The sequence below is a fragment of the Corythoichthys intestinalis genome, chromosome 7 (genome assembly GCF_030265065.1).
Source record: "Corythoichthys intestinalis isolate RoL2023-P3 chromosome 7, ASM3026506v1, whole genome shotgun sequence".
Lineage (NCBI taxonomy): Eukaryota > Metazoa > Chordata > Actinopteri > Syngnathiformes > Syngnathidae > Corythoichthys > Corythoichthys intestinalis.
In genome coordinates this window covers 42,805,719-42,928,398 of record NC_080401.1, presented here as the reverse complement: position 1 = coordinate 42,928,398, position 122,680 = coordinate 42,805,719, and the positions used below count along the sequence as shown (strand labels likewise).

General features: G+C 38.7%; 2 protein-coding genes across 2 annotated transcripts; both read left to right on the top strand.

Moving 5' to 3' along the window:
• Window positions 1–986: 986 nt before the first annotated feature.
• fkbp8 (FKBP prolyl isomerase 8) lies at window positions 987–23,019 on the top strand. The gene is made up of 9 exons (XM_057840431.1): window positions 987–1,145; window positions 1,530–1,790; window positions 6,918–7,087; window positions 9,341–9,429; window positions 10,642–10,862; window positions 10,947–11,119; window positions 11,198–11,275; window positions 18,413–18,547; window positions 22,176–23,019. Exons 2-9 carry the CDS (start codon window positions 1,559–1,561, stop codon window positions 22,260–22,262), a joined length of 1,185 nt encoding a protein of 394 aa, XP_057696414.1. The 5' UTR covers window positions 987–1,145; window positions 1,530–1,558; the 3' UTR covers window positions 22,263–23,019.
• Window positions 23,020–24,007: 988 nt separating this feature from the next.
• On the top strand, window positions 24,008–106,943 carry ell (elongation factor RNA polymerase II). The gene is made up of 12 exons (XM_057840430.1): window positions 24,008–24,432; window positions 50,476–50,520; window positions 69,720–69,841; window positions 75,475–75,638; window positions 75,813–76,063; window positions 76,144–76,268; window positions 85,432–85,513; window positions 90,295–90,880; window positions 95,581–95,644; window positions 95,879–96,050; window positions 96,135–96,179; window positions 99,918–106,943. Exons 1-12 carry the CDS (start codon window positions 24,298–24,300, stop codon window positions 100,020–100,022), a joined length of 1,896 nt encoding a protein of 631 aa, XP_057696413.1. The 5' UTR covers window positions 24,008–24,297; the 3' UTR covers window positions 100,023–106,943.
• Window positions 106,944–122,680: the final 15,737 nt, after the last annotated feature.

Genomic DNA, 122,680 nt, shown 5'->3' with positions numbered 1-122,680 from the left:
TGGGAAATCTTTTTGTATCCAAATCCGGCTTTAAACTTCTCCACAACAGTATCTCGGACCTGCCTGGTGTGTTCCTTGGTTTTCATAATGCTCTCTGCACTTTAAACAGAACCCTGAGACTATCACAGAGCAGGTGCATTTATACGGAGACTTAATTACACAAAGGTGGATTCTATTTATCATCATCGGTCATTTAGGACAACATTGGATCATTCAGAGATCCTCACTGAACTTCTGGAGTGAGTTTGCTGCACTGAAAGTAAAGGGGCTGAATAATATTGCACGCCCCACTTTTCAGTTTTTTATTTGTTAAAAAAGTTTAAATTATCCAATAAATGTTGTTCCACTTCACGATTGTGTCCCACTTGTTGTTGATTCTTGACAAAAAAATTAAATTTTATATCTTATTGTTTGAAGCCTGAAATGTGGCGAAACGTTGCAAGATTCAAGGGGGCCGAATACTTTTGCAAGGCACTGTAGTTAAAATTGAGATTTGGCATTTAGTATGTGAGGAAATGAGGGAAAATAAAAATTAGAAGATGGAGGTTGGGGTTATTGCTGTTTTTGTTAACTTTTATTTTGCAAATCATTGAAAAAAATTACAATTTTGAATGAAAAATAAACATATAAAATTTCTGGCTCCATGGCGACCTTCACTTCGGGGAGTTCCGGCAAGAAATTCTAGCCACTTTCACCCCTGGTTATATTCAGTAAATGTAATTTCCCCCACACAAAATGTTTGCAAAAAAAATCATAATCCACCATTGCCCAACTTTTAATATTCAGTATTAGAGTAAATTTCAAAATAAGATTTGACACGTTAATAGTCTCCCCGATTGAAAATTTAATGTCACCCAGAGAGTGACATAACAACTTGATGTTATTTTTTACTTGTACTAAGTGGTAATAACCCGATATGACGGTTTAAAAGCGCCTATAAATAAATGTCATGTCTTATTTTGAAATTGTGTCCGGCTGTCATTATTACCGTAATAACGGGTGAGCGCAAAAATAACAGGAAGTAGAGGCTAGTGGCGATATTGCTGCATTCATTTAATTGCGCAGACACTTTAAATAGACTAGAATACCATCGTTATATGAATGAAGTGTTGGGCCATCACCATTAAAGGCGACCGTGTTCGAAGGTAAGAAACCGTGCATTAAGAATATAAAAAAATATATAAAATTAAGTCGTAGAAAATGACTAGTACTAGCATTAGCCATTTAGCTTCCTAGCGCATCGAACCCAAAGCAGCCGTTCACAAGTATCCTTGAAGGGACCGTGAGAGAACTTTCTAGAAACTTCCTAAAACATGAAGAAGACCCAGAAATAACGACGCATTGTGTGCATGATGTAAAGTTACGAGTTATTAATCATCAACAACGTCGCTTATTGACATATTAGGAGGGCAAACGAGTAAGTTTAAAATGATATGAAATTGTGACGAACAGGACCTCGAGTTATGACGTCAAGCTAGGCGGTGTTTATAAGAGTTTGCCTTTAATAAAACGTTTTGAACCCACTTCAGCATCTCCTTCTTATGAGCGGAACATAATTATGGACGCCGTCGATAGTCAGGTCAGTGCGGCGACCTCGGCCAACAAGAGCGGCCAAACGTCGTTGCTTGACAGCGGAGAGGACTTTGAGGTCCTGGATGAGGATGACATTGACGACGACCCGCCTCCCTTGGAGGACGCCGGCGGCGGGGACGGCAAAGACACACGCCAGGCACGCGTCGACGACGAGGCAAACTCTGAAGTAGCATCGTCGGAATGGCTGGATGTCCTGGGTAGGTGCTACTGTTACTAACGTACAGCATGATAGTTTAACCAAGTAGTGTTCCCTCGCACATTCGCGATTTGCTACTCACGATTTTAGGGGCTACTGTTCGTAAGAAATCTAATATTTGCTGATTTTATACAGAAATCTATTATGTATCTGTAAAATATTTCCCAACTCGAGGCAAAATAAGAACAATTATTCCGAAAAAAGTCATTAGAATGGATAAATTGCCCTCATGCTGAAATATATTTTCTGGAGCTATTTCATGGTTGTCAGATCTGAACGGAACACTAAATCGCACTGTAAAACTAGCCCAAATTACAACCTATCGTTCAAAATAAAATGTTTTCCTTCATACTTTAGGTATACATTTGTGTTACTATGAGAGCAAAATAAGTCAATAATGTGGTGGAATCATTGATGTTTTTTTGTTTTTGTTTGTTTCAATAAAATAATAAGTGGTACAGCAGGTGAATGAATGAATAATTGCATATTTATTCATTAGGAAATGTCAAAAGTATGTTTTTTTAACGGAAATCATTGCCTCATGTCAATTTTGACAATATTTCCAGAGCCGATAATGAAGTGCATTCTGGGAAAAGTATTTCTATTGAGATGGGTGTCAAAAGCAGAGGCAAGGGTACTTGTCAGAAGGAAACTATTCGAAAGTCATCAGAATATGCAACAAAACAAAAAAACACTGCAGTGTATCACATAGGCCTGCACAATACTAGTCCTTCCCAAAAAATTAGCATATTGTGATAAAGTTCATTATTTTCTTTAATGTACTGATAAACATTATACTTTCATATATTTTAAATTTATTACACACAACTGAAGTAGTCCAAGCCTTTTATTGTTTTAATATTGATGATTTTGGCAAAAAAGTCAAGAAAAATGAAAAATCCCTATCTCAAAAAATTTGCAAAATGATATCAAGAACGGTGAGCAAAAATCCCAGAACCACATTGGGGGACCTAGTGAATGACCTACAGAGAGCTGGGACCACAGTAACAAAGGCTACTATCAGGAACACAATGCACCGCCAGGGACTCAAATCTTGCACTGCCATACGTGTCCCCCTGCTGAAAAAAGTACACGTCCAGGCCTGTCTGTGGTTTGCTAGAGAGCATTTGGATGATCCAGAAGAGGACTGGGAGAATGTGTTATGGTCAGATGAAACCAAAATAGAACTTTTTGGTAGAAACACAGGTTCTTGTGTTTGGAGGAGAAAGAATACTGAATTGCATCCGAAGAACACCATACCCACTGTGAAGCATGGGGGCGGAAAAATCATGCTTTGGAGCTGTTTTTCTGCAAAGGGACCAGGACGACTGATCTGTGTAAAGGAAAGAATGAATGGGGCCATGTATCGAGAGATTTTGAGTGAAAATCTCCTTCCATCAGCAAGGGCATTAAAGATGAGATGTGGCTGGGTCTTTCAGCATGACAGTGATCCCAAACACACAGCCAGGGCAACAAAGGAGGGGCTTCGTAAGAAGCATTTCAAGGTACTGGAGTGGCCGAGCCAGTCTCCAGAACTCAACCACATAGAAAATCTGTGGAGGGAGTTGAAAGTCCGTGTTGCCCAACGACAGCTTCAAAACAACATTGCTCTAGAGGAGATCTGCATGGTGGAATTGGCCAAAATACCAGCAACAGTGTGTGAAGAGTTACAGAAAACCGTTATTGCCAACAATAGGTACATAACAAAGTATTGAGATGAACTTTTGGTATTCACCAAATACTTATTTTCCACTATGATTTGCAAATAAATTCTTTAAAAATCAAACAATGTGATTTTCCGTTTTTTTTCCCCCATTCTGTCTCTCATGGTTGAGGTTTACCCATGTTGACAATTACAGGCCTCTTTAATATTTTCAAGTGGGAGAACTTGCACAATTAGTTGTTGACTAAATACTTATTTTCCCCACTGTATGTGCATGCGCAATAGTCCTGTCGCAGGACGTGCAATTGTTTTTTAGAACACATAAACTTTTGTTTTGCTTCTCAAAAGCAGCAAGTGCGCAGAGACATGGTCTCCTGGATCCCTTTTACATACATCAATCTTCATAATTCACAGATGAAGCCCCTTAGCCTGGAGTAAACTGTACTAAATGAATACAATGTGATCCTGGCGAGTCAACCAAACTCTTCCCAAACCAAGCTATTCAAGTTTATCTGGTGAAACCTCTTCTAGTTTTAATTTTGCAATATATATCGCAAACCCCCATAAAGTCGCAGTGTCATTTTTTCCAGCATCGTTCAGCCCTAGATTTAACTTTGTTTTTTGGTTGCATTTGACCGTTAACCTACAAATAGTAGAAATAACATGTAGTTCACAGCTCACGCCTTGTGAGGCGCTAAAATGCTAGTTTAGTAGTCTCAGAACTTTCTGTTGAAAGCAAAGATACTGATGTAAGCATTACGGTCGGGATGATCCACTTTTGTCAAGATTCAATCTGTATCCTGATACTTCAACTATGGCAACATATTACCTTTGAAAGTTTATAAAAACACAGAGGCACGTAACTAGATGCCAGTTGACATTTATTCTGGTTTTTTGCCAAGGAAAAACCTGTTGCAGCAACTGTTCCTGTGCAAAATAAAACAAAATCTTTCAAACGCTTCACATTTTATACCGAGTCCCGATCCGATAACAAAAAAAAAGTTAAATCAATAGTTATAAACATGTTCCTGTCCCACTAATTTTTTTTTTTCAAACAATAACTTTGAAAAATACTTGTCTTTATTAAATGCTTCATTGAGTCAGTCCACTCAGATCCATTCACACTGCTTACACACACTCACAATGAGTTGTCACTCACTACCGCAAGTGTTTAAACAAGTTCAACGATGAGGCGTATTTCAAGTATAGCACTCCCAGGCTTCTCTGGCAACATCAAAGCCTCACCGGCTGTCACTCATCGTTAACTTTAACAAGCGAACAGCAGTGAACTGTTGAGAAAGAAAAGCAGCAGGAGGGAGAATGGTGGCATCGGGACATCTCTAGTTTGTTGGCTTGTGGCCAGCGCTGCATTCGCGCAGCATATTAGAAGTATCTAAAGTATCTATACTCATAAAACAGTAGCAATACTCGGATCGTGAAATAAGGGATGGTGATATATCTCGATGTCAGGGAAGTTCAATTTGAACTCCGAGAAAAATATCAAACGATAGCTCAAAATGAGAAAAGAATCAAGCCAAACAAGGATTGTCTGCTTCGAAGACTTTATGTAGCACAAGATATATCGAGGGTACATAAGATGATTCAGCCAGTCTCGGTGACCATGCAGAAGTAAAACATGGATACACAAAACAAGAGTCTTTATGCTCGTTGAAATGGCGTTGCTTATTGTGTAACGACACCTTTTTTCGGAAACACAAGTGAATACCTTTTACGGAAACAAGTGATGATTCCTTCCACAGAAACATAAGTGAAAGTTATTTTTGTCCAACTCTGGTGGTCTTTCACAGAAAAACATAGCTTGTCCTTGAGACAGCCTGTTCTTTTGACGAGATGAGAAACAAACCAGAAAAGGAATCATTCAGGGCATATCACAAAAACAGGAACATAGCACATCATATTTGGGCATATTGTAATACCGTCTACTCTCGTCAAGGCCATAAGAAAGCGCACTCAAAAAGGATATAATGATAGTGTTTTAAGCATGAATAAAATTCTCTCACACTCGAAATGATATTTTTTCTCTGTTCTAGTAAGCATGCAATTAGAAGTGGGAACCTCTTGGTACCTCACGATACGATACGATATGATTTGCAATACAAAGCTCACGATAACGATGACCTGACGATATTGCGATACAACGATTATCAATACATTGGTCAGGCAATCATTCTAGGATATTCTACAACTAATAAACAGAAAAACAAGCTTTTGCTGTTAATTGGAATAAGTTTATCACTAGTAGATGTCCAATCCATTTGAACTGGGAGGGTGGCAGCGAATGAACGGTAGTGGCAGCCAATGCCAGGCAATGAGGTAATTTTGGGCCATTTAAGGTCATTTACCTGTTGATTTTCAGTTACTTCCTGTTGATTTTGGGGTATTTTATGGGTCTATTCCTATTTATTTTGAGTTGCAGAACAGGAGATGACCTGCGAATCATCCAAATGAATAGGCAGTGACTCAAACTCAACAGAAAATCACCCGTAAATGCCCTAAAATGAACAGCAAGTGACCTGTAAATGCCCCGAAAATCGGACAGAATGACTGTGAATGCTCTGGTTTCCAATGAACGAACGTTCCCAGTCTAAATGGATTGGGCGTCGAGCACCGTCAATGCAGCCTTTGAGTTAACTGAGACACTATTATGGTGGAAGATTTTTGTAGCAACTTGTTGGTTCATTTTTATTTTATTTTTTTAGACATTAACACCTTTTCAAAACGATATCCTTTTGGGATACAAAGTATCACGTTGTATCACCATTTTGATATTTTGTCACACCCCTCCCTACATGCAATGGAGCTGGCCTTCAAGGTGTAGAGTCAGACCTACAAGTTCAAGTGTTTAAAATAAATCAAAACGGTTCTTTCTGAAACCAATTTTTCATCAACCCTACCATGTCTTTGAAGATAACCCGATTGGTCAGCAACCTGCCCAATATGGCTACCCTGAAGCCTTTTTAGGGCCCCCTATTTCCAACGTAGTTTTGATGTACACAATTTGGCACAATTACCTCTCTGCAAGTGCTCTCTTCCCTCATCGAGGGTCCTTGAAAACTTCCGCCAATGACTTAGAAAATAAAGAGAGGTAGAGCAATTCAAGCAGCAGATTCTGAACGCCTGTATCATACCTTTGGGTGTACCAAATTTCAGCCTTTCACCCGGGTTTCATTTCCAAGATATTGACCACCAAAAACCCTATAAATTTAATTTCGCAATTGACGAGACCAAAACGTGGCGTGGGGTACGAGTCTAGACTTTTGGATGTGTTCATTTTTCATGTAAAGGTATCTCCAGAATAAATTTGAGGCAAATTGGAGTTGGTCATCTGCAAACATTTTTCAACTTTACCGGTGAGGTCACATGGTTTTAGTTTACAAGGACTTAGGAAGTTGGCTCAGCAGCAACAAATTTGGAAATGTTAATGTTGTACCGGTTTGTCTGTAGGTAATGAGCAACTAAAGAAAAAGGTCCTGGTGGCAGGCCAGGGGCGGGACAGTCGCCCCAAGAAAGGACAGAATGTGACCATTAGTGTCAAAACTTTATTGAAAGATGGAACGCCAGTGCAGGAACAGCCCGAACTCTCCTTCACTCTGGGTGACGGGGATGTTATTCAGGTACTTGATGTCAATGTTATTATGTGAGAATGTTCTGTTCTGTTCATGTTTTCATGACCATTTTTGGAGCGTCTTTCTGGATTTAATGCATTTGTAATTGTACTCATTCTGTCAACATGGGCAAAGAGTACTTACTGTCTCAATCCTAAATATTTACTTTAAAAAAACAACAAGCCGTTCTTAAGTTAGAATACCCTCTAACTCAGAATACCTTCTAACTCTTTTAGAGACGATGGCGGTGGAAATTGACGTCTTGATTGAATCTCTAAAACTGACTATGAATGCTCAATGATGTTGAGGTCTGGGTATTGTGCCGACCATACAAGATGCTCAACCCGATTAGAATGTTCCTCATGCCAATCTTTAACAATTATGTTCCATGATTATGATGCCAAAATAGGAGGCGTTTCCATTATTTTGTTCAACCCCTGTATTTGCCTAGTGGTTTCATTTACAGCAGCCGAAAAGCATGATGGTAATGAAAACACGCCACTAGAGCTAAAAAGGAATACTCGAGTAACTCGAGTTTAAAAACTGATCCGAGTAATTTTATTCACCTCGAGGAATCGTTTAATTTTGCCAGCTCTAAGCATCACGTTTTGCCCGGACTACTTTTAACGCGGGACGAAGCGCTGACGTCAAGTGCGTAGAAGAAGAAGCAATAAAAAAATAATTTTAAAAAAACTTACCGCAGCCAACAGCCGCTACAAAATACGCCGACGTTGCTAAAAACTACGCCCGCAGGATGCTAGTGTGGTAGCAGGTAGTGTCCGATGCGTCTCATAGATGTCGCATGCATTTAGGACTAGATGCGAAATGACAGACTCGGCCGCGTATGGGCAGCGTTAGTAAACAGCCGCCATCTTTAAGCAGTAGACTTCTCATCGCTAATAAATATAACGTTACTGTCACTCGGCCACGTAACGTTAGCCCTTCGGAGGGCTAGGTTTGTATTGATTATGACCACTGTCAATGCGTGGCTAATGTGACTTACATACAGGCTTTATTTAATCTGTAAAAACACAGCGATGTACAGTGATGAGGGTGTAAAATTAAAACATAATAAAGTTAACTGTCAGTTTTAGCTCAGTAGTCATTGCTGAATAAAACACCCAAGTAGCACTGATCCCTAATGTGCTCCAATACAGCAGGTATCATACATTTATTTTGAACACTGCAAAAACTCAAAATCCTCTCAGTACTTATAGTTTAGACTAACTTAAAACTTAAATAGAACTTAAAATAGCTTGACACAAATGGAAATTAAATTGAAACACATGGGAAAAACACGTAGCTTTCAAGTGATGTGTGTTATCAAGCGTAATTACATTTTTAGGTAAGGAATATGTTGTTGTTTTTTTAGAAGATCTAGAAGTTTTTTTGAGTGAAAGCAGTGATTTTTTTTTTTTCTAGTCACATCTTAGATGCAATTGCTGGCTGTTTTCAACAATGTACATCGAAAATAAAGACATTGTTTGACTAAAAATGGTTGAATATTGGATTAAATGTCTTTTTTTTCTCAAGCATATTTATAATTGCTCTTTACCTAAAAAAAAATGTTTTATCCGATTACTCGATTAATTGATAGAATTTTCAGTCGATTACTCGATTACTAAAATATTTGATAGCTGCAGCCCTACACGCGACTACAGGATTGGATCTAATCTTGTCACCAAATCTGATACTGTCCGATAGTCCAAAAATGTCCGTGTCGGGCGCCAGTACTGTGTATCGTTTCGGGACATAACTAATTTTGACCTCAAATTATATCTTCTGACTAATAAAAACAAAAGTGCGAACCACTCTTTTTCATTTAGATTTCACTTGGACTCTTCTTGCACTCTGACAAAACATTGTCATATTTCAAAATAAAACGGTCTCTTCTCCTTTCCATTTTTAAAAAATTTTGAACAAAAAAGGTCTGATTCCATTCTATTTTGACAAAAATTATGAACACATTTTCAGCATTTTTTTTGTAACAAATATTGTCTTTTCCATTTTGTCCCAAAAATGGTTTTACTGTTTACTTCCATTTTGATAAAGATAAAAAAAAATAAAACATACTAAACTCGAATCCCGCTCCAACTTCCCACTTAGCGAGGGCATAAAATGTTATAATTTTCTATATTTGCTCTAGTTTCTTTATTTCTAAATTACATCTACTATCACCTACCGCTAGGTGGAGCCACCGCACTATTATAAAATGAACGCATGAGGCTGTACATTGTTTTGACATTTTGTTAATTCTTTTAGGCACTGGATCTGGCGGTACTGCTCATGGAAATGGGCGAGAAGGCCCTCATCCAAACTGCAGCCAAATATGCATATGGTACTCGAGGAAGGTAATGACAGTATTTTAATTTGGCTAATAAAATACATAGCATAAAACACTTCTGTTGGTTTAACGTCATTTCCATTTAAATTAGACACACTCAGGTAGAGAGATTGTCGGTGCCAGGATTAGCAATAAGGTAGCATAAAATAGGATGTCAACATGTCTAGTGCTGCAACGATTAATCGATTAATGCTAGTAATTCGATTAGAAAAAAACTTAGAACCAAATTTTGCTGCTTTGAGTATTCGTTTAATAAGAGTAGCGTTGTAATGATTTGTTTTGAAAGAAACGGTGAATATAATAATACTCATAACTCATTCAATTCATAACTCATTTAATATGGTTGAATCAAGCAGCTCCCTGTTAAGATCAAACTAAGTTTTTGTTTGAGCTAATATATTTTTGTAGTTTAGTGTATCGGTATATTTAGCTGCTTTTTTGTGGGAATGTGTTCGAAGGAGCATTGTATAAAAATAAAAATAAAAAGTTTGCATTTTATAGCATTGAAGCTAGCGGACTTTTGCCATGCAAGTTAGCCAATTGATCATTTGTCGTAATTCGATCCTCATTTATTTATTTTATTCAGTTTGAGGCTAAGCTCAGGTATTTAGTTTTAAATTAAAGTTTAACTCTGCATAGTTTGAAGAAATACTTGGGTATTTTTTTTGTATTTGCATTTAATGCTCTTTTGAAAGCTGCGATTGGCTGGCAACCAATTCAGGGTGTCCCCTGCCTACTGCCCGAAGTTAGCTGGGATAGGCTCCAGCACCTCCGCGACCCTCGTGAGGAATAAGCGGCATGGAAAATGAATGAATGAATGAATGCTCTTTTGAAAGTGCATTTTAAGCAAGCCTTTGTTTTACATCTCCTAAAATTGATTCTGCAACGCATTAAATGTTCCTAATCCGATTACTGTACTCAACTATTCAAACTAACTAGTTGATAGATTAAGCGACTACAAAAATAATAGTCGCTGCAGCCCTAAACATATCCACACTTACATGTGATTCATTTAATACTGGGTTCTACACCTCACCCTTCCCGTTCGCTTCTTTTTCGTAATGAATAGAACATATGAACGACAACAATGGGAGTATATCAAACTCCCATGTGATACATTAAAACTGTTTAGACCATAAGGACACCGATTCCTATTCTCCATGTCTAAGCAGCTGAATAGGAAAGGTTTTTAAAACAAAACAAAAAATGACTTTTACAGCTGTGAACCAGAGGTGCCTCCTGATGCTGATTTGTCTATGGAAGTGGAGCTGAAGCGAGCCTGCGATGCAGCAGACTTAGAGCTGCTTCCACCACCAGAAAAGATTGCACTGGCCAGTGGAAAGAGAGAAACGGGTAACGGCCATTATCAACGTGGCGACTACGCATTCGCCATCAACTCGTACGGCATAGCCCTGCAGATAACCGAGTCAAGCTCCAAAGGTAGCAGGACAAGTTGGTCTTCACCCCTGTTTAAAAAAAAATATATATATATATATATATCACCCTTTTCGATTATTTCAACAGTGGACATAAGTCCAGAGGAGGAAAACCAATTGATAGACGTCAAAGTGAAGTGTCTGAACAACATGGCGGCGGCGCAGCTCAAGCTGGACCACTACGAGGCTGCTTTGAAGTCATGCACTGCCGCTCTTGATCACCAGCCAAATAATATCAAAGCGCTCTTCCGTATGGGAAAGGTACATCCTTCGCATGCTTTCACTTATCATGTTTGTCATTATTTCAACTGACTGGACAATACTGTGGTTTCATTCCAGGTGCTGGCCCTGCAAGGTGAATACGGAGAAGCCAGTCAAACTTTGAGGAAGGCACTGAAACTAGAACCAAGCAACAAGGTAACGCGAAAGTTACACTTGCGTTCAAAGGTTTTGAGACACAGTTCGTCTTTCATTAATGGACCAGCAGTATATAAGCAGTAGAGGTGTGCGAAATTTCCGATTCTTAGATTATTCGCGATTCAGCCGTGGAAGATTCGAGAACGATTCACGAACATCCAAATTCCGATTATTGAAATATGTCAAGTAAAGCGGAAGTAAAACACACAGCACGCCGCGCGGTCTTCAGGACGCAATGAGGAACGGAGCAAGAGTAGCTAAACATCATGCTTGTCATTACCCGGCCCCTCGGGTAATGCCAATGCTCAACTCACGGCTCTAGCTCAACTCATGCCGCGAGATAAAAAAACAACAACATACCTGACTGCTGCCGACAGCTGCTACAAAGTACGTCCACATAATGTTAAGTTAGATATAGACATGTGCCGGTTACCGGTTTCACGGTTTACCGTGGTGTGAAAACGTCACGGTTTCAAAACCACTAAAATTTTCCGTCATACCTTAGTACGGTATTCGCTATTTTTCATGTGCCAAAATGCAGCCGAAGTGGCTTGGTGCTGCAGCGCTCACCCTTCCCGTTTGTTGCCGTGAGTGTCAGTGACGCTATTCAACAGCCAGCAAACCCAAAAACACACCCTCCAAACACAAGGCGTACTTTTCTTCAATTTATTGAGCTCTCAAATCGTGGTGAAATATACAAATGAATACATTTAAAACGTTATACAACTGTATTTTTCCACATGTGAGTAGGTTCAACAGGATAGCAGTAGCACCATGAAAAAGGTCGCCAAAAACAAAACATACATTTTCCTTTCAAATTCAATATACAAACTAACTAAAACTTACAAAGACGAATGTTAGCCTAGGCTAAGCTGGGAGAGCAGCTTGGTCGACGTTTTATGTCTCACAGCCGCTGAGTGAGAAACAAGCTTGAATGACGGGGGGAGGGAAAAAAAGGATCGCGTCAAAGATCGCTAATTGCTAAAGGAGGTCTCACTCCTCACTTTTTGTTTTAGATGAAACCTTGAAACCTCAACAATATTTACATTTTAACTAACTTATAAAACTAGCTTATACATTTTTAACTAACTTATTAACTTATGAATTCTTTGTTCTTTTAAACACAAAGGCATGACATCATGTAGAAGAGAGTTGACACAGTGGCTGAAAATGGCGAAACTTCAGCTTCTCCCCCTCAAAAAAATCATACAGTATATATTTTTAATTTTATTTAGAAGTGTTCTTACTTTTTTATAGCAATTATTTTGTTCTTGCTCTATTATTGAGCAACTTGAGCTCTGGCTGTGGGTATAGTCTAGGTTCTATTTATTTTAATTTTATATCAAATATTTGTTATTCTTTGTTAATTTATTTATTTTCACATTATTTTCACATTATATTCATGTTCCAATTTGCAAATATGTTCTGAAAAAAAAACCTGTTCAATGGAAAAAAAGTTTGTTTTTTTTTTTTAAACCCATACATCTCAAAATTTTGGAGCTATAATTGCAATACCGTGATACCGTGAAACCGCGGTATTTTTGCTCACGGTTATCGTACCGTCAAAATCTCATACCGGCACATGCCTAGTTAGATATCATATTTACATAGGACTAGATGCAAAATAGACTCTGTGGCGATAGCAGCACATGTACAGAAAGCTAGATGCGGGCTTTAGTAAACGGCCGCCATCTTAAAGCAGTAGACTTCCCTGCGAGGCTGTTGTAGCGAACCTTCCAAGCGAACCTAATTAACTTTTTATGTAAAATACTCCTAAATCGGTAAAATATCGACTTGAATTTATCTTTAAAATAGTTTTAAAACTTTCACGTCGAAAGTAGACAAAAGGGAAATTATGGAATAACAGGAGCAATTTTAACAACTTTAACGGTTGATTCACAACATTAAATTAATTGAATGTAGTTTAAAGCTGCTGATACAGAATGGGGATTTGATTATATTATTTATTGTTTTTAACTGTTAACTTGATACTGAAATAGTCGTTTATTTAAGCCTGCGAGGCTTTTTTTTTTTTTTTTACAGTTTTTATAACTAATGTACAAAACATTAGCAGCTAATAGCGGGGTGTCATCAATAATCGATTTATAATTGAATCGTAGCCTCTGAATCGTAATCGAATCATTAGGTGCCCAAAGATTCCCACCTCTACTAAGCAGTATACTACTTGCGCTGGGTTGTTGGGGCCAAGGTTTATTAAATCGAAACATAAGAAACTTGAAATCGGCTTCCCCGTTGTATTTTTTATTTTTTTTTTTCATGTATGCTGGATGGATTTATTGAGCAGTATGGCCCGGCGTTGTTCGGGAAAAAGTGAAAATTTGCGTTTTCTATGCTAGTTTTGTGAGTTTCAAATTAATATTCTGCACACAATGGAGGCCCACAGAGATCCAACCTATCCAAGAACACTCCCAGACACATAAAGTACAACTGTAAAATTTTGTCAAAATCCACCCAGCCGTTTCGGCGTCCATAAAGCGCGAACACACGGACAGTCACAAAGACAAACTCGCCTTTATAGAGATTCCGTTATCCAGTTGAAATTAGTCCTTTATTCATATTCAGGAAAATTGTGCTTTTTTTTTTTTTCTTTTAATCCACCGTCATGTTGTGGAGTACTCAAAGCCACAACGTATCATCACAGCACATTTAAATTTTTACATGAAACTGTAAAGTTTGAAAGAGAACTGCAACATTTTGCCCAATAGACAGTGTTGTCGCCTCCACAAACAGGGATTTTGAATGAATGAATGAAATATTTGTCTTTATCATCGGTATCATTTTTTCTATGCTAATTTAGTTTTGAACTTTCCGTAATGAATAGAGGCCCACAGAAACCAAACCCATGTAAGAACACTCCCAGACACATAAAGTATAACTTAAAATGACCAAAAATTCGGCGCCGAAAACTATCGGACGCTAAAAATGCAAAACCTATTTTGAAGACCCAAAGTTAACCGCCGGATAGTGTGAAGAACCTTAAGCTAGGTTCAGACCGCAGGTCTTAATGCACAATTCCGATTCTTCGTCATATCTGTTCTTTTGGCATGCCTGTTCAAACTGCCTCTTTCCATTGAACCCGTTTAAGTATTACGCATGCGCACAAACTCGTATCCAACATGCCCTGAGCAAACTGCCCCCCATGTGCAAATGTAACAAAACAAATGACTTCACATGCTGACCCTACATTATTTTAGGGTGACCCTATTTGGATTCTCAAAGAGAGGACACAAATAACAGATATAAATAATCCCCATTTATTTTTATATTAAAAAATTATATGTATTGATAGAACGCATGCACGCATTATGCATGACGCACAGACATATGGTCAGGTTGCCCCAACTCTCGCCCATGGAAGCTATATTGAAGCAAAAAGCTCAATTGGCGCACAGAAAGAAAGCCGCGCATACTGAGGCATATCCTTTTTTTCCCCCTCCTTTTTTTATTTGTTAAAGACTGTGGTCAAGCCCGCCTCCTGCCTAAAAACCGAGTTAAAGCTAGGCGCTAACGGTAATGCACAGCTCCATCGCATTCGTCCTCCCTGCCTCTCTCACGCTTTGCAGACATAATTGCTGCATGAATTCCAAATTGGGAGACTTGAGAATATAGATTGTTGTGCATTTTCAAAAATTGGACCCAAATCAAATTTAAAACCGCATATGAAAGCCTACATGTCCGCGGTTTGGAAAATATTTCCAAACCACTGTGAGCCAGTAGTGTTGGCGAGACAGCGTCAGCCAACGTGTTGGTTCTCACTGTATTTTGATGACATAATGACAAAAGGGCTAAGGTTCTTCTTTTGGCGCTTGGAAATTGGACTTAAATTCTAATTGGAGTATTTGTAGTCAAGAAAGAAAAGAAAAGACCTTTCATGTGCATCCCAGTGGAAAGAATCATGTTTAATGACTTGGCGAAGAAAAAATAGAATTCTTCTACTGTGTAATAGTGGAGAAAATGTAAATAAAAGCCAGTATTTCCAGATAGTGGCTGCCCCACAAGTGGTCAAACATTTTATTAATACTGGTACTTTTTAACCCAATTGAATGCGAGAATCCCAGATTGCCAGTCTTTCCTTGTGACATAATTGAAGCTTGGAATGTCTCAATCTCATCTTTTTGCTTGTGAGTCCGAGTCATCTGATTTTAAGTTTCTTAAAAAACCCAAATCTGCCCCCAAAAATCCAATTTCCCTCCGTTTGAAACAGCCATGAGGTGAACACAAGTTTATATTAAGTCGTGTATGAACTGTGTAGCTTTCACAAATCAACTCAAGGTAATTTTTTTCCCTTGAATTTGCTGTAGAATGATAGTGTATGCCAAAAAAAAGGCTAGTATCGCCACTTTAACTACCACCATTTTCCATTGAAGAGCCACTAGATGGCATTACAAGGCCAACTATTATATCCCACAGCCTGTGCTGCTGATTCATCATTTCAGAGGATCTGCTTTCAAGTGGCTTTAAATAGTTTTCGCCTTGCACGCTGTGCCATCTCGTGCCTCCTGTTCTTCCGCTCCCACAGATGGACATACAAGGTTCTGTGGCTGTGTGGGATTCAGGGCTTGAATGCACCCCACACAGTCCTACGCCAGTCTGTCCAACACTGCTCGGCTTAGTCATATTTTCATTCAATAATTCAAATGTATATTGATATTAATGCTAGTATGTACTTGTATGGGTTAGATTGACTTATTTATTTTACTGAGTAGTCTTTAACGTACTGGAACTAAATATTTTTCTCCAACATAATAATATGTTTACATGTTGAAACATTCATTAGCATGATTACCGTAATTTTCAGACTAACACGCTACTTTTTTTCCCTCTGCTTTGAACTCTGCGGCTAACCGTGCAGTGCGTTTTTTTTTTTTTTTTTTTTAATATGTATAATATTAATATAATAATAAAACAAAAACGAGTGTCGTAAGACAGAAGGACAGTTCTTATTTTTGCAGCACTTGTACCGACCAGCATGACTGAGATCATGTCTAATGCTACCGGGCAGCATTAGCTCCTCTGCTATTGTGTTTTTTTTAGCACTAAGCACCTCTGTATGCCACTTTGTATGATGCTCGCTAGTTTACTGATGTTGCACTCACAAAGCGGGACGATTGTTGGCAATATCCGGCACATTTTTGCAAAAAAAAAAAAAAAAAAAAATTCAAGCAACCTATCAATGTGATTGGGGTTTAACGTCTTTAAGTAACGTCTTATTTGATTTCGCTTCATGCTGTCCGCTGCAGATATTTATGGACACAGTAAACATACCGGTCTTTCCTTGTCTCCCACTGTATTGACTCATTCACTCCCAGCCATTTTCACCGGTGCAACCCCCTTTGCTCCTGGCTGTTTTACTGGATTTTGACTGATTTTGCAAGGCCCACAGAAAATTCCGTTCTATTGCTATATAAACATGGAACCCACCAAAAGAAAGATTACTCTCTTCTTTCAGCAGGAAAAGTTGGTTCATATCTTTTTGCATTCTTTTCAAATTAGCATTAGAAAATAGCTTAGTTTGAGCAATTTTCCAATTTCTGATGAAAAAACTGAGAAATTGAGCTTTTTGTAAACACATACATTTCAAACATAACTTTGACTTTAACACAGCTATTTTTTGCTGTAGTTACATCCCAAACATCTGGATAATATTTTCCTTTTACAAAATAACATAAAGAACGAGACAAAAAGAGCTTTTGATAGAAAAGTAACAATTTTTCTACACATAACTAACTTAGAAATGACGCTGTTGTGGCCGCGGCAGCCGGGATAAACTTTTCCCTCATCGCCGCCTGTCTCATAAAGATGAATTTTTTGAGTCTTTCTTTTGTGATGACCACTGCCTCGTGGCGGAGTTCGCCTGGAGAACTTGTGTTTCTGGGGGGAACTGGTTTGGCCGTGCGCGTTACCGGCTGAGTCGCGGGACACTGGAGGGAGCGAGGGACGCGAGCGGCCGAGCACGGCGACCCGGGCTCTGCTCGTCAAGCAACACGGACTTAACGGCATCGTCCGCTGCACTGGTGGTCCCGGTCATTCTGCTCGGTCGTCCAGCGCCTGGCAACCCGGGCGTCCTCCCGGTTCTGCTCGGTCGTCCGCCGCCTGGCATCCTGGATGTCCATTCGGTCGTCTTCCGCGGCCCGGCAGTTCGTTCCCTCTAATCGGGTTGTGGGTCTTACCAAATGCGCTACTCCCCTCCAGTGGCCAGTTTTATTGCTTTAAAATGGATTTTCGTAAAAACGTAAAAGACTTATAAATACGTCTTTGGGACACTGAATCAATTAAAAATAGAATGTATTTCTACGTTTTTGGGAGCAAATAAATTCAAAGTTAAACCAAACACTACGCTTTGTCATATTTCCTCGTCTTAGCTTTCAGGAGACTTTATATATCCTGCTCTTTGCTGTGTGCTCTTGTTTAATGCAAAAATACTGCGCACACTCTGGAAATGAGAGTACCACTGCCACTCACTGAGTGGATGTGCAATTTCACGTTATTGTAGTATGGCAAAAAAGTATGATCCGCGAGGTCACAGTGCCCTTCCCCCGTGTCGCTTTGCGCCCCACTATTTGAGAAGTACTGAGATAAAGTGATTTGCACTTATCACTTTTTTTGTTTCTAGTAATATAAAAAATGCTGGATGTGTTACTGTGAAAGTACACTTGCAGCAATATCCTGCTTTCACAGTGTAAAGGGCAAAACTTGATAAAAGCCAGGTAGCCAAGGGCTCAGTTGCAGCAATTTTGCACCATCTCATTGTTGAAGAAGTTAATTTTATTGCAACAAGACTACAAACTCTCTAACTGTAATTGTGCGCATTGATGAATGTCCTGCCACGATAATTGGTAAATAATAACAAATAATTATCAGCTGTTTGGCACACAGTGTTTGTGTCAGCTGCATGTGATGAATGATCCTCATTATTATTTTTTTAATGAGTGGCCTATGAGAATGTCAGGCTTTAGTGTCATTCATTTGTGAGTCACTGAGAAAACGTCTTTCCACCTTCCCTTTGATGTTCATCATTCCTAAACTACCTGAGTGTTAATGTCAGGCTTTTGTCTTATTGAAGCATTTCCCCCCCGTACTGCTATTGGCTCATTTGTAACCATTGTGTCTCTGTAGACGATCCACGCAGAGCTATCCAAACTGGTCAAGAAACATTCTGAGCAAAGAGGTGCGGAGCAGGCAATGTACAAGAAGATGCTGGGTAACCCCGCCCCCAGCGACCCGCACAAACGTTGGCCCAAAGAGTCATGGGTGAGTCACTCTTGTATGTCACCACAGCTGAGGATGTCCAAACTGTATTCTTTCATGGCGCAAGACATCAGCCTGAAAAATACAGGAGTTAAATTACCCTGCAGGTAGTCCCCGGGTTACAACTAAGCTCGTCGCGATAACAAATTTTAGCGTGCGATAATTTATCTCATAAATTATTGCGATATGCGATTTTATTGCACCCCCCCGCCCCCAGTTTTTTTTTAAAAAACAATTTACAATAACACAGTGAGACTACAGTATTTATTAATAGATCAAGTACACCCATTTAAACGTGATAAATTTTTACTCTTAAATTCAAAAATACTTTTTAAGAAATCACAAAACAATGTACTATGCCTCTTTTAAGTAAAAGACAACAGTATTAATACCACACAGAAACACAGAATAAATATCTTTTTCAAGAAAAAAATAAAATTGCTTTTAATAACTTAGCATTTAAGCAAATGAAAAATTTTCCCCTCATAGCTTCTGCTATGGTGTTCCATGTGTAATATTCTTATTGGATGTTTTCCGAGGCGACCTGAAGCGCACGCAACGGTGATGTTGTTTTGTTCATGTGACGCGGCAGTGAGAGAGTGTGTCTCTCCACACAGCCTGCCGAGAGCCACGGGTTGAGGAAGTGTTGTTAGCGCCGTGTGTTAATAAAAAACAAAGTTGTCAGCACGTCGTGTGTTTGATATCATTGCCAGAAAAACACACATAATAGGACACCATACAGCTTCCTTTTTAATGTTGTCCTTATAACGATGATCTGCAGATTCACAAATCACTTTGTGACTTTCTACCTCCATGATAAAATGCCGAGTTATACTTCCGCGTCAGACCTACGCCGTCAAGGAAGAACCGATTTACGACCCTACGCCGTAGCCTGACGCGTGCCTCTCGAATTTTCTAAACTTCGCGTCCCGTAGACGTGTATGACGTGGCGAAAACTGACTGTGATTGGTCCGCTCAGACTGTTGTTTCCGGTTTAGCGCCAAATCATTACCATACATACAACATACCATTGTAGAATAGAATCAAACATTATTTTCTACACGCAAAAATGGACCAAGCCGACGGGAGTATCATCGAAGAGCAAGTCTCGTCAAGACATTATTGTGATTGCCGAATGGGAAGGTCGGCGATTGGAAAAAAAAAAAAAAAAAAAAAAAATGGAAGAACCACCGAGACGTGTGTTCGGAATCGAGTGGCCACAAGAAGCAGTGACCCAGTCGGCAAAAAACTGCCGACTTTTTATCACTTTATGTCGTATTTTTGGTTGGTGCACTTCATCATTTATTGTGTACATATGTTTGCTCTGAGTCTGTGACTTGTTTACGTGTCACACTTCAAGTATATGAAGAATAAAGCACAGATTTGGTGTCAAAAGAGTTGTTTTGATCTTTAATTTTCAATAACACAGTTGACACACGATACATCATCACTGATTGAGAGTGCCTCGGTGCTATTTATGATAACGTTAAAATCAAGGCTCCCAACGCAGTTTGGGAAGTTCCATAGACGCCAGAAATCTGCTATGGCTTCCCACTGGCTGGTTGTAGGACACGGCAAACAAATCGGGCTGGAGGGCTTTGCAGACCTTGAACGCAGTGTTTGACGCCAGTTTGAAGCTAGCCGCCACAGCTAGCTCTCTCCACCCGAGTCTAAAACTCTCTATGCGGCATCAAAAGTCGGCCAGACCGCCTCAAAACAGTCTTCTGCATCGCCTGCCCCTCAACGTTTGTATGTTCAATATTTATTCAGTGTTGATGAGTAGAATATTTACTTTCAAGAGTTCCATCTTGCATTGTTTATTTTTTCTCCGACTAGCGGAAATCAACAAGCATGCCCCAAAACCGTACAAACATAACGCCACATCCCTCTAGTGGCTTGGCGGTGAATTACAGAGCAACGCGTTCCCTCACCGCAGAACTATCGAATGTCGAATGACGCCGTAGTCGCTGCGCCGTCACCGCAACGCGGGAGTATAACTCAGACTTGAAGCGTTCTTTGTCCATGTTCGCTGGTTAAACCGTGAATGACCAACTAGGCTGTTGACTCCAGGCCTGGCTCCGCCCGTTTTGACGGATGCATCTCCGGCAAAAATAAAAAATAGCCTAAACCATCCGAAGGGCTCCGGCACGCCGGAGATGAACCGCAGTCAATCCGGAGCACTGACGCAGCCGGTATACGCTAACTGATACTTGCTAATCATTTGTGTGGATTGTTATTGCTGTAAGAGCAGCTAGTTATAAATGCAAATTTGAATCACTGTTATTGAAGATTAAACTGATTTAATTTCATTTTTATTTTAGTTTCATTCTGAAAGTTTTGATGTCATTCGCAGCTGAATAAAGTCAACAAACCACACGGACATCTGACATCATCATTTCAGAGTTTAGCTCGCTGTCTAGCTTGGACTTAGCTCCAACGTCTTGGCGAGGACAGTACAGTGACTTATAATACATGTTTTTGTATAGTTATTTTAAAATTTAGAGGGTATTTAGGGGTATTTAAAGGATTGATTCCAAGGAAATTCGGGTTACTTCGCCAGCGTAGGAACAAAACTTGTTCGAAACCCGGGGACTACCTGTAGTTAACTTTTTGTAACTGTGAACTTTATATGGTAACTCAAATGTAAATTACACAAATATATATATATTTTAAAATGTGTTTTATTTCAACATATCAGAATTTTATGAATGAATTCTCTTGATGAAATAATTGTAGATATATCTTGACATAAGATCTTTGCACAATTTTCTGAGTAAAAATTCACATCTGTTAATAAAGATAAACTTTTTCCTTTCGAGAGAAGCTTAACAAAATCAATGTATTGTTAGAGTTGTCCGATAATTACTTTTAATAATAACCAATAACCAGATATTGACCAACGCCAAAAATCCGATACCAATATCAAACCGATACTAATATATTCGGTCGTGGACATATTATGGCTAGTTATATTGCTATATTGCTATGCTCACATAACAAATACCAAGCATCTTGGTTTGGAGACATCTAATGGTCAAAAAGCAGAACTGGTGTGACCAGCCCTTGTACAAAGGCAGAAGACTTCTACATTCACTTAATGATGTCAATATTATCCGATATCATTTTAAAATGGTTTTATCGGCTGATATTATCAGCTACCCGATAATATGGAGTAACACTAGTATTCATATTTAAAGATATGATTTGTGATGCACAATTGACTGCTTTAGTCATCTTGAAAAATTCATCTTGTGAAAAGTTAACCACATCCATTGAAAAATTAGTGATTAACTTCCATTTGTTCATTTTTACCATCAGTTGAGTTAATCACCTTTCATGTTATTAACTGTAAGTTAGTTAAGTAACCGCCGAGTTATTAAATCAAGTTTATTAACTGTGTCAACTCTACCCCGCACAAATGAACAATCCGTGCTGGGACAAAAATGCAAGTAATCACAAATCAACATTGTACTGTATTGCAAAAAAAGTGTCCAAAATTTGCAAATAGGATTTTTTTGGTACCAATTACTAAGGAAGCCAAAAAACCTCACATTTCGAATCGTATTTCAATTGTGTGAGCAACATCATCATTCTCTTGTCTCATGTCTTCCACCCCTTTTTTTTCCTCCAGGGTCTCAGCTGGAAGTGGTTATTCGGTGCCACGGCAGTCGCTATCGGCGGCGTGGCCTTATCGGTGGTCTTGGCTGCCAGAAACTGAAGCAAAACTTTTTTTTTGTCGACTTGTGAATGGACCAAGAACGAAGCACATCTGGCAAAATGGACATGTCAGATGCATTTTATGAATTGGAACAGAAATTAGTTCATGGAAAATTTGTATTCATACCTGTATTCAAATCTTCACAATTAGAATATATTTACTGGTAGTCACCCCTTTTAGCTAGCTGCTGCCATGTTCCGATTCAAAGCAAATGGGGCCTTTTTAAGATACAGTTCTATAAAACCACTCTTCTGCTTAATCCACAAATGTTCACAATATATCATGCATTGAACCCTTGCATATTTAGAACATAAAAATGTAAGCAACACTCCAAGATCATTGGAATGCGGCAAAACAGTCCTACCTCTCTTTTGTCATCGTCCAGGACGCGAGCTAAGTATGTTTGGTATGGTACGCATTTAATTACAAGTTCCAATTGATCATTATTGCCGTGACGACGAGGGCGTAGTGCAATTTTGACAATGCAAAAAGGAAGCCTTTTATTTTGGAGAGTTTTGTCCCCTATACCTCAGGTTTTGATGATTGAAGACCAAATGTTGATGAGTCCAATGTGACGAGTGGAGCATGTGACACACTGTTTCCTCCTTAGTGTTAATTTATTCTGGCATCATTGCGTTTTTCTTTGTAGTAAATGACCATATTTAAAAAATGCCAATAACAGTTTGTGACAAAAGTTTTTGTTCATTTTATATTCATTAGAATAAATGCTGTTATTATGTCATCATACCTGTGTTCTGGCTTATTTTGGCACTCTGATAAACACATGGATGTACTACAATCAACATGTTTTTACATGATAGTGATGCTATAGATTTGATACGTGAAGACACTTTATATATTATATATTTGTATTTATATTTATACATCATGTAAAAACATAGGTTTCCCTGTAATGCAGGAATCTCATTTGGGCCATTTGGTTAAATCATTCACTGACATTGACAGCAATAGATATCCATTTTGAGATGGCTTGCATTAAAACATCCTGTTTCAGTGCCATTGACTGAAATAGACGTCCAGTCCATGTTGACAGGGAGGGAACAATCACTGCTGGGCTTTCACAATCAAAATGGATTGGACGTATATCGCCGTCAATGACATCTAAGGCATTACCGTGTCCATCACTAACATGTCACTGTAAATGTAAAAAATCATGATCCTTGACTGATTTACTCCTGGTCAAAGTAGATTGGACGACTATCGCTGTCAATGGAAGCCAATGTTAATTTATGAAAGCATTAAAATAGGAAGGTTGCTGATGTGTTTCCTGTTTTTAATGTTAGTGGTAATATATGAGGTTAATGTAAAAACAGCTCATTTTTAAAGCAACTGGTCCATCTATCACTGTCAATGGCAGCCATTGAGTTAACATGTTTCATGTATTCAAGATTTCACATTCTAAAATTGTGACAGTTTAACCATGTCATTTTTTGGTTTGATTTCTTTTATTCACAGTTAATGTTTTTTTTTTTTGTTTGTTTGACTCAAACACGTGTAGTGAAAACAGGTGGGGCTCTAATACATGATAATGACGTATAATTTAATACCTCCCCCTTCCCTGCAGTCCAGCCTGCTTCTTTGAACTCACGTTTAACTCCTTTTTTTCGATCTCTAGTAGCAAGCATTACGGTAAAGAAAAAGAAAAAATCATTGGACTGCTTACTGTAATCAGCCTGCACACGAGCACGTGGGTTAGTTGTTAGACAGATTTTTGCCATTAGTTTGAATCAAAGTAGCTTATATTTAAGGTTAGACGATACATATTCAAACAATATTCTTATTTTAAGTATTTTGTGCTGTCTTTAATTTTATCACGATTTGATTGACGTGCCCGCATGTGGGCGTGTCAATCAAAATGGGCTGGCGTGGCGTCATCAGGTGACGACAGTATTTGACTACCGTATTCCTGAGAAACGGGACTTGTCCGTTTACGGCACAAGTGCGTGCGCGTGCGTACCCGGTGCGTGCCCGTGCGTGCGCGTGTGTAGCGGCGGCGGTGGGAACGGCAGCCAAGATGGCGGCGCTGAAAGAGGAGCGGAGCTACGGGCTGTCCTGTGGAAGAGTGAGCAACGGCAGTAATGTCTCCGTCTTCCACGTCAAACTCACTGACAGCGCGCTCAAGGCCTTCGAGGGTTACCGGGGCGGAAAGGTAAGAGCGCCCCCCGCGAAACGAGACATTTCGGGCTGAGGTGAGGAAAGGGAGGGGGATTTGTTGGAAGTGTGTCCGCGAGGCTGTGACAGGCGGCGGCAATGGTAGTAAAGCCGGGGGACATTGGGGGGGTCGGTCCACTCCAACTCGCTAACCCCCTCTTGAGCCCCGACAAGCGGCCACACCGCGAGACTTCAGCGGCTGCTCGGTTCTCCCTCTCAACCTGGTTGACTTGAGTGTGGTAGCTAGCGTTTTTTAATCAGCAACACCCAGAACTGAGTCTACTGAACATTTGCGTTTCTCATTTAATTTAGATATTTATTCCCACTTTGCGAAATATCATATTTCGCTTCAAACTTGTTTCCAGGAAAGTTTGTTAAGCTGTCAAAACAGTCCGGTGAAGCAGCCAGCCAGCCAGCAAGTGGCCACATTATCAGTGGCAAAACAAAACTACTGCTCAGGGGTGCCTTAATTTATGAGTTTAATTTGTTCCATTACCACTTCAGTATCTTAATTCACTCGAATGTGAATTGACATTCATCTCATTTAAACTGGTAGGACTGGCTGTGAATACTCATCTTTCAGTGCCATTGAGTTAAACAGTCTATTTTGACAGGGATTAACAGTCTGTCATGGACCATGGCATTCAAAACTTTTACAATGTGGTATATTGGGCTGTTTGATTTTTGCCATTGAGTTAAACAGTCTATTTTGACAGAGATTAACAGTCTGTCATGGACCACGGCATTCAAAACTTTTACAATGTGGTATATAGGGCTGTTTGATTTTTGTCTAACAAAAAAATCCTGATTATTTTCTCTCAAATCCGATTTTCCGATATCGATTGGCAAAATAAAAATAGTGACAAAGCATTTGGAATGTCTTCTATTTAAACCGAGGGCGTAGGTGTGGTCTCAACATTGGTAGGGACGATATGGTAGGCCCAGACCCGGCTGCAGAAAGAAATTACAGGGGGGGCATTACATTTTTGGGGGGGGGCACACTTCTTCAACGTAAATTTAGCCGTAACAGTGGCGTTTTTACCCGTTATATTTTCTGATGATAGTGTCAGTCAGGGAAACTGCAGGAGGTGGCAGCGCTATCCCTTCATGTTGACTTTCGGCCGCGTCTTTGTCATGGCTTGAGTTCGTCTTTAGTTTCTTGAAAAAAAACACTGATGTCCATTCCAATTTGAATTAGCAACGGAGAAGCCGCTCAATCGCCATTTCTGTAACCAGAGCAATCCCTATTCAATCGCAGTACCCAATGGCCGGCTACTCAGCCCGTCCCCCTTATCTGTGATTGGCTAGAAATTGCCTACATTTGCTGCTCAGATTGGTTGAATTGAATGACGACCGATCAAGATAGGATGACTAGAGCAGTGTTTTTCAACCTTTTCTGAGTCACGGGACGTTTTTACGTTGGAAAAAATCACACCACACCAAAATGTTCCAAAATTACTTTCTGTACAGTATATTTGATTATAAAATAATTTCTCAGTATTTATACTTACTCAGTGTGAAACGTTTAGCAATTAGGCTTGAAAAACTATCAGACAGGGGACTTGAGCAACGTCTTTAAGCACATCAGGGCAGGTCGTCTCGCTGACAATGGCTTTGCAGGCAGGTAGTATTAACGTCTCTAACACAGTTTGGGACTTTTGGGATTTAGCAACAAAGTAACTGGCTTTCAGGGCTTTCTTATTTACCTTTGTAGTGTTTCTCAAAAAAGTTGCCCATTTCTCTGTGTTTTCACAAAGGCGTACAAAATAGTCCATCGACTTGTTCTGAAGCGACGGGCGTTCATTTGGAGATGACGTTTAAGCTTGTATGGCGCCATGGCGCTAGATAGCCGCTCGTGTCGCGTTCAAGAACTGCTCGGATTTCTAGCCATCTCCCACCTTGCTGTCCTCGATAATGTGTTGGAATAAAACAAAGAGGGAGGATTAACAGTCGTCACATATGGATAAAATGGAAAGGACATTTTTGTGTATGTCGACACTTGACGAGTCAAATAATGAACAGTAGACGTGCTGGGGTCCACATTGTTGCGGAGAGCAAGGTGGCTGACGGCCAGAAATCTGAGCAGCTCTTGAACGCAACACGACTCATCTGCACACAACCGAGAACTTTTTGCCTACTCCTTACTTCCTACTGCAACTTTGCCCGACGATGTTAAAAAAAAGCGACATTGGATAATTTCTTGCGGCACACCTGACGATCTCTCACGGCGGCGGCACAATCGGTTGAAAAACACTGGAATGTAGGGTTCATTCTCTCCATGTGTGTTTTTGTGGAAGATTTTTTTTTTAATTACACAGTACAGTTTAATCGAGCTAGGGCGGGCACAGCCGTCCCTCAGGGCGGGCCCGGCCCCCTAATGCCCGCCCATGCCGCCGGGTCTGGGTAGGCCTGTCGCGATAACAACTTTTATTGTGCGATAATTTATCTCATAAATTATTGCCATATGCGATATTATTGCGCCCCCCCAATTTTTTTAACCAATTTACAGTAACACAGTGACAATACAGTACATATTAATAGATCAAGTACACCCATTTAAATGCGATAAATTTTTACTCTTAAATTCAAAAATACTTTTTAAGAAATCACAACTAAAAACAATCATCAGCCAGTCAAATGTGCGTTTAGGAGGGGAAAAACCCGGACCGGCACATTCAGCAATGAAAAGGGGGTACATGTAAGTCTGAACAAATTGAAAGTAATTCACTTAATAATGGCGGGGTCAATTGCAACAATTAAAACACATGAGAAGACAATCTAAATGACCTATATATCTGAAGTCATATAACGCAAATAAGGTTGCTTAAAAGTTGGTGGGGACAATTTGAGCATCCTGAAAAGTTGATAGTGTTTAGTCCCTACCGTCCCTATGCAAACCTACGCGCTAGATCTAAACTTATTTTTTCTTTGTTAGAACTGAAAGTGCCAGTGAAATTTGTTGATACACACACAACAATCACTTGGGATTAAAAGCATTTTATTTATACAACAGACATAAGCTCTGTTCTTAATTAAAGCAATAATGAAAGAAAGCGCATTGTCAATGGGTTTTCCCATTGACAGTGTATCAAATACTTGTTCTCCCCACTGTACCATTTGAACCTAGATCAAACATGAGAAAAGTAGTCAGTCAGTCATTTTGTCAAAATAGCTTGTGTTATTAGATTTTAAAAAAAAAAAAAAAAAAACATGGCATGCTTTTAGTTTAGTAGCAGCAATTTTGACAGGAAAACGAGACAGGGGCAGACCCGCATAGACTTTCGTCCTTGTGGAATAATGCAATATATACTCAGCCAGATGTGGCGCTATAGTACTGTCTGTTGTTGTGTTGTAAATGAAAGTTTGCAGACGAAGTAAATGAGGATATGTTGAATGTTTAAAGACTGCATTGTTTATTTGACAATCCTTCTTCAACAATACTTACACTTACGGTGTTATGCAATTTGTGTCCAAAGTTGGCTGGGCAAAAGTTGCAGAATCGCCGGGAGCCATGGTTGTTATTGTTCTTGTTGTTTAAGACGGCGTGCCCTCGTGGGAGCAAGTGGAAATGCAAAGGAAAATACGGCACCTTAGATAAAGAAAATGGTGCAGTTTTGAAAATCGAACGTACCGATTTGAATGTTTTTAACATCGTTTGAACCAGAAAAGTCAGTTTCGGTTCAAAATCGATTAATCAAACGGCTTCAGTAGTACAGGTTAGTGATGGACACAGTAATATCAATTTTGACTGGGAAAATTATGTTGGTTTTAACAGGGAGCAGTTGGATTCAGCCATGTGAAATGAGGCAGACTAGAGGGCCGTGTATCCACCCTAATCAATAAAACTAAATGTAAACACTTTTAAAATAAACCATTACAACGCCACTTTAATTAAACGACTACTCGAAGCAACAAAATTTAATTCGAATATTTAATTCGAATATTTTTTTCCAATCGAATACTCGAGTTAATCGATTAATCATTGTAGCACTAGTTAACACTAGTGCAGCAGGCAGGAGAGAGACACGGTTGCGTCTGAGCCGAAATAAGTTTTAAATTGATTTTTTTCATATCGGCTGGTTGGATTAAAAAAAGGCCGATAAAGTTATGTCAGATTTCCAAATATTGGCGCCGATAATCTGCGCGGCCGATAATCGGTCTACCTCTAGAAGATATATGAAGTATCTGTACAATAATTTACTACTACAAGAATATCAAAAATGCTGATTGCATGAAAACGAAAGCATAAGGCATGGCAGACTTTTTGTGTTCATGTGGCGCTCTATGCACATCTGGGTACATTTGTTGAAAAAAATAGGTCTGGTGTCTATTAACGATCTGCTTGGTCGGTCCTCATAAACAATCACTGCGTGGACAGGCAATTCACTTTCTCCCTCAGACAATACAATAATCTAATTTTGGGTCTACTGATCGCTTCTCCACTCCCATTCAAATGAGAACCCAAGTCACAGTCGATTCGAAATCCAAATAATATTTTTTCTAGTGCTGCAACAATTAATCGATCAACTTGAGTAATCGATTAGAAGAAAAATATTCGAATTAAATTTTGTTGCTTCAAGTATTCGTTTAATTAAAGTGGCGTTGTAATGGTTTATTTTGAAAGTGTTTGCATTTCGTTTTATTGATTAGGGTGGATACTAGAGGGGTGCAAAATTTCCGATTCTTAGATTATTCGCGATTCGGCCGTGGAAGATTCGAGAACGATTCACAAACATACAAATTCCGAATGTTGAAATATACCAGGTAAAGCGGAAATAAAACGCAGTCAGCGTGGTCTGCGGGACACAACAAGGAACGGACCGAGAGGAAATATCATGTGGAGCTAATGCCGCTAGGTTAAAAAAAAAACAACAATAATACCTGACTGCGGCCGTCAGCCGCTACAAACAGCTCCCAGTTGCTAGTTGCTACAAACATACGGCAACATACGGCTATGGTAGATATCACATATATCTAGACTAGATGTGAAATGACAGACTTTCCCGCGCTAGTAAACAGGCGCCATCTTAAAGCAGTAGACTTTTCTAGAAGGCTCTGTTGTAGAGAACCTAATTACTTTTTATCTAAAATACCCCTAAATCGGCAAAATCTTGACTTGAATCTATCTTTAAATGATGAAAGTTTTAAAACTTTCACATGTAGAAAGTTGACATGAGGGAAATTATGGAATAACGGGCGCAATTTTAACAATTTTAACGGTTGATTCACAACATTAAATTAATTGAATGTAGTTTAAAGCTGCTGATACAGAATAGGGACTTGAGTATTTTATTTACTGTTTTTAACCGGTAACTTGATACTAAAATAGTAGTTTGGTTTATTTAGCCTGAGAGGATTTTTGAACAATTTTGGAACAAATATACAAAACATTTAAAAAAAAAAAAAAAAAATGGGGTGAGGGGGGCATCAATAATCGATTTATAATCGAATCGGAGTCTCTGAATCGTAATCGAATCGTTAGCTTCCCAAAGATTCCCACCACTAGTGGATACACTACCCACAGGTCTGCCTCATTTGACATGGCTGAATCCAACTGCTCCCTGTTCAGACCAATGTAAGCAAAGTTTTTGTTTGAGCTCATGTTTTTTTAATGCATTCGTAATTTAGTTTATAGGTATATTTAGTTTAAAAGTATATTTGTTTTGTGGGACTGTGTCTGAACCATTTGTTAGGAGCATTGTAAAAAAAAAAAAAAAAGTTGGCATTTTATCGCATTTAAGCTAGCGGACTTTTGCTATGTAAGTTAGCCAATTGTTCTTTTGTTGTACATAGATCCTTATTCATTATTTTTTTTATATACCATTTGTGGCTCAGCTCAGGTAATTTAATTTTTCATGTTCCTTATCCGATTACTCGATTATTTGAACTAACTAGTTCATCGATTAATCGACTACTAAAATAATCGATAGCTGTAGCCCTAATTTTTTCGTTCGCTTGTCTGATCAGTTTTACACTATACAGGTGCTTGCTCGGGAGATTTTTTTTTTTTTTGTCAATGCCCCAAGCAATCGGGAAACGCTTAACTTTGTTGCCAAGCTCGACTTGTTGGACTGTGCACTTGTAAGTTGAGCTACCACTGACGTGGAAATGATTTTTCATAGTCCTTAGTTGGAACAGTGGCTAATGTTTCCCAGGGGAGCGATTCAAGTTTTGTCCAAAGCGGTTAACTCGCGGGCTGGAGACCACTGCATTTTTTGAAATTGAAAAACACATTATTTTGTTGCTGTTTTATATAAGAACAAATGAGTGCCATTTTCATGCACGTCAATGGGTACAGATGATCTGAAATATGAGTGATTTCGGTTACAGTCGTCATCTAAGTACCTCTGTGTAAGGTTTTCACAGTCTGGTCTTCCACTCCAAGTAGGGCTCAAACTAATGATTATTTTTATAATTGATTAATCGGACGATTAATTAAACGATTAATCGAATAAATGTCACTTTTTCATTTACCTTCACAATTTAACTTTAAATCATTTTCAGCATGTTGTAAGTAACAATGAATACAAAATAGATGATTATTTCCTTCAAAAATATTTTTTCCTGACTTAAAACGGTACATTTGTAGACTGCAATTGAGTACATAAAACCTGTTAAAGTTCTAAATAAAGGTTCTGAGTATAAAACATCAAAATAATTTCTCAGTACACAAATCGGAGCTAAGTCCTGTTCAGTCAATATACATTAAAAAAAGTGGTGCTGATTGACTTTTTTTTCTTGTGGGCAAAGTGCTGATATTGTGTCAATGACTTTAATTTTCTTTCTACAAACTAAACAAAATCTAATGAGGACGCAGACTGTAATGAATCAATTTTATTTATTAAACAGTTGTTCATAAATACAGTCCAAATCCAATTTTAAGCACACTCTCTTGTATGACAATTTACAGTTTGAATGGGAGTTTGTGTTGAAAGGAGACTCTCAGCTGTTATATGAATGGGTTCATGTGTGTGGTTTCTTTATAAAGAGAAATGAGACATTACTATCTAACAACTCAAGTGCTGATATGCTTCTCCAAAACCGAATACAAACAGACACTTAAAACACTGATTAGAATATTTGCTAACTAGCTTAGCGCGCTGTGCTAAGTAGTAACATCAACAAAGAATACAAACAATACAGTTGGCTTCATTTACTCACCTCTGACGGAGGCACACTGGCTTCAACAACACTAACGACAAGAGGATGACCGATCAGGGATTTTCAAATACCGATATCTAAAAAAATATCGATATGCCGATATCCAAAGCTAATTTTGTAAGCTGATATATATTTCGCCGATAGAATCATTTTTAAAGCTTGTAGATTATGAAAGGCAATTTAAAAAAAAAAAATGTTCAACACCTTCAAATTTAAATGATGACATGAGACTTAAAGGGTTAATTCGGTCTGATGCTACCAAATCAACAAACACAGCACTTCCTTTATTGATTATACACACTCAGCAAGAACGGTACATTATTTTCACATAATGAAAAACCCAACAGGACTTCACGGCAAGATATAAACAAATGAGAGTGAGTTAAAGATGATTCTCCCTATGCTAACGCGAACGCTACGCTAACGCTACGAGTTACATTTAGAGTGTAAGGTCAGTAAAAACCTGAAAAGGCTAAAGCATCATTGCATATTCTCTCATGCAAGATAAAACCAAAAAAATCTTACAATATTTACAAAACAGGCAAGCCTGAAGCTTACTGTAGCAGCCTGCCTTCAACCTGCTACAGGGTCTTTCTGGGGTCCTACCGTCAGTCAAACAGATGCCTGATCAAAATCCTTTAACGGCTTATATTTTTGTTAATCGGCTGATGGCCGATGTTGGAAAAAAGTCCATATATCGGCCCGATATATTTGTCAACCTCTGAAAAGGACAATATAACTATCGACACTTCAAAATATTACTGCATTGATTCAGAAACCCATCCTGAGTGTAGCAGTGAACTCTCTCTCTCTCGCTCTAATCACTGGTGCTCGCAGCCTCATAGTACATACAAACAAGGACCCAAACAGGACTGGTTATCGCTGCCGGCAAAAATCGATGATTGAATTAGTTGGCGACTAACTTATTAATCGATTAGTTATTGCAGCATTAACGCCAAGCTATTGGTCACAAGACATCCCCTTCTTTTAAATGCCACAGAATATTGTGTTCTACGGCTACATGATCCCAGACCTAACAAAAAGATTGGCGTCCAATCTCTTTTTCATTCTTTAGTTATGAGCTGTTGAGCCTAATAAACAATGTTTATACGTCTTTAAAAGACGCTTCAAGTTAGGAAGTGGTCCATAGCAAAAAGGAGTGTGACACTCTTGTTTTAATCTGTGAAAATGGCCACACTGTGCTGGGGCTTCTGCTGCTTACTCTGAGGATTGCCTTCTAAAATTTCAGCCTCTATAAATATTTGACAGGGAAAACCTGGCTGGTCAGGAGAGGGAGGCCTTATCTCCTCATGCAGTGTTTGTGTACAGCGCCACTGAGAGCTGATAAGCACCAACTATAAATTGTGGCGCCTAATTAACTTCCTATTTGTCATTTTGTTGTTGTTCCTTTTTGCACTATTGATATTTTCACAGGCGTAAACTTGGCGAACAATTGTTTAGTCAATCTCATCGAGTTGTGTTGGCGAGGAATTTAGATTTTGTGTGCGTGCGTTTTTGGATCATTTACCCTTTTTATAGTCATTCTCATGGGTACGTGTCTATGATAATATCGTAAAAAGTCTTAAAATAGGTGCTAGAAATTGCTCATATAATTGTCTATTTTGATATTGATGTAAGCATGAAAAATCACTCTGTAAGGCTATTTAAAAAAAAAAAAAAAAAACACTTGTTGGCGATAACATCCAGTGTGCAACAGCAGTCATAAAGCGGTGAGCAGACTGGGGAGTTTTGATGCTTCCTGTTTGAGACGCGAGTGTCAGCTGGTCGCACTCTCATTACGACAGCAACAGTGACCTAGAGCTCGCCTGTCTTCCTCCTAACTGGCAGTGACACAATCGGCAAGCGAGCCAATTAGGGCCTCGGAGTTAGCTCAAGGCAACTACTGATCAAAGTTTTAAAATTTTCATGTCAGGGTAAAGTGTTTACACTCTCACTGTGCAATAAGCGTTTTGCTTAAACTTGTTATTGTGGGGGGGTTTTTTTGTATTTGGCTTTTGTTTTCAAAGCCTTTCACAGAGGATGTTGAAAACTGGATCCCTGGGGAACTCATTTATTGCAAAATAATTGGTGATTAGTGGACAGGTATCGTTAACATGGGACAGAAAGTCTTGAAAAATATGGGGAAAATGAAGTTTATATCGTCATTGTGAAAAAGAGGCCACAGGGCTGTTCCGGCATCACTGTAGTACGTATTATTGTACGTCAGTGGGTGTTAAGTGTTAACGTCACACTCCTGTTCTGGTATTGCAAAATACACTTTCACACAGGCGGTTTTCCTCTTCTTGCCAATTGGAATTCCACACATAAAGCTTCCCTCACCCGAACAATTTAGTTTTTGGTGCCATTCATGCAATATAATATCAGAAAAAAGGTGGGGAAAGTCCAGCTTTTACAGGCAACAGAAAACTGTGAGCGATGTGTTTTTTTATTTTGTTTTGTTTTTTTACTCAAAACACAACTAGACCAAGGGTAGTCAACGATCGTGATGAAAGTGCCATCGTAATCATCTCTTGGCATGTACAGTTTCTTCCTCTCTTGTTTGTCTTTAACTATGTTGCTGTCCCTCCCTTAGACTGCAAGTTGGCATAACCTGCGAGATTGAACTTTATCACTCTGGTGTTAGATGAATGGTTCATTTTTGCTGCAGGGCCACATCTCATTTTTGTCCTTTGGTAAAATGAACTTTTGCTGCCGTGCATCCTTGAAAATAGATGTAATAATTTTGTTGAAGTGGTCTGATTATTGATATATGGCCATATAATATGGCCACCTAACAGCTATACCTTGTAGAGCTTTTCATTCATTTACCTTCACCAAGTGAATAAACTTTTCATAGCTGTTGGAGTGCATTTTAGCAACAGTGATGGTTCTGGTAGCCCTTTTAATTTTCGTGTTAGTCTTTTGGACGAAAATACTTATTATTCTAATTTCTTGGTCATGGTTTTGTCATTTCAAAATGTGTTCATCTTCCAGTTTTAGTCGACGATTACTCAAAATTCTTGGTCCATAAAATTCAACTTTTAGTCAAAAAATAAGTAAAATTTCCCAACAATTTTGAATAAACATTGACAGACGGGCACATATTGCAGTGTCAACAAGGACAACGCCAACTTGATGATAATATACACTCAGCATTACATTATATTCAATTATTCATATTGACCTTGATGACCCGAACTGTTGGGAAAAAAATATTTTTTTTAAAAATTGCCAGAGTTACACTACATCCTAATGCTAACGCAAATGCTATGCTAACACTACAAGTTACATTTAGTGTGTGATGATAACGCTGAACAAACCTTTAAAAGCTATAGCAACATTGCATATTCTCTCTTGCCAAGACAAGAAAACAAATATTGATGTGTGTTTCAAAACGAGCAAGTCTGGAGAGGACACCGGTGAGCGGGGGGTAGTGCTGCATGTCACATTTGTGACACAACCAAACACTGCTATCATTAAAGATGTCACGTCAAGAAGTCAAGAAGATCACGTCATTTTCAAAGTATTGGAATCGGCAAAAAAATATCGGACATGCCTTTTTTTAATATATATTTTTTTTAATTAAATCGTTTTCTAATTGTATTTAATGTTACAGACAAAATGTCTTACACTCATCCAGAGTCTTTAGTTTTGGCTTAAAGTAGGGCTATCAAATTTATCGCGTTAACGGCGGTAATTAATTTTTTTTTTAATTAATCACTTAATTAATCACAAATATTTAACGCAATTAACGCATGTGCTGCACGACCCATTCACGCATTGTTGCGTTTAATCTATAATGGCGCCGTTCTACCTATTTATAGAGCTAAAAGGTAGTGTAAAATGAGTAGAGTGAATTTTGGCAGTCTTGGAGCCTTTTTTTCAAATGGCTAAAGCCTTAAAATCCCTCTCTCAACAATTAGAAATATCGGGGGAAGCAATGTGGGGAAGAAAGGTAGTAGTTGATCTTTTTCTTAACACCCTATGTAATTTCCCAACGGAGAGAAGATATATCAATTGGTGCCACTACGCACAGTCATGGTTGCACTTCCCATAATGCATTTGGGCAGAACAGGTAAATGGCTACAGTATCATTTACTGAAAGCTCAACAAATACACTAGATGGCAATATTTAGTCACAATATACAAAGTCACATTTATCCTTTAAGAATTACAAGTCTTTCTTTCCGTGGATCCCTCTCACAGAAAGAATGTTAATATTGTAAATGCCATCTTGAGGATTTATTGTCATAATAAACAAATACAATACTTATGTACTGTATGTTGAATGTATATATTCGTCTGAGTTTTATTCATTTTTTTCTTAATGCACTGCCAAAATGTATATGATCGGGAAAAATTATCGGGAATGATTGGAATTGAATCGGGAGCAAAAAAAAAAAAGCTGTCGGATCGGGAAATATCGGGATCGGCAGATACTATAACTAACACGATCAGGATCGAATCGGAAGCAAAAAACATGATCGGAACAACCCTACTAACAACACATACAATAAGAAAATGTCATACATTGTGAACATCCGACAGCACATTTTTGCCTTGTTTTCGTCTCGTCTGATGAAATCTAGCATTCGTCCCATTATGTTTTAGTCTTCCAAAACACGTTTTTTGCTCGTTATCCTCGTCATGGAAAAAATTGTTCGTCAATGAAATATTTTGGATAGTCATTGTTGAAAAAAAAAAAGCAGCAATTCTTTGGTGGTTCATTTCTTCGTGATTACAATGTTCTAGTCAAATAAATTGGGGTTTTTTTTTTGCATTGCAGTGGGCATGTAAAATTCACTGCCAATCACAGCGGCCCCTGACAGCCTTTTTTTAAGTTGGTGTAGGCCTACTCACATCTCGCATAGGCATCACTGTGCGTAACAATAAACATCAGTCCATCTAAATGTTATTGTAGATGCTTTCCCCAAAGAGTTTTGTCAACATTGTGAAGACGTGACATTTTTACTACCCTATTTTTCGGACTATAAGTGGCAGTTTTTTTCGTAGTTTGGCTGGAGGTGCGACTTATACTCTGGAGCGACTAATGTGTGAAATTATTAACACATTATTATATCATTTCACATGTTATTTTCACACTAAACTGCGAGAGGGCGCTCAAGGCCTGTGTTTCAACATTGACGGTAACTTATAAAAACAACTCAGATGGGCTGAACAAAATGGCACTGAAAAGAAAATCATGTTTTGCAGATAACAAGTTGCAACTAGTGAAATATGCATTTGAAAAGCAGCATCAAGCAGCAGAAAGAAAGTTTGGAATTCGCTAGAAACTTGTAAGGGACTGGCGAAATGAGGTTACTCTTATTGAAATAAAGAAGACAAAAAAAAGCTAATTGTGGGCTAAGAGCTAGGTGGCCTTTCAAGATGACATATCTGTTCTGGGTGTCAGATTTTATCAAATAAATTCCCCCCAAAATGCGACTTATACTGCGGTGCGACTTATATATGTTTTATTCCTCTCCATTGCGCATTTTTTGGCTGGTGCGACTTATAGTTCGAAAAATAAAGTACATGTTTCTATTAGAAACGGCTTAATACAAAATCTAAACATGTAGAAAGTTAGCCCGAATTACAATTGTTTGGCCTTGGAAGGAGCTCTACATATACGTCATGGTTGATATAGTATGCACGGTAGTCTTTTCACAAGATGCCATAATTTACTTTTCTTGTTACTGTGTATGTAATTGGCTTCACTTAGTTTTGTTTCGTTCATTTGCCATTTGGCTCTTGATACAGGAAGTATTAGAGACGGTCTTTGGGGTGGTTGGTAGCTTGAAGCGGGGTAGCATGTGCCACTGCAATGGTTATTTAAGGAATGCTGACTCTCCAGTTTCAACTGATCATGGGACATGGTACGAGAGAGCACGAGAAATGACCATACCCGTTCGGGCCAAATATGACTTGAAATGTCACGGTGCTCCTCAGTCTTTTGTGACAACATTCTCACCAGCGATCACGTCACCCCTGGTGTTTCTGCATACGAGCCAGACACACTCCCTGACCCAAAACACGGAAGCTGTGGCACCAACATCACGCGTTGGTGCAGGGCATTCTTTCATACTTGAGCGGTATGCAGGTGCAATGAGTTTATGCACATGCAGGTTTGGTCCTCTGATAAGATCTTCTCACTTTAGTGATATTCTGTCACTCATTAGAGAAGTACTAATGAACCAATCAATAGCTGACTTGTTGTCTGAAATATTCCTTGTTCTTAATTAACATAGGGAGAATAGATGAATGGATAGAAGGATGGACTAGGGCCAAAAGGGTCTTTGCTTGACTAACATCAGCTTCTTTTATTTGGAAATGCCCATATAGTGATGAGGTGATTCAGCGGATTGGTTTGCTGTTTTAAGCCTGTATCAATTCAGTGACATCTGATTAAATACACAGTGAAATCGCAAACTATTGTGGCAGGGGTCTTCAGTTTACAACATAACTAGAGATGTCCCGGTCACAATTTTGCATCAAAGTTATTCACCTGATTTTGGCGATCTGCCAATACATAGCACATTCAAATAAATGTTTCTATTCCAACATGATACCCATATATGAAGGTTAGTGCAGCAGAGATATAAAGCAGAAAGAACAAAACATATTTGGCCCAGCACAAAATGTGGTTGCAAACAAATTATGTTTAAATATTCTGTCTTCATCAACTTAGATCTAATAAAATGCAATATTCAAAATTCCAATAATTGGAGTAACAACAAAGATATTATAAAGTCTGGAATATGTTTTGCTTTTTAGCCCATGAAAAAAAAAAAAAAATTTTTTTAGAACGAATCTGTTGCACCCAATTTGAATCTTCTTAAAATGACTTGATCGAGTATTTTTATAGGAGTTCGGAAAATACAATGGTATGAAAAAGTGTCTGAACCTTTTGGAATTTCTCACATTTCTGCATAAAATCACAATCAAATGTGATCTGATCTTTGTCAAAATCACACTGAATAAAAAACGCTGCATGCTTGAACTAAAACCACCCAAACATTTATAGGTTTTCATATTTTAATGAGGACAGTATGCAAACAGTGACAGAAGCGGGGGGGGGGGGGGGGATAAGTGAACCATCACATTTAACCAAAACGTCTCTAGAGTGTCCAAGTGCCTTTTTGCGAACAATAAATGAGCAACAATGTTTTTTTTTTTTAGACAGCAGTGGCTTTCTTCCATGAACACCATTCTTGACCATAGTTTTACATATAGTTGATGTGTGCACAGAGATATTGGACTGTGCCAGTGATTTCTGTAAATCTTAAGCACACACTCTCGGGTTATTTTTTTACCTCTCTGAGTATTCTGCGCTGAACTCTTGGCGTCATATTTGGTGCACAGCCCCTCCTTGGGAGAGAAGCAACCGTGCCAAACTCTCCATTTGTAGACAACTTCTCTGACTGTCGGTTGATGAATATCCAGACTTTTAGAGATGGCTTTGTATCCTTTCCCAGCTTTATACAAATCAACAATCCTTGATCGCAGGTCGTCAGACAGCTTTTTGACCGAGCAATGATGCACATCAGACACCTTTTTTTTTTTTTTTTTTTTTTTTTTTTTTTTTTTTTTTAGTTTTTACTTTAAACCACTCATCAGTAATTGGGCACACACCTGACTTAAATTGTTGGTAAAAATTGGTTTCTATTGCTCTTTAAGTCTCCTTAGGCAGAGGGTTCACTTACTTTGTTTGCATGCTATCCTCATTAAAATATAAAAACATAAAAATGTTTTGGGTGGTTTTAGTTAAAGCAGACACTATTTTTATATCTGTGTGATTTTGACAAAGATCAGATCACATTTGATGGTGATTTTATGCAAAAATGTGGGAAATTCCAAAAGGTTCAGATACTTTTTCATACCACTGAAAACAAAGAGGAAGTCTAGGAAATCCAATGATTGGACCAAATTTTAGCATAGAACCAATCTGCGTTGAAGGAAAAATTGTGTGATCTTTAACAAAGCAATATACCAATATACGACCTACTAGCCTTGGTGAAAGTCTCGCATCAATCCCATGATTCCCCCTGTATTCTTGAGGATACAGTGTAGTGTACAGCATCAAATGGATAAAAGTCGCTCGATTTCAGTCACAGCAAAACCAATAAGGGCTTCAAAAGATTCCTTCAAGCAGTGACGAGGACACTCAAGCAGTGGGCTCAGTCATCACACAAGAGTAACTATTTTAAACGCATTTAACACATGCTCCTTTTAATGTCATTGATTCTTACAAGCATGTTTTTGTACTATATTGCTATGTGATAGTAATGCAGTTATATCACGAGACACCTCGATGTTGCAGCATTATGGTCTGAGATCGTGCACTATGTTTTATTTTTTTAAGACATAAAAAGACAGAAGAAGTGCTGGTTGTTGCATATTTTCCACCCTATAAGCCACACTTCTTTTTCACGGTTTGACTGGGCTTTTGACATTTATTCAGGAGCAATTTATATAATGCTAAAATACAGCATTTTAGCTCTTTGAAATGTTGTTTAACACGTTCCGACCATAGTGTGAACATTGCCCACAACCAGCGGCTAGATGTCACTAGCTTGTAATCAAAAAGTATTGTATAATCAGGGGTGCACATAACTTTTTTTTGCCCAGGTTCTCAGAGGAGGACCTGGAGATGTGACTTGGTCCTCATTGCGCTTGAGAGCCGACCCGCCTGATGGGATAGATTTATGACAAGCTTTACTTAGAGCCAATTAACTTTAATTAATTATATTAGCAATTAATGCTTGATTAACATCAACTGGCACAACAAAATTTCCATTACTTTGAAGTGAAATGTAAAGAAATAAAAAGCACCAATTCAAAATAAAGGGCATTATGCGGCTCCCACATTAACTCCAAGCCTTTTTAAAAGTGGGATGTCCTCCTCATAAGACCTCATTGAACGTGCATGTTTAGCTTTGTAAAATGCGAGCAAAAACACGTTTGTCAGTGCATGTCGCTGTTCATTACCTTTATTCCGCCACTTGTCCATAGGGCGAGTGGGGTCCTGTTTGATATTGATAGTTTGCTTAATTGCCACATGCTGTCTGTTTTTTTCGTGCTTTTCAAAGTTTGGATGGCTGAAATTCTTTGACCCTACATAAAATGCGCTGCTCTTATCGGCGACATTGGGATTCTCACGGTACATTTTGTACCGCATTTCCATGCGAGCATCATTTGCTTCTAGCCATGGTACCTCCTGTAGCCACTTTTCAGCATAAGTCCTTTTTTTCGGTAGCTCCGGTGACGTCTCTGTCGTCTGTCTGTCTTTTGGCGGGGGTGGGGGAACACAGAAGTAATTACTCAGTGTGGCCTGCCTCTTCGACATTTTGAGAAGTTATTTTCTCGTGTCCGCCGCAAATACTGTGGTCAGCCATCGGTACGCAAAAGTGTATGGAAGCCGTTGAGGGCCAGCGCGTTTGTCCAAGTCCAGTGCGCATGCGCGCATGCGGACCACTTATGTGCACCCCTGTGTATAATGTATTTATAAGTAATCAAACGGGGAATGACGATTAGAAAGAATTATTTATACATTTTGATTCATTGATTAAGGATGCTCGGAGGACAGTAAGCATTGCTAACACCAAATATGGCTACAGAAATCTGAATGGTCAAATAAAATAATTTATTTGTGGTAATGCTTTCATCTTAACTGTCGCTATCCCCCCCAAAAGTGAGATGGTTAGATCACTCCAGGGTTAAAGTCCTCACGTATTTTTGCTTAAAGTGGTTTGTGATTTAACTAGTTTAATTCTGTTAGCTTTGACGTTTGGATTTGTTCTAGTAGTTTTCCCCACGTCACATTACTGGCACTGCTTTCTCACACACCTTGCCCTATCACACCCCTACCCGACCTATCTTCCGTCCGCTTATCCTTCACTTCCTAGGTGCCCCCCCTCACGTGGTGTCCTTTGGTTAAAAAAAATAAAAATAGTCCGATCGCAATAGCACTGCTACGTAATATAGGTGCATGTGTATTTAATTGATTTTTTTTTTTTTTTTTTGTTCTTACTCTCTGTTCCACCAAAACCCTTTTCTGTCAGCTGCTTTCTCTGAATAAACATAATGTGAACAACTACAATGGGAGGACTCCAAACTCCCATGTGGCACATTAAAACTCTCCAGGCTATAAAGACACTCAGATTCCCACTGTCTGTTTCTAAGCAGCTGAACAAGACAGGCTTAAAATAAAAATATAATAAATGAATGAATAAATCCGGTCGGTCCTAAACTATCTTTGGAGCTGAGCGAAGGAAGTAATGAGGCCTGTCCGTAGAACGGACTACAGCTTACTGCAACACTAACCGACCCAGAAGCTAGCATCAAACAGGCAAAGACATTAGAGCTTAGCTAGCTAACAGGACCGTTGGGGAGCTGATTATCATCTGAAACAGTGGGTGAAGGGCAGGCTATAAAATTTGAGCAGAAGCGCTGTGTACGCACTATAGCATTAGCACTGCCACACCTTTGTGCCGCCATGGTTTTGGCAATTATTCAATACTTTAACTGCTGCTTTGTTGCTTAAATGGGATGTTCACAATTTATTTTACATTAGGCTTAAGATTTGAGTTTGTGGGGGTTTAATTAGTTGGTGGAGTTGATTCAACAAATTTTGTGCGGTTTGTTAGTTTCAGGGCTCCGGAGTGGCTAAGCTAGCGCGAGTCAGTGGTGACTGCGTAGCGTGCTGATAAAAAAAAAACGATATTAACATATCTAATAGTAATCAAATGAATTCAAAATACAGATCATTGATGGAAATACCCTTGCGGCCAAAACGATGCCACACAAAAACTGCCGTAATTCATTTCATTCTCCGGGACTATTGTTTTTTAAGATATGTTATGTGACCACAATAGAGAGGAGTGCTTCAGCCACTCGTGCTCATACTCCTGGAGAGTCCCTTTCACCCCCACAAAAAAAAAAAAAGGTTCGCCGTGATGAAAAAAATGATATCACGCTTGACTAGAAGCCGGTTCCCTGCAAAGCTGCTGGATTACGAATGTTCATACTAGGCCTGAACGATATTGGAAAAAACTATTGTCGCGATTTTTTTTAGGTTTGCAATATATTGCGATATTATATTGCGATATTAAAAAAAAAAAAAGATCTATCTTTTTTAAAGAAATTTTCACTAAATGACTTGAATAGCTGTTTGGAAATACTTTACATAACACACCGTGACCACAGTGTATTCATATAATACCGTTTAATTTGTTAATGATGAAGATTTCTGTATGAGGGTATCCAGGAAGTCATGTCTGCACAAAATAGATCATTTATTGAATACAATATTTTACACTTCAACAGCAGCAAATACATTAAATGATAAATAAAAGAGCAGGTGCATTAGTCCCCTTAGTTTTTGACAAAATATAACAAATAAAAACTTCTGTAAAATAACAACAAAGTTGTCAACATATTTGAACAAAAATATTAAATATGACAAATAAAAGAGTTGTTCACAAACTATAACAATAAATAAAAACCTCAGTAAAACAACAAAGTTGTCAACATATTTGAACAAAAATATTAAATATGACAAAAGAGTTCACAAACTATAACAATACATAAAAACCTCAGTTAAACAACAAAGTTGTCAACATATTTGAACTTAAATATTAAATCTGACTAATAAAAGTGCAAGTGCATTAGTCCCCTGAGTTGTTTACACAAAATATAACAATATAAAACTGCAAAACGGCAACAAAGTTGTAAAAATATTTCAACAAAAATATTAAGTATCAAAACTTTATGTGCAGCTGTACTATATATAGTTATTTGAAAAATACGGTTTACAATAAATTTAAATATAAAAGAAACAAACTCAATTGAACTTGTAAATAATTGAACTGAATAACTGCAAATAACTGTGATGAATAACAGAACCATTTTAACTCCCAAATTTCCTGCCTTCCTGATAGCTGTCATGAATAAAAAGAAAAGACATTCCTTCAGCTGTGTTATGTATTTGTCTGCATATCGTCCACCTTCCTTGCTCAGCAATTCTCAACTGGGTCTCATAGGTTTTTGGCCAAGACTATTAGTTTATCCACTATAGCAGGCTTGAGACAATAACGTTGGCATTTAACAATGTTCCCACCTGTGCTAAAAAGCCTCTGATGGGGAGCTCGTAGCAGGAATGCATAGATACCTGCGTTTTAAATGGTCCCACATGTTTGACAGATTACTTCTTGTTGAGGCAACCATGGCGAGGCACTGTCGACAGGGCTGTTTTTTGTCCCTTATAGTCTTGTTCTTGCCAAAATACTTCCAAAACTCCTTTTGGATACAGTCTTCCTTGCTCCTCCAACGTGTTGATTGCTTGCTTTCACTTTGAGAACGGGCCCTCCTCCCTCCGCTCTGCTGTTCGGCCCCTCCTCCCTCCACTCCGCTGTTGCAGGGGGAGGGGGAGGAGCCGATGACTTGCTGGAGAGAAAGAGAAGCTGTGCGCTTTTTTTCCCCTCTCCTTCCTCAAAACAAACGTTTGTGGATTAAAAAAAATGAAATTAAAAAACTATCGCACGTCCTTGCGATGGGACTATTGCACATGCGCACATCGCGATGGCGATGTTTAAACGATATATCGTTCAGGCCTAGTTCATACTACAATATTGACATGCAATGGTAAGTTTTAACAACTTTACCCTGAAGACATGACCAACACTATTGATTGCATGGGTCATCGGTGATTCTCATACGTGCATAAGTTGTTTTTTATTGGCATGCTAAATAGGCACCATTGACTCGCGCTAGCTTAGGCACTCCGAAGCCCTGAAACTAACAAATAAGTAACGAACAAACTGCACAGAATTTGTTGAAATCAACTCCTGACTAATTAAACCCTCGGTAACTTGAAGATTAAGCCTTGTGTCAAAAATGCTGAACTTCCCCTTTGAGTAATACTAGCGACTGTGTTTTAGCTACTTTGTGACAAATGGTGGACGACATTCATTCCCCCCCCCATTTTTTTTTCTTTCTTTTTTTTTTTTATAACAAGTTAGATCTAAAGATGCACGATAATATCGGTTACCGATAATTATCGGCCGATAATGGCAATTATGACGTCACACAGACAATCCAGATATTAAAAAAATTCAACCGATAATGCAATCCGATAATTATATACTTGATTTAGACTCCAAATGTGCGCAACCGAAGCAATTTTGTCCAATTCAGCCACCCGATATAATAACTAATAATATAATAAATTATATTTTTGCCCAGTAATATTTTCTCCTGTGTTTACTTTAAAAATTTACGTAAATGTTTTAATAGAATTATCAGTTTGACATTATCCGTTATCGGTTATCGGTATCGGTTGAAAAATGTATTATCGTGCATCACTAGTTTGATCTATTATTCGGAGCAACATATAGTCTGGAAAATACGGTAGACATAACAGTTTGGCCCTGGCATTGTGGAATTCCCTGAAACAAAAGTGTGGACCCGCCTCTCTTAACTGCTCTGGCGCAGTTACCAACTCTGATTCCAGTTGCAGTGGCATCTGCGGCAGTGGCATCCTTGCCTCAGTCCAGACCCTGTGCACTGTCCCCAAGGTTAGCTCTGTGGAACATTCTGGGATCAGGTCCCACAGAATAATGACGTGTCAGCAGCCTATTCAAATGAACAGGCTGATGGTAGCACTATGTTTGCGGAGCCGAGAGGGGAGGTGGGGGTCGGAGTGCTAAAACTGGTGCGGCGTTGAGGTTTGACCAAGGACCATAATGGATGGCATGGTGATTCTGGATATTTTCTTGGTGTTTCCACCGTGCTGAGCTTAGGAAGTCAAGTACTTTGTTTGTGGCAAAATTAATCATAATGACTTTTTGGGGTTTTTTTTTCTGCCAACAAGAGTTAACGCTTTCCTAAATGTTTCATCTGTTTTACTTCTGACACATGTTGGAAAATGTAAATATTTACTTAGCAAGTTTATTTTAGTGAAAAGTGGCCTAAATTGACTGACTGCCTTTGGTAAAAGTTCTGCAAATTCCTAAGTCAAACATTTTTTAGTCTTTGTGTAATCGTGGGTGAGTAAGTGAGCTACGTTGTAATTTCCCAGCCATTTCTACTAAACTTCAACTAAGTAATCATGCTGTGAATTTGGTTAGGGAGGTGCTTTCTGAGTGAGAACTGTCACACGGCCAGTGGGTTTACAGAACCAGCTTCTGTCGGTCTGTCAGGAATGTCAGGGCAGGATTTGCGCCACCTCGCTCGCTCTCTGAATCCCATGACGTGAATACAATTCCTTTTGTTTGGTTTTCAAATGCAGATTAGAGCCTGCAGAAGCTCTAAAAATGTTAATATGCTTAATGGCACCTCCAAGTCACAGTGACCAATTGCAAGCCAAGATTTTTAAAAAAGGGTGAATTGTGTCTGAAAGGTCATATAGCTCAAAAAACTGTGTGACGCAAATCATGCGAGTGACCCGCTATGGTGACCCCTATTGGAACAAGCCTAAAGTCACAACAACTTGTGACTGCCGTTAAACTAAGCTATTGTTGCATTTTACTCGTGACCTTAGTTGATCCAAGTATACATTTCACAAAAATTATAGCCTTGACTGAAGAGAGATTGAATCGTTCGCATGGCAGAGAACAAAGTATGTTGTGTCTTTGACTTGCTCTCACATGAACTTTGATTTTATTTGCGCCAACAAAAATGGCGTGGAGGAGGAAGAGCAATTCGACTTCCTCTTTGAGTTCTCTTTGCTGGAATATGAGTCAGATTTCTCATCTCTTTTGCAGAAAAGGTTGTTTTAACTATCTCTTTTAGTCACTATTTCATAGTAAATGGTTGCAAAAAGAAAAGGTTGTTTTAACTATCTCTTTTAGTCACTATTTCATAGTAAATGGTTGCAAAATCAGCAAGATAATTACAAATACAAACTGTGAACTTGGTACTGAAGTTCAGTTTGTCATTGTAGGCATGCAGGATGTTTTTTCCTCTGTCATCTTGCTTGTACAAAATAAAATATTCATAAGGGCTGCAGCTATCGAATACTTTAGTAATGGAGTATTCTACTGAAAATTCCATCGATTATTCAAGTAATCAAGTAATTCAAGTAAAACATTTTTTTTTTTTTTTTTAAGGTAAAGAGCAATTATAAAAATACACGAGAAAACAAGACATTTCACCTAATATTGAACACTTTTTAGACAATCAATGTCTTTAAGATGCACATTGTTGAAAACAGCCAACAACTGCATCTCAGATTTGACTAGGAAAAAAAACAACAAAATCATTCATTCAAAAAAACGTTTTTTTTTTTTGTTTTTTTTTTAATAAGATCTTATTTCTTACCTAAAATGTCATTAAGCTTGATAACACGCATCACTTAAAAGTTGGGTGTTTTCCCCACGTGTTTTAATTGAATTTCCATTTGTGTCAAGCTATTTTCAAGTGCTAGTTAAGTTTTAAGTTGGTCTAAATTCCTAAATATTTCCTAATAAGTCCTGATAGGATTTTGAGTTTTTGCAATGTTCAAAATGAATGTATGACACCTGATGTATTGGAGCACACAAGTGCTACTTGGGGTTTTATCCATCAATGACTGCTGAGCTAGAATTGACAGTTAGCTTTTTAATGTTTTTAATTTTACACTATCACTCTATAGCGCTGTGTTTTTACAGATTACCGTTTTGGCCCGAATATAAGACGGTGTTTTTTGCATTGGAATGAGAGTGAAAAGGGGGTCGTCTTATATTCGCGGTCTAGACATTATACCCATTCACGACGCTAGATGACGCCAGATATCATTGAAGCGATGTTCTGTTATGATAGATCTCAGCTACTCTCCCCAATAATGACGCTAGATGGCGCCAGATATCATTGAAGCGATGTTCTGTCATGACAGATCTCAGCTACTAGTTTAACCAGTTTGCATTATTTTATTGCAATGTTTTTCCTTATTCAGATTTGTTTCAAGACTACAGTTAGTTAGACTTCACTTTGATGGTTAATGCAGTTATTGCAATGTTGTTGTTTTATCACAATAGATTTACATTACATTTAAAAAAACAGAAGCCATTCATTTACAAATGTGATTGCACTTAAGTTTACATATTTAAATGTTGAGATATAAAGATTTGAATGAGGCAAAATAACATGCTTTTTCTCTAAAATATATGGTTATAATCATTTGTTTCAGATGTACTGTAATTATTTTCTGTATAAAAATTAATTTGGTGTTCAAAAAAAGTCTTTTTTTCAAACTTGAGTCTTGAAAAAGAGGGGGTCGTCTTATAATCAGGGCCATCTTATATTCAGGCCAATACGGTAAATAGAACCTGTATGAAAGACACGTTAGCCACACATCGACAGTCATAATTAATAGAAATCTAGAGGCCTAACGTTACATTAGCAAGGTACAGTAACGTTAATCTTATTTGTTAGCGCTACGTTAATTTTACCATGTCCCAACTATCGCTCTTATGCTCTTGGAGTAAACGTGGTGCCTTCGGTGGAGCGGGGGCTTGGCGGGCGGGTCGCTCGGTGGTGCCTGGCCCAGGTTCCGGGAGCGGTCATCGGTTCCAGGGACCAGTCGGCGGGGCAGCGGGTAGCCGGGGCTGGCAAGCGCTGTCTTACAGTGAATACATGAAACAGTGTTCGCCTTGGTCTCCAGCAGGTCTTAGCAAGACACTCAGGACATTTTTCATTTGAAATGCCTTAAAACTACTGCTGGACATCTACGAGACAAGGAGCAACTCTCTCTCTCTCTCTCTTCCCCTCTTGCTCTAAAAAATAACTTGCGCACAAAAGCGCGACCGCCTGGTCATGCTTCTGTTTCTGCCTGTCTCATACACAAATTTATTTTCCAGTCTTTTAAAAAGGAGTAAATCTCCATCCTGTCTCATACACAAATTTATTTTCCAGTCTTTTAAAAAGGAGTAAATCTCCATCCTGTCTCATACACAAATTTATTTTCCAGTCTTTTAAAAAGGAGTAAATCTCTATCTCAGTAACAGGCAGCATCCATCATAACGTGCGTACGCCCGCTAACGGTGCCCGGGCGGCAGATGTGTCTTGAATTTCGTTCTGCTACGACCGGCTGCCATAAAGTTATGAGTTTGTAGTTTTTTAACCTTCATGAATCGTAATCGAATCGTCATGTGTCGAATCGCGATGCATGTAATCATCGATTTTTTTTTTTTAACTCTTTTAGGTTTTAGGTATTTTTCCCTCTCTCTCTTGTAATAGTGACAAATCATCTCATGTCACCAGTGAACAAGAGTGAGTGTATTCTGATTCGTGTGTGGCTGAAAGTATTTGGAAAATGTCAGTGGTTTGCTCTCTCCTTTGTCTGTGTGAAGGACTGGATCATCATTTATGCATCTGTAGTATGCAATGATAGCAGACATGCTAACTCATACTCTGCTCTGTATTGATTACATTGATGCCAGTTCATATGTGTTATCAGTCACATGCAGATATTAAAGAATGAACTGCTGAGCTCATTAAATTCTGTTGCTAACCTATACCAACCATTGATTGAAGTGTAAATACGTTTCTCAGTAATACATTAAAATATTTTGCATGGTAAGCTCGATATTAACCCCTAACTTGACAATAAGTAATTTTGTCAACTTTGGAGTCGCCAAACTCATGTTGTACTGTTGTATCTGTGACTAAGATTTGGCTGTCTGTTAACTGTTAATCATTTTGTCTATTGAGTGATTTGGCATGAGTTCTGGCAATTGGAAATTTGTGTGTTTTTGTTTTATAAGCAGGGGTGCACATAATTTTTTTGCCCAGGTTCTCAGAGGAGGACCTGGAGATGTGACTTGGTCCTCATTGAGCTTGAGAGCCGACCCGCCTGATGCGATAAATTTATGACAAGCTTTACTTAGAGCCAATTAACTTTAATTCATTATATTAACAATTAATGCTTGATTAACATCAACTGGCACAACAAAATTGCCGTTACTTTGAAGTGAAATGTAAAGAAATAAAAAGCACCAATTCAAAATAAAGGGCATTATGCGGCTCCCACATTAACTCCAAGCCTTTTTAAAAGTGGGATGTCCTCCTCATAAGACCTCATTGAACATGCATGTTTAGCTTTGTAAAATGCGAGCAAAAACACGTTTGTCAGTGCATGTCGCTGTTCATTACCTTTATTCCGCCACTTGTCCATAGGGCGAGTGGGGTCCTGTTTGACATCGGTAGTTTGCTTAATTGCCACATGCGCTGTTTTTTTCGTGCTTTTCAAAGTTTGGATGGCTGAAATTCTTTGACCCTACATAAAATGCGCTGCTCTTATCGGCGACATTGGGATTCTAACGGCACATTTTGTACCGCATTTCTGTGCAAGCCTCATTTGCTTCTAGCCATGGTACCACCTGTAGCCACTTTTCAGCAAAAGTCCTTTTTTTCGGTAGCTCCGGTGACGTCTCTGTCGTCTGTCTGTCTTTTGACGGGGGTGGGGGAACCTCGGAAGTAATTACTCAGTGTGGCCTGCCTCTTCGACATTTCGAGAAGTTATTTTCTCGTGTCCGCCGCAGCCATCGGTACGCAAAAGCGTATGGAAGCCTTTGAGGGCCAGCGCGTTTGTCTACGTCCAGTACGCATGCGCGCATACGGACCACTTATGTGCACCCCTGTTTATAAGGGTTTGACTGGGGCTGCTGTCTATCCTTGACCACTTGCAGGACAATACAATATCCTCCACATTGTGATGGTAGACTGCATTGAATTAGCTAACGATTGGATGTGTGCAGTTGTGGTACACATTGCACTTTACCTTCCATAGGCTATGAAGAAAAACGATCCCTCTCCCAAGTTTAGAGGCACATATTTTGCTTCTAATGTTTATAGAAAGGTTACAAATTGTGAAAAGTGTGTAAATTTTATTTTCTTGTTTCAGGTCCTTTCATCACAACCATTGATCACATTTAATGGAAACCAAGGGGTAAGTCTGTTTTTTTTTTTACTTTCCCTCAACTCAAAATATATATTTTATCAAACAAACTTGATGTCTCTTCAATAGACTTGCTATAGTACACATACACAAAGTATCACAAATTTTACTGGTGCACGAAAATTATTGGTCCGATAATAGGAATTATGACGTCATCCCGATAATTCCAATAATATTTATGATAGGACCGATAATATGTACTGTTCTGGCTTTACAGTTTACACACTTGTATGGGAAATCAGTTGACCATTTGCGGGGCATTGCTCCCACCTGCTGGTCAGAATAATTCAATGCATCTATTTTTTGTTACAGTAGTTTGGTTCAATCACTTACATTACACATTGCGATGTCTGGTAGAGATGCACGATAATATCGGTCACCGATAATTATCGGCCGATAATGGCAATTATGACATCACACAGATAATCCAGATAAAATGAAATTCAACCGATAATGCAATCCGATAATTATATACTTGATTTAGCCTCCAAATGTGCGCAATCAACAGTTTTGTCCAATTCTGCTGGTTTTAAGGAGGTGTTTTTGCAGTGTAGTAATGTGATATATGTTAGGAATGGCTTACTTTTAAAGGCATTTTTGTGCAACTTGGGTGTTTACTCTCTAAGTAATTGTTGCCAAAAGCTTACCATTACACAATGTCATTGCCATTGTTTAGATGTTGGAATTTACTACTTGTTCACATTTGATGTGGGGAAAAATAGCACTAAATTACATTTTTGCACAGTAACATTTTATCTTTGTATACTTTAAAATTTTACAAACATATTTGAATAGAATTATCGGCAGGACATTATCGGTTATCGGGTGGAAGGGGCAGGAAATTATCGGTTATCGATATCGGTTGAAAAATGTATTATCGTGCATCACTAATGTCTAGCGGTAGCATTGACAGTCGTGAATGCTTTCCGCCTCGGAAATACATGTAAGTATTTTATGTTTACTATAACATATGGATAGGCAATATACGTTTACTTCTGTGGTGAAGGGTCATATGTACAGAACTTCATAAGTTGTGTTATAGAAGCCAGCCATTGCTTTAGTAGCTCAAGCTAGTGTGCAATGCTATACATATAATAGTTGTGTACTTAAGTGTATTTTGCAGTTTGTTGTATATTGAGTATTGCATATGTGTATTTTTCTGTTGTACTTTCACAATATTAAGACGAGTGTCTTCCCATAAAAGCAAGAAAAGACCAAGCCTTCATTCTTAGCTGGCTGTTGGGCAGTGCAGAAGTGAAACGCACTGTTTTGTTCATGTCATTATAAACAATCTGGTGAGATCAAAGGCAAATCTATGTTGAATCCGCCACTAGTTTTTTTTTTTTTTTTTTTTTAAACCTCCAGGTGTTCAAAAACTCCGGTTATACATTTAAAAAATTATATATTTATTATCGGTTATCGGTATCTGCTTTGAGGAGCAGCAAGTTATCGATATCGGTATCGGTTTCAAAAAATGGATATCGTGCACCCCTAACAAATTTATTAAAATCTAGCTTCATAGACATGATTATGAATGTAAGAATGAACATTTTACTGCACTGATTAAATTTAACCAATGATTTATTATTTTAATTAAAAAGTTGATATAGCCTTACTAACATACTGTAGCAATGTAAACTCGTTGAGACTGAATCAACAATGCTTCGGCTGTTTGCAGCCAGTCGTAAACTTTGCATAGTCTCAAATGCCTTAACACATAAGTATACATTAATCAATTCCACAATTAACAGACACCTTCAGAATCAAGTACTAATGATCATAACCAAATCCGTACGTGGATGTTAAAGTTTCATTGATATGTTGCAATATATGTTGGGAGGGCAATCGGTTCAGTTGCATTTAAATTAGTTCAGTTTTCTTCCAAGGCAAAAAAAAAAAAAAAAATCAAGATTTCGATCAGCTGTCATTAGGGTTAATGAATTATTCACTCAGAAATGAGGGAGAATATCATAAAATGGCCATATCTGACTGCCAGTATTTTAATTGGGAAAAAAACGCACACACCATCACAATATTCTTGCAACTGCAGCTTAATTTGTATTGTTCCATGCTTCAAAGCCAAGTGGGAATTAAAAGACAATTGCCTCTTCAAATGAATGCTTGTTGTTAGAAATAAAAAGGTATTAACTATAATTACTATTGACGCCATCCTTCACACAAAGGCATTAGACCGTATTTTTTCCCCTTTCATGAACCTTTCGTGGGCGTGTTTGTCAGATGCAGTAATCAGATGGTTTGCCTGGCCCACATGTTTGATTAGATGTTGAAGTTGAACAATGGCCCGGGCTTCACTCGCTGCCGTGACACCGCCCCTACCGCCTTGTTCAAACTCGTCAGTAAGCCTGTCGCGATACCAAATTTTAGTAGGCGATATATTGTCTCATGAATTATTGCGATATGCGATATTATTGCCTGTTTTTTGTTAACCTCTTAGACCATGAATATAGTGACAATACATCGTAATAAATCACCTATTGAAATGCAATAAATTGTTAAATAAAACACAAACTATATTAAAATGTATAAATATTTAAAAAAGCACAATGCATGAGTCATTTTAAAGCTAGTTAGGTGCAGAATATGAAATAGGTGAGAAAACTCAAGTCGTTTTTGTTGTCAATTAGCGCCCATTAAAAGTGTTAATTTTATCCAAAATGACTGTCATGTCCTACAAAGTGCGCATGCAACAAATTCGAAGCCAAATTATGATCATTTATTACATCATATTATTGGCAGATTTTTTTATAATGGGTGTTATTTTAAATTTATTTTTATCATAGAGTCTAAAGTATATGCGATTGCCTCCAGAAATCTGAACATGACATGCTTTTATTTTGAAATATTCACCAGAAGTACGCTTGCTAAGCCACTAACCGTAAGCTTTACACTCGGTAAAAACAAAAACAAAATGCACTTCTCTTTCGTCACGCATGTTGTATCAGTAATAGATTTTTTTTTTCTTTTGTTCGAATCGCTTGCAAATTCTTTAATCCGGCGAGTTTTCATGTTTGATGTGTCATGTTTTAACCGCAATTTTGTGTTGTGGAGAAGACTTATGTTTTATAGCAGAAGTGCATCGTCTTTTTTCCATTATCCTAAATGTAGCAATGCTAACGTTCTACAATGTTTAATATAGAAGTGTTTACTTATTTTGTATGTCTGAACTTTAATTCCACGGCATGTTGGTGGCCAATAAACATCTGTGAAAGCTACTGGAGTTTCGTGTAATTAACACGCACGTGTGCCGAGTGCACGCAGCATACGCACGCACATATGTATGCAAGGACGCACACAGGGATAAATCACAGCCGGGAAAATTACCGCCCTCATTTATATTTACTGTGCGATAATTTAACTTACTGCATATCGTGACAGGCTTACTCGTCAGCGCTGAGGAGTTCGGGTGGGGTGGAGGGGTCGGCCACACCAAGCCACATGGTTGCTAACTGTCATATGCTATTGTTTAGCCGCAATTGGATTCATTACCTTATTACTAGGGTTGTTCCGATCATGTTTTTCTGCTCCCGATCCCGATCGTTTTAGTTTGAGTATCTGCCGATCCCGATATTTCCCGATCAGATTGCTTTTTTTGCTCCCGATTCAATTCCAATCATTCCCGATAATTTTTCCCGATCACATACATTTTGGAAATGCATTAAGAAAAAATGAATAAAACTCGAACGAATATATACATTCAACATACAGTACATAAGTACTGTATTTGTTTTATCGTGACAATAAATCCTCAATATGGCATTTACATTAACATTCTATCTGTGAGAGGGATCCACGGATAGAAAGACTTGTGATTGAATATTCCATTGTGTATTTGTATTTGCAGTATGTGCAGTGTATTTGTTGAGCTTTCAGTAAATGATACTGCAGCCATTCAACCAAAATGCATGATGGGAAGTGGAACCATGACTGTGTGTAGTGCTACCAATTGATATATCTTCTCTGCGTTGGGAAATAACATAAGGTGTTAAGAAAAAGATCAGTTGCTACCCTGCTTCCCCACATTGCTTCCCATGATATTTCTAATCATAGGGATAGGAATTGTAAGGCTTTAGCCAATTAAAAAAAGGTTCCAAAGGCTGCCAAAATTCACTCTACTCATTTTACGCTGTCTTTTATCTCTATATAGGTAAAATGGTGCCATTACAGATTGAGTGCGACAATGCGTGAGTGGGTCGTGCAGCGCATGCATTAATTGCGTTAAATATTTTAACGTGATACATTTTTTTAAAAATTAATTACCGCCGTTATCAGGATAAATTTGATAACCCTACCTTTAGCCTAAACTAAAGACTGTCTGTAACGTTAAATACAATTAGAAAACGATTTAATTAAAAAATACATATATATTAAAAAAAGGCATGGCCAATATTTTTTTGCCAATTCCGATACTTTGAAAATGACGTCATCGGACCCGATCGATCGGCACTATTCATGCTTCACACAGCCGCTGGAAACTGTAGTGTTGTTTAATCCTTCTGCAGGCGACTGGGTGATTGATTTTTTTTATTTGATTGATTGAGGATTTTATGACACTGTAAGGGTGTGCACTGGTCGTCATGGGAAATGCATCGCTGGTCCTCATAGGAAACGCAGTCTTTACTTAAGGCAAAACACTACCATTTTTGTCCACCGGCGCCACTAAAATCGACCAAAACTGAAAAGTTACCAGGTGTTGCTTTATCAAAAAATTAAATATATTTTCATTTATTCATTCATTTATTTCCCTGTTGACGACGAATTTCTGGTGACCTGTGATAGTAAAAATTTTTTTTAAATTTTAAAAATGAATAATACGAATGTCACCAAATAGAACAATACTTTACAACGCACTCAAATGTTAGCTGGATTAAATAAAAACACAAAACTAAAATCAAATATCGTCTCCAGATTCAAGAGTTCAATGTCGATACTTCGATACTATCGACAACCATAATGTATGCGTCAAATGGCTTTACAGTGACGCAGCAGACTGATTCCATCTGGGAAATGTGTTACTGCTGAGGTCACTAATGTTTGGAAGTATGAAAGTGGCTCAATTAAGCAACAGATGCTGTCACGATGAGATTTGAAGTGTTATTTCTCGATTATTGACTGTGCGCGTGCTCAACAGCTTGTTTCCCACGGCAGGAAGGCAGTAATTAAAAAACGGGGAATAACGTGTAATCACAAATGTCTGAGTCGTGTGAATGAGATGATCAGCTTCCATTTAAGTTATTTGTATTCATCAGCCAGGGACTAGTCGGATAAATCAGTCTTTAATGCTTCGATCTAAAATAGTGCTGCGCTGTTTGCTCTCCTCTTTTAATTAGAAAAAAAAACGCTTCTTTTAAATTTGTGTTATATGGCATTTTCCCAAACTACCCCACCTAAGCCGTACCACATTTCTAGACATAGTTGTATATCTCTGTGTTTTGACTACAGGGCTGAACACATTGTCATTGACAGAAAATTGTTCACTTTCTTAACAGTACTTAGTTTATTTTACTACACACTGCCTCGAGGGTATGTTATGAAGTCGCACTTTGGTGGAAATGGGGAGGAGCACAAATTTAATACCACTTTTCAAGGATGCTGTCAACTGCTTTGTCTACAAAATGACACTATTTATTAATAGTCAAGTTGATAGATACTGTATTTTAGGGTTATGATTCATCCACATGTACCATATTTTCCAGACTTTAAGTTTCACTTTTTTTCTTAATTTGGCTTGACCTGCAAGTTATAATCAGATGTGACTTACAGTGGGGCAAATAAGTATTTGGTCAACCACTAATTGTGCAAGTTCTCCCACTTGAAAATATTAGAGAGGCATGTAATTGTCAACATGGGTAAACCTCAACCATGAGAGACAGAATGTGTAAAAAAAAAAAAAAAAAACAGAAAATCACATTACTTGATTTTTTAAATAATTTATTTGCAAATCATGGTGGAAAATAAGTATTTGGTCAATACTAAAAGTTCATCTCAATACTTTGTTATGTACCCTTTGTTGGCAATAATGGAGGCCAAATGTTTTCTGTAACTCTTCACATGCTTTTCACGCACTGTTGCTGGTATTTTGGCCCATTCCTCCATGCAGATCTCCTCTAGAGCGGTGATGTTTTGGGGCTGTCGTTGGGCAACACGGACTTTCAACTCCCTCCACAGATTTTCTATGGGGTTGAGATCTGGAGACTGGCTAGGCCACTCCAGGACCTTGAAATGCTTCTCACGAAGCCACTCCTTTTTTGCCCTGGCTGTGTGTTTGGGGATCATTGTCATGCTGAAAGACCCAGCCACGTCTCATCTTCAATTCCCTTGCTGATGGAAGGAGATTTTCACTCAAAATCTCTCGATACATGGCCCCATTCATTCTTTCCATTACACAGATCAGTCGTCCTGGTCCCTTTGCAGAAAAACAGCCCCAAAGCATGAAGTTTCCACCCCCATGCTTCACAGTGGGTATGATGTTCTTCGGATGCAGTTCAGTATTATTTCTCCTCCAAACACGAGAACCTGTGTTTCTACCAAAAAGTTCTATTTTGGTTTCATCTGACCATAACGCATTCTCCCAGTCCTCTTCTGGATCATCCAAATGCTCTCTATCGAACCGCAGACGGGCCTGGACGTGTACTGGCTTCAGCAGGGGGACACATCTGGCAGTGCAGGATTTGAGTCCCTGGCGATGCATTGTGTTACTGATAGTAGCCTTTGTTACTGTGGTCCCAGCTCTCTGTAGGTCATTCACTAGGTCCCCCCCGTGTGGTTCTGGGTTTTTTACTCACCGTTCTTGTTATCATTTTGACGCCATGGGGTAAGATCTTGCACGGAGCCCCAGATCGAGGGAGATTATCAGTGGTCTTGTATGTCTTCCACTTTCTAATAATTGCTCCCACAGTTGATTTCTTTACACCAAGCAAAGAGTGAAGAGTTACACAAAACGTTTGGCCTCCGTTATTGCCAACAACTGGTACATAACAAAGTATTGAGATCAACTTTTGGTATTGACCAAGTACTTATTTTCCACCATGATTTGCAAATCTTTAAAAATCAAACAAAGTGTTTTTCAGGGTTTTTTTTTTCCCACATTCTGTCTCTCGTGGTTGAGGCTTACCCATGTTGACAATTACAGGCCTCTCTAATCTTTTCAAGTAGGAGAACTTGCACAATTGGTGGTTGACTAAATACTTATTTTCCCCACTGTATATGCCTTTTAGACCGCCTGGGAGTAGGCTCAAAAGGTTTAGTTAGGATGCTCAGTAAAATTCCTACTCCTCTGTTCTTCATGGACGGATTGGAATGACATTTGGTAGGTACTGTATATTTTACGGGTTGTACATAATCCTCTGAGACTTTTTTTTTTTTTTTTTTTTTTTTTTTTGTCTTCATGTGGGATTGAAGTAGTGTGATGTATGCACGGTTAATTGTTGCCCGGATCAAAGAACAGTCACCTGAATGTGTTCCACCAGGCTGTCTGAAAGGGTACCACTGATAGAAAGACATGTTTTTCTTAAAAGATAAATGTTAGAAAAAGTTACAATAGTTTGATAATAAAAACCCTCTTAATATTTTTGTTTTAATAAAATTTGTAAAATTTTAAACCAAAAAAATGAACTAGTAGGTCACCGTTGTTGTGGACGTCACAGAGCGGTGATGTCACATGGACACGCTGCTGGACTTCCAGGTGTCTTTCTTTAACTACATAAACATGTCGTCGGTTCTGCCCTTCCAGTTTGAACTGGAGTGGAATATTAATGAGAAGGACAGCCCTGTCGAGATTTCACAAGAGGAGCAGCAAAAGCAAAATGAACATGACAGACAGGATTAAAGGAGTAGCGTACATGTGTCAAGTTCGCTAGTGACAACTAGCACTCTCCTGCTCTAGTGACTGAGTCCAAAGTTGGTAAAATTACACCGAAATCCGAAAAGCTCTTCAGCTGCTCTTTAAGCATTTGGCCAAAACATTTTTACCTCATCTGACCTTTCAGTGCACACGGCGTCCATTGTCACTCTACTTCTGTCTCTTTTCTGGGCTCTGTGGCTTTGGAGGAGGAACTGCGTGGATATCTGTCCCTTTTCTAATGAGTCCATCCTGAAAAGAAGTATTGTTTTCTTGATGCCAAGCAGAATGAAAAGATGAGCAGACTTGCAGGCAGGACAAAGCAAGAGGGGGTGTTTGAACAGCCTTTTTAAATCCACTTGTACCAGTAGCCAAAGCTATAAACAAGGCATTGTTAGTAGACAGGATGTGCTGTCTCATTTAGTGTTTTAGTAACGTCTTAACACTTACCTCGTCTGTTTTGTGGTTAAATTGCGGCAAAGCACTTGTTCTTTTTACTTGTCTTGTACTAAATTAAAAAAAGATGCACATTGACGCTTTTATAACTAGAATAATAACCTTCAATATCAAGTTTTGAAATAATCGTTAGTTACAGCCTCGTGTTTTCACACTGCTCTTTCCTAGTCACTCACCATAGTCAGAGTGAAGCTAATGTCTTATGTCCTGGTCTTTGCTATAAGGAGACTGTCTCATTATCTGCTTCTCTTCTTTTCATCCCTCTTTAAAAAAAATGTCTCAGGGTTCGTTTTCGCTAAATATATATCACGCTCTGTGCTGTCTGTGTGCATGTACGGTAAGCCTGTAAGTAATTTTGTCATCTTCGCAATGCCGTTACCATTACGGCGGATGTAAAGGCATGGGGTACTATGCGTTACTACGTTAGTTGAATGACGCGAGAAATGTGTGAGGGACCCAGAGAAAGCAGAGCTTCAGAGGGGTGTTGTCGGACAAGGGAGTTGTAACTAGGGATGTCCCGATCCAGGTTTTTGCACTTCCGATCCGATATCGATATTGTTTTGCACTCCCGATCCGATACCGATACTGGCCGATACCGACCTATCTGAGCATGTGTTAAAGTTTAAAGTTATTTAGCCTCCTTACTTAGTTGTCAGACTCATGTTGAAAAAGGTTTTAGTACTCTTGATAACAACTAGCCAGCTGAATTAGGTGAGTTTGAATAACACACAACGGTTGGCAACAAGAAACTCACCTGTTTATTCAGTGACAAACACAAAACATTATAAATGACAAACAGAAATGGCATAGTCAGTCAGTAAAACGTGCAAATAATATTGTAAACTGTCTTAAAAAAGCAAAACACACCAACAACCTCAGTGGAAAATCCCACAAATCCCCCAAGCTATTAGATGCTTTTAATGTTTCGTGCATTAGTTACAAAAATTGTATAAAAAGCCTCTCAGGTTTAAATAAACGACTATTTCAGTATCAAGTTAACATTTTAAAACAGTAAATAAAATACTCAAGTCCCCATTCTGTATCAGCAGCTTTAAACTACATTCAATTCATTTAATTTTGCGAATCAACTGTTAAAGTTGTTAAAATTGCTCCCGTTATTCCATAATTTCCTCTATCTACTTTTGACATGTGAAAGTTTTAAAACTTTTGAAGATAGATTCAAGTCAAGATTTTGCCCATTTAGGAGTATTTTAGATAAAAAGTTAATTAGGTTCGCTTGGAAGGTTCACAACAGCCTACTAGGGAAGTCTCCTGCTTTAAGATGGCGGCTGTTTACTAACGCATCTGGTTTTCAATACTTCAATGTTGCTAACGCAGTCGAGTCTGTCGAGTAGCATCTGGTTCTATATACATATGATATTTATTATCTCCAGTAAAACGACGTTGACGTTACGGACATCGTCTTTGCAATTGTCTTGCGAGCCTTTTGCGGTCGTGCTGCGAACCAATTGCTGTCGTGTTGGGGCAATTGGCGTTCGTGCTGTTGCCAATTTGCAGTCGCGCTTTAGGAATTGGGGATTGTGTTGTGGTAATTTGCATTCGTTCTGCGAGCCATTTGCTGTCGTGTTGTGGCAATTGGGGTTCGTGCTTTTGCCAATTTGCGATCGCGCTTTAGGAATTGGAGATCGTGTTGTGGCAGTTTGCATTCGTGCTTTTTTTCTTTTGCAAAGCATTTGCAATTGGGGTTCGTGCTTTTTTTATTTGCAAAGTGTTTGGACTTTGCATTTCGCCTGACACCTCTGGCCACCGTAGGCTAGGGCCTGTTGTCGCAAAAACCTTTTGAACTTCACAGAGTGTGACCTATGTTTTTTTTCTTTTTTGAATGAAAAAGACAGTTCAGTTCAATTCAATCAGTTAATATAACGTATTTGATGTGAAAGACATTATATAATGGATCATGTAATAACGTGTAAAACATGAAAAGCGAAGCCAGTAACGGATTACTCTTACATGGAGGTAACTGAGTTACTAACGCAATTAGTTTTTGGGAGAAGTCATTTGTAACTGTAATTAATTGCTTTTTTAAAGTAAGATTAACAACTCTGTACAAGACAAATGTCACTTTGGAAGTATAAACGCGAGACTGTTACTATCCTTGATTTTTTTTTTTTTTTTTTTTTTTTTTAGTATGTCTAGTTCTGAGTGATCAATTCAAAGTCCGGTTTCCCTGACTATTTTGGTCAAATCGACTGTTCTAAACCGAGATAAAATACCAGGTTTTTGTGAATAGTCTACCAGAATGATGGATTAACCATTATGTAAATCCTCAATTTGCCATTTTCGTCTCGGTAACAACTCGCACTTTCTGAAGACAATGCAATTCCGGCTTCTTTATTACTCCCAGCTGTATTCTGAGTATTCACACTTATAAATCGTACGCATGTGATGAATTTTGGGTTGGAAGCCATTTGGTGTGGAGGAGTCTCGCTCTCTCGACTCATTCTTTACAGTGAGTCACTGAGTCAATTGCGTCAGTCCTCGGTGGCATCGCCTCCCTGCATCACAATCATCCCAGGATTCACACTTCCATCTCCTCTGGCTTCTGAGTTCTCCCGGCTCAAATTGCAGCATTATGTTTTATACCCCTGTAATGTATAGCTGCATTGCCGCCGACCAACACTCTTTGCCAGTAACAGTAAATCAGACTTGTGTGATTTATACGTTTGCACTCACTGTGCCTTGTTTTTCTGTTTGTTTTGTTGATCTGTGGAATTGACGTAAAACCAACTCTGTGCACGCAAAAGCCAACTCGTCATATACTGTAAGATCATTACTCGTCCAAAAGAACGCAACATATGATATATGCCTCAGTGGGTTGTGCTCTCGAGTAGGTCTTTACCTTGTGTTCATTCTAAGAACGCATCAGTCAATAGGACTCATTTCAAGGCAAGTGATTTATTGCTCTTAACAGTAAGAGGTAGTGTGACATGCAATGATACTGGCGCAAAATGGATGAGAAATAAAGGACATGTATTTATAGTGGGCCACCTGCAGCCTTCACATGTGTCAAGACCTTCAGTAAATAGAGCTCAGCGGACAGCGTATTGGCATGAGTGATGAGGAATATACTGCACGTTCAGACTAGTAGAAGCTGTCTCCTTCAGCATGTTTTTTTAGGTTCATGCAAGTCTAAAGTCGCGATTCATCATCAAAGCACCAAAGTAGATGACGATTTTCCGTTCTAGCAAGATCAAGGTTCTCTCGGTTGTTAGGTGCAAACTTGGGAACTGTTTAATCTTGAAGACCAATTATGAAGTAATTTCATAACATGCCAAATAGGGTCACAATAAAAGTAATTAAACATTGTCCAACAAATAAAGCATGAAAAAAAAATTATATGTTGTATATTTGACAAAATAATCGCGTTTCCGAAGTTCAAGCCTGAAAGGGGACGAACCCGGAAGTGATACGTCACACCGCGATGGCAGCGCTACATACGGCCGCCATACAAAGCCCTTCAAACAATGATTCAAACAGTGATATAAGAGATAGATCGAGCGCAAGGGAGGAGATCCAAGTTTTTGAAGAGTTGGAGGAAGAAGAGGAGGTTGGAATTTTATGTTGGACCTAACATGAATTAGCCAGACACTAATCAGGACGCAAACATTGTGCCTAGACTACCTGACATGGAATGGAGACAAGACCCATAGAGATTACAAGATTGGTAAGATATATAGGCTGTTCTTATTTTCATGATTTGAAGATGCAGGCATTTGCACATAATTTTGTTTTTGTCTATCTGATGACATTGTTAAAAAAATAATAATAATCAGACTTCATGTTCATTTTTGCAGATCCGGCAGCTCTCGTGCATATAAAATAATAATATAAAAACGTTGGGGGGAAAGAAGGAGATGAGTCATTGATGGCTTTCTCCACTTTATTGTGGCAACAATAAGAAAACAAAATAATAGCGGACTGCCGCCACATTCGACCGCAAAGTTTTGCTTCTCGCTCATCTCCCCCTCGCCTCCTACTACTCACACCTCTCCAGTCCCAGCGTCTCTTAAACGGATCGTGCGTAGTGTCTTGTTATGAGCTTTTTGTTGACAAAGGTATCGAACACACGACATGCTGACAACTTTGTTTCTTTATTAACACCAGGAGCTAACAGTACGAACACAGCTTCGGGCTCTTGGCAGGCTGTGCGGAGTAATAGATGCAGCCTGTAGAAGCGGCGTCTAATGGTGTGAGGAAATGTAGTTTTTTCACACAAGCGAACACATTACAAAGCACCACTTCAGTGTTGGCCCGAGACTACATTTCCCATGATTCACTGCGTGACCTGGGCCGCTCGCTGATTCGCTGCGAAATTGACTCAGTGGCTACGCTAAACCAACACACTAGTTGTCAACTGTCACCTGTCAGCGGCTCTCGTAAAACACAAACTAGAAGGCTATCATGCGATTACCGTGAAAGAAACGCCGAACCGTCCAAAAGCAAAGCAATGCAATGCTTGAAGCATGAAGGTAGAAATACATAATACAAATACAAATAAATGTGCAAAAACTCACCGGCGTTGTGTGTCTCTTACAGCAATGTGACCATGAATTACTGCGACACCGACCCGCTTATATGCACATCCACACCCCTTTCCCGATTGACGGTGGATTAACCCTTTCGGACAAGATCGTAGATTACGCACAATTTACACATGCTTAACCTAGCGAACGCAACAACAACTATGATCGGGGATTGCCACGAGTAAGCTTTCGGCTAATGGAAGGGTTGCGTTAAAAAATATATATATATATATATATGCTTATAAATTGTTTAGCCATTGATATTATTCAAAAACATGTTTGGCCAACCTTACTTCACATTTGGTCTTTAATATCAAGATGTTTTTCCAACAGATTTTCTAAAGGTGATCAAATATTTTGCAAAACGTTTTTCACAAAAAGTGTCTTTCTGGAACACATCAACGGTTTCTATAAACTGTTATTTAAAAGTAGCCATAGCTGCACCACTAAACAGGGTTTGCCCTAGGATGAAGCTGAAGCTATGGTGGCGGGCTGTATCAGAGTCGGACAGCCTCACCGTGTCGTGCCACGGCGAAATTTTTTTTTTCATGTTTTTTCCCCCCAAGAAAGAACCATAACAGATATATTTGAAATTTTTTAATTCGCCAGGCTAATGTCGTAGCTCTCAGCTACGGTACATGTATGTAAAATGCATAGCTGATTACAGCTACATTACCCTACATCATAGTAATACAACTTTTTTTTCTCGTAGCAATAATACGACTTACATCTCGTAAAGACTCAGGGGTCGGCAACCCAAAATGTTGAAAGAGCCATATTTGACCAAAGAAACAAACGGATACAGTATGTCTGGAGCCACAAAACATTAAAATCCTTGTATAAGCCTTAATGAAAATAACACCAGCTGTATATATCGAATCGATATTAGCTATATTAGCTTACTATCAAAATGACTAAGTTGGCTACAAATACATGATTAGCCTTCACGATTAAAGAGCGTATGACACCAAAAAGCATTTTTACTTCATATTTCACGCGGTGTTTTATGCTCCTGAATGAAATGGACCGCTTGGATGTGTGTGGAAGTGATCGTTTTATATATTCAATTTTTGAATACCGTACCATGAAAATTAGCGACTTCTGGCTTCAGTCTCGGGTTCTGAATAATTCCCCCTTAATGGGCTGAATTGTAAATCAGATGAAACCGTGACCCTGCCGACGTCATCCTCCTGTTGGGGACGCTAGAGCCCTATAATGGTAGGCGTGGCTAAACAGCGGATTAAAAGACTAATTTCTCGTCATCTGCGCTTTGCCAAATTGTTGTACATAGTCGAATCGTCTCAAAATATGATTCTAATTCACATAATAATGCTATTTAAGACTTTTTTTATCCATTCGTACGCACTTTAAATGTTTATTTTCCCTGCAGGGATCCTATAGAGAATGACGCACCACGTGACGACTCTGTTGTACGATGCCACCTCAAGTTTAACTTGATTAAAATATTAATGAATTGAAATAATGTTTATCATGTTTGTCCTCCTACAGAAACCATAATAAAACAGAAAATATATTTCCCTCCCCCATCTTTTTCTATTATCAAAAATGCTTGGAAAAATCTCCAGGGAGCCACTAGGGCAGCACTAAAGAGCCGCGGGTTTCAGACCCCCGTCGTAGTCTTTCTTTTTCCTTTTATTTGGCCCTAATAAGTACTACATTACCACAACAATAATAGTCCTTCTGTCAACAGACCCATTTCAAGGAATAGGGGGGAAATTCTAATAGTTGTGTAAAGGGTATTACTAGTTTCGGTGAGTAGGTGAATAGTTGGGGGGTTTTTTTTGTTGGTGGTGAACTACATTTCCATACAAAAGCACATCGAGGTACCATTAACTTAGCAAGGAGAGGTATGAGAGTCATTTTTCGAGTGTCCCTGAGCTCGCGAAATTTGGGAATAAAAAACCCGTTTATCAAAGTTTCGTCAGCTGTGATTGCGTATATCCCTCTGCCCAAACAGCCTGATAGCACAGATATAAGTATGTCTGCCCCTCTGCTATTGGATGCGTTGTTCATGTTCTAAAAATAGAGCAAGGCTCCATTTTGTTCCCTGCCTCTCGGCACAAATTCATTTATACTTGGCCTTCCGTCCAAGACGGCCGCCTACCGCTCACTTTCCCCAAAAAGTCTGATCCAAACTACTGTTATGCCCCAGATATGGGGAAGGAGAGGCATCAATATTGGCTTACCCACTTTATTGCGCTAACAATAATAAAGAAAAGCAATCACAAAATAACAGCAGGCTGCCACGACATGCAACCACTATCTCGCCCATTCTTCCTACTCACTTCCTCCTGCATCACAGCTCCCCAGTCCGATCGTCTGTGAAGGGGGCCCCGCTTAGCTACGGACATTACATTACATAATTAATAGGTTGCCGCTGAACTCTTCACACTTGGCTGCCACTAGTTTGAACTGGCCTTAAAAAAAAAAAAAAACTTATTTGCAAGGCGTGGCGGCTGTTATTTTGGTGTGGCGGTACGCCACAATCTCTTGTATGTCGGGGAAACCCTGCTGCTTTTTCACAGACTTTCTAATTTGGGGAATTATTGACATGTTGTTAATGGCAAATTTTGGATAATTCCCCTTACACTTTAACGCTTTATAGTGCTAGTGATTACATTTGTTATTAAAAAAGAAAAATCACACCTGGCGTCCAGACACTGTTTGTGGACATCACATTTTGGTATACAGGTATGTCCTACCTGACCCAAACGGTGATGTTTAGGAATGTATATGCCAGCTTTCAACTGTATCATTTTTCATATTATCAATATTTTTTTAAACATTTTTTTAAAATATATTTTTGGGTCGTAAATAAACCTAGAAATTACTGAAATGGCAATAAAAGAAAAATTATTAACACTTCAATGAATTGCCCACCATTGACAAGTGACAAAACATATCCAATTTATTTAAACTGTGAGGACTGGCTGTAAATTCACATGTCTCAGTGCCGTTGACACCACTAGATGTCCAATCCACTTTGAATGGGAAGGTTGGCAGCTATCATTCGCCTTCCAATCAAAATGGATTGGACATCTAGAGCCATCAATGGCAGCCAATGAATCTAAATGGGTTATAGGAATGTTGCCTTGCTGCAAAAGAACTAGAAATAAAAAAATATATATATATACTGTATAGAGAAATACTTATCATAATTTCTAGCCAGAAAGGTAGGAACACAAAAATGTGTGTGTAGTTTAAAAAGTTTGTTTTTTCAGTAAGAAAAGTCCTGGAGCATATGTGCTGAGGCCTCATAGTTATTTCAAATTCAAACAATGACGTGTTTTAATTGTATTGAGATGGAAAAGATTCAATACTATGTGCGTTCCCACACTATGTGGATTGCAGAAGTTTTCAATTATGTTACAGAGGGAGGAAACGTCCTCCCATGTACCCTCGAACAAGTATTTCTATTCTTCTTAATTCTTTTAGCCCGGCTATTCTTTCATGCTTATAGTACAAGTTGACAAGATAAAAGATATGTTCATTTATTCATCACTCGTGCAGCTTAATCCTCACCAAGGTTGGTCTGGGTGCTGGAGCTCGTCCCAACAGACTATAGGCAGGACAAATGATCCGAATTAGTAGACTCTTATCAAGGGGTTAAGCAAGGCTGCATTGTCATCACATTTTTCTTTTCTCTCCAAGTTTCAGGATAAAATGATTATAATTAAGTTAAAATAACTCCATGACGAGATGGGACGGGACGATAACCATACTGAACCATGGCTCTGTTTTTCCGCTCAAATCTGTCAATTCCACGTTTAACCCAAATAAACAAGAAACAAAACACATTAAAACAATTTTACAAAATAACATGATGTAAATAAGAAAATAATTATTTTCCTGGGGCAACATGTCTGACTTTCAAGGAACAGAGAATACAGAGTGTGAATGACAGTAGCTCAAATGATTTAAGTATGCAAATTTTTGAGACCTCTGCTAAAAGCGGAAAATATTGTTGAAACACAAAAAATGACACCGCTTACAAGCGCAGCCAATTTGTGACCTTCCTTATAGTAGGGCTAGCCAATAGACTGATATGAAGAATATATTGATGTATTGATGTATGTATATATTGATATATTGATTTTTAATGTGATATGGAATTAGACTTTATCGGCTAGATCTTATAGTTTAAATTTGCACCATACAGAGCCTTAATTTCAAATGAATATCCTGTTTTAGACAGTATTTATATTTACATTTAATTATTTGAACAACGTAGCATTTTTCATGAACTAGGTGAAGAAAACGTAATTTTGCCGCTGTTCACTAAAATACCAGGATTCAATAAAATTACTCGTGACATGTCATACTTGGCTTTGATCTGGTCCAAACGTTTGCTGTCATTTTAAAAGGAAAATATCGTAATATGTATTTAGTCTGAACGAAATTGGGGAAAAAACTGACATTGTAATTTTTTGGGAGGGTTGTTATCTATTGCGATATTACAACTAAAATAATATTCACCAGGCTTGAATAACTTTGTTTGGGAAGACTTTGGTTGTCTCATTATGACCACATTGCATTCATGAGAGATGTCCCAATCCGATCACATGATCGGAAATCTGGTCGATCGCACCATTTTTCAGAAGATCAGAATCGGGTGAAAAGGATCGGGTTTTTAATTTTAAAAATATATTTATCTGGTTCATGCTCGTACAGCCTCTCATACTCCCTCCTGAAAAGCAGTGCGTCCAAACTGTTGTTCTTGGTCATCAGTGCAGCTGGCGTTTGGTACATAAAGGTGACGATGATTGACAGGTTTGTAGCGTTGATCTGGCCAGAGACGCCTTGGTAGCTCTAGGATCAAAGGCACAAATGTGTTAATCATCGTTAAGATTGGTTCACAGTCTAAAGTGTGCTGTGGGTCAGTGAGAGGCTTTTCTCGGCAGCATGAGCGTAAAAAGGTATCTGATCGGGAGTCTGTATCATCAGATTCTCAAAATCAGGTGACTGCCTAGTATTCGTATAATACAGTTAAACCCCCTTAGCCTGGGTTAATCTGTGAATGGTAAAGATTGGTGTATATTAAATGAATCATGGAAGTCGTGTCCCTGCACAATTGCTGCTTTTATGAAGAAAAACAAAAGTTTACATACATTTTTTTTAGGGCTGTCAAAATTATTGCGTTAACAGGTGGTAATTTTTTAAATTACGTTAAAATATTTGACGCAATTAACGCACATGCCCCGCTCAAACAGATTAAAATGACAGCACAGTGTCACAATGTCCACTTGTTACTTGTGTTTTTTGGAGTTTTGTCGCCCTCTGCTGGCGTTTGGGTGCGACTGATTTTATGGGCTTAAGCACCCATGAGCCTTGTGTAATTATTGACATCAGCAATAGCGGGCTACTAGTTTATTTTTTTATTTGAAATTTTTACAAATTTTATTAAAACAAACATAGAGGGGTTTTAATATAAAATTTCTATAACTTGTACTAACATTTATCTTTTAAGAACTACAAGTCTTTCTATCAATGGATCACTTTAACAGAATGTTAATAATGTTAATGCCATCTTGTTGATTGATTGTTATAATAAACAAATACAGTACTTATGTACCGTATGTTGAAAATATATATCCATCTTGTGTCTTTCCATTCCATCAATAATTTACAGAAAAATATGGCATATTTTATAGATGGTTTGAATTGCGATTATTTACGATTAATTAATTTTTAAGCTGTAATTAACTCGATTAAAAAATTTAATCGTTTGACAGCCCTAATTTTATTTTATTTTTTTTTTTAACAATCACGCGTCCTGCGATTGGATTAATGCGCACATTGCGACGGCGATGTTCAAACGATATATTGTGCAGGCCTGATATATATAATATCTCGGTATTCACCTTATATCAGGAAATGTCTTTTTGTTCATATTGCCTAGCCCTTCATTTATTCCCAGGCACATGCATATACTGATAGTTTAGCACAAGTGCCTTTGATAATTGGTATTAGTGACATCACAAGGAAGGAAGGGCAATCTGGGATTCTCGCATTTGGTTGAAATATTACTGGTTTTGACAAAATATCTACCTGAAGTAGTCGCAGGCACTTCTCAGAAATTCTGGCTTTTATCCCAACCAGATTCACGTGACAAAGGTATTGTCGCTCCCTATAACTAATCAGATTGATGCATCGTTACACCCATTGCTTTTGATGAGATATTTTTACTAACGTTTGATTAATAGCTACTTGTTCATTGCATAAGCACCTCACAATACGATTGCAGCATCTTTAGTTTTTCTTTGATGAGTCACCTTTCATGTTTTTTTTCTCTCTCCTTTTGCCTCCTGCAGAAAATTTCAATACCAAGGTCAGAAAGTTCCAATGAACTGCACACATTTACTTTCTACCTGTCTAATGTGGGCAGAGACAACCCGCAGGGCAGCTTCGACTGCATCCAGCAGTATATCACCAGGTAAGAGCATTACTTGGCAGCTGCACAGCCTAATTACAGTTTACCTCTCAAGTCTAATCACATTTCTGGGTTGTCAAGTGTCAAGTGGAAAAAGTAACGCATGTGAATTTTACCTGCTGTCGTACAAGTGTGTCAGACAACAGGTGCAACGAAGAGGCTTTGTGCCTGGCAATCATGTTATAAAGGAGCTTTTTTATATCCTAGGAGCATATTTGTGCAACTGGCCTGCAAACCAAACATGTATTAATGTTGACCCACTACTAGTACTACAATTCCCAGAAAGCTTTGCAACAGTAGCAAATTTGAGCTTGAATGACCTCGAATTACCTTTACATTCTTTTTCTACTCCAGTGAAGGGATCATTAGGTTTTGTGTTTTTTTAAAGGGCTTTCTGCTTTTTTGTTATTCAAGGTATTTTGCTGGGTATTTAATTATGTACATTAAAATGGGATTTCTAACAGGAATGTCCCGATCCGATCACGTGATCAGAAATTGGGCTGATCACGCAATTTTACACAGGATTGGAATCTGGTCAACAGGAATGAGTTTTTAATATAAAAAATTGTGTTATTGTGCTTCATGCTCATACAACCTCTCGCTCTCACTCCTACTTCTTTTTTTTGTCAGCAGTGCCCTGGAGTTAGCTATTTAAAGTTAAAGATTTAAAGACAGATTTCTAACTTTGATCCTGCCAAAGCTTGGTAGCGCTACCATCAAAGGGTGCAGATGTGTCAATTCTCGTTTAGCTTGTTAAACACTGGTGGTAGTGTGCTGTGGCAACTCATTGTGTAAGTGAGAGGCAGTTTTCAGCAGCGTGAGCGGATTTGAGTGGACTCACTAAATGAAGCAGTTAATAAAGACAAGCATTTTTCTATGTTATTCTTGTTTAAAAATAATTCACATTATGAAGCCGGCACAATGGGACAGTAAAGTGTTTAAAACTTTTTTCTTTTCTTTTTTACCCGGTATGGGATTGGGACTCTGTATCAGCAGATTCTCAAAATCACGTGACTCGGACTCTGGTGCAAAAATATGTGATCGGGACATCCCTAATTTTCTATTAATGTTGCACAACTGTTTATGCTAAAGTTTGTTTCAAATACAGCTGTCAAGCAAACCTTTCATTTGAAAAGAGTTTTAACATTACTTCAGTAAGTAATTTTGTGGAGTGAAGAACGCACGCAATTTCAGTTAAGTTTTAAAAAATATTTATTGATTTTGTACCAGTTTTTCATTTCGGCCTACTAGGAATTTGAGAATAGTGTGTCATTAGTGTTTTTTTTTTCTCCAATTAACCCCTTATTTGCCTTAGACAGAAATAGACCTTCAATCCAAACTAGCATCAGTATGTAACAGATATTCACAGACCAACGCCTCAGAACAGTCAAACTATCGTAACACTTACAGGCATATGCTCATTGTACAATGCCAAAACTAAATTAAATGTTTCACTATTCTTAAGTTATGTTTTTCATTGCAGATTCTTTAACACTTTAACGGGCACTGATTGAACTTACTGGCTTTTCAAAATGGATTGGATGTCTCACACCGTCAATGGCACTTAAGCATGAGCATTCACAGCCAGTCGTCCTAGCTAAAATAAATTGGATGTCTATCGTTGTCAGTGTCTGACCACTAGTCAATTCCTATGAAATTAACCAAAAATATTGTTATTTGGGGCCAAAGCTACAGTGAGTTTGTGTGTATTCATTTGAATGTTATTCAGTTTGTTTTAAAATCTTAGTAATTTATAAATGTATTAATTCATGAAAATCTGAAAAAAAAAAAATACAATAGTGGTCCCTGCTACTTCGTCCCCTCAGTCCATTGCGGAGATTTTTTTTTTTCAATTAAAATATAAATAAATAAACACAGATAAGCCGCGAGCTGATCACGTAGTCTCACTTTCCCTCCCTCCCTCTCCCTGCTCTTTGTTGGTCAGGCAGCGCACTGGAGTTGCTGATTAATTAAAGTTAACGATGATTGACAGACATTTGGGTTTGTTCTTGCCAGAGACGCGAACTTCAAATTGCCGCATGCGTCAATCATCGTTTAATTTGTTAAACTGTTGCTCTGGCAACTCATTGTGTGTAAGTGAGCAGCTTGAGCGGATTTTAGTGGACTTACTCAATGAAGCATTTAATAAAGCCAAGCATTTTTCTACTTTGTTCTTGTTTGAAAATAATTCGGTGGGACAGTAACAAGTTTAAAACTTATCATGAATATTAGAGCTGGGAATCTTTGGGCACCTAACGATTCGATTACGATTACGATTCAGAGGCTCCGATTCGATTATAAAACGATTATTGATGCACCCCCCTCCTTTTTATGTTTTGTACATTAGTTCCAAAATTGTTCAAAAATACTCTCAGGATAAACCAAACTACTATTTCAGTATCAAGTTAACATATAGCAGTAAACAAATATACAAAAATAACAGTAATAAAAAACTCCAGTCCCCATTCTGTATCAGCAATTTTAAACTACATTCAATTAATTTAATGTTGTGAATCAACCGTTAAAGTTGTTAAAATTGCTCCCGCTATTCCATAATTTCCCTTTTGTCTACTTTCGACATGTGAAAGTTTTAAAACTATTTTAAAGATAGATTCAAGTCAATATTTTACCGATTTAGGAGTATTTTAGATAAAAAGTTAATTAGGTTTGCTTGGAAGGTTCACTACAACAGCCTTGCAGGGAAGTGTACTGCTTTAAGATGGCGGCCATTTACTAACGCCCGCATCTAGTTTTTTGTAGATGTGCTGCTAACGCTAACGAATCTATATTGCATCTAGTCCTATATAAAGGATATCTACCGTAACACTATGTGGATGTACTTTGTAGCAGCTTTTCGGCAGCAGTCAGGTATGTTGTTGTGTTTTTTTTATCTCGTGGCATGAGTTGAGCTAGAGCCGTGAGTTGAGCATTGGCATTACCCGAGGGGCCGGGTAATGAGAAGCATGATGTTTAGCTACTCTCATTTCGTTCCACATTGCGTCCCGAAGACCGCGTGGCGCGCCGAGTGTGTTGTACTTCCGCTTTACTTGGCATATTTCAATAATCGGAATTTGGATGTTTGTGAATCGTTCTCGAATCTTCCACGGCCGAATCGCGAATAATCTAAGAATCAGAAATTTTGCACACCTCTAATGAATATTACATTTGAATTGCTTAAAAAACATTTATTTACATAATAAGGTGGTTTTTTTCAGTTTTTGAAAAAAAAAGTGAAAAAACATGTCTTATGTGTAACTCTTTCCAATGCTAAATCTGAATAATTACATTGAACACTAGGAGTGGGAACCTCTTGGTACCTCACGATACGATACGATTTGCGATACAAAGCTCACAATAACGATGATCTGACAATATGGCGATACAACGATGATTGATACATTGGTCAGGAAATCATTCTAGGATATTCTACAAACAACTAATAAACAGAAAAACAAGCTTCTGCTGCGTAGTTTACCACTAGTAGACGTCCAATCCATTTGAACTGGGAGGGTGGCAGCGAATGAACGAATGTTGTTGAATGTTCAGCACTCCCACTTCAAACGGATTGAACATCTATGGCCGTCATTGGCAGCCAATGCCAGGCAATGAGGTCATTTTGGGCCATTTAGGGTCATTTAGCTGTTGATTTTCAGTTACTTCCCCGAAAATCGGATAGAATGACTGTGAATGCTCTGGTTTTGAATTAGTGCTGCAACAATTAATCGATTAACTCGAGTATTCGATCAGAAAGATTCGGATAAAATTTAGCTGCTTCGAGTATTCGTTTAATTAAAGTGGCGTTGCAATGGTTTGTTTTGAAAGTGTTTACATTTATTTTTATTGATTTGGGTGGATACACGGCCCTCTAGTCTACCTCATTTCACATGGCTGAATCCATCTGCTCCCTGTTAAGACTAGCATAAGCTGAGTTTTTTTTTTTGAGCTAATGATTTTTTTTAATGCATTCATAATTTGGTTTAAAGGTATATTTAGCCATTTTTTGTGGGCATATGTGTGTGAGCCATTTGTAAAGAGCATTGTAAAAAAGCGTTAGCATTTTATAGCATTTAAGCAAGCGGACTTATGCTATCCAAGTTAGCCAATTTTTCTTTTGTTGTGCATAGAGCCTATCCGATTACTCGAATATTCGAACTAAATAGTTCATCGATTAATGGACTATTAAAATAATCGATAGCTGCAGTCACATTTCGAATGAACGAACGTTCTAAATGGACTGGGCGTCGAGCAACGTCAATGGCAGCCTTCGTTACCTGAGACACTAATATGGCGGAAGATTTTGGTAGCAACTTGTTGGTCCCTTTTTTTTTTTTTTTTTTTTAAAGCACTGACGCCTTTTTAAAACGATATCTCGATTCTTGGCAGGAGCATATCGATAACCTTTTGGGACACAAAGTATCACGATATATCAACATTCCGATATTTTGTCACCCCCCCCCCCCCCCCCCCAAAAAAAAGCTACTTTGCGTTTTTTTTTTTTTTTTTTTTTTTTTTTTTTTTTTTTTTTTTACTTATCACGGCGGGCTGTGGTCCCCATTAACCGCGAAAAACAAGGGATCACTGTACTGTATTGATTAATAACATTAATAGAATTAGAATTGAAACCTGGCATCCACATGTGGGTCTTGTAGGCCATTTTTAGGCCTAATATTGCAGCAACACTTGCCTTTTAAAAAGTAAAAACTACCAATTAAAGTAGAGAAAAACCAAAAAGAAATCGTGACCGTTATCTTGGCCAGATCTCCCAGACATTTATCATTATCAATGGCAGTCAAGTTTTGCTGCACGGTATCTGGAGCAGTGGTTCTTAACCTTGCTAAAGGGACCGAACCCCACAAGTTTCACATAAGCATTCACAGAACCCTCCGGAATTAGATAATAATAATTTTTTTTTTTAAATTAATCCAAAACCAATCAACCTTCTACTCATTTTGTCAGCATGTTTTTAAACAGGTCAAAATTTTTAGTCCATGCTGCCCATCAGTCTGTTATACTTCTTCATACCTTCATACATTGTGGTTTGGCACTATCAGTACTTCAAATTGACCCCCAACTGTATATTGTCAAGGATCTTTCACACTTACTGCAAAGCACGTTGCCACGTTCTCGTGACGTTCACACTTACCAAGAAAAAGTGCTGACTGAAACAAATTAAACTAAAACTAAAATCAAAGCTTGTAAAAGCCCAAAAAGGCAAATGCACACTGCTGAGTGTTAGAACTTTGTCCCCAAGTATGTAAGTGGGTCAGGGGGAGTTCATCCACATCGCCAGCTGGATCATTATCGATGTGTAGACTGTCAAAGTGAAACCGCCAAATGACAGAGCTCCTGTCGTTGTCGCGGCATCTCATTTGCTGCCAAACTGTCAAAATGAAGGCGTGAAGGCGGTCAGACAGAGTGGCATTTGGTGTGGAGAATCCCACAGACGCATGATAATTGGATAAGTAACGGTTGTACTCAAAGGATGTTAAGAGTAAAACTATCTTGGGTTTATAAAACTTGTCGTTTATTTCAACGTTTTGTCTGTAATAACACACTGCTCTTTTTCCCCTATTGAATTTTGGAATGACCCCACCCTTTTCTTCCTCTCTCACAGTCTCTCCTCTTTGTTTTGGCAGCGAGGGTAGCATTCAGCTGGATTGTTTGGGTGCCATCCAAGACAAGATTACTGTATGCGCCACCGACGACTCTTACCAAAAAGCCAGAGAAAGCATGGCCCAGGTCGAAGAGGAGACTCGCAGCAGGGGTGCCATTGTCATCAAGCCGGGCGGCAGATATGTCGGTGAGCGGCGTGCTTTTAAGAAAAATGCCAGATAAACTAAACGCGCCATTAAAAGTATCTAAATAGACAAAGGGAATTAAGAGGAAATTGTGCATGCTGCAACCTCCCAAGTTGTCTTGCCACCTACCCAAAAAGTCATAACTGTATTTTTATTTCTCCAACTTCACTCTATAGGCAAAAGGGTTCAGATCCGGAAACCGGCATCGGCCCTGTCTGACGTGGCACCCTCGCGTAGGACTTCTCGGCCCGTCATCATCTCTAGCAGCGCGGTTAAGAAAGCGAGTACTCAGCAGAGGCCGCTCCGAGACCGTCTGGTTCACCTGTTGGCCCTCAAGCCTTACAAGAAGCCCGAACTGCTCTTGAGGTTGCAGAAAGACGGCCTCTTGCAGTCCGACAAAGAGTCCCTGGACAGTCACCTGCAACAGGTCAAACGCGGTCGTTACTTTAAAATTGTGACACCATTTATCAACTGTATCCTTACTGGTGAGCTCTTTTCATTTAATAGGTGGCAAACCTGAATGGGAAAGATAATACCCTCACATTAAAAGACTTTTTATATAAAGAAGTTCATAAAGACTGGCCTGGATACACGGAAGGGGATCAGCAGCTTCTCAAGAGAATCTTGTTCAGGTATGATTGAACTGAAATGAGAAGCGAATTTCGTATTGGACTGAAATTATATCATATAACTTAGAAATTTACAGTGGTACCTCTACATACGAAGTTAATTCCTTCCAGGACCTTGTTTGTAAGTCGAAATGGTCACATGTCGAGCAGGATTTTTTCATAAGAATACATTATAATTCCATTAATTCAATCCACAGCCTGAAAACCTACACTAAATCCTTAATAAATACTGCTGATACTATTGCAAATAGCAATTACAAAGAGCAAAACAAATACATTATGAATAAAAATCGGAATAATATATAATAATTAGGGCTGTCAAAATTATCGCGTTAACGGGCGGTAATTAATTTTTTAAATTAATCACGTTAAAATATTTGACGCATTTAACGCACATGCCCCGCTCAGATTAAAATGACAGCACAGTGTCATGTCCACTCGTTACGTATGTTTTTTTGTTTTTTTGTCGCCCTCTGCTAGAGCTTGGGTGCGACTGATTTTATGCATTTCAGCACCATGAGCATTGTGTAATTATTGACATCAACAATGGCGAGCTACTAGTTTATTTTTTGATTGAAAATTTTACTAATTTTATTAAAACGAAAACATTAAGAGGGGTTTTAATATAAAATTTCTATAGCTTGTACTAACATTTATCTTTTAAGAACTACAAGTCTTTCTGTCCATGGATCGCTTTAACAGAATGTTGATAATGTTAATGCCATCTTGTTGATTTATTGTTATAATAAACAAATACAGTACATATGTACAGTATGTTGAATGTATATATCCGTCTTGTGTCTTATCTTTCCATTCCAACAATAATTTACAGAAAAATATGGCATATTTTATAGACTGCTTTAATTGTGATTAATTACGATTAATTTTTAAGCTGTGGTTAACTCGTGTTGGAATTTAGTCCCCCCGGCCAAAGTTGCACGGAATGGCGGCAGCCGAACGGAACTGGTGCTCCGCTGTTTACCGCCCCCGCGAGCCAAACTGGGAGGAAACAAAACTCTGCATGTTCTCTTCTTATTTTAACCCTTTGTACTGACTCCATGTTTCAAAAGTTTGAAGAAGACTCACCGAAAACAGGTTGACAATTTATTCGTCGACAATGGTCAAAAACAAGGCAAAAACAGACGACGGAGGGACCATTCTGTATCCAAAGCAAGGCTACATAGAAAATGTTTCCGAGCGGCAAATCTGTCTTATCTCAGTGTCCGGTGTTTTTTAAGTCCGTGGTGTAGTGGGCCGGCCGAAGGTGTGTCCGGGCATTGCTTTGGTATCATCCCTCTCTGGCAGGTTTCGGGCTGTTTAGGTCCGTGCGTGGATGGGATGTGTTTGCTACAGCGACCGACGCTGGTCTTGACGTCACAAGCGCCTGCTATCAACTTTGTTATCCGGGCTGGCGCTACTTGTTTTAGGACAAAGCGCACTGGTCTTTGTCCTTGTTCATTTGTCGGGAGAACTGATTGCCAGAGTTGGTGCGTCAATCTTGCTCGTGGCGCACACGTTGGGCTTCTGTGATAAGATGCGTTGTGTATCTATTCTATTTCTTTAAACTATGGTGTGCTATTTATTTTACATTAGGTGTGTTAGAGTAGTGCAGTCCTACAGTGAATATGAGAAATGATACTATTCCCTGATTGATTATATTACGTGTGCTCCAGTAATGCAAACAGTTAGACGGTGCCTATGAGAAACGGTACCATTTTTCCTTTTCCCCCTCATGAGCGCCGATAACACACTATACTGTGTTCAAGGCCACTGAGTGAATTCTGCCTAAAATATAGATAGATGAATGTGTTATACTAATGCAAACAATTATATGGTGTGTGCGAGAACGGTACCTTTTCTCTTCACTCGATTAAAAATTTTAATCGTTTGACAGCCCTAATAATAATAGTAATAATAATCATAATACCTGTAATAATTTAACAAATCGAGTTCTAATGTGGCTGTCGTATTTTGTGTAAATGATTAAAAACCTGACGAAGCTGGCGATCTCTTTGTCGATGGTTGTCACCTTTACTTATAAAGACTGGCAAACGGAGGTCGGAAGAGTATTGTCAAGCAGTTCACGGACGCGGACCCCACGCCATATTTTACCATTGGTAAGCCTTACCTTTTTCTCTTCTTTCACCACCTGCTTTAACATTCTTGGAACCTATGACGGTTTCTCTCCCCAAAAAATCTGCCGTTAGTGCGTCTTGCGGGAAAACAATGAAATTGCGACGCTGTCATAAATCGTCTTATTTCAAGCATTTCGTCGGATGAAGAAACAAATGGCGAGTCCAATTTTATGTCGGATGTCAAAAAGATCGTGTGTCAAAGCAGGTATGTTGAGGTACCACTGTACATTATAATTCCAATAATTCGTTCCACAGGCGGAAAACCTACACTAAATCCTTAAGAAATACTGCTGGTACTATTACAAATGGCAAATTCACATGGCAACACAAATTATAAATAAAAATCGAAATAATAATACAGAATAATAATAATTAAAATTTAATGTGGCGAATGTGTTTTGCGCTGTACCTGAACGCACCATGTGGCTGATGTGTAGAGATAGGTGCGGTTGGGATTTTACTTTCTCTTTAAATGTTGTTGTTGGCGTCAACTCCGGCGGACAGTAAGGCTAAGTTCATACTGCTGATCTTAATGCACCATTCTGATTTTTTGTCGTGTTTTGTTGGGGTGCCCGTTCAGACTGCCTTTGTCTATTGAGCCCGTTCAAGTATTATGCATGCGCCCGAATTTGCAGCCCGACATGTGTTGAGCAAACTGACCCGCATTTGCAGAAGCATGAAAACAAATAACTACACACTGTGCGTGCATGACGCGCACACATAAGCATTATGTGTGTGTGTCAGTTTGCCTCGACTTGGCCATGTAAGCAATGCTGAAATATTGCTCATTTGGCGCGCACTAAGATACCGGGCATTATCATTATCAGGCTTATCCTTTTCTTCATTGTATTTTTTTATGACTGGGTCAAGCCCGCCTCCTGCATAGTAAAAGCAGAGTTCAAGCTAGGCGCTAACACTAATGAACAGCTACATAGCTGCCGTCTTGCGTGCTGCTCTCGCTCTTTGCTGACATAATTGCTGCATGAATTACGATTTGGGAGACTTGACAGTTCAGACGGCTGCAACATTCTGGAAAAATGTGGCCCACATCAGATTTAAACTATATACGAAAGTGACCCAGATCAGATTTGAAATGGTCCACTTCTATGTTAATGCCTCACTCGAGTCGGAAAAACACGAAAAAATCAGATTCGTGCATTAAAACCTGCAGTATGAACCTAGCCTAAGTGTGCTGTTTTGCACAAGTTATGAAATAAATGATTAAAAACCTGACAAATCTGGCGATTTCATTGGCGATGTTACTACAATAATAATTGTCAACTTAACGTATAAAGACTGGCGGTCGGAGGAGCACCGTCAAGATCATAGACATTATACTGCCATATTGTCGAGCCAGTTCACGAACGCGCACATCACGCTCATATTTTTCTATCATTTCCATCTTCATTTCAATGCTAAGCGTCACCTTTTTCCTTTTTTCATCACCTGCACTAACCTTTTTGGAACCCATGTTGATTTCTCTCACAAGAAAATCTGCCGAGCGGCCGTCTTGCAGGAAAACAAACTGCGGCGCTGTCATAACTCCGCGTTTTTCGAGCATTTCGTCGGATATAGAAACAAATGGCGGGTCAAATTTTGCGTTGGATGTCGAAAAGATTGTGTGTTAAAGCTATCATATGTGAAGTACTACTGTATTTTTCAATAACAATAACAGTCAGATGGCTGACCAATCAGGTTGTAATTCATGACTGCTTCTTTGCTTCATTGACTGACTGACTAACCTTCATTGAGATTTTAAGTTTATTATACAATGGTACCTCTACTTACAAACATCTCTACAAATGTAATTTTCAGGTTACGACACACCTCAGCGGGGAAATATTGCCTCTTGTTAAGAAATTTCAGGTTACGAGAGGCAAAAATACTATACAGTACTGTAAAAGATGCATATGTACTTCCTGCTTTCTGCTTTTAAATGTCGCGCCATAAGATCCTGCTGCCCATTTGGTCATAATCTTATCATTATTCAGTAATGTGATTCTGCTTTCCTGTAGGCCTATTGTTGCTGACGTTTCGCCGCAGTGTGATAACACACACAAGCGCGATGGTGTTTTTGTTGTTATGGCGGCTTGTTGTCTTTGCCAAAAGAGCACAAGTCTCCTCGCGTTTTTGTCTCACATAGTGTTTTTTTAAGCCCACACATGGTTCACTACATTAGAGCGTAGGTCTCCTCGCGTTATTGTGTCACGATGAGTGAGATAGACGATTGGCACCATCTTGAAAGAGAAGGATGTTAAGATATTTTCCTTTGCATTTTATTCCATTATCTCCACCATTACATGTATTAACAGTTAAGTCTATGGAATGTTTCAAATGTGTTTATCTGTTGTTTTATTCCAGTTTTACCCCCCCATTATAAAATTTAATGTGGCCTTTCAGTAGTGCTTGGAAGGCATTAGGGGATTTACATGGAAAACACGTCTCTACTTACAGAATTTTCAAGTGACGAGACTACTTCCAGAACGAATTTATTTCATAAATAGATGTACCACTGTATGAGAATAAACCTTTACTGTTATAATGGCTTTTTTTTCCAGTGAAAACAAGTCATGCTATTACAAGAATAAAGTGATCTTTTTATTGGGCCACTTCCTGCTCAAGCACACAGGATGCCAGAAGCTGATTTCTTCCGCTGATTTCACATTTAATTCAATTTTCTATATAGTTATCAAGATGTTCCATCAAGAATGAACTGCAAAACATCCAGTTGATATTCTAGTCACAAGCCTTTCTTCAACGTAACCACCTGTTGGGACAAACCTGTCCTTTCAAATATAGGCTAACATGTATCAGATGGCAAGTGAATATCGTAGTTTACATAGTCACATATCATAATTATGGGTGTGCAGAACCGTAAGAACTACAGAGTATTGTTTTTGCTGTGCATCCATAGAAAGACTTTTGACATGTTGCCATTAGAGCAATGTATAATGTTTATTGACATCATCAGCTTTTGGCTTACTTCCCAATAGAAAAAAATCTGGCTCCTCAGGATCCGCTAGCAAGGAAAGGCAAGCTTCCAGCCAGCTATTTATAGAGCAGGCAGCAATGCTCTGTGGCTCATGAACAACTCAATTCAACACCATAAGCCTGTTTGCAATCAACAAATGCTACTGTATAATATAGAGACCTCTTAATCAACTAGAAAGGAGTTCAATAGATCAAGGACCTCTGCAAAGATGCTGGAATTCTATATCTCCTGCACTTGTCTGATATTCGTCACTGCTGAAACTGAGATAAAATGCAGCATTTCTTTCAGACTTACTGGTATAATTTTTTAGAAATCTAGCCCTCCGCAGGGCTAACGTTACATTAGCAAGGTACAGTAATGTTAATATTATTTATTAGCGCTACGTTAATTTAATTTTACCTTGTCCTTAGTATCGCTCCTCCGCTCTTGGAGTAAACGGGGTAACTTCGGTGGAGCTGCAGCATTGCAGACGTGCTGTAGTTTCATGCGAAAACTGTCTAACAGTGAATAGATGAAAAAGTGTTCGCTTTGGTGTCCAGCTTGAAATCCTCCCACACGTTTCATATTTTCTGTTTTTTCTTGGTGCCTTTCTCCTCGCTTTAATCAGCTCCTTCATCGTTACGTCTATATTCATGCATGGTTGAAAGCAAATATATATAATGCGGAAAACACAGACAAGACTGAAAAAGCAGTTTCTGCTCTTGCACTCCTCTTTAAAAGAAACTGCTGTATTTTAAGCCAAAACAACTGTTGTGTTTGATAGAACAATACGTTTATATGCTGCCATAGCAGATTCATGGCGCATTGAGCCCCCGAACTATTTTTAAGTTGCCCGTTTTACCCTGGAAACCTCCGTTTACAGACGTCGCGCAACCGTTTTTGTTTCAACCCTGCCATAAAAACTTAAATAATTATATTTGTTATTCAAAATGTCCGTAATTTTTATCTTAGAATCATTAAGTGATGTCTAATATTTTGTTAAAAAAAAAGACTTTAAAAAAAATTATTCACTCGTATATTTTAAACTTTAAACAAATTACGACACAATGAAAAAAATCGCTAAATTGTATTTTTTTGTTACTGTCGCATTTTGCATATGTTAGATGGGGGGGTGTTTAAAAGGGTAAATATATGAAAAAGAAAATCTCAACCACTCCTTGATGTCTGCGATTTCTGCATCGCGACCCTTGTTATATTACCATGTTTCACCCATAAAATCCCCCAAAAATCCAGCTGTGGCCATTTACAGCTGTGTCTTGACACTCAGTGATACATGCTACATGGAGTTTTTGGATCGACACAAGGTAAACTCGCGATAATATCTCGTTAAATTCATGTCGTCTGTAATCCTCTTGCGTGCTCTCACCTCCAAATAGGGTTTTGCTGTTTAAAAATTGTATTTTTCTTAAATGCCCTCCTGTTCAGAATTTTTCTTCATCCAGAAAATTGAGATTTTAAGCTTTCCAATGATGTATCACACATGCATATTGGACAATTTTGAAAGCTGGCCAAATTGGTGGTCTCAGAGCGGAACTTCAAGTCACCTGAGTGTTTTCCGGCATAAATATACAGTGGTACCTCGACATACGATCGCCTTGACACACAATCTTTTTGGCATCCAACGTAAAATTTGAGTCGCCATTTGTTTTTACATCCGACGACATGCTCGAAATACGACGATTTATGACAGCGCCCCAGTTTCTTTGTTTTCCCGCTAGACGGACACACGGTGGATTTTCTTGAGAGAAATCAACGTGGGTTCCGTGAATGTTAGTGCAGGTGGTTAAAAAAGGAAAAAGGTGAAGCTCACAATTGAAATGAAGATGGAAATGATAGAAAAATATAAGCATGAAGGGCGCGTCCGTGAACTGGCTCAATAGTACGGCCCTAGAATGTCTACAACCTCGACGGTCCTCCTCAGAGCTCTGTTTGCCAGTCTTTAGAAGTTGAAGTGACAACTATTTTTATAGTAACATCTCCCAAAAATCGCCAGCGTCGTCGGGTTTTTAATCATTTATTTCAGAACTTGTGCAACACAACATGCCTACTGTCCGCCGCAGCTGAACATGAAAAGGTGAAAGTAAAAAATGCTTTTTCACACTGGTACGTCAGCCACGCGTTGCATTAAGGTACACCGCGCAAAACACATCCGCCACATTGGAACCAGATTCGTTACATTATGATAGACCCTACCCACGTGACGTCACAACTCCGTTCTCCTGAATGGTACCGCCCAATTGTCCGTCAAAACATAGTGTTAACCTGTTACGGCTACGTACATTCCTCCTATTTACGGCGTGTTTTTCTGCTCCTTAACATTAATAATCAAAATGGTGAAGGCGTGTTTGGCTGTTGGTTGCACTAACAGAGAAGATGGAAGGAGAGACTTGAAGTTTTACCGTATTCCGAGGGATCCAAAGAGGAGAGCGAAATGGACAGCTGCAATTCGACGTGAAAACTGGGCACCAAAAAATCACCACAGACTATGTAGTAGTCATTTTATATCCGGTAAGATGCATTTAAGGTATACTTAGAGGGTTTTGGGCTGACAAATAACCACAATCAAGATCATTGCTAGGCTAATCGCCGACAACATACACGTATGTATGTAGTGAGAGTGCTATCGCTAAACCATATAAACATTAAAAGCCTTAACTCCATTGACAAACGACATGAAATACATTAGACTTGAAAGTGGATGTTAGCAATAACAAAAGATTTTGAATTGAAAATTTCATAACTCACCTTTCCAAGCACAAGATAGATTCCTGCCGAATTTTCGTGGACGAGGACCTGTTTCACCCAACCAGCAACGAAGTATTTATAAGCCTCCAAGCTCTTGAAGTTTTTCAAATTTTCGTGAGAATAGGCTGATTTTGTGTGGACAAGATCATTGTAAATATCAGCGTAGCAGATGTCAGGCAGACAGGGCGAAGACAGTGGGTCGAAAAACATCGATTTGGGCATCAAATATGGATCTGGCGACTGTATAGAACGAAGCTTTTCCACATAACATTTTATGCAACACATCCAGTGAGTTTACGGCATCAGAAAGCACCGGGTCTTCCATGAAATACATTTTAAATTCCTCGATCAATTGAAACCAATGCTAATACAGAGACAAAATGACGGACAAGTGGGCGGAACCATACAGCGAGCACGTGGTTTTGTGACGTCGGTGGGTAGGGTCTATTGGTATTATTGGTATTATTATTATTACTATTATAATATTTCAGTTTTTATTCATAATTCATTTGTTTTGCTCTGTGTAATTGCTATTTGCAATTGTACCAGCAGTATTTATTAAGAAATTAATGTAGGTTTTCGGGCTGTAGAACGAATTAATGGAATTATAATGTATTCTTATGGGAAAATCCTGCTCGACTTACGAACAAGGTCCTGGAACGAAATAACTTCGTATGTAGATGTGCCACTGTATAATTAAATGATTCCTCGAGACGGGGAAAATTCCTTGATTTAATTTTTAAAATCGAGTTACTCGAATTATTCGAGTAATTGTTTCAGCTCCAATAACTTGTGCATTGTGTCTGTCTGTAATACTTTGAAACACACACGTGCCCAGATACTACATCAGCTGCTATCAGTCACTTAGAACAAGTCCTGCAACATGACTGAACCGCACGTGATACAACAGAGTTCCAGCACATGCTGATCTGTGTTTTCAAATGTGTGTTCGTGAGGTTGCAATAGTCCAAGGTTCAGCCATATGTGTCATTTGACCGACTTTATAGTGGCCTCCAGCGCACACACAAAAACACATTTGGTGGGTGGGGTCGTCATATTATTTTGGGTGTCCAAGTGCCCCCTCGTACTGGTATTCAACTGCAGCAGTTTTACTCCGTTCTTTTTTGTCAGAGTGTAACAAAAAGTACAAAGGCTGTCCCGCAGCTGACTTCAGGTGTCTGCTTGCATAGTTTGGCAGCATCGGCAAAACCCTTGTTAGCCAAGTCCCTCCATTGTGGTGAGGTGTGATGTGACCGCATGTAAATCATGGTAACAATTGTGTTTGTTCTACCAGGAAGCAATGCCAGTCTCAGAACAACGCAGCTGCTCCACCCGAGAGCCCGCCCAAGGAGTTGGCCAGCAGCTCACCGTCTCAGGTGAGCATAGTCTCACGAAATGTCGCCAACTTTTCAGTGTCTCTTTACGCCTTAATTTTATTTTGGAGCTTATGGGTTCTTTTAGAGGGCCTTTATATCAGCCAAAGATGGCTGTCATGATCAATGAACTCAACGATAGCTAATCGAATATTGTAATGAATCAACAACCATTTTCATCGTCAATTCACTGTTTGGAGACGGTTTTGACAAAATCGTCCAAATTGTCTTTTTAGCCCCCCAAGAGAAAATATTTTCTTTAGAAAAGCCTAACATGCTGACCTTTTAATTTTGCAATCAAACTTGTTTTGTCGTAACACATTGAACAGTACCTGTAATATACCATTGTTTAACACATGCAGTTGTTGTCAAAAACAGAAAGTTAAAAACTTCTTTCCAAACTACTACCATAATTTCCCAAATATAACGCACATTTTTTCCCCCAAAATCAACTTGTAAAATCATGGTGCGCATTATAAACGGGTACATGGATGGAGACAGAAATATATATATATCACATATATATACAGTATATCAACCGATTTTTTGTTTTTTATTGACACTGCCACGTGTTGAAGAAACGTATGCAGCGACCCGTTGCCGACCATTACGGTAGGTGACGTCACCATTTTGTTTCGGTAATACTTCACTCTAATCGGCCGAATGATTTCGTCTGTGTTAAATTCTGCTTTTTTTCACTCTTCATAAAGCACAGAATTTAGTTTCTTGAACTCATTTGAGTCAACATTTATTGCAGCTCCGCAACTCGGACCATAACAAACGTAAGCACACAGACTTCCTGTGTCCGTCAACTATATCTGTCCCTCGGGAAACTCAAACCCAAATAACAATAGTTCCTGTTGTTACTGTCGTGTTGACAGCGATGAGCTCTAACGGATTTCCGACTTGCGTTCTCACTTTCATTTTACCGTATCAATCCATGGAAGAAACATGTATTCATCATGATGAAACGAGCAAGTTATACAGCAGCCTTTAAAAGAAAAGTTGTCTGTTTTGTTTTCTCCTAGATTCTGGTAAATTGGAGAAGTTGTCAAATCATATTATTACCGTAAATATTGTCAGTTCATGGTAATGTTTTGAACTACCAATGTGCTATGCTTATGCTGTGTTTGACCAGTCAGTAAAATGAAATTTCTGTATCTGTACACGAGCTCTGTTTTCTTGTATCCTTCTATTCATTGGTGCTAAAATTAGGGTGTGCGTTATAAACGGGTACAATAATTTTCCCTAGATTTTACAAGTAAATTTGGGGTGTGCATTATACACGGGTGCGCCTTATATTCGGGAAATTACGGAATTTCCTTTCCTGAAAATTAAACTGGAATAGTATTTTCCTTCACAAAAAGAAAATCACAAGGTTTGGATAAATCACAATATTTAAAATAGAAATACTACATTTTAACAGGTCTGTATGTCTTTCTTTGTTCAGATTGTAATGTCTTTTAATGCTGAAGCAGTTTGAATGTGAGCCAAATATGTGCAACAAACAGGTATTATCGGACAGAATTCACTAACACAGGAAAGAGAGCATAATGAGGCCATTTTGTGGCCACAAAACAAATACCATACAGTGACTATATAAAACATCAATGCAAATTCAACACCTTAACACATTGACATAGCAAAGTGGCAGACGTTGCAATTGTAAACAATATGTTGGATTCACGAGAGCATGCAGAATACCAACAACTGCGCTTATATGCTTATTAATGTCCGCGAATGCCACGACCAACTGTTAAATGACTAATGTGGTTTACTGACTCTGGACGCGATGGGTGGACATGATCAGTTGTATTTTTAATGATCAACCGATCGCTAGTCCTCCAAAATTTGTGAAATCGTCCCCCCATTGATCGGGCATCTGATCGGTTGCCATCCGTTGCCTTAAATGTTCTTATCCTCTTATTAGTTTTTAATTTTTAAAAAATGGGGAAAAAACAGCAAATATTCCATTCATTCTTGGATACTTTTTTATTTTTTTATTAAAAAAGGGAAACCAGTAAAAAAAAAAAAAAAATTCTCGATATTGTTTTAACTTCTTGATTTACATTTCTTTTTATTTTTTTAAAAAAAAGGGGGGGCGGTAAATATTCTTTCGGTTTTGTGAAGAAAAAAAAAAGGAAAAATATATTTTCATTGGGAAAAAAAATACATTTCTTTTACTGTTCTTTAAATAAAAATAAGGGGAGAAAAAACACGAGAAATTCTCACTTCTCTGACCAGAATCATGAAGTCAACGCATGTTATTTTTTTCTTTTGTGGGCCACACAAAATGTTTGCGTCTGTCTAGTCTCCATTCGGCAAAAACACTTTTATAACCCACTTAAGACTTGCCACAAATGGTAAACAATCACGTTTGCTGTTATTAGATTACTGGTGCTGATTTGATGGGCAAAACACTCGTTGTATTATGTTCGTGCTGGTACAAGCATGTGCACCATGCACGAGCTTAACAAAAGCTGCAGTTACGCGTTAGGCTGGAAGTGGCAGTCGCGAGTAAAAAAGTGACAACTTTATAGACAAGTTTCCTGAGCGAAATATTGACGGCGCCATCTTGGAAAAAGTCTGCGCCGAACTTCCGGTTTAGAAAGAACAACATGAATTGCGGTTGACGTAAGCAGTGTGTTGACAAAGTTAAAACTGCAAAATCAAGCCAGAGGAACCCACGGAATCTCCAAAAATGGACTCAGCACGACGTAGATGAGACGTAGATGAAATTGTATGATTGTTCTTATCACTTTGTTGATCATTTGTGGACAAAATTCTAACAACCTGTCAGCCTGTGTTGACATGAGGTGTAGAATTATACGCCGGCCACCTTGAGTGACCAAAATGAGGTAAAATTACAAATAAATAATATTACATTTGCCGAATGCAGAAGAGCTGACACGGATTTTGTTGTTACAAGGAAATACGACAAGGCATGTACATATAAACAAAAATAGCATGTCATTCTTTTTTTATTGCGGATATTGATCACGATGAAACATTTGGACAACAAGATTCCATTTCTTGTTTTATTTAAAACGATTGGTGCATGTGCAAAACAGGTCAATAAATAACAATTTATAAAATTATTGGAAAACTAGCATACGAGAATGTGATATCAGACACTAGAGCTCCGGAGCCTCGCCAAACTTTCACCCGACATTACGGCCTCCAGACGGGCTTTCTCCCGCTGTCCTCTGTAATTCCAGCTCCAATAGCGTATCTTAAAGTTGCTGTAGTTAAAAAGCTCGGAGTTGGATCCCGGGATTGAGCTGACGGTCCGCGAGCAACAGCCTCCAGCGTTCTGGCCGCCCCCGGGTGGGACGACATAGTCTCTGTATATGTCCATCAACGTACAGCAAGTGAAGCTGTGAGGCACATCAACTTATCTTCCCTTGCCTAACGGCGTTTTCCGCCTGTAAACAAATGAACAAAAAACTTGTAACACTTGCATTAACAGTGGGGAAAATAAGTATTTAGTCAACCACTAATTGTGCAAGTTCTCCCACTTGAAAATATTAGTGAGGCCTGTATTTGTCAACATGGATAAACCTCAACCATGAGAGACGGAATATGGGGGGAAAAAAGAATCACATTGTTTGATTTTTTTAAATAATTTATTTGCAAATCATGGTGGGAAAGAAGTATTTGGTCAATACCAAAAGTTTATCTCAATACTTTGTTATGTACCCTTTGTTGGCAATAACTGAGGCCAAACATTTTCTGTAACTCTTCACAAGCTTTTCACACACTTGCTGGTATTTTGGCCCATTCCTCCATGCAGATCTCCTCTAGAGCAGTGATGTTTTGGGGGCTGTCGTTGGGCTATACGGACTTTCAACTACCTCCACCGATTTTCTATGGGGTTGAGCTCTGGAGACTGGCTAGGCCACTCCAGGACCTTAAAATACTTCTTACGAAGCCACTCTTTTGTTGCCCTGGCTGTGTGTTTGGAATCATTGTCATGCTGAAAGACCCAGCCACGTGTCATCTTCAATGCCCTTGCTGATGGAAGGAGATTTTCACTCAAAATCTCTCGATACAGGGCCCCATTCATTCTTTCCTTGACACAGATCAGTCGTCCTGGTCCCTTTGCAGAAAAACAGCCCGAACGCATGATGTTTCCACCCCCATGCTTCACAGTGGGTATGGTGCAATTCACAATTCTTTTTCCTCCAAACAGGAGAACCTGTGTTTCTACCAAAAAGTTCTATTTTGGTTCCATCTGACCATAACACATTCACATACTTATTTGCCCGACTGTATGCGTTGACATAAATGTGCCATCCTACATGTACTGATTAGCAACAGGCTAGCAGCAGATAGCATGTGTTGCAGACACAGTATTTGCAGTAAAAAATATCATCATGATCATCATCATGATAACACTCATCATCGTAACAACAATATCAAAGGCAACAAGTCGTTTCATGCGCAAGATTTTAGCTTGAGTATTTTTTGAGCACCGGACACATGAAAATGCAGGAATGGGAAGAACGTACCTTCCATAACACAGCGGCAACATGGCAACAAAAACACCCGGTCTTTGTGGTGGCACGAGCTTGGTTCCACATCTGCCTTCATGAGCATGTTGTCCTCCCCTGTTGTGATGATGGCAGATGGATGCGGTATTTCCAAATGGTCTTTTTTAAGGGATATTGATGAGTAATGTTACTCCAGATCCACTGTTGTTTTTGGATGGAGAAATTCTAAAACGGAAGTTGCTAGCAGTATAGCAACTTTAAATCTTTTTTTTTTTTTTTTTTTTCTGCCAGAAACGTCCAGCTGCTGACTTTATTGACCCTCTCGCCAATAAGAAGCCGAGGATATCGCACCTTGCCAGCAAAGCTCCACAACATCCTATCAACGGCAAACTCACTTCTTCCAATGGCAAGGGGGAGGCAGGCGGAGCGCAGCCAGGAATCGCCGCTCCCCTGTCGGACAGCGTCCTGACATCCAGTACACAGCCGCTCCCCTTGCTGGACATTCCCCGACCGTTCGAAGCACTTTCGGATGTCAGCAATGACTCTAGCCACAATGGCCGAGACTGCGACTCCCAGGAAACCGTAGCCGACAGGCTTGGCCAGCCACCTTCGCTTCCTTCAGTGACAACCACGCCTGCTGTCAACGCGTCCCCCACGCCGCTTCCGCCCGACGAAAGTCCGTCATCCGCCGCAGGTGGCAAAAAGCCGAAAAAGAAGTCTAAGAAGCATAAAGACAAGGAGAAGAAAGACAAGGGGAGACCCAAAAGCCAAGAAGAGAAGGAAAAGAAGAGTCCACACACAGTGCCTGAGCCTGATAGAACCTGTAAGATGAGTCCAGAAAACCTCAAAAACAACAGTATTCCACTTAAAAGCACAAGTGAGTCTCAATTTTCTCCTTCAAATTAGACTATACAGAATGGCAGGGGGTTTATAATCACTTTAGATTAATCTATCATTTGGATAAGTAAGTACAGTCAAATCCAAAACGCTAAAACTTTGATCATCCTTTTGGTATGCCGTTTTGTTGAACAAAAAAACAACAACATGGCTTTCATTCACATGTCTGAAATGATTCAGCAGCAAAATGTTTTAAAAAACATCAATGTATTTTTTAGAGATCGAACAATATACCGTATATATATATATTTTTTTTTTAGGAACGATCCTGATTATTAGTAGTTAGAGGGGCCGATAACCGATCTTTGGAGCCGATATCCATTTGCAGTAAATATGTAAACATTGTTTAAAAATTGAATAAGGCAAACACTGAACTTCAGTGAAATGGCTAAGGCATGTTTATTGAATCACACAAATGAAAAATAATAGCTCCCAAAGTGCCTGAATTACCTAGACTCAGAAATCTCATAAAGTTGGATAAAAGGTTAAATAAATAGCTCTGAATTTTTTCAACAGAAAATATTTGACCACAAATATAAAAGCTGGTCTAGACTAAAGGACAAATTAATAATAGAAATAACAAACATAAAACCCAGTTTTAAATAGATTTTCATTGCTTCAAGAAGCTTCATTTGGCCATCACTGCTCCCTTGGAGGAGACGGTCAACCTCTGCTGTCAACACTGTAGTTGTCCAACATGCCTCCTAGCATGCATTGCAGCGCTACAGATGTAAATAACAATCAAAATTCATGTTCTGTGCTAATTATTTATTCAGTTACTGTTTCATTATTTGTTAGTTATGGCATTTCGTAACACTTTATTTGACAGTGGTGCCATAAGACTGTCATTAGACGATCATAACTATGACATGACGCAATCATAAGCATTCATTAATGCTTATAACAGATGTCATTTAGTGTTATCTGGCAAATTATCTCACTTTTGAATGCATGTAAAAGATCCGATCTGGACATAAATGGAGTTAGTAACATAATTTGCCGGATGACACTTAATGACATCTGCCATGAGCATTCATTCATGCCCAGGATAGTGTCATGTCATAATTATGACACCTCTGTCAAAAAAAGTGTTACTAAATACCATATCTGGCAATTTATTAAACAACTGGAAAAATTACTGAAGAAATAATTAGCACAGAACATGAATTTGGATTATTTACCTCTGTAGCGCTGCAATGCAATCTCGGAGGTATGTGTTACCTATTAACCCAAACAAATCAACAGATAAGTCACACTGGACTATAAGCTGCAGGATTCAAAATGAAGAAAAAAAATTGTGGCTTATAGTCCGAAAATTACGGAAAAGTAAATTAATCAAAGGCCCTTGAATCGAATCGGCAGACTTTGTCATATCAGCAATTATCAGACCGGTGTCCGAAGGATTGATATCCTGTTCGTCACAAAATTGGTGATTTTGGTCATTTTGTTTAGTATATAGTTTTTGTGTCACATTTTTTAAAATCTCGTATCGTATTTTTGCTCCTCACTGCTTTGTAAAGCACTAATGAATAACCGAACTGATGTTAGCCATGCTAGCTAGCTATCTGCATCAATAGTGAGTTTATAGAATTTATTGCGCCCAGTATAAACACTTTTTTTAGTTGGTTGAAAATGCTCATTTCAAGACAGTTTTTTAATAACCTATATTAAAGCAACACTAGGCAACTTTTCAACTTTTATAAAATATTTTCGTAACATTTGTAATGATGATGTCGACTGACAACTAGTTGAATGACACCTCTTTTATATCTTGAGGGGGTCTGTATTGCTTTTACCGGCACTAATTAACTTTTAAGAGGGTAGCATAGGGTGACCAAACGTCCTCTTTTGCCCGGACATGTCCACCTTTCACGTCGTGCCCTCGTCATCCAGTTGGGTTTTATAAATTCATGAAATTGTCCGGTTTTTATGATTTTTCACGGGACCATTTTGAAGAGAATCCCTCCGGCCGCTGGGGGGGCAGCGCTTGCCTGCGTTGACGTGGCTCCTACTAGTAGGTGCGGGAGAAGAGTTCAGTTAACCCCTTGTATTATGGGGCATTACCGCCATCTACTGGATTGACTGTTTGGCAAGAGAACAGGCAGTTACAGACTACAATAAGTAGTAGTTCTAAGAGACGTTTATAGTGCTGCGTACACCTTTCTGTAAGTTTATCTCCTGTTAATGTCATTAATGTGTCTTCTGTTTTATATTGGGTTATACATGTACAAAGAGATGCAGTATGTTGTAGTAGTCTTGTCTTAATTGTTCTGCGTTCGTGTATTTGTTTGAATGTTAGTATTATATTCTAAGTAGGAGCGCCTGCCCAGTTGTTAAGAGTTTTTTTCGATGAAAACTTATATAATGTTGACTTCTGTTGGAGCTTTGTACTGGCGTGATCTGTAAAATCGCGTTTGGTGTTGCATCGTTGCGCTGCCGATGATTGTAAACTTTTATAGCAAAGTTTGATTTTGCCTCGTCTCCCGGTACTCGCTAATAGGGTAGCTATCACTGAGCTAAGCCGCGCTAGGCATTATGGGAAACGTAGTTTTGAACTGTTTGGAAACATGCTGGTTGAATAGTTTGTCAGTTTATTTTGGTTATTGTTCGCGTGCAATCTAGAGCATTGAATGATAATAAAAATTGAGTGGGAATAATAATTTCTCAACGACAATTGTCGTGATTGTAATTTATAAAAATGTTTATGTGGCACATAGCCTACTGTGTGTCAGTATTGACTACTATATTTCCACGCGTCTGCATGTTTTTTTTGGTCATTATTTCTTTTTTTTTGCGTTTTATTGTTTATGTTTTAGTAAGAATAAAGCCTGTTGAGTAAAAACTTATTTCCATATAGTATATAATATATACCAGGGGTCCCCATCTGCCGGGCCGCGGACCGGTATTGGTCCGTGACGCATTTGCTACCGGGACGCATAAAAATAATAATTCAATAACGACCGCATTCTGGCTGAATTTACCCTCTCCGTCTGCTTAACACACCAATATCCCTGTCTACTCTAGATATAATACTACGGGATAGATTACAATGTCGTCATAGAAATCCATTGATTGGACTGCTAGTAGTACATCTTGTTTGTGTATACAATATATCTATGTGCGCTTGTCCTGGATAATAACGTATTGCTAGGCCGCGGGCGCAGCACATTTGCTTCCGGAAATGATTAGCCCCCACACGAGCGAAGGTGACTGGAAAACAGAAGTCTTTGGAGATATTTTTATGGCAAAAAGGGCGCCTGACGAGCTACAACTTCGAATACCCACGAACTGCGAAGGAGTGGATTCGTGACCCGTTTGTGAATAAACCGAGTGATTCGAGCATGTCTGTGCAAAAGGAAGATCAACTTGTATAGATCGCAAATGACGGCGACCTTATTAAACGTACATTTGAAACAACAACTCTACCAAGGTTCTGGAATAAAGTCATTCTGGAATATCCTGACATCGCTACAAGAGCATTGAAAACCTTGCTACAATTTCCAACATATCTTTGTGAAGCGGGCTTCTTAATTCATGTTTAACGACAAGGCGTAGTCGTTAATGGTGAGAGCGGCGTGCAGTTGTTCTGTGCAGCTTACATGGCATGATGTATCTGAGGAGACCTTCTCTACAAGTCCTTTCATGATCAAACGTAAGTTAATATTCCTTTCTTTCAAAAAAGTTTGTAGTGTTTACTTTGGAATCGCTGCATTTGCGCATTTTGCGGCTATGTTTAACGTTGCGCGCATGCGCAGAACCGCATCTTTGCAATTTTTGATGGGTTGCAAAATTTGTCAGAACACCGGTCCGTGAAAAAAAGACCCAAATAACACCGGTCCGTGGTGCCAAAAAGGTTGGGGACCCCTGATATGTACTATATGGCAATATTTTTTTTTAATAAACGGAATTTTTCTGTCCATACGGAGGAGGCACACTTTAATGGTATTAAAGTGATACAGTATAGGCATCTTTGAGTGAACTTTGCTTTGAGTAAAATTTTGGAAATCAAAATATGGTCACCCTAGGGTAGCAGGAACCTTGCCACACAAAAAACTGCAAATGTGCTTTACGGAATACGTCACGTTACCTAGTGTTGCTTTAACTCATTCCCTTCCATTGAGGGTGATAGCTGTCCAATCCATTTTGACAGAGAACGCTAGCACCAATCACTTACTGCCAGCACCTCCCAGATCAAATGTAATGGAAGTCTATCCCTATCAGTTGCACTGAAACATAATATACGCTAAAAAATGAGTGTCAAATGTTCAAAACCTTGCGAATAGCAGAATATTTAACAGAAACTCATCTCTCCCACAGGTTATGAGTCATTTTGGGCTGAAGTCAGACACAAAAATCCATTCAAATTTCATAGTTTGGTCTCATAACATTGTGTATTTGCTCAGTCTGTTGGAAAGTAACACAGGAGAATAAAGGCAAGCCCTCATATGTTGCTTCATTAGTCATCACTGGGAGTGATTCATCCTGTTAAGTGTATGACTCACTGATTAAACAGAGACCCCTGCTGGACGCTTGTTTATACATCCAGACAGCACGCTTACTAGATAGGCTTACACTTTACAGACGCCTTAAAAAATATAGGTCGAAAGAGAAACGTTTATTTCCAGTAGGAACATGATAGTGTGCTTAGTTGGGAGATATATTTTCATCTTTGTGTTTCAGCTCTGAACGGGATGTGTAAAAGTACCAGTATTTCAACGTCACCAGAGGTGGCAGACTACTTATTGTGAGTAATGCAATGTCAATTGCTGGTTTTCATTTCCACTCCACACTTATGACAACTACTCATGCAATTGGGATTTTTTTTTTTCCAGTAAGGTATCTACCAATCACAAAATTTCTTACCTTTTTTCAGAATGTATTTATTATTTCTTACAGGAAAAAACTATGTTGGGGATCATTGTTTGATAGTGTTTGACTTTCATTTAGTTTGTCACTTTTTCCTATTAACGCCCCCTAGGAAGTACACCGTGATCACGTCTCCAGATCAGCGTCAAAGGTATAAAAACGACTTCAACTCCGAGTATAGCGAGTACCGCGGTCTGCACGCTCGTATTGAAAGTATCACCAGGCACTTCACGGTGTTGGAGAATGAGCTGAAAAAGTTGCAACAAGGCACAGACAAGTATAAGGTAGCATTTCTATTTGGATGCAACTGAATATCTTTGTGTAGCACGAACATTAAAAATAATTGGTGTTGTGTTTTACCTTTGCAGACAATCCATAATCAGATACTCGAAGAGTATCATAACATTAAAAAGGTAGGTTTTTGTTGTTTTAACAATTAAATGAAGTTAAGGAATGTAAATAAAATAAGATTATTTAAAGCTATTTTTTATTGAGTGAATTATGTTGACTACCAACCATAAAAGTGTATTCTATTCCCAGTGTACACTGCTGGCCAAAGGTATAGACCCTACTCACCAACGTCACAGAATGACGTGTCGCTGTATCCGGCCGCCATATTGTCCGTCTCTGTTTAGCCCTATTCTCAATGGTTTCAATTAGTCGTTCAGTTTACAGAGCAATTCATGGAAGTCCCGGTGCTTTCAGACGCTGTAAACTCATAGGATGCGTTGCATAAAAGGCGTTATGTGGAAAAGCTTCAGTCTATCCATTCGCCAGATCCATATTTGATGCCTAAATCGATATTTTTCGACCCGCTGTCTTCGCCCTCTTTGCCTGACATCTGCTACCCTGATATCTACAACTATCTTGTCCACACAAAATCAGCCTATTCTCACGAAAGTTTGAAAAACTTTAAGAGCAGCACTCTAAGCAACATTACCCTGTGTGATTTCTAAAATAGCGACAATCAAAAAAAAAAAAAGTTGACTGCGATGGCCGACGCTTCAATGATAGGTGGATATTGGACTATTTCTTCAATAAAACACGCAACAACTGTGTCTGCCTCATTTGCAAAGAGACAGTCGCTGTTTTCAAAGAGTTTGATGCGACGCAATATTAATAAACAAGACACGCTGACATGTACGACAACATTACAGGGAAGATACGCAGCGAGAAATTATAGCAACTTGAAGCTAGTTTATTTTTTTTATCAGCAGATGTATTTCGCAAGAGTCCGAGTGTCGAAAGAGAAAGCCACAAAGACGAGACTGTTGAAATTATGAATTTAAAAAAATAATAAAGCAAATGTGACACACAGAAGGGTTTGCTAAAATTTGTTTAAATATATTGTTCTATGTAAATCAGCCAAGGTAGCCCCCCGCATTTTTACCACACCAAATCTGGCCCCCTTTGCAAAAGGTTTGGACACACCTGATTAACTGATGATCCGTAGACGAGGCCAGCTTCTTTCACTTGGTACCAGCTACAGTGCCTTGCAAAAGTATTCGACCCCCTTGAACCTTGCAACCTTTCGCCACATTTCAGGCTTCAAACATAAAGATATACCATTTTAATTTTTTGTCAAGAATCAACAACAAATGGGACACAATCGTGAAGTGGAACAAAATTTATTGGATAATTTAAACTTTTTTAACAAATAAAAAACTGAAAAGTGGGGCGTGCAATATTATTCGGCCCCCTTGCGTTAATACTTTGAAGCGCCACCTTTTGCTCCAATTACAGCTGCAAGTCGCTTGGGGTATGTTTCTATCAGTTTTGCACATCGAGAGACTGACATTCTTGCCCATTCTTCCTTGCAAAACAGTTCGAGCTCAGTGAGGTTGGATGGAGAGTGTTTGTGAACAGCGGTCTTCAACTCTTTCCACAGATTCTCGATTGGATTCAGGTCTGGACTTTGACTTGGCCATTCTAACACCTGGATACGTTTAGTTTTGAACCATTCCATTGTAGATTTGGCTTTATGTTTTGGATCGTTGTCCTGTTGGAAGATAAATCTCCGTCCTAGTCTCAGGTCTTGTGCAGATACCAACAGGTTTTCTTCCAGAATGTTCCTGTATTTGGCTGCATCCATCTTCCCGTCAATTTTAACCATCTTCCCTGTCCCTGCTGAAGAAAAGCAGGCCCAAACCATGATGCTGCCACCACCATGTTTGACAGTGGGGATGGTGTGTTCAGGGTGATGAGCTGTTTTGCATTGTGGCCAAAAAGTTCAATTTTGGTTTCATCTGACCAGAGCACCTTCTTCCACATGTTTGGTGTGTCTCCCAGGTGGCTTGTGGCAAACTTTAAACGAGACTTTTTATGGATATCTTTGAGAAATGGCTTTCTTCTTGCCACTCTTCCATAAAGGCCAGATTTGTGCAGTGTACGACTGATTGTTGTCCTATGGACAGACTCTCCCACCTCAGCTGTAGATCTCTGCAGTTCATCCAGAGTGATCATGGGCCTCTTGGCTGCATCTCTGATCAGTTTTCTCCTTGTTTGAGAGGAAAGTTTGGAAGGACGGCCGGGTCTTGGTAGATTTGCAGTGGTCTGATGCTCCTTCCATTTCAATATGATTGCTTGCACAGTGCTCCTTGAGATGTTTAAAGCTTGGGAAATCTTTTTGTATCCAAATCCGGCTTTAAACTTCTCCACAACAGTATCTCGGACCTGCCTGGTGTGTTCCTTGGTTTTCATAATGCTCTCTGCACTTTAAACAGAACCCTGAGACTATCACAGAGCAGGTGCAATTATACGGAGACTTGATTACACACAGGTGGATTCTATTTATCATCATCGGTCATTTAGGACAACACTGGATCATTCAGAGATCCTCACTGAACTTCTGGAGTGAGTTTGTTGCACTGAAAGTAAAGGGGCCGAATAATATTGCACGCCACACTTTTCAGTTTTTTATTTGTTAAAAAAGTTTAAATTATCCAATAAATGTTGTTCCACTTCACGATTGTGTCCCACTTGTTGTTGATTCTTGACAAAAAAATTAAATTTCATATCTTTATGTTTGAAGCCTGAAATGTGGCGAAAGGTTGCAAGATTCAAGGGGGCCGAATACTTTTGCAAGGCACTGTATATATTATTCAAAATGTAATGATGGTGGAAGAAATAAGCATCTTGAATTTGAAACTGTATGTTGTCGGCAATTAGCCTCATAATGATCTTAATTGTGGTTGTCAGCCCAAAACCCTCTAAATATATATTAAATGCATCTTACCAGATATAAAATGACTACTACATAATCCGTGGTAATCGTTTGGAGCCCAGTTTTCTCGTCGAATTGCAGCAGTCCATCTCGCTCGCCTCTCCGGGTCTCTTGGAATACGGTAAAACTTCAAGTCTCTCCGTCTATCTTCTCTGTTATTGCAACCAACCGCCACACACGCCTTCACCATTTTGATTATTAATGTTAACGAGCAGAAAAACACACCATAATAGGAGGAATTTACGTAGCGGTAATGCATCAACACGACGAGTAGACGGACAATATGGCGCGGAGGCGTGGTTGTGACGTCATGTGAGTAGGGTCTATTGGCACCCCAGCAATTCTGTCAGATAATGTTCAATTTCTCCCACAAAATGATTCCAATTACAAATGCTTTGGTAGTAATATCTTCATTTGTTTTGCTTGCAATGAAAAAACACAAAAGAGAACCATCATTTTACACAAAACTCCAAAAATGGGCCGGACAAAAGTATTGGCACCCTCAGCCTAATACTTGGTAGCCACTTAAATTCTTTATTAAAGTACAAATGATCATCTAAATAACAATAATTAATCACAAATAAACTATGAGGTTAAATGCTGATAGCGTTTACTAGTGCAAAAGAATGAAAAGTAAACAGATTCAGAACACCGACTTTGCCTTTCCAACATTATTCAAAACAATTCTTAAAAAACAAATTCTAGCAATATTATTATAGTATACTACTATATATAATAGTAGTATAATAATTACAATAATTATTCATTGCCAATCATATTTGTCATGAAGAGTGTCATTTGAAAGCTATTCTTAGTGTAGAATCAGTATTATGTTGTATTTACTCAACAAATTACGGTAAACTCATAACTCAAGAGCCCCACTGAATGTGTGCACTTGTTTTGACTGCGCTCTTTCTATGCCTTGCAGATCAATCCTCACTATAGCCAAGAGAAGAACCGCTGTGAATATCTGCACAACAAACTGGCACATATCAAAAGAGTCATCGGCGAGTACGATCAACAGCAACTCTGAAAGTAAAAGAATATATATGGACGAGGAAAAAGGAGAGAAAACAACTCTGGATATTTTTTTTTTCATTTGGACAAAGATGCTCCTCATTCGGGCTAAAGGCTCACATGAGGACTCGAACAAGGACGCGGAATCTTTGTCCTCTCTTTACTTTTCTTATCGCTGGGGAAGATGTCGCCTTGTGAGGCCGTGTTATTTTTTTCTCCGCTTCTTCTAGTGAGATGTGAAAGAATCAGGGAACTTCAAAAAAAAAACATTAAAAAAAAAAAAAAACACTTCTTTCCGAGGAGATGTCTGTCCTGCTTTTGAGACTGGGAAGTGCAGGCCAAATGTGTTTTGAGTTAGGAAAGAAAAAAGGAAACAGTCTTCCCCGCCTTATATAGTATATTGAGATGTATTTATTTTCACAAGCTCAAAGTGATGGGGAAAATCAGCGCTTTTTCAAGGCCGACTCTCCTCATTTTGAACATCAGCCAGTATTTTATTCAGAAGCTGCCTTTTGCCCGTCATTCTTCTTCTCTCTTTTAAAGAGAGCACGCACACGCCATGCTTTCCGGAAGTCTTAAATCTCCCATCCCTTTATTCCCGAGCGCTTTAAAACAGTGAAAACTGTTGTCTCATTGTTCATCTGATCCAATCGTGAATTTTTAAAAAATGGAGGAAACATCTGTAAGCTGCAAAATATGGATTTTGGGTGAAATTTCATTATATTTACAAGTAAATCTAATATGGCCATCTCTAAGGTTTTGAATGCGTTGTGCGAAAACTACTGAAACGGTCAACATTTGGACATGTACATTCATAACTTTACTCAACCCCTTATATGGTATATGACTACTTTTGGTCAGTATAATAATAAAAAAAACATTGACATATATGGCATAATATTAACATTTTGTTTACAGGTGTGACATGTACATGACCTAAAATGTTTTTTTTTTTAATTTTTTAATGAATAAATAAAATGATAAATGTAACTTAAATACAAAATTAAACACATTAAAATTAATTTTTTTTTAAAATACACTTTGTTTATGGCTCCCAATTACACTCTAAAGTTGTATTTGATATTATTCCATAGTACTTAACTCATTGCCTGCATTTGACAACAATAGACGCCCAGTTCATTTAAACTGGAAAAACTGGCTGTAAATGCTCATCTTTTCACTTTGAGGACACCTTGCACCATCAATGTAAGCCAATTAGTTAAATGACAGACAGCGAGAACGAAAACTGGTATTTTTTTGTTATTTGGTAAAATTGATTTTGTTATGTGGCTTTTTTTTTTTTTTTTTTTTTGGTAAAATGGATTTTGGTATGTGGCAAAGTGGCTTTTGTAAAATAGATTTTGGTATGTGGCATTTTTTTTGGTATGTGGCAAAGTGGCTTTTTATAATATATAGCATTTTTTGTATGTGGCAAAATGACTGTTGGTATATGTCATTTTTTTTCGTATATGGCATTTTTTCAGGCCATGCACCTCCATGCCATTGACAGCTATGCACATCAAAATGTTCTATTTTTATATACGAAAAGCCGTTTCGCCACATACAAACAAAATGCTATATATCAAAAGCTACTTTGCCACATACCAAAATCCATTTTGCCACATACCAACATCCATTTGCCACAGACCAAAACTGATTTAGCCACATACCCCAAAAAATACCACATGCCAAAAGCCATTTTGCCACTTACCAAATACCATTTTTCGTCCTCGGTCCTGCTGGAGAGACAACGAAAATGAAAAGTGGAAAATTATGTTTGTGGCAAAATGGCTTTTGGCATGTGGCATTTGGTAAAATGGATTCTGGTATGTGGCATTATTTTTGGTATGTGGCAAAGTGGCTTTATATATAATATATATATAGCATTTTTTGTATGTGGCAAAATGACTTTTGGTATATGTCATTTTTTTTTTTGTATATGGCTTTTTTTCAGGCCATGCACGTCCATGCCATTGACAGCTATGCACATCAAAATTTTCTATTCATTTTGATATACCAAAAGTCATTTAGCCATATCCAAAAAAATGCTATATATCAAAAGCCACTTTGCCACATACCAAAAAATGCCACATACCAAAATCCATTTTGCCACATACCAACATCCATTTGCCACATACCAAAACTGATTTAGCCACATACCCAAAAAAATGCCACATGCCAAAAGCCATTTTGCCACTTACCAAATACCATTTTTCGTTCTCGGTCCTGCTGGAGAAACAGCGAAAACGTAAAGTGGAATTTGGTTTGTGGCAAAATGGCTTTCGGCATGTGGCATTTGGTAAAATGGATTTTGGTATGTGGCATTTTTTTGGTATGTGGCAAAGTGGCTTTTGGTATGTGGCAAAGTGGATTATTATAGATAGCATTTTTTGTATGTGGCAAAATGACTTTTGGTATATGCCATTTTTTTTTAAATTGGAAATGGCATTTATTCAAGCCATGCATGTCCATGCCATTGATGGCTATGCAAGTCCAAATTTTCCATTCATTTTGATATGCCAAAAGTCATTTTGCCACATACAAAAAAATGCTATATATCAAAAGCCACTCTGCCACACACACCAAAAAGGCCACATACCAAAATCCATGTTGCCGCACACCAAAAAATGCCACATACCAAAATCAATTTTGCCACATACCAACATAAATTTTGCCACATACTAAAATATATTCCACATCCCAAAATTGATTTAGCCACATGCCCAAAAAAATGCCACATGCCAAAAGCCATTTTGCCACTAGCCAAATACCATTTTTCGTTCTCAGTCCTGCTGGAGAGACAGCGAAAAGGAAAAGTGGAATTTGGTTTGTGGCAAAATGGCTTTCGGCATGTGGCATTTTTCTGGTATGTGGCAAAATGTATTTTGGTCTGTGGCGTTTTTATTTGGCATGTGGCTTTTTATTTTTTGGTATGTAGCAAAATGGATTTTGGTATGTGACGTTTTTTTTTGAGGTATGTGGCAAAGTTTCTTTTGATATATAGCATTTTTTGTATGTGGCAAAATGACTTTTGGTAGTTTTTGGTAGGTTTTTTTTTTTGTTTTTTTGTACATGGCATTTTTTTCAGGCCGTGCACGTCCATGCCATTGAACGCTATGCAAATCCAAATTTTCCATTCATTTTGATATACAAAAAGTCATTGTGCCACATACAAAAAAAATGCTATATATCAAAAGCCACTTTGCCACACACCAAAAAATGCCACATACCAACAACAAAAAAATGCCACATACCAAAATCCATTTTTTCCACATAGCCCAAAAAAATAAATGCCACTTGTCAAAAGCCATTTTGCCACTTACCAACTGCTTTTCGTTCTCAGCCCTGCTGGAGAGACAACAAAGATGAAAAGTGCTATTTGATATGTGGCGATATGGATTTTGGTATGTGGCTTTTTTGGTATATGGCAAAGTGGCTTTTGATACATAGCACTTTTTTTGTATGTGGCAAAATGACGTTTGGTATCTGAGCTTTTTTTTTGTATGTGGCATTTTTTATGTATATTGCATTTTTGCAGGCCACGCACGTCCATGCCATTGACGGCTATGCAAGTCCAAATTTTCCACTCATTTTCATCTACCAAAAGTCATTTTGCCACATACAAAAAAGCTATATATCAAAAGCCACTTTGACACATACCAAAAAATGCCACATACCAAAATCCATTTTGCCACATACAGAAAAAAAAAAAAATGGCACATACTAAAATCCATTTTGCCACGTACTAAAATGTCGCATAACAAAATCCCATTTTGCCACATACCTCAAAAAAAATTCACATGCTCAAAGCCATTTTGCCACTTACCAAATACCACTTTTGGTTCTGGGCCCTGCTGTAAATAAGGTTTAAATATATCATGCATTTTAGGTTCATCCTGAAATTTCACCCAAAAAGCCTAATTTTTTAAATTATGAACAGCGTACATCATCAAAATCATTCATTTCTCCACGTCCGATCACGTTGCGTCCGCACGACTGTTAACACGAAGCCATCCTCCGCTTGCTCTTCGACCACTTTTTGCCTTTTCCCACCCAAACTTGATGTCAGACATGCTCGCAGAAGAGCGAGTCCACCCAATCAGATGGCAAACAGCTTCCGGACATCCTTTAAGTCAGGGGTGGGAAACTGTGGGTCAAGAAAAAAAAATGCAACAAAAAACAGTATGAAAAGCTAGGAATTTCTCATGAATGACCCAAAATGGCTAGATACCCTGCTCTATGTGAAGTTGACAAATAAGCACTTTTTCCTCCTACACCTTGCTGTGACCTGTGAGGGTGTTTTGTGTTTTTATTTTCTTTTTCGTCCAAGTGAATATTTCCTTTGTCGGTGCGCATGCTTTTCTGAATGATCAATCTTTTGCATCTTTACCAGGATCAGAGGGTAAGGATTGCCATAAAAATCTACAGTCAGCTCTAATGTGATGGACTCATTTTCTGAATATATTTTCTTCCTTCAGTGCTTTCCTCATATGATGATAAACGGCACTTTCTGCATTCTGACCTCTCTGAAAATTAGTGAATATTCAGCTGTGCGGGAGTGATAGTGCCAAAATGACCTTGTTGTATACTTTTTCATTTCCATACCCTCCTCTTGTCTCACTGATGTACAAGCAAAAGCAAAAAAAAAAAAGGGTGGGTGGGGGAACTCAGGAGGCAGAAGAGTCTGGAAATGTCAGCGCTTGAAACCCAAAGCACGCTTTTTGAAAACCATAAGGGACTGGGACTGAAATGAAAATCTTTTGTTTCAATAAAAATTCTTTCAAATCCTGATTGGTCGATTTCATAACCCTGTTATAGCTGTCTGTCTAATGATCTCTGCCTGTGAACCTACAGAACAATACAGTGGGGCAAATAAGTATTTAGTCAACCACTAATTGTGGAGGTTCTCCCACTTGAAAATATTAGAGAGGCCTGTAATTGCCAACATGGGTAAAACTCAACCATGAGAGACAGAATGTGGGGAAAAAAACCTGAAAATCACATTGTTTGATTTTTAAAGAATTTATTTGCAATTAATGGTGGAAAATAAGTATTTGGTCAATACCAAAGGTTCATCTCAATACTTTGTTATGTACCCTTTGTTGGCAATAACGGAGGTTAAACACTTTCTCTAACTCTTCACAAGCTTTTCACACACTGTTGCTGGTATTTTGGCCCGTTCCTCCATGCAGATCTCCTCTAGAGCAGTGATGTTTTGGGGCTGTCGTTGGGCAACACGGACTTTCAACTCCATCCACAGATTTTCGATGGGGTTGAGATCTGGAGACTGGCTGGGCCACTCCAGGACCTTAAAATGCTTCTTACGAAGCCACTCCTTTGTTGCCCTGGCTGTGTGTTTGGGATCATTGTCATGATGAAAGACCCAGCCACGTCTCATCTTCAATACCCTTGCTGATGGAAGGAGATTTTCACTCATCATCTCTCAATACATCGCCCCATCCATTCTTTACACAGATCAGTCGTCCTGGTCCTTTTGCAGAAAAACAGCCCCAAAGCATGATGTTTCCACCCCCATGCTGCACAGTGGGTATGGTGTTCTTAGGATGCAATTCAGTTAGGGCTGCAGCTATCGAATATTTTATTAATCGAGTAATCGACTGAAAATTCTATCAATTAATCAAGTAATCGGAGAAAAAAAATTTTTAGGTAAAGAGCAATAATAAATATACATGAGAAAAAAAGGCATTTAATCCAATATTGAACCATTGTCAGTCAATCAATGTCTTTATTTTCGATGTACATTGTTGAAAACAGCCAACAATTGCATCTCAGATGTGACTAGAAAAAAAAATTCACTGCTTTCACTCAAAAAAACTTCTAGATCTTAAAAAAATATATAAAAATGTAATTACGCTTGAAAACACACATCACTTGAAAGCTACGTATTTTTCCTATGTGTTTCAATTGAGTTTCCATTTGTGTCAAGGTATTTTTAAGTTCTAGTTAAGTTTTAAGTTAGTCTAAACTGTAAGTACTGATAGGATTTTGAGTTTTTGCAGTGTTCAAAATAAATGTATGATACCTGCTGTATTGGAGCACATTAGGGCCCAGTGCTACTTGGTGTTTTATTCAGCAATGACTACTGAGCTAAAACTGACAGTTAGCTTTATTATGTTTTAATTTTACACCTTCATCACTCTACAGCGCTGTGTTTTTACAGACTAAATAAAGCCTGTATGCAAGACACGTTAGCCACGCATCAATAGTGGTCATGATCAATAGAAACCTAGCCCTCGGAAGGGCTAACATTACGTGTGCGAGTGACAGTAATGTTATATTTATTAGCGCTGAGAAGTCTACTGCTTAAAGATGGCGGCTGTTTACTAATGCTGCCCAGACGCGGCCGCGTCTGTCATTTCGCATCTAGTTCTAAATGCATGCGATATCTATGAGACGCATCGGACACTACCTGCTGCCATACTAGCATCATGCGGGCGTAGTTTTTAGCAACGTCGGCGTAGTTTGTAGCGGCTGTCGTCTGCAGTAAGGTTTGTTTGTTTTGTTTTTTTCATTGCTTCTTCCTCTACGCACGTGACGTCAGTGCGTTGTCCCGCATTAAAAGTAGTCCGGGCAAAACGTGATGCTGAGAGCTGCCAAAATTAAACGATTCCTCGAGGTGAATAAAATTTATCGGATCAGTATTCGTTTCAGCTCTAAATTCAGTATTCTTTCTCCTCCAAACACGAGAACCTGTGTTTCTACCAAAAAGTTCTATTTTGGTTTCATCTGACCATAACACATTCTCCCAGTCCTCTTCTGGATCATCCAAATGCTCTCTAGCAAACCGCAGACGGGCCTGGACGTGTTCTTTCTTCAGCAGGGGGACACGTCTGGCAGTGCAGGATTTGAGTCCCTAGCGGCGCATTGTGATACTGATAGTAGCCTTTGTTACTGTGGTCCCAGCTCTCTGTAGGTCATTCACTAGGTCCCCCCATGTGGTTCTGGGATTTTTGCTCACCGTTCTTGTTATCATTTTGACGCCCCGGGGTGAGGAGGGAGTCGAAAGTCTGTGTTGCCCAACGACAGCCCCAAAACATCACTGCTCTAGTGGAGATCTGCATTGAGGAATGGGCCAAAATACCCACAAAAGTGTGTGAAAAGCTTGCGAAGAGTTACAGAAAACGTGTGGCCTCAGTTCTTGCCAACAAAGGGTACATAACAAAGTATTGAGATGAACTTTTGGTATTGACCAAATACTTTTTTTGCCACCATGATTTGCAAATAAATTCTTTAAAAATCAATGTAATTTTCAGTTTTTTTTTTTCTCACATTTCTGTCTCTCATGGCCGAGGTTTACCCATGTTGACAATTACAGGCCTCTAATATTTTCAAGTGGGAAAACTTGCACAATTAGTGGTTAAATAAATACTTATTTGCCCCACTGCATATAGGGTTCCGCATGTCTGTCTGTTTGAGATAACTCAAGAACGAATAAAAGGATTATCAAATTTGCAGGATATGTTTGTAATATGAAATGGAGTGTGGGATTAAATGTTGGGTAATGAGGTCAAGAGCCACATACAAGTCAGAAAAAGAATTTTGATTTAACTTGAAAATTTATTTCATACTTAATACGGTGGTACATTTGTTCATTCGCCCGTCGTGTTCCAACAGCTTTACATTAGTGTATTAACTTTTATTCTTGTTTTCTCATAGTATGCACAACTCTGATTTTATGTTTATTATGCAATAATCTAATTGTAACATGTACTGTATTTGTTACATGTATTGATGCAATTTTAGGAATTATAAAAGATTTACTGTATGTCTGAATTTTGGGGGTTTTGGGAAGGATGAGGGCATTTACATGGAAAACGTGTCGCTACTTTTCTCTTCATTTTCAAGGTAAGGAACTACAGGGTGACCCAAAAAAAAGTTTACACTCAGTTGACTGCTTGTTTAAAAGCCATTGAAACATATCTAAATAGGTTGTCATGCTTAAGTGATTCATTAAGGTCCCTCAATGCAGCTGGTAATCTCTCGTCTCTACAATTCCTGTGCTTCTGCTGAAAATGAAGAAAACTTTAGCTGTACCTGAATTGCTGCGTGCTGGTCTGACACCTACTGAGATTGCAGCAAATCTGAGAATATCCAGATGCGCAGTCTACAAAGTTAAAAAGAAGCTGAAAGATACTGGAACAGCCTCACGAAAACCTGGGTCTGGAAGTGCCGATCTGTGCGGACCAAAAAGTTGATTGACAAGGTGATATGTGGCCACCCCAGAGTCCAGATCTCAATCCCCTGGATTATAGCATATGGGCAACTGTGGAGGACCGTGCCTGTAAGAAGGCACAAACTTCTGTGGCAGCCTTGGAGAGGTCCATTGTTAGATCTTGGGAAAAGATGACAGCATCCTACATAAAGAGGCTTTTCGCAGGCGCCTGGAGGCTGTTGTGACACTTAAGGGAGGACTAATTGAAAAATAGAGTGTACTGTACATGTTCTTTACAATAATGTATAATTTGTGATTCAATTCTAATTCTAAACTGAATAAACATGGCATTTAAGTTGTATTATGGCAGTGTAAACTTTTTTTTGGGTCACCCTGTACAGTACTTCCAGAACCACTTAATTTCGTAGGTAAAGGTACCACTGTACTAGAAATTAGTAGATTTCTTAGCACGGCAGATCTTGTGACATTCAAAATATAAATCTTGATACAGCTCATTTAAAACTGATGTCTACCATAATTTCCATGTAGAAGCGATGAATGTTTCAGCCCTATTTCAGACTATAAGGCTACGTTCATACTACAGGTCTTAATGCACGAATCCAATATTTTGGCTACGTTCATACTACAGGTCTTAATGCACAAATCCGATTTTTTGTCATATCTGTTTTTTTGGCATGCCCGTTCAGACTGCCTTTGTCCATTGAGACCATTCAAGTATTACGCATGCGCACTAATTCGCAGTCCGACACGCGCTGAGCAAGACAACCCGCATGCGCAGAAGCATCAAAACAAATGACCACACATGTTGGCTGTCATCCGTCATTCCAGGGATTATCATATTTTGCTCGTTAAAAAGAGGACACAAATAACAGACATTAATAATCCACGTTTAGTTTTATTTTCAAAGTTTATATGGACTGATACAACGCATACACGCACACGCATAAGCCTTGACGTGTGTGCGTGAAATGACGTGGGTGCGTCAGTTTGCCCCGACTCGGCCATGTGTGCAATAATGAAATATTGCTCATTCGGCGCACAGAATTAAAATAAAAAATTGACAGGGTTATCCTTTTCTTCATTTTATTTTTTTATGACTGTGGTCAAGCCCGCTTCGTGCTTAAAAGCAGAGTTCAAGCTAGGTGCTAATGCCTGCATCGCTGCCGTCCTTCGTGCTTCTTGCTGTTTGCTGACGTAATTAGTGCATGAATTCTGATTCCGGAGACTGGACAGTACAGACCGCTGCGAAAGTCTGGAAAAATGTGGCCCAGATCGGATTTGAACCACATACGAAAGTGACCCAGATCGGATTTGAAATGGTCCAGTTCTATGCGACTTGTCACGTTCAGACCGTCAAGTTAATGCCTCACTCGAGTCGGAAAAACACGAAAAAAAATCGGATTCGTGCATTAAGACCTGTAGTATGAACGTAGCCTTTGTCATATCCTTTTTTTTGGCGTGCCCGTTCAGACTGCCTTTGTCCATTGAGACCGTTCAAGTATTACGCATGCGCACTGATTCGCAGTCCGACACACGCTGAGCAAGAAGACCCGCATGCGCAGAAGCATCAAAACAAATGACACACGTCATCCGTCATTCCAGGAATATCATATTTTGCTTTTCAGAAGGAGGACACAAATAAAAGACATAAATAATCCCCGTTTAGGCTTATATTCAAAGTTTATATGGATCGATAGCATGCACGAACTGTCCATCCACGTCACACACACACATACGGGCAGTTTGCCCCGACTCTCGGCCGTGTAAGCAATGTTGAAATATTGTTCACTTGGAAAAGAGAAAACTGAGCATTCTCAGGCTTATCCTCAACCCATTTTTATTTTTTATGACTGTTGTGAACCACAGTCCTTCCCCAAAAGCCGTGCTCACTGCAAGCTAGGCGCTAATAATGCACAGCTGCATCGCTACGGTAGCGACTCTCTCGCTATTTGATGACGTAATTTCTGCATTAAATCCGATTTGCGGGACTGGACAGTACAGACTGCCGCGACAGTCTGGAAAAATGTGGCCCAGATCTGATTTAGACCACATACGAAAGTGACCCAGATCGGATTTGAAATGGTCCCGTTCTATGCGACTTGTCACGTTCAGACCGTCAAGTTAATGCCGCACTCGAGTCGGAAAAACACGAAAAAATCGGATTCGTGCATTAAGACCTGTAGTATGAACGTAGCCTAAATGAATCCTTTTTCATAATTAGGCTGGTTCTGAGACTTGGGTGCAACTTTGATTTGTTGAAATGTGTAGTTTCATAAGTTCTTAATGTTATTTCACATTGACAAGGAGTGAACATTACCTACAGTAATATGTTTGTCATATAGCTGAATAACTGCGCAAATAACATATAGCACTGTACATTTATTCATCTTGTTTTTTTATTTTGTTATTATAACTTGGATTTTCATACAAAATAACTATTCTTGGTCTGTTTTTGAAAATTAGCACCAAAATGCATCATAGTCTTAGCTGGCTGATACATGTTTTTTTTTTTCCTTTTCCTGCTGCGACTTATAGCTCGAAAAAGTTTATTTCTATTTTTTTTTTATTAAAAACAATTTGTTTTATTTTGTTAAGTAATTGGAATATATTTTATAAACTTAGTTTAATTTAGAAAAAAAATTGAAGGATATTATATACTGTAGTTGCAACAATTATTTTAAATGTTATTTTGGTCACAAAACCAAGGATGTCCCGATCTGATCACGTGATCGGAAAAAGCGCCGATCGCGAGATTTTTGAAAGGATCGGAACCTGGTGGGGAAAAAAAAAAGGTTTTCTGCTTCATGTTCCACACCCTCCCTGCTGCTAAGCAGTACGGCTAAAGTGTCCTGTGCAGCTAGCGTTTGTTAAAGTTAACAATGATTGACGGGTTTGTAGCTTTGATCTTGCCAGAAAGGCTTGGTAGCGCTACGATAAAAGGCACAACATGTGTGTCAATCATCGTTAAACTTGTAGCCCAGTCATATGTGCAGCGTGAGTGGATTTGAGTGGAATCACTCAGGGAAGCTTTTAATTAAGACAAGCATTTTTCTACGTCATTCTTGTCTAAAAAAAAATAATTCATATTATGAAGAAGGCACGGCGGGACAGTAACATGTTTGGAACTTTTGTTCAAATTCAAAAAAAAAAAAAAACTTTCGGGTTTGGATTGGGACTGTATCTGATTCAGAATCTCAAAAACGGGTGACTCGGACTCGTGCACGTGCATTTTATTTATTTTATACAGCCAAGTATATTAACTGGCTCAATTCAAAGTGATGCAAGAACTATACAAAATGAAAATATACAAACATTTTTTACATTAGAAATTCATTCTTTTTTAATCACGTTTGTCATATTTCCTAATAAAACAATACACGTGGTATTTTTTAATTAGAGGCATGAGATACAGTGCCTTGCAAAAGTATTCGGCTCCCTTGAACCTTGCAACCTTTCGCCACATTTCAGGCTTCAAACATAAAGATATACAATTTTAATTTTTTGTCAAGAATCAACAACAAGTGGGACACAATCGTGAAGTGGAACAACATTTATTGGATAATTTAAACTTTTTTAACAAATAAAAAACTGAAAAGTGGGGCGTGCAATATTATTCGGCCCCCTTGCGTTTTGTAGCGCCACCTTTTGCTCCAATTACAGCTGCAAGTCGCTTGGGGTATGTATCTATCAGTTTTGCACATCGAGAGACTGACATTCTTGCCCGTTCTTCCTTGCAAAACAGCTCGAGCTCAGTGAGGTTGGATGGAGAGTGTTTGTGAACAGCGGTCTTCAGCTCTTTCCACAGATTCTCGATTGGATTTAGGTCTGGACTTTGACTTGGCCATTCTAACACCTGGTTACGTTTATTTTTGAACCATTCCATTGTAGATTTGGCTTTATGTTTTGGATCATTGTCCTGTTGGAAGATAAATCTCCGTCCCAGTCTCAGGTCTTGTGCCGATACCAACAGGTTTTCTTCCAGAATGTTCCTGTATTTGGCTGCATCCATCTTCCCGTCAATTTTAACCATCTTCCCTGTCCCTGCTGAAGAAAAGCAGGCCCAAACCATGATGCTGCCACCACCATGTTTGACAGTGGGGATGGTGTGTTCAGGGTGATGAGCTGTGTTGCTTTTACGCCAAACATATCGTTTTGCATTGTGGCCAAAAAGTTCAAATTTGGTGTCATCTGACCAGAGCACCTTCTTCCACATGTTTGGTGTGTCTCCCAGGTGGCTTGTGGCAAACTTTAAACGAGACTTTTTATGGATATCTTTGAGAAATGGCTTTCTTCTTGCCACTCTTCCTTAAAGGCCAGATTTGTGCAGTGTACGACTGATTGTTGTCCTATGGACAGACTCTCCCACCTCAGCTGTAGATCTCTGCAGTTCATCCAGAGTGATCATGGGCCTCTTGGCTGCATCTCTGATCAGTTTTCTCCTTGTTTGAGAGGAAAGTTTGGAAGGACGGCCGGGTCTTGGTAGATTTGCAGTGGTCTGATGCTCCTTCCATTTCAATATGATGGCTTGCACAGTGCTCCTTGAGATGTTTAAAGCTTGGGAAATCTTTTTGTATCCAAATCCGGCTTTAAACTTCTCCACAACAGTATCTCGGACCTGCCTGGTGTGTTCCTTGGGTTTCATAATGCTCTCTGCACTTTAAACAGAACCCTGAGACTATCACAGAGCAGGTGCATTTATACGGAGACTTGATTACACACATTTGGATTCTATTTATCATCATCGGTCATTTAGGACAACATTGGATCATTCAGAGATCCTCACTGAACTTCTGGAGTGAGTTTGCTGCACTGAAAGTAAAGGGGCCGAATAATATTGCACGCCCCACTTTTCAGTTTTTTATTTGTTAAAAAAGTTTAAATTATCCAATAAATGTTGTTCCACTTCACGATTGTGTCCCACTTGTTGTTGATTCTTGACCAAAAAATTAAATTTCATATCTTTATGTTTGAAGCCTGAAATGTGGCGAAAGGTTGCAAGATTCAAGGGGGCCGAATACTTTTGCAAGGCACTGTACATTCAGTGATATGAAGTCAGTTTCTAATATTTTGTCTACTTTCTTATTAACAAGCAGTATTCTACCATTAATTTTAGATGGAATGGTATTAGTAGTGTTCATTTGTTGGCACCACTGTGCTGTAATGGTCATCACGTCTGCCTATTGCGCGACGTCTGTAAACAGGGATCTCCAGGGTAAAACAGACTAATTAAAAATAGTTCGGGGGCTTCATGCACTATGAATCTGCTATGGCAGCATACAGACATATTGTTCTATCAAACACAACAGTTCTTTTGGCTTAAAATAGAGCAGTTTATTTTAAAGAGGGATGCAAGAGCAGAAACTGCTTTTTCAGTCTTGTCTGCGTTTTCCGCCATTTATAAATATAAGTATATACATATATGTATATATTTATGTTTTTTTCTACTTTGGGGGAAAAAACGTGGGGAAAAAACGTTTTGTATCTCTCTCTTTCCAATGCAAAATCTGAATGAATACATTGAACACACAACGGGGGCGTTACTTCGTGGTTTTTCACTTATCTTGGCAGGTTTTGGTCTCCATTAACCGTGAAAAATTAGGGATCACTGTATTTGACACTGATAGTCTTTTCAATTCATGGTGGGAAATGTTTTTTTCTCCACGAGAGGGCACGCTTGCACTTTGGATGGGTAATGTTTTATTTTCTCTAGTTTCAATTAGTTGGTTTTTGTTTATTTTTGGGCCTTAATATGGTCTTGTAATAGGTTATAGTACAGTACAATAATAATTTTATATTTTTTTGTTTATTTTTGGGGCCTAATATGGTCTTGTAATAGGTTATAGTACAGTACAATAATAAGTTTATATTGATTATGTTGTGCTGAGAAAAATAATTGTTGAGAAAAATATCACACTGTAAGCAGTTACTCACAAAGTTACGCATTAGTTCTTTTTTTACTTGTACTTGAGTACACTTTTTTGGATGACTACTTTTACTTGAGTAATATTATTTTGACGTAACGCTACTCTTACTTGAGTAAAACCTTTGCCGACTCTACCCAACTCTGATATCACATTATATGGCGGAAAACACTCAGGTGACTTGAAATTCCACTCTGAGACCCCCAATTTAGCCAACTTTCAAAATTGTCCGATATGCATGTGTGATACATCATTGAAAACCTTAAAATCTCAAATTTCTGGGGGAAGAAAAATTTTGAACAGGAGGGATTTAAAAAAAAATTTTTTTTTTTAAGTTTTTTAAACAGCAAAACCCTATCTGGAGGTGAGAGCACGCGAAAGCAGAATTCCGGACGCCATGACTTTAAGGAGATATTATCGCGTACTTACCTTTTTTCGATCAAAAAACTCCATGTAGCATGTATCACTGAGTGTCAAGACGCAGCTGTGAATGGCCACAGCTGGATTTTTGGGGGATTTTATGGGTGAAACATGGTAATATAACAAGGGTCGCGATGCAGAATTCGCAGACATCAATTAGTGGTCGAGATTTTCATTTTCATATTTTTACCCTTTTAAACGTTTTTTTTTTTTTTTTTTTTTTTTTCCATTTTTCTTTGTCTGGATCGATTTTTTTATAGGGCTGTCAAACGATTAAAATTTTTAATCGAGTTAATTACAGCTGAAAAATTAATTAATCGCAATTAATCGCAATTAATCGCAATTCAAACCATCTATAAAATATGCCATATTTTTCTGTAAATTATATATATATTCTGTAAAATAAATTGTTGGAATGGAAAGATAAGACACAAGATGGATATATACATTCAACATACGGTACATAAGGACTGTAGTGGGCATTTCACTCTGTTGTCATTTAAATCTGTCTATTCTGTCCTCACTCCGAAGCGTCTACTTTTTCCAAAGCTAGACAGCTAGTGAACGACGCCTTAATAATCCGACTTCTTCCTTTTTCATCTGATTTATTAATAAAATGGCTTCAAAATATTGTCCTCTTTAGACCGTAGTAAAACTACAAAAAAAAAAGTACACGAGCATTGCATTAGCAACAACGTTAGCTTAGCACGCTATACAGGTTCACTAAACATAAACAAAAAGCATCTCATACAAAAAATATAACATTTCGCTTACTAACATAATATGTACATTCTTTACAACAACCATACTTACGGACAAATCTTGTCCAAGGATCATATAAGCACAACATTACAATGTAGGCGTCAGCCCGAGACGTCGTGCAGCCATATTGAACTGGCAAGAAAGCAATAAACCATGTCGCAAAGCGACCACAAGAGTTCGCTGTTAGACAGCACAAAAAACCTTGCTGTAAAACATACCAAAAGGCAGAATACTGTCTGAGCGGGACATGTGCGTTAATTACGTCAAATATTTTAACGTGATTAATTTAAAAAATTAATTACCGCGCTTTAACACGATAATTTTGACAGCCCTAATTTTTTATCATCTAAAATATTGAGGGGGAAATGCAACAGTAACAAAAAAAAAAATACAATTAGGCGATAGTTATGAGGTAAATATCTGTGACTTTTTTTTACAGATTTTTTCATTGTGGCGTAATTTGTTTAAAAGTTTAAAATATGCGAATGAATAATTCTTTAAAGTCGTTTTTTTTTTTTTTTTAACTAATATTCGACATCAATTAATGATTCTAAGCTAAAAATGACAGATGTTTCGAATAATTTATACTATTACTTACCTTCTTTTTATGGCTAGGTTGAAACAAAAGTGGTTGCGCGACGTTTGTAAACGGGGGTTTCCAGGGTAAAACAGGCATATTAAAAATAGTTCGGGGGCTTAATGCGCCGTGAATCTGCTATGGCAGCATATAAACATGTTGTTCTATCAAACACAACAGTTCTTTTAGCTTGAAATACAGCAGTTTATTTTAAAGAGGGTTTCAAGAGCGGAAACTGCTTTTTCAATCTTGCCTGTTTTCCGCCATATGCTTATTTTGTTAAATTTCTACTCCAAACGTAAATTCCATGTATTTTCCTCCTTGTTATTGAACAAAATAGACCTCTGGGTGGCAGCACATTCCTACTTTCCACTACCTTGAGTTTTGTTTTTGTACTAGAAAGCAGCAACCTCAAGCCAAACCTTTCCTATAATTTGCATGGCTCCCATTGACATGACAACAAGGCCTCAAGGTGCCTTTGAAGCATTGGTTCCACCTGTTTAAGAGAGAAAACGTCCTTTTTTAAAATTCATCTAGTCCAGACTTCTCTTTACAAATATCTAAAATGCATCACATGACCAAGTGAGGATCCCTTGGCATTTCACTCGAGTCTGCAAGACACTCAAGCTGTAATCTGACACTTGGCTGATGGATCCCAGAATTCCACATGGCCACTGTTGCTCCACTTGGCCTAGGCCTCGTGTTTTGCTGCTACTGGCCTGCATCCCAAAGTTGGCCTCATGCAGCACAGCTTGGGTGTGGGAGGAGGGATGCGGTCAGTGGGTTCGCTTTGGCAAGCTGCCATGTCTCCTCGACATACAGCAGCAATACAGTATAATGCTGACATGTTTATACACATGTGGAAGCCGCTGGAACTTTCCTCCATCTTTCTGGGTTTTATTAGGCGCCCATATTGACTCGATTTAACTAGCTGTGTCGCCCACAGAGTGCCCATCATCTTACTTGATGACATCTCGGTGTGGTGAATGGTGATGCATACTTTTTGTGGTGTTGAGACTGATTCGAGTAGTATGAAAAGTGCTTTTTAATGGTCATTATATGATGTGTTATTGACAAAATAATTTCAGATCCGGAAAGCCATCTTCAAGTACTACTTAATTGGAAGTGGCACTTTACCCCATTCAGGGAAAATGGTCACTCGAGTGGACAGCTATTCCAAAGATGACTGTTAAGACCTTATAGCCCTTAAAACAGAAATGTGAAGTAATTTCATAACATGCCAAATAGGGTGACAATTAAAGTAATTAAACATTGTCCAACAAATAAAGCATGAAAACAAAAATTTATATGTTGTATATTTGACAAAATAATCGCGTTTCCGAAGTTCGAGCCTGAAAGGGGACGAACCCGGAAGTGATACGTCACGCCGAGAACAGCGATGGTAGCGCTCCATACATACGGCCGCCATACAATGCCCTTCAAACAATGATTCAAACAGCGATATAAGCGATAGATCGAGCGCAAGGGAGGAGATCCAAGTTTTTGAAGAGTTGGAGGAAGAAGAGGAGGTTGGAGTTTTATGTTGGACCTAACATGTATTAGCCAGACGCTAATCAGGATGCAAACAATGTGCCTAGACTACCTGACATGGAATGGAGACATATCTTACAAGATTGGTAAGATATAGGCTGTTATTATTTTCATGATTTGAAGATGCAGGCATTTGCACATAATTTAATGTTTTTGTCTATCTGATGACATTGTTTAAAAAAATAATAACCAGACTTCATGTTCATTTTGGCAGATCCGGCAGCTCTCGTGCATATAATATAATAATATAAAAACGTTGGGGGGAAAGAAGGAGATGAGTCGTTGATGGCTTTCTCCACTTTATTGTGGCAACAATTAGAAAACAAAATAATAGCGGACTGCCGCAACATTCGACCGCGAAGTTTTGCTTCTCGCTCATCTCTGCCTCGTCTCGTACTACCAGCTACTACTACTTCCAGTCCCAGCGTCTCTTAAACGGATCGTGCATAGTGTCTTGTTATGAGCTTTTTGTTGACAAAAGTATCGAACACACGACATGCTGACAACTTTGTTTCTTTATTAACACATGGAGCTAACAGTACAAACACAGCTCTCGGCAGGAAGTGGCGTCTAATGGCGTGAGGAAATGTAGTTTTTTCACACAAGCGAACAGATTACAAAGCACCACTTCAGTGTTGTCCTGAGACATTTCTAATGATTCACTGCGTGACCTGCGCTCGCTGATTCGCTGCCAGACATTAAAAGCAACACGCATGTTGTTGTCACCTGTCAGTGGCTCTCGTAATACACAAACTAGAAGGCTATCAAGCGATCACCGTGAAAGAAACGCCGAACCGTACAAATGCAATGCAATGCTTGAAGCATGAAGGTGGAAATACATACCATAATTTTTGGATTATAAGCCGCTACTTTTTTCTTTCATTTTGATACCTGTGGCTTATAGTCCAGTGCGGCTTATTTGTTTATTTTTTTTTTTAGGTAACAATTTATTTGACAGCGGCGTCATAAGACCGTCTAAATTATGACACGACACTATCATGGGCATTACTGAATGCTTATGTTATTAAGTGTCATTTGCAAATTATGTCACTAACTCCATTTATGTCCATCTTGGATCTCTTACATCCATTCAAAACAGATCATTTGCCAGATAACACTTAATGACATCTGTTATAAGCATTCATAAATGCTCAGGACAGAGACGTGTCATAATTATGATTGTGTAATGACAGTCTTATGGCACCACTGTCAAATAAAGTGTTAGCAAATACCATAACTAGCAATTGATGAAACAAGTGGAACAGTAACTGAAGAAATATTTAGCACAGAATATGATTTTTGATTGTTATTTACACCTGTGGCGCTGTAGTGTATGCTAAGCGGCATGTTGGATGACAACAGTGTTGACAGCAGGTGGCAGCAGAGGTTGACTGTCTCCCCCAAGTTGGCAGTGATGGCCAAATGAAGCTTCTTGAAGCAATAAAGCTTTGCAGCCAATTGGTTCAAAGCTTCATGGTGCTTCATTTGGTCTTATGAGAGTCGTATTTTTCATGCCAAATTTGGTGGGCTGCGGCTTATAGTCAGATGCGCCCTATAGTGCGAAAATTAGGGTAATACAAATACAAATAAATGTGCACAAACTCACCGGCGGTGTGTGTCTCTTACGGCAACGTGACCGTGAATTACCGTGACGCCGACCCGCTTATATGCACATCCACACCCCTTTCCCGATTGACAGTGGATTAACCCTTTCGGACAAGATCGTAGATGACACACAATGTAAACCTGCTTAACCATGCTTAACTTCAAAGTGTTTGTAGCAGAGAACACTACTCGATGATGGCGTGAAATTCATTCGCTTCGTGAGAACGAAAGATGTCCATTTACGTGCCCTGCTATCCTTTGGCCACTCAAACAACTTTTCGTTAGAGTGAGAACAAAACATCGCCACACACCGCAGTGGCGTCTTACCGAGAAACAATGCAACAAACAATACTGTTCTACGGCGGACTTCCCTCGCACTTCTAAGTGTGACGTCATTTCCGAAGATTGCCGAAGAAAAGCCTTTTCGTTGTCAAGGGCGTTGCTATGGGTTAAACAAAGAATCTGGAAGGGTTGCGTTAAAAAAAAAAAACGAAAATACACTTATAATTGTTTATCCATTGATATTATTCAAAAACATGGTTGGTCAACCTTACTTCACATTTCCGCTTTAATAGGGCAAGTGACTATTTTGGTCATGAAGAAAATCTAAAAATTATTATCATTGAAGGGAATAGTATCTTTTCTTTTATTTACTGTTTGACTGTATTGCTCTAACGCACTTAATGTAATCAATCAGGGAATAACATCTTTTCTCGTATTCACTGTAAGACTGTTTTTATTACTCTAACACGCCAAAATATAAAATGAATAGCATTTATATCATAGTTTAAGAAAAACAAGCAGAATATATTTGATATTATAAAAGGTTGGACTGATTAGATTATGATTAGAACTTGCAGAGCCAAAAAACGGGCATATAAGGGCAAAACAGATACAGGACGCCTTCTGACCATGGAAGCCAAATGCGCGCGTCATGCAGCTGACTGAGCAAGATTGACGCTGACAAGCAGGTGATAGGCAAGACATCTACAAGCCCACGTCTGCACCACCAAATCCTGCAATCAACTCTTTTGGACGGTCCAGAACAAATGGCGGGACATCTTGTCTTGCCACAAGAAACATCTGATAACGAGGAACCCGTAACTGAGGAGTTGACACTCGGCACTCACATGGCGCTGAGGTGGCAAAATCCTCAACTCTCGTTGCCCTGACAACTATAACGCCCGAAACCCTCCTACCCAATTCACACAGAAAATAATCCTAAACAACGCCCAAATGCACCCTTCTTCCGGACCACAGCCACTTGTCACCAGAGCCTTTAAAAGACTAAATATTTAACTAATAGTTGTCATTTTTCTTGGGACTCTTTTGTTGACTTGTGATATTGTGACCCTGGATCCAGTTGCCTCCTTGCCTGGGTCTCTCTGTACTGTATGATTGCTGCCGACTTGGAATAAATTGTCAACTTGAGTTTTGAAGCCTTTTTCCAGCTTAGTCAATTCAAGGATTCAAGACTAAGGTGAACGCACGGAGTTTGGCTTTTTGGCCGGGTTGTTGGTGTACTGCCGGCCCAGGTCATTGGAATTGCGGTAGCGCGGTTCCGGCGGTTTGGCTGTCATGATTCCGGCAATCTGGCTAAAAGGTCAGATTCTTTCATTATATATAACATATACTGGACTGTCTCAGAAAATTAGAATACACAATATTCTAATTTTCTGAGACAGTCCTGTATATTGTTCTATGTAAAGGACGTCAGCCAAGGTCGGCCCCCCACATTTTTACCACGCCAAATCTGGTCCCCTTTGCAAAAAGTTTGGACACCCCTGCTTTAAATGGTGGATTAATGTACAGGACTGTCTCAGAAAATTAGAATATTGTGTATTCTAATTTTCTGAGACAGTCCAGTATATGAATAGTTAATCATTATTGTAATTGTATTTTCAAATATTATTTTTCTATAATTATAAATAAGTACAATGTTAATAAAAGCTAAATTAGACTGAATAAAAAAAAAAATCAAAACACACTGGTTACGGCCCTAAGTAGCACTCTAAAGTCATTTTTTTTCAATTTTATTTTTTGTAATATAGTATTTACATCAGTGCATGTGATTGATGGCGACAAATGTCCAATTCATTTCAAGCAACACTAGCTAACTTTTCAGTTTTGACTGATTTTAGCAACGCAGGTGGACAAAATGGTGTTACACTTATGGTGTTACACTTATATAGCGGTAATCTTTTGACTTAACTGCGTTTCCCGTGAGGACCAGTGCATGAGCGCACAGTGTTGTAAAATCCTGATCTACCGGTCGCGTGCAAATGGATTAAACGACATTTCTGTTTCCAGTGGCGGTGTGAAGGATGAATAGTCATGAGTTAATTGATCCAGTTGTGGCTAAACAATAGCATATGACGATATTGAAGATAAAAACGTTTGATTTTGGACCGTATTCCCCCACTCACACCCGAACTCGTCATTGCTGACGAGGGGAAGTGTCCTTTTTTTTTGTCTCCTCGAACAAAACTTTTTGTCTCTTTTGTTGCTCTGCCATCTTTGCAGAATTCACGCAAAAAATGTTCGTATTGACTTCTGTCTTTATCACGAATAGGGTAAGGGAAAGTGACGTATGCCATAGAGCAGTCAGCACATTTGTCGTTTTTTTGTGTGGCAGGGTTCCTGCCACCCTCCTCAAAGTCACAAATGTTATGGAAACTTTTATTAGGGGTTGAAAAGTTACCTAGTGTTGCTTTAAATTAGGAGGACTGGCCTTGAATGTTCATCCTTCCATGCCATTAATGGCACTATACATAAGCGGATTTTAAGGGGGGACCAGGGGGCCCTGGTGGCCGAATAGTGTCATTGCATAAAATTGACTTTCCTATATATATAAAAGATGTAAAGCAAAAAACTGCAACAAAAATGAAAAAAAAAAAAAAAAAAGTTTATATAATGGGTCAAAATGATTTTTCGAACAGATCATGTGACGAGCACCTTAGACGGTCATTTGCTTTGCATAAAATTCCCCCCCCCAAAAAAACAAAAAAAACAGTGGAGGGCAATATGATTTTTCAACTGATTTTTTTCTTTGATTAAAAATATTTTTTTTGATTGAAACAACTTTTTTTGGGGATTGAATGATTTAGGCACCAATGTCCTACCCATAATATGGCCCAAACACAAAAAGGATTGCTTCAATCAAAGAAAACTTTTTCAATGAAAAATTAAGTGCTCAAATGCAAATTTTTCAATCTCAAATATTTTTTCGCATTCAAAAATGTCGACTATAATTGATTTTTTTTTTTTTAAATAAAGTGATTTTTCTTTTTGAAAATATATATATATTTTTTAAACAACTTATTTTTTGATTGAATAATAAAGACAAAAACGTCCTAGCCAAAATGTGGACCAAAACAAATCAACAAACACTTCAACAAAAAAAGTTGCTTCAATCAAAAAAAAAAAAAAAAAACTTGACTTCAATAAAAAAATTAATCAATTAAAGAAAAGAAGCTCACATGCATTTTTTTGAATTCCAAATTTATTTTTGCTTTCAAACTCATTTGTTTTTTATTGAAGCGACTTTTTTTTTTTTTTTTAATATATATATTTTGATTGAAGCAACTTTTTTTTTTTTTTACTGAAGCAACCTTTTTTGATTGAATAATAAAGACATAAATCTA

What these genes read in the sequence shown, in the direction of transcription:
- ell (XM_057840430.1), top strand. Translation starts at nt 24,298, where the DNA reads ATGGCGGCGCTGAAAGAGGAGCGGAGCTACGGGCTGTCCTGTGGAAGA. An exon ending in CCAGCAGCTCACCGTCTCAG is followed by an intron (nt 85,514 to 90,294) that starts GTGAGCATAGTC and finishes TTTTTCTGCCAG; the next exon opens with AAACGTCCAGCTGCTGACTT. An exon ending in TATTCCACTTAAAAGCACAA is followed by an intron (nt 90,881 to 95,580) that starts GTGAGTCTCAAT and finishes TTTGTGTTTCAG; the next exon opens with CTCTGAACGGGATGTGTAAA.
- fkbp8 (XM_057840431.1), top strand. Translation starts at nt 1,559, where the DNA reads ATGGACGCCGTCGATAGTCAGGTCAGTGCGGCGACCTCGGCCAACAAG. An exon ending in GGAATGGCTGGATGTCCTGG is followed by an intron (nt 1,791 to 6,917) that starts GTAGGTGCTACT and finishes GTTTGTCTGTAG; the next exon opens with GTAATGAGCAACTAAAGAAA. An exon ending in GCATATGGTACTCGAGGAAG is followed by an intron (nt 9,430 to 10,641) that starts GTAATGACAGTA and finishes TGACTTTTACAG; the next exon opens with CTGTGAACCAGAGGTGCCTC.